Source organism: Macrotis lagotis, chromosome 1 (assembly GCF_037893015.1).
Source record: "Macrotis lagotis isolate mMagLag1 chromosome 1, bilby.v1.9.chrom.fasta, whole genome shotgun sequence".
Taxonomy (NCBI): Eukaryota; Metazoa; Chordata; class Mammalia; order Peramelemorphia; family Peramelidae; genus Macrotis; species Macrotis lagotis.
In genome coordinates, this window is record NC_133658.1 from 875,814,328 (window position 1) to 875,936,223 (window position 121,896).

General features: G+C 40.7%; 1 protein-coding gene and 1 pseudogene across 1 annotated transcript; one reads left to right on the forward strand and one right to left on the reverse strand.

Annotated features, from left to right (window-relative positions):
* Window positions 1-8,558: 8,558 nt before the first annotated feature.
* LOC141491228 (ribose-5-phosphate isomerase pseudogene) lies at window positions 8,559-9,323 on the reverse strand (annotated as a pseudogene).
* Window positions 9,324-53,510: 44,187 nt separating this feature from the next.
* Window positions 53,511-117,088, forward strand: LOC141509079 (protein-arginine deiminase type-2). Its single transcript, XM_074218294.1, has 16 exons — window positions 53,511-53,616; window positions 68,761-68,944; window positions 69,428-69,500; window positions 78,605-78,666; window positions 82,730-82,847; window positions 83,116-83,241; window positions 88,697-88,875; window positions 90,798-90,901; window positions 91,814-91,925; window positions 94,713-94,820; window positions 100,822-100,973; window positions 102,278-102,422; window positions 103,460-103,553; window positions 106,440-106,525; window positions 108,106-108,234; window positions 112,266-117,088. Exons 1-16 carry the CDS (start codon window positions 53,525-53,527, stop codon window positions 112,497-112,499), a joined length of 1,998 nt encoding a protein of 665 aa, XP_074074395.1. The 5' UTR covers window positions 53,511-53,524; the 3' UTR covers window positions 112,500-117,088.
* Window positions 117,089-121,896: the final 4,808 nt, after the last annotated feature.

The window sequence follows — 121,896 nt, forward strand, 5'->3', positions numbered from 1 at the left end:
TATTATGTAATTTTGCTATCTCTTATACTTTATTTTTCTTCCTTAAAGATATGATTTCTCTCAATCACATTCAACTTAGATCAATATATGCCATGAAAACAATGTAAAGAGTAACAGATTGCCTTCTGTAGGGGTGGGGGTAAGGAAGCAAGATTGGGGGGGAAATTGTAAAATTCAAAATAAATAAAATATTTCTTTTTAAAAAATGGCTCAGAGAGGAAATAACATACACACTTAATAGGGCATAGAAATCTATTTTACCCTAGAGAAAAATGAGAGGAAAGGAATGAGATAAGGGGGAATGGGGGGAGGGAAGGGGGGAGTAGGTGATAGAAGAGAGGGAAGATTGTAGGAGAGGGTACTCAGATACAACACACTTTTGAACAAGGACAGGATAAAAGGAGAAAGAAAACACAATAAATTAGAATGGGGAGGAATAGAATGGAGGGAAATACAGATAGTAATAGCAACTGTGGGAAAAATATTGAAGCAACTTCTCTGGTGGACTTATGATAAAGAAGGCAACTCATGCCAAAGACAGAGTCATTGGAATCTGAACACAGACTAAAGTATTCTTTTTTTCTCTTTCTCACTATTCTTGAGGTTTCTCATCTTTCTGGGGGGAGAGAGATTTATGTTTACTCTCACAAGAAGATTATTGTAAAAATATAAAATAAATAAACTAAAAAAACCCATATGACAAATTCAATGCTGGCAAGGCTAGGGTAAAACAAGCAGACTCTCATAAAATTATGAAATAGTCTAACTTTTGGAGGAAGCAATATGTATTCTTGAAAATATTATCAAAATCAAAGGGTAGAGTGGAAGGAGAAAATTAGCTCTTCATCTAGATGCACCAGAAAAAAAAAAACCCACACAGTAAGAATGATGTTTATTTATCATAAGAAACTTATCTTTTTTTCTTTATTATCAATGGGGGTAGAAAGAGAAAGGAAGAAAAAATTTATTTCTCTTCTTTTAAAAAAATTAAAAGATAGGAAGGTGAGAACAGTCTTATGAGAAAGGTTGCATGACCTTTCAGTTGAACTATGGGTAGTTTCCCTTAACGTTTGCCTCCATTATCAGAGCCTTCTCACAGAGTGGGGTCAATCCATAAATCTTTGTCTTGTAATGTAAAAACAAAACATGTCAGTAAAACAGAATGAGGAGGAGGAGGAAAGAGAGAAAGAAGGAGGTAGAGGATAATGAGGAGGAAGAAAAGGAGAAAGAAAAAGAAGGGGAAGAAGAAAAAGAAGTTTCTAAAAATGAACCCAAAATTTTAACAAAAAAATATATAGTAAGCTTCATAGGCATGATTGGCTCTTCAAAAGATAGAGTCCATAGCTAGAATATGACTCTGTGAATGGGTGGATTTATTTAAAAAGAGTAATAGAGATAAAAAGGAAGTGTGGCAACAATGTGTATTGAAAAGATATGTTCCAATTAGAATAGTGGTAAAACAAGGATGTCCATTGTCACTACTATTATTTAAAATATATAAAGGCTGATGACTTTGTGGATTTATTTTTTTATCCTGCTAATTCACTAAAGTTATTGTTTTAATTGGCTTTAGTTAAAAGGCTCTAAGGGTGTGAATTGACTTCAAACTCATCATGAGTCAACAGTGTGACCTGGCTGCCAAATGCCTAATTCAATCATAGACTGCATTAAAAAAAAAAAAGATAGAGTCAAATTGGTACTGTGCTCAGGAAAAATGTAATTGAAGGTAAGCTGGCTTCAATGGCAGAAGTATCACAGATAATCATTAATCATAGAGCTAGAATTAGAAGGGATTTTAGCCATAACTGTGTCCAAATTCCTTATTTTAAAGATGAAGAAACAGGCTCAGAGAGATTTAGTTTTCCCCGAGTCACACAGCTAATTTCTGAAGCAGGATTCAAATCCATTTCTTCTTGATACCAAATCCCATACTCTTGCCATTACACCAGCTGCCTATGTCCACTGCTCCCTCTCTCTCTCTATGACACTATGCTGCCTGTTGACCCATCTTGTCTCCCCCACTATAGAGGACCATTCTGGCATAGATACTCACACCAGAGAAATCCAAGGAGATAGTTGTACCTCCCATCTCATGCATCAAGGGTCAGAGTAATGGTCATCACAAGAAAAAAGTAGAGAAACACCAATCACAGGCAAGATGTGTGGATATAATGACATCCACACATATCACTGTCATGAGGAAGGACCCTCTATATAATATGCTAGTTACTTATGGCTACACAGCAGTGTTAGGAAACTTAGAGTCCTATTGTGCTCTGCTCTGGTCAAATCAAATCAGGAGTATTACACTCTAATCTGGGCATCACATTTTATTTTTATTTTTTTAGAATCTGATTTATGTTTAACATTGTGGACCTAGAGAATTTTACATGACTATTGGCCTTTCTGATATGCATTAATTCTGTAGCTCTTAGAGGAATAAACTAGATTCCATACAATTTATGTCAATATGCAGCCCTCACTTTATTTTTTTCTAAATTTTATTTTATTTTTAATTTCTTTGCCAAGATACATGAAAAAACAAGTTTGAACATTTACTTCCAAAACCGTGAATTCCAAATTCTTTCCCTTTCTCCCATCCCACCCACCCCATTGAGAAAGCAAGTTACTTGGTGTAGGCTAAAAATGTGTAGCCATGAAAAACATTTCTACAAAAGTCATGTCATAAAAGTAAATATTACCCTCCACATACACAAAGAAAGAGAAAACTCAAGAAAAATAAAGTGAGGGAAAAAAATATGCTTTAGGGTGGCTAGGTGGTGCAGTGGATAAAGCACCGACCTTGGAGTCAGGAGTACCTGGGTTCAAATCCGGTCTCAGACATTTAATAATTACCTAGCTGTGTGGCCTTGGGCAAGCCACTTAACCCCATTTGGCTTGCAAAAAAAAAATATGCTTTAGTTTGAATTCAGACATCATCAGTTCTGTCTTTGGGATGGATAGCATTCTTTATCATAGGTCCATAAGAGAAATTATTTCAATATTTTTTCCTACAGTTGCTACTAGTTGTATTTCCCTCCATCCTGTTCCCCCATCCCCATTTATTCAATTCTCTCTCTTCTTTCACCCTGTCCCTCCTCAAAAGTATGTTGCTTTTGACTCTCTCTCCCATGATCTTCCCTCTTTTCTATCATGCACGGCCCCCCTCCCCTGTCCCCTTTCTCCCATCCCTTTCCTCTACCCTTTTCACTCCCCCCTCACCTTCCCCCTCTTCAACTCCACTACAAAACCTTTTTCCTTGCCTCTTTTTTGTTAAATAACTTATCCTATTTTACCTCTCCTTTTCTTCGTTCCAGGATATTCCTTTCTCCCCCATTAACTCCATCTTTTTAATATATTATACTTTCACATTCAACTCTCCTGTACCTTGTCTATGTGCTTCTTCTAACTGTCCTAATAAATAAGAAGATTCATTTGAGTTATCAGTATCATCTTCCCACACAGGAATACAAACAGTTCGACATCATTAAATCCCTCATTTACCCTTCCCATCCACTCTCTGTGCTTCTTCTGAGTCCTATACTTGGAGATCAAATTTTCTGTTCAACTCCTTTCATCAGGCAAGTTTGAAAGTGCCCTATCTCACTGAATGTCCATCTTTTCTCCCAAAAGGATATGTTCAGTTTTGCTGGGTAGTTGATTCTCAGTTGTAATCCAAGCTCTTTTGCCTTCCAGAATATCATATTCCAAGTCCTACAGACCCTTAATGTAGAAGCTGCTAAATCTTGTATTATCCTGACTGTAGCTCAATGATATTTGAATTGCTTCTTTCTAGATACTTGCACTATTTTTTCCTTGACTTTACAATATTCTGGGCAGTTTTCATTTTGGGACATCTTTCAGGAAATGATTGGTGCATTCTTTGAATTTCTGTTTTACCTTCTGCTTCTAGGACATCAGGGCAGTTTTTTCTGGAGAATTTTTTTTTAGATAATATGAATTTATTTTTTCATTCTAATTTAATATTTATTTATTCTCATTTTGTACAAATAATGCTTTTTATACATTAATAATATATTATTGTTTAAGAGTAAACAAAATACCCCCTCCCCCCCAAAAAAATAGATTCGCTTGAATGATAAAGTAAAGGGGAGAGAAAAAATTAAAATTAAAATTAAAAAAATAATAGTAATAATTGTAGATATGGCCAGGTGGCTCAGTGGACAGAGCACCAGCCCTGGAGCCAGGAGCACCCGAGCCCATATCCAGCCCCAAACACCCAACAATCACCCAGCTTCATCTATAAAAGCTCCTTCTACCTGCTCTGTTAATTGAGAAGGTTAATATGAGTATTATCAGTGTCATTTTTCTATACAGGAATACATGCAGTTCATCATCATTAAGTCCCTCATATTTTCCCCTTCTCCAATCTCTATGCTTCATCTGAGTCCTGTATTTGAAGATCAAACCTTCTGTTCAGCTCTGGCCATTCCCACAGAAACATTTGAAATTCCCCTGGTTCATTGAAAGTCCATTTTTTTTCCCTGGAAGAGGACATTCAGTTTTGCTGGGTAGTTGATTCTCGGTTGCATTCTAAGCTCTTTTGCCTTCCGGTATATTATATTCCAAGCCCTACGAGCTTTTAATGTAGTTGCTGCTAAGTCCTGTGAGATCCTGATTGCAGCTCCACAGTATTTGAATTGTGTCCTTCTGGCTGCTTGTAATATTTTCTCTTTGACTTGGGAGTTCTGGAACTTGGCTATAATATTCCTGGGGGGTGGTTTTTTGAGATCTCTTTCTCAGGGAGATTGGTGGGTTCTCTCCATTTCTATTTTGCCCTCTGCTTCTAGTATATCAGGACAATTTTCCTGTAGTAATTCTTTGAAAATGATGTCAAGGCTCTTTTTCCTGATCATGAATTTCAAGTATTAAAATAATTTTTATATTATCTTTCCTAAGTCTGTTTTCCATATCAGTTGTTTTTTTCAATGAGATGTTTCACATTTTCTTCTAATTTTTCATTCTTTTGGTTTTGAAGTATTGATTCCTGATTTCTGGCAAATTCCTCAATCTCCCTGAATTCTATTCTTTGTCTGAAGGATTTGTTTTCCTCAGAGAGCTTTCTTATCTCTTTTTCCATCTGGCCAATTCTGCTTTTTAAAGCATTCTTCTCCTCAATAACTTTTTGAACTGTTTTATCCATTTGACCTAAGCTGGTGTTCTAAGCTTTTGAGGGTTTTTGCAGCTGTTTTCAGAGACATCCCCAGGGACCTGCAAGTTATCCATTTCTCCAAGGTCTTATGAGAGGTTATGCCTGCTCTTCTGATCTGTGCTCTGGTCCATTGATGATCACAAGCACTCTTTTCTGCCATGAAACTGTAAGGAGAGTCCCTGCTCTGCGGCAGACAGTGAGTTCTGTTGTGCTTCTGCTCCTTTTCCTGAGACTAGGGTCCCAGATTGGGACTTGGATCTGAATATGGGCAAAGTCACAGTGTCCTAACCCAGGAATTACAAAAAGACTTCTACAATCTCCCCTGACCCCTTTACCATCTGTGGGATGAGCACTCTGGAAGCAGCTGCCAGGTGGCTCCCCAGACCAGCTCCTGGTCCCTGTGAGACTAGGTCTGTGCACTGCACTGACTGGGCTGCTCCTCACTCTGGTGCAGCAGAGTTTTCCTACTGAGCTTCTCAATTGTCCTTGGCAATCTCTGGACTGAAAATCGGGAACCCTCCACTGTTGGCCCAGACCCAGGTGCCTCATGGTCTGTTCCTGGATGGTTGGAGTCAGTTCGCTCCAGAGCAACCTGGTTTATACTGCAAGCCTTTTCTAACACCAGTGTAACAGACACTTCCCATGGATCTTCCAAGTTGTCTTAGGCTAGAAAATTGTTTCACTCATTCTTTTTGTGGATTCTGCCACTCTAGAATTTGATTAGAGTCATTATTTAAAGAATTTTGGAGTGGTTTGGGGGAGAACTAGCAGGAGTTCTTGCCTTCTGTTCACCATCTTAGCTCTACCCTGCCCCCCCCATCCCCACTGGGCACCACATTTTAGCAAGAGCTTTGACGTGCAAATCACTGATGGGTCACCCAGATGGTCAAAATCCACTGGGTTATGAATTGATGGAACTGTGAATGTTTGACTGGAAAAGATAAGACTCAAGGGTTGGAGGGTAGAATATAAGATTTAGTTGGAGTATTTGAAAGACTGACATATAGAAGAAAATTAATCTGGTTGATTGTAGAAAGTAGAAAGGATTCTGGGCCTAAGGGGTGGTATGGGGGCTCAGGGCCTCTTGGCCCCAGGACCAGGGATCTGTCTGCTGCACCACTCAGCTACCCTACAGCAGAGTCAGAGTGAAAGGAGAGAGAAAATATAGTACACGGTAGTGGAGAAATAAGAAAGGAGGGAGTTGAGATCAGCAATGGCAACAGTGGAAAAATATGGAAGTAACTTTTGTGATGGACTTATAAAGAATGTGATCCACTCACGACAGAGTTGATGGTGTTGGAACAAAGACTGAAGCACATTTTTTGTTATTATTATTTGGGGGAGGGTGCAGGGCAAGTGGGGCTGGGTGGCCTGCCTGGGGCCACATAGCAGGGTGATCTTTGGGTGTCTGGGGCCAGATTTGGACCCAGGTGCTCCTGGCTCAAGGGCCAATGCTCTGTCTGCCACCCAGCCACCCCTACTATTATTACTATTTTATTTTATTTTGGGTCTTTTTTTTTCTTTCTTCTTTTTGGTTTTTGCAGGGCAGTGGGGTTGGGGTGGCTTGCATGTCACATGGCTGGTTGATTATTGGGTTTACGAGGCTGGATATGGACTCGGGTGCTCGTGGCTCCAGGGCTGGTGCTTCGTCCATTGCGCCACCTGGCCATACCTACAATTATTACTATAACTTTTTTATTTTAATTTTTTTCTCTCTCCTTTACTTTTTCGCCCAAGCAAGTCTATCTATATTCATGGAGGGAGGGGTATTTTGTTTACTTGTAAACAAGTATATTTTATTAATGTAAAAAAAAATTTGTACAAAATGAGAATAAAAAAACATTTAAAAAAAAGAAAGTAAAAAGGATAGATTTAGTTTGGATGTTAAGACAACCTTCCAAACAAAAGTGGAATTGGAAGGTTTACCTCAGGAGGTAGAGAGTCTCCCAAGACAAGAAGTCTTTTTTTTAAGGGTCCCAATAAAATTAAACATTTTTATATTTCTTTATGGGAAGATGATAGATATAATTCCTAAGAACTTTATTATTACTAGAGCAGTTAAAAGGAATTTACATAACTTGGGCAAGTCACTTAATTCCATTGTCCTATAAAAAAATAAAAACAAAGAAAAAAAGAGTTTACATAGATAGAAGGCTTGGGTATGAGTCAATTTCTTTGGACTGCTGGTTATCTTGAAACCTGAGCATTCACCTCAGTAGAATTCATCTATAATATGGTTGACTGATTATATGGAATGGGTTTTACATTTACATTGTATGTGCTAAGGTTAGGGTAAGAATTACCCTACCTAATGACTTGTGCTTTGGAGCTTCCAAGGATGGAGGGTTGGCAAAGACTCCCATCTAGCCAATCAAGTCATCATGACTTCAGCTCAGGAGAGCGCCAGTACAAACTAAGGATAGAATGTGATGAGGCTAATATGGAAAAATATTTAGTATAACTTCACATTATGTGACGTGTCTTCTTCATGGGTGAGAAAGGGACTGGAGGAATGAATTAGGAATTCAAAAAGTTTTTAAATGAATCTTAAGATAAAGTATAATTGTTTTTTAAAAAAAAAGAAAAAGTTTGAGCAAGGCCTAAAGCAAAATTAGAAGTCTTTTTTTTTTTGAAGTGGCACGGAGTTGTTTTATTTCAATACACACAGAATGCAAAAGGAGACATCTGATGCCCAACTGTGCAAGTAACAGACCCTAGGGGAGAAAGGCACACAAAGAATCCAAAAAAGGTCGACAACAAAAGCAAACCCTCCTGATGAGAGGTCTCTTCCAGCAGCACTAAGGATGTACTGGTAAAGTCCTCTCTGGCAGGGAGACCGAGGGTCATGGGCTTCCCCGTTTTGGTGAGTGGCCTGACCTTGGCTGAGGAGGGCTGGGGCTCATAAAGGTCATTATCAAGGGCATTGCTCAGCTTACACACACACACTCTAGGCCTAAATGTGTGACTATTGTGAGCTATGAAAATGTAAACTCAAAAATAAACCAACAAATCAAGAACAAAGGCATAAAGATCATCAATGGCTCCTGTAAGGCATCGGGGGCTGTTGGTTCAGCCCTTAACAAACTGAGCTGGCACAGTGGCTGACATTTTGGGATTCCCCAGAAAACCAAACACTCAGAATAATAATAATACGAAACCAGTAGCCTCAAGTCAAGGACTCAAAAAAAAAACTCTTTTTTTGGGGTAGTATTTCATATAAAACATGAAATCAAGTTTTTTTACTTCTTTTAAAAAAGTGAGTATTTTTAGATAGGAAAAATATATATATATATATATGCTCCTCTGTTTCTTTAAAAAAAAAAGACAGGGGCATTCAATAATATTTCAGGAGTCTCCCCCCCATGCTCTGACCTGCCGTCCTGGGGCAAGTACATTAAGGTAAAGGCTCTTGGGCTTCTCTGCCTCGGCGACCAGTGCAGCCTAGGTCAGTGACACGGCCTCTCCCTCATGATGACCGAGCCATCTTCCATGCCAAAGTAGACTCTTTCAGCCATGTTGATAAAGAGACCTGTGTCCACAACACCTGGTATCATTTTGATGGCTGTGTTCACTTCACTCCATTTGTGGACTCGGTCAAACTTCCAATCCAGCAGAACATTGCCATTGTCCGTCACCACAGGACCCGCCTTGCGCTCAGCCGTTCGTAGCTCAGCCACTCCGCCGAACCTCCCGGACAGGGCGGGACGTAGGCCATGGGGATGACTTCAATGGGAATGCCCTTCACCCAGTGGGCGCCAAGGTTTTTTGAATCCTTCCTATAATCAGCAATAAGGATGAAACATTTGGCATAGCCGCCTACAATCTTCTCCTGAGTCAGACAGCCTCCACCGCCTTTGATGAGATTGAGGTCAGCATCTACTTCATCAGCACCATCAATAGCAAGATCAAGCTCTGGGTGTCGGTCCAGGTCACTTAGGGGTAAGCCATTCTGAAGAATTAGCTGCCGGGCCTGAAAGGACGTGGGAATACAGACAATGTTCAGGTTTTCTTGTTTCACTCTTTCAGCTATCCTCTGTACGGCGTGGACAATGGTAGAGCCGCTGCCAATGCCCAGGACTTGGTTATTCTCCATGTGGTTCTCCACGGCCGTGCGGCCCGCCAGCCACTTGGCCTCCTCCGTCCTGGACATGGCGGGCGCGGGGGGCCGGGGCCGGGGCCGGGGCCGGCACTGCTCTCCCGCGCGCCAGCTGCCCCCACCCCAAAATTAGAAGTCTTTACATGAGTTATATACCTATTTCTTAGGCATTTTGGAGGGGAGTTTTTCATGAACAACAAAAATTAATAATCAAAACAAACAAACTAGATGCTGAAAAGATTTATCAATATTATTATTATTAATAATTAATAATAATAAAATGGTTAAGATATATATAGCACTTTGAGATTTGCAAGTTACTTTGCATGTTATTTTATTTGAGTTAATAGTTGTGGCATATTCAACTCCACAATCATTTTTCATGTACCTAGTATATTTAGGATATTGTACCAAGTTTTGGAGGGGGCATATTTGGGGGGGGGCATTTATTTTTGCAAGGCAATGGGGTTAAGTGGCTTGCCCAAGGCCACACAGCTAGGTAATTAAGTGTCTGAGGCTGGATTTGAACTCAGGTACTCCTGACTCCAGGGCTGGTGCTCTATCCACTGTGCCAGCTAGCCTTCTCTATTGTACCAAGTTTTGAAGATAAAGAAGGAAAATAAAATTAAACCATTCCTGTCCTCAAGCTTATATTCTATTGGGAGAAAGATGAAGGCTAACAAAAATAGGTTAAGTACAAACAGACAAGTCAATTAAAAGTATCTACAAAGTAATATAAAGTAATTTCATTAGGTAGAAAGTACTAATTACTAGAGGTAAGGGGAAGACAGAAATAACTCCTGTAGAAGCCACACTTGACCTTTGCTTCTGACCTCAGACACTTATAAGCTGTGTGACCCTGGGCAAGTCACTTAACTCTGCCTCCATTTCCTCACTTTTAAAAAGAGCTGGAGAAGGAAATGGCAAACCAGTATCCCTGTCAAGAAAATCTCAAATGGAGTCATGAAGTGTCAGACCTATTGAACAACCACAAAGATACAATGGATTTCAGGGAGTTAAAAAATAAGGAAAGATTTCTTTGAAAAGCAGAGGGAAAAAAGTCAAACCAAAAAGCATCATGCATATGCTGAGCAGCCTCATTGTTACAACCAGCTAATCTCAAAGGATTAGGAAAACAAGGTATACGTGGGTGACTGTATTTACATTAAGGTCAATATCCATATTTCTTGGGGTGGAGTTTACAAACAGCAGATTAAAACAGGTGCAATCATTTATAAGCCCTGGGATTTTAAATATTTCATCTTTTCTTTTGTTCTTGTTTGTTTTACTGAATTCCTTGGCTTCGTTTAAGTCCCAGAATTCCATCTTTTATATGAAGTCTGCCCCAACCCCTGTTAATTTTAGTGCCTTCCCTCTGTTAATTATCTCCTATTTAACCTGGATTTAGCTTGCTCCATACATATTTGTTTGCATGTCCTCTTCCCCATTCAACTGTAAAGGCTTTGAGGTCATAGACTCTCTTTTGTCTTTTTTTGTATTCCTGGAACCTTGTAAGGATTTAATAAATATTGATTGATTGCTATACCTGATCACCTGTACTTATTTCCCCTCCTCTCCCCCTCCCCAAAAAAGTTAAAAATAAAATTTACATGTAAAAAAAGTGCTCCAAAAGTCTGTGTTGCTCTTTAATCTCTGTATGACTTTACACAATTCATTTCTTCTCTCTGGGTTTCAGTTTCCCTATTTAAAAATAAGAGCATCCCTTGCTCCTTAGAGTTAGGTTATCTTTATAGTCTCTTCCTAGATCTGTGATCTTATGAAATGACAGTCATTTGGTAAGACAGAGGTAGCTTTGTCAGCACCATGGTGCCCAAATCCCAAACCTACAACCACAGCCAACTCAGACAGGAGCCCTGCCCAGTTCTTCCTCTGCCCCAGAAGAATATTGGTTAAGCCAGGCTCTGGAAGTCTTTGATGTTGGAGCCTCATTTATTCTGGACTGGTGGCAGAATTCCTGTCTGGAAACAGACTTAGAGACCAGAGTGGTGGAATTCACTATGTATAAACAACTCTATGAGGCATTCCAACTTAGATCAATGGATGAGGTCAATCCTGACTCTAAGAAGACTGTCAGTGAAATACGTTTCTTTCCTCTTGGTATAGTGATTATAGACTGCAGATATAAAATAAGGTACACCCTGTTAGACATTTATCCGTATGTCTATTTCTTTTGATTAACTTTGCTCCTTCATTATAAGACAAAAATCCATTCTTATAAAATGACAATGTTGACAATGTACTGAAGATTATAATCAAACACCTAAACACAAAATTAAAACAATTCCACTACTGTATATATATAATCCAACAACAAACATTTATTAAGGACCTACTCTTTATCAGGAACTGTGTTAAGTTCTGGAGAGACACAAAAGGCAGAAAATAGTCCCTTCTTTTAAGGAGCTCATTGTCTGATGGGAAAAGTCAAGCTGCAAATAATAACAATATACACAAACTAGATAAATTGGAGATAATCTTAGAGAAAAGGAACTAGCTTTGAGGGGATATCCGGAAAGATTTGTTATAGTGGGTGGGATTTTAACTTTAACTTGAATGAAGCCAGACAGAGATAGAGGGAGAGAATTCCAAACATGAAATATAACCAATGAAAAAAGACAAGGGGTGGCTAGGTGGCTTAGTGAATAAAGCACCTGCCCTGGAGTCAGGAGTACCTGGGTTCAAATCCGGTCTCAGACACTTAATAATTACCTAGCTGTGTGGCCTTGGGCAGGCCACTTAACCCCATTTGCCTTGCAAAAACCTAAAAAAAAAAAAAAAAAGACAGAGTTGGGAGATGGAATGTCCTGTTCAAGGAACAGCAAGGACACTATCAATGGATGGTAGCACTAACAAGGTGTAAGAAGATTGGTGGGAAAGGATCATATACCCCAAGGAAATTTAAAAAAGGGTTAAAGTTCTAGTCTATTCCAAAATATTAGGAATGATATTCTTTGTAGGAACAAAGCATCAAATGGGTTAGTAAACTGATTAGCAATGGACTATGAATATGATGGTGAGGTAAGAAAATATGAATATGAGAAATTGAGAGAAATAAGAGGAGGTTTGTATGAACTAATGCAGACTAAAATAAACAGAATCAATAGAACAACATACACAATGACTATAATACTATATATGAAAAAGATCAATTAAAAAAAAGTTGAACTCTAAGTAATGGAAATACCAGTGAAGGTCCTGGAGAACATACTTCTTTCCTCCCATTAAAGAGATGGAGGACTACTGGGGCAGAATGCAGAATGCTGTATGAGTTGTTAGATATAATCACTGTATTGAATGTTTTTGTTTAATTGGTTTTCGTTTTTATAAGGTAGGGTTCAGTATAGAGGGAGATGAGGGTTCCTCTTCCCCCAAAATCATTATGATGTAAAGACAAAAAGGCATCCAAAAAGTAGAAAAGGAAAAAAAGTACCACATTTAGAGCCAGAGGACCAGGATTTGAATCCCTTCTGCTTCTTAATCACTGTGAGACTTTATATAAGTTCTGCTAGCTCTAACGGCCTCAATCTACTTATCTGTAAAATATAGAGTTAGATTAGATGGACTCTATAATATCTCCTGGCTCTATGTTCTATGATTCTAGATTGATCTGATAGTCTTGGGAGGAGAGGAATCCACATTCTCCTGGAAAAGTCAAAGGTAAAGTTAATAGATTGTTTTTAAGGAGAAAATCAATACCATGGGCTTGGTGCCTACACCTAATTTTCAGAATCAGACATCATTAGCTTAAGACTTTGGGTAAACCACTTTAATTATCTCTTGGCCTCAATTTTTCTACCTGATTAATGGGAATTTAAAGAGCTCCCAGAAACAATCCTCCCCTTTGTCTCAACAGTGCTTCTTTCTCAAGCTCCACAGAAAATGTTAAAGGGGAAACCCATTATGATCATTGTGATCAAAACTGTTAGCCCTTTCTTCCTCTACTTCCTCTGATCCTTGAATGCAGGGAATGCTTAGTAGGAAGACCACCAGATTTGGAATAAGATCTGGGTATTAATCTTGGCTTTGTCATTTGCTATCTACATGATCTTGGGCAAGTCATTTCCTCAATCTGGGTCTCAGTTTCCTCCTCTGTAAAAATTAGGAGTTGAACTAGATGACCTCTAAAGTTCCAAACAACTCTAAGATCCTATGAACCAATAGTACTTTTCCCCGTTTTATAGATAAGAATTCTGAAGCCTAGAGCAGTCAAGGATGATGATGCAAGGGGATATAAGGAGGAAATGGACATCCCTAAGCTCTGGCTGGCAGTAAGTTATTTCTACCAGGAAGGAAAAAGAAAGAAACTGGTACTATGTCCTGAAGGGGAGTGGTGCACAGACTTACTGAGAGATGGAGTGATGTGCAGAGGGGATGAAGAAGAGACTGAGGTCTATAATAAGGAAGAAAGAAGGAAACAGATCTCGAGTGTTTAGAAATATAGAGAGGCCTGAAAAACTTGAAGAACCAAGTCTGGGTTCATATCTCCCTAAGCTTCAAAGGCGTTGGAGAAAATAAGAGACAGACATCCTGGAGTTCCTGTGAAAACTTTGTTGGGCTGAGAACCAGGGTACTTGAGTTCAAACCCCAGCTCTGACTCTTCCTAGCCATGTGACTGTGGGCACATCATTTCATCTCTCTCGGCTCCAATCAACAGGAAAATAAAAATAATAAGATTTTCCCTACCTATGTCACAAGGTTATCACGAAGAATTTTATAAATTGTAAAGTGCTATTAAAATATGAGGTGTGGTTATTATCTGCAATCTGGGGACCTTAATCTTGTCCCCATACTCTTGCCTCAACTTTTCCAAGTCTACCTCTCATAGATATTAATAGTTTTAAGGGAATGAAAGGAGGACAGAATGAAATAAACAGAATTTTTAAAAAAAATAACTAACTCTTAAGTCAAAAAGCTCATCCTACAGACTGCAGAAATTGTTATTATATCTTAAAAGACATAAAAACCAGGAGTTACAACGAAAACTGTCTTTCTATGGAGTTCTACTCCCTATGGAATCCAAGAGAATAAGCATGTTATTTTTGCTCCATGAGGATCTATGTGATTAACTTTAAAGAAGACAGAAAGAAGGTGAGGAGAAACTTTTCTAAAGGGGACTATCAGTTGATATTTTGTGTTACATTGTATTTCTTTTTATTTTCTTTTTTTAAAAATATTTATTTCAGGGGCAGCTAGGTGGCACAGTGGATAAAGCACCAGCCCTGGAGTCAAGAGTACCTGGGTTCAAATCCGGTCTCAGATGCTTAATAATTACCTAGCTGTGTGGCCTTGGGCAAGCCACTTAACCCCATTTGCCTTGCAAAAAAACCTTAAAAAAAAGATCCATTAAAAATATTTATTTCTCAGCTTTTCTTTTTAAATTTTGAGTTCCACTCTCTCCTCCTCCTCTCCCAGTCCCTGAGAAGTCAAACTAAATGATATCAATTAATTATACATGTGAAATCATTTAAACATATTTCTATATTATCCGTATCACCAAAAAAGTTAGAAAATTATATTTCAATTTTCATTCAGAGTTCATCAGCTCTCTCTCTTGATGTAGATAGTATTTTTTCATCATAAGTCCTTTGGAGATGTCATTCTATTTATTTCTTCAGAGTACCCAAGTCTTTCATAGTTGATCATGTTTATAACATTGCTGTTACTATGCACAATGATCTCCCAGTTCTTCTTACTTCACTTTGCATCAGTTAATATAGTTGCCATGATTTGTTGTTTTCTTTTCTGAAATGTGTGACACATTTTTCTAAGGAGAATTTTATGAAGAGTCTGTGAATAATTAGTGGTGTATTCTGGGAATACTGTCTCCAAAAATGGCTAAAGAAAGAACAGAGGAAAAGATTAACATGACTTATTTCCAAAAAAATTAAATTAATCCCCTGTCTTGAGTAAATATATGAAGAGGATTCTTGAGAAACTTTAATTGGTATGTGAAGTGAACTGGATGGTGAAATTTTGTCACTGGAAATGAAGTCATCTGATATTATAATGAGTGTTTAAAGTGTCTCTGGCTATTACAATTCTCATAGTCAAAATATTCTAATTACCAATGTCTCTAGGTTATTACTTGTTACATTTTTCAACAAATTATAGTTGCAGTAATTTTATTTACTTAATCATAAGGGATTTGTATAAAAAAAGATATAAGCAATTACTATTGCAAAAGGAAGCTTCTCCAGCTTATTCAATAAATAATATTTAAGTGTATATGGGGTTCAAATCAACTAATTACTTCACAAGAAAGAAGCTATAATATTACTAATAGTCAGACATACTCCAGGATTATTAATCTAGAGGTTTGGGGAATGTATCCAATAGTAAACTGAAGGCAATACTTCAAGTGAATACTGCCAACCCAGATGGTATAGATCTTGCTACAATTTTAAGAGTGTAAATGAAAAAAAGCACCAAAAGGAAATAAAACTTTGATTTTGAGGCCTTCTGTTTCCATTTGGAATAGTCTTAGAAGAACATTCGACTTCAAGTCAGAAGACCTGGGTTCAAATCTCAAGGTGGTCATCTCCTTTCTGAGTAAAACAGAGAGAAGGATATTTGTACCATCTGCTTTCCAAAAGTCAACAAATTCATAGGTGCATAGACTTAGGGCTAGAAGGTACCATAGGGCCATCTAACCCACTTCTCTCATTCTACAGACGAGGAAAGGGGAATTATTTGCCCAAAGTCACAAAAATAACAAATGGTAAAATAAGGACACAGGTTTTTTGATTCCAAATCCAAGCACTCTTTCCATTGAACAGTAATTATTTATAGAGGCATTTATTAAATGCCTAACCATCCTAGTGTCCTGAACTTAGCAATAGGAGAGACAAAGGTGAAAAAGCAATATCATAATAATAATAATAATAATAAATTCATAAAGAGCATTAAAGTTTGTTATCTTATTTGTTTCCTGACCACCCACTAACAGATGAGAAAACCAAGGTGAATCCATTTGCCTAGTTGCTTGTCAACCATCTGAGGCAGAATTCAAACTCAAGATCTTTATAAGCTTTATAAAACTATTATATTCCTTGGAATGTTATGTAAATGGGTTAAGATAATAACAATGAGGTTCTGCCCTCTCCCTACTTGGCTTATTGTTTTTATAGATACTGTCAAAGACCTTGCTGCCACTAACATAGTCCCAGATAGGTATTCCATCATCCAATAAGCCTGAGGATTTCTTTGAGGATCCATGAGAGAGAGAGCCCTACATTGGTTGTCCAAGCCCTTCCCTTTGGTACTATGTCTGCATGCAACATCATGAGCTGAAAGATTGCTGATTAGTCACATCAGGTTCTAATCTCAGGCTGCTGGCACTAATAATACCTTCAGATTTCAGCTACACCTGGGATTATTCCTGGGGCTGAAGCCTATTCTAGGGCAAGGCAAGGCTAGGCCTGGCCAGTTCTCTACCAGGAATAATATCAACAGCTCTTCCTGGAAACCTTTATTACATTGGAGAGAAGTGTAAGCAGTGTTGTCCATCAGTTAGTCAACTGGCAAGAATTTGTTAAATGCCATGTAAAGTCTAATGAGAAAGTTCATCAGTGCCCACAAGGAGTCAAGGGAAGCTTCCTACAAGAGACAACATTTCTTTTGGGCTTTAAAGGATAGGAAGGAATTCACCAGGTAAATAGTGAAATGGGAGACATTCCAGGCAAGGAGAGCAGCCTATGAGCAAAGACACATAGACTGGAAAGCCCAGAATGGTTGATTTTTGGAGGAGTACCAGGAGCAGGCAAAGTTTGGCAAGAACATACCACCAGATACATGTCAGATGCAGGAAGTTAACACAGGTCTTCCTGATTCCAAAGCCAACTCTCTACCCATTACACCAAGATACTTCTGGAGTTCGTGTTTTTTTTTATTTGTTTTTATTAAAGATATTATTTGAGTTTTACAGTTTCCCCCCCAATCTTGCTTCCCTCACCCCCCCCCCACGGAAAGCACTCTGTCAGTCTTTACTTTATTTCCATGTTGTACCTTGATCCAAATTGGGTGTGATGAGAGAGAAATCATATCCTTAAAGAAGAGAAGTCAAAGAGGTAACAACATCAGACAATAAGATATCTGTTTTTTTCTAAATTAAAAGGAATAGTCCTTGCACTTTGTTCAAACTCCACAGCTCCTTATCTGGATACAGATGGCACTCTCCTTTGCAGACAGCCCAAAATTGTTCTGGATTGTTGCAGTGATGGAATGAGCAAGTCCTTCAAGGTTGAACATCACTCCCATGTTGCTGTTAGGGTGTACAGTGTTTTTCTGGTTCTGCTCATCTCACTCAGCATCAGTTCATGCAAATCCCTCCAGGTTTCCCTGAAATCCCGTCCCTCCTGGTTTCTGACAGAATAATAGTGTTCCATGACATACATACACCACAGTTTGCTAAGCCATTCCCCAATTGAAGGACATTTACTTGATTTCCAATTCTTTGCCACCACAAACAGGGCTGCTATAAATATTTTTGTACAAGTGATGTTTTTACCCTTTTTCATCATCTCTTCAGGGTACAGACCCAGTAGTGGCATTGCTGGGTCAAAGGGTATGCACATTTTTGTTGCCCTTTGGGCATAGTTCCAAATAGCTCTCCAGAAGGTTTGGATGAATGCACAGCTCCACCAACAGTGTAATAGAGTTCCAGATTTCCCACAACCCTTCCAACAATGATCATTATCCTTCCTGGTCATATTGGCCAATCTGAGAGGTGTGAGGTGGTACCTCAGAGAAGCTTTAATTTGCATTTCTCTAATAATTAATGATTTAGAGCATTTTTTCATATGGCTATGGATTGCTTTGATCTCCTCATCTGTAAATTGCCTTTGCATATCCTTTGACCATTTGTCAATTGGGGAATAGCTTTTTGTTTTAAAAATATGACTCAGTTCTCTGTATATTTTAGAAATGAGTCTTTTGTCAGAATCATTAGTTGTAAAGATTGTTTCCCAATTTACTACATTTCTTTTGATCTTGGTTACATTGGTTTTATCTGTGCAAAAGCTTTTTAATTTAATGTAATCGAAATCATCTAATTGGTTTTTGGTGATGTTCTCCAACTCTTCCTTAGTCATAAACTGCTCCCCTTTCCATAGATCTGACAGGTAGACTAGTCCTTGATCTTCTAATTTCCTTATAGTGTTGTTTTTAATGTCTATGTCCTGTAACCATTTGGATCTTATCATGGTAAAGGGTATGAGGTGTTGGTCTAATCTAAGTTTCTTCCATACTAACTTCCAATTTTCCCAGCAGTTTTTATCAAAGAGGGAGTTTTTATCCCAATGGCCAGACTCTTTGGGTTTATCACACAGCAGATTACTATAATCATCTCCTGCTTTTACACCTAGTCTATTCCACTGGTCCACCACTCTATTTCTTAGCCAATACCAAGCAGTTTTGATGCCTGATGCTTTATAATATAATTTTAGACCAGGCAGGGCTAAGCCACCTTCTTTTGCACTTTTTTTTCATTAAGCTCCTGGCAATTCTTGACTTTTTATTTCTCCATATGAATTTACTTACAATTTTTTCTAACTCATTAAAGTAATTTTTTGGAATTTTGATTGGTAGGGCACTAAACAGCTTAGTTTTGGTAGAATTGTCATTTTTATTATATTAGCTCTACCTATCCATGAGCAGGTGATATTTGCCCAGTTATTTAAATCTGATTTAATTTATGTGAGAAGTGTTTTATAATTGTTTTCAAAAAGATTCTGAGTCTGTCTTGGCAAATATACTCCCAAATATTTTATATTGTCTGAAGTTACTTTGAATGGGATTTCTCTTTCTAGCTCTTCCTGCTGTTTCTTGCTAGACATATATAGAAAAGTTGAGGATTTATGAGGGTTTATTTTATAACCTGCAACTTTGCTAAAATTGCTAATTGTTTCCCAGTAGTTTTTTGGATGATTTCTTGGGATTCTCTAGGTAGACCATCATGTCATCTGTAAAGAGTGAGAGTTTTGTCTCTTCCTTCCCAATTCTAATTCCTTCAATTTCTTTTTCTTCTCTAATTGTTGATGCTAACATTTCTAATACAGTATTGAATAGTAGTGGTGATAATGGGCACCTTGTTTCACCCCTGATCTTATTGGGAATGCCTCTAGCCTCTCCCCATTGAATATAATGCTTGTTGATGGTTTCAAATAGATACTGCTAATTATGTTAAGGAACAGTCCATTTATTCCTACACTCTCTAGCGTTTTTAATAGGAATGGATGCTGTATTTTGTCAAAAGATTTTTCAACATCTATTGATATGATCATATGATTTCTGATAGGTTTGTTGTTGATATAATTGAGTATACTTACAGTTTTCCTAATATTGAACCATCCCTGCATTCCTAGAATAAATCCTACTTGATCATAATGTATTATCCTAGTGATGACTTGTTATAATCATTTTGCTAAGATTTTATTTAGGATTTTTGCATCTATATTCATCAGGGAAATAGGTCTATAATTTTCTTTCTCTGTTTTAACTCTTCCTGGTTTAGGTAACAGTACTATTGGTTTCATAGAAAGAGTTAGGCAGAGTTCCATCTTTCCCTATTTTTCCAAAGAGTTTATATAGGATTGGAACCAATTGTTCCTTAAATGTTTGGTAGATTTCAATTGTGAATCCATCAGGCCCTAGAGATTCTTTTTTAGGGAGTTCAATAATGGCTCATTGAATTTATTTTTCTGAGATAGGGTTGTTTAGGTATTTAATCTCTTCTTCATTTAACCTGGGCAACTTATATTTTTGTAAATATTCATCCATTTCACTTAGATTATCAAATTTATTGACATAAAGTTGGGCAAAATAATTTTGAATTATTACTTTAATTTCCTCCTCATTGGTGGTGAGTTCACCTTTTTCATCTATGATACTAGCAATTTGGTTTTCTTCTTTCTTTTTTTAAATCAAATTGACCAGAGGTTTATCAATTTTATTGGTTTTTTCATAATACCAACTTTTGGTTTTATTTATTAATTCAATAGTTTTTTTGTTTTTGATTTTATTAATTTCTCCTTTAATTTTTAGTATTTCTAATTTGGTATTTAATTGGGGATTTTTGATTTGTTCTTTCTCTAATTTTTTTAGTTGCATGTTTAGTTCATTGATTTCCTCTTTCTCTAATTTATTCATGTAAGCATTTAGAGCTATAATATATCCCCTGAGAGTAGCTTTGAATGAATCCCATAGGTTTTGGTATGTTGTTTCATTATTATCATTATCTAGGATAAAATGGTTAATTCTTTCTATAATTTGTTTTTTGGTCCACTCATTTTTTAAAATGAGGTTATTCAGTTTCCAATTTGTTCTGGGTCTATATCTCCTTGGCCCAGTATTGCATATGACTTTTATTGCATTGTGATCTGAGAAAGAATTATTCACTATTTCTGCCTTTCTGCAGCTGATTATAAGATTTTTATGTCCTAGTACATGGTCAATTTTTCTATAAGTTCCATGTACTGCAGAGGAAAAGGTATATTCCTTTCTATCCCCATTCACTTTCCTCCATAAGTCTACCATATCTAATTTTTCTAACAATCAATTTACTCCCTTAACTTCATTCTTGTTTATTCTATGATTCGATTTATCTAGATCTGATAGCGGGAGGTTGAGGTCTCCCACTAGTAGAGTTTTGCTGTCTTTGTCTTCCTGTAGTTCTTTCAGCTTGTCCTCTAAGAATTTGGGTGCTGTCCCACTAGGTGCATATATATTCAATATTGAAATGACTTTATTGTCTATGGTACCTTTTAGGAGGATAAAGTTTCCTTCCTTATCTCTTTTAACACTATCTATTTTTGCTGCTGCTTTGTCTGAGATAATGATTGCTGCTACCCCTGATTTTTTTACTTCAGCTGAAGCAAAATATATTTTGCTCCAACCTTTTACCTTTACTCTATATGTATCTCTCTGCTTCAAATGAGTTTCTTGTAAGCACCATATTGTAGGATTCTGATTTTTAATCCACTCTGCTATTTGGTTATGTTTTAAGGGAGGGTTCATCCCATTCACATTCAAGATTATGATTACTAATTCTTTATTGCCCTCCATGCTATCTTCTCTCTGTTTGTATTTTTCCCCCTTTCCCCCCACCTTTATCCATATTCCCCAGTATTTTGTTTCTGAATACCACCCCCTTCAGTGTGTTTTCCCTCCTATATCACTCCCTCCCCTTTCTTTCCCCTTTCCCTTTTTCCCTTTTCCCTTCCCTTCCTTTTGTTATTTCCCCTTTTTTCCCCCCACTCCCCTTCCCTTTCTCCATCCCCCCTCCCCTTTTCCCCTTTTAATACTTGAAAGGTTAGATGTTTTATAAGTTAACTGAGTATGTGTAGGTTGACTTTAAGCCAAGTCTGATGAGAAGAAGATTCAGGTGTTTCTCCTCTGCTCCCTTCTTCCCCTCTATTACCATAGATTTTTTTGTACCTCCTAGTGTAATGCTGCGGGAGACAAATCCTGAGGTAGATGTTCTTTCTCCTGGCTTTTCTTTCTAGGTTTTGTGGGTCAGATTTCTTTTAAGAGGTTTGTTTCATGTGATAGATAGGGAAAGATCAGGAGACTTTAGAACTGTGCCTATCTTCTCTCCGCTATCTTGGCCAGAAGTCTGGAGTTGATGTTTTTAATAAACTCCACAAACAGCCTAGATAGACAGGCCAATGACTTGGACAATGATCCCCAATTTGCAAGTGAGTCAACAGAGGCAGGAGAATTTTTCCCAAGCTGTGCTACTCACACTATAAGCAAAACCATGGAAAGGAGTCAAGATTCCACCATCTCCAACTTTCTGGTTTATATTTGTTTCCCCAGAATTTTACACTGTGATTGGTACATGATAAGCACTTCACCTATCTATCTATCGATCTATCTATCTGTCTATCTATCTATCTATCTATCTATCTATATCTCCAGCCAATGGAGAGTCTAATTACTAAAGGAAGATGAAAGACTTCAAATCATTCCCTTTGACCTATGTCCATTAGCATATTGGGTCAGTGTTTCCAACATGGTGCTCATCAAGATCTACAAGAGAATATGGTTGGGGTGGTTAGGTGGTGCAGTGGATAGAGCACCGGCCCTGGAGTCAGGAGTACCTGAGTTCAAATCTGGCCTCAGACAGTTAATAGTTACCTAGCTGTGTGGCCTCGGGCAAGCCACTTAACCCCATTGTCTTGCAAAAAAAAAAAAAGAGAATATGGTTGATGGATGGTAGTTCATTCTGCCCTGAAATTCTGTCTCAGAGCACATGCCCACTGACAGTAACAGCATCTTCTTCTATGAACAGTCGCCTATTAGTATTATTTTGCAAAAAGGAAGAGAAGGAGAAGGAAAGAAAAGGCAAGAATTTACATAGCACATTTACATACTTCACTAAAGTTTATAAAAATCTTAAGTCCAAAAAGTCCCAGATGATATTATAGAAGTTGAAAAGGAAGGGAAAAGAGGGCTAACTCAGACTTCCCCATTTACATTAGTTTCTCAGCCCACAATTGTTATATCTACAGAGTCTAACAGTGGACATTGCACATAATGGGCATTTAATAAATGTTTATGAATGAATGACAAGATCTATATAACAGACTAGAACAGAATAGATAAACTGAGTCATTGAATGTCAGAGCTGGGAAAACTGAATGGCAGAAGTGGGAGGGACCCTAGAACAGAGAATGTTGGAGCTGGGAGGAACTGAAGAATACAACACATCAATGCAAAAGGAAGCTTAGGATCATAGATTTTGAGTTAGACTTTACCTCAGAGGCCATTTAGTTTATTCGTCTCATTTTATACATTAGAAAACTGAAATGAGAAGAAGTCAGGTGATTTTCTATAGACCACCCAGCTAATAAAGGTCTGAATCAGGATCTTAACCCAGATCTTCCTATCAGTTCAGCAATCTAACCACTAGAGAAAGGCACCATTGTTTCCTCTCAAAACATAATGTATATTGGATGAAAATTAAACCCAGGGTCAATTGCTTTTTTTTTAACCACCATTTTACCACCAGTGCTTTTCTAAAAAGCTGAAGGAACCCTAGAATATAGCATGTTGAACCTTGAAGGGACATTAGAACAAAGAACATCAGAGCTAGAGTAACTTTAGAACATAGCAGGTTTGAATTGGAAAAAAACCTTAAAACAGAATGTTAGAACTAGAAAAAAATCTTAGAACACAGAATATCAAAATTATTCCCATCTCAGAATATCAAATATTAGAGCCTAGAAGAGATCTTAGGACATAGAATAGTAAAGCTGAAAAGGGCCTTAGAACATAAAACATTAAAGCTAGAAAAGGCTTTAGAACATAGAATGCTAAAACTGGAAGAAATCTTAGAGCATAGAATGTCAGAATTGTCCCTATCTTAGAATATAAAATATTAGAACTAGAAGGGGCTTCATGAAATAGAATATTATATTCTGAAGGGGCCATGGGAATATAAATTTTCAGGATTGGGGGGATACTTGAGGTATCTAGCGCAACCTCTTCCAGTTACATAAAATGTGACTGTTGCTGTTGTGTTGTTGTTTGTCCTTCGTTTTCTTTTTTTTTTTAGGTTTTTTTTTTAGGCTTTTTGCAAGGCAAATGGGGTTAAGTGGCTTGCCCAAGGCCACATAGCTAGGTAATTATTAAGTGTATGAGACCAGATTTGAACCCAGGACTCCTGACTCCAGGGCTGGTGCTTTATCCACTGTGCCACCTAGCCACCCCTGTCCTTCATTTTCAAAAGGACCCATGATATCACAAGGTGATGTCTTGATTTGTGGATAAGTTGAATTTAAGTGAGGCAGAGTTGTACAAAGTTGTTAGCCTTACTCACTTCCTGAATCATGGAAGTCCAGTGGGAGAACATAAGTCAAGACAATAGTGGTCTCTTGAATGCCTGTCCAAACTCTAAGCATTCCATAGAACCCACTTCAGCTGCTTTTGTGACTTTGGAACAAGTTGTTTTCATCTGCCCATTCTGCATGAGGAAGTCTTCACATATCTGGGGTAGACACCCCCCTAACTCACCAAAGAGTTCGTCACCTGTCAGTTACCCTCAATCTGGTTTAGCCCGTCTGCTGAGACTTAGCGAGGTGTGGCTGCTATACAGACTATAGCTTTTTGAAGCTGTAGGTGAGAATTGGGTGCCAGAGAACATTTTCAAAAGGATTTGGCAAAATGCTCATAACAGAGATGCTAGTCCTCCCTGAACCCCTCAACTTCTACATCAAAAGCGACTAGGGTCCCAAGAAAGGAATATAAGTCCTGAATATGAGATCTAACTCAGACAATGTTTCCTAGTTCAATGTTCTTTCCACCATGTCTATCTAAAACCTGATGTAATTAGGTTAATGCTTTTGGGGAATGATGTTAATTAGGGTGACCAATTATGGCAGTGATGACCATACCAGCAATGGTGTCAACAATAGCACTTTAAGGTAACCACAACCATGTAAGGTAAGAGGAGCCATCTCCATTTCACAGCCAAGGAAGTCAAGTCTTCAAGAGGTTCAATGGCTTCTCCAAGGTCTCCCAGCTAGTCAGGGTCAGATATGGGATCTAAACCCATGTATCAATGCCTCTGAGTCCAGAACTCCTTGAAATCTATTATAAAACTCATGACAGAGATGATGATCCCATATTCTCAGGTCATCCCAAAGGGAGGAGGTATCCATCAGGCAGGCAACAATCATTTATTAAGGGCTTAACTCTGTGCTAAGTACTGGAGATGAAAACAAAGACAAAAATAGCTCTTGGCCCCAGGAAGCTTACCTTCTAATGAGGAGAAAATAACTTCTTATATACAAGATACATATGGAGCATATATGTAGACTGTAGGCAGAGTATATAGTAAATATATATATATATATATATATATGTAAATGAGGCAAATACTAGAAGCTGGGGGGAAGGGGGGACTGGGAAGGACACATTGCAAAAAAGTGACATTTGAACTGAATTCTGCAGAATATCGAGGGAAACAACCAGGTGGAGGTTATGGGGTTGAGCATTCCAGGCATGGGAGACAATCATTGCAAAAGAAGAGGAAGAATGGAGGACACCTGTTTGTGCCACATTTCCTGTATGATCTTGGGCAAGTTGTTTATCCCTTCTGAGCCCCAACTGTGAAATGGAAGGAGGTGGGTTAAATGACCTCAATAGTTTCTTCAAACTCTAAATGAATGGAGATCATGGGGTTTTGAGAACTTCTCCACAGGACTCTCCATAGTCTTAGAACTTTGAACTTGGGGAATGGTGGAAGAACCCCTGGGAAAACAACCAACCCCCTGTCTCCAGAGTTCCAACAGGTAAGATGTTGTCTCCATCACTCTAGATGACTGACTATCCCCTAGTCACCCTTCATCTATCATCCACTGCCAACCAAAGGAGGTAGGATTTACAGCAGGAAAAAGGTAAACAAGTCCAGAGAACCAAAGAATTTAAGAAACTCTAGTCAGAAAGCATTTATTTATTAAGCACTTGCTGATCTGGACCAACATTAATTCTGAAAGAAAGGCAAAAATGTGGTCTATGCCCTCAAGAAGCCTACTGTCAATGGGGGAAACAACATGCAAAAAACAGAGCAAATATAAGACGTAGGTAAGATAAACTGGAGGGAACCTCAGAAAAGAAGCTGTTGTACCCCCTGGGCATATTACAGTACAAACTAATGTAATCCTGTGCCCTGGCTGAAGGTTTCTAGGGATAAATGCAGAGATTTTGAATTGTGAAAGAAGCAATTGTAAGAAGAATTGTACAAGAATAGCTTTACTGCATAGGAAGAGGTCAGTGAGACAATGGACTTGACCCAAGGAATGGACTTCCCCATGCCTTTGACTGTAGTCACTTTTTCTCCAGTAAATCATCTCCATAAAATCCGACCAGAATAGGGAAAGAAGAGTACAGGAAATCAGAAAACCTAAGTCCTAATACCAGTTCTTGCACTGAATCACTGTGTTGACTAGAATATGACCTCTTCTGAGCCTATTTCCTCAAATATGAATTGAGATGTTTTTACTTAGAACATAGAACCCAGCTCTAATATTCTGTGTTGTAAAAGTCTTCCTATTACATCCTGTTCTAAGAACACTCCCATTCTTTGGTCTAAGGTCTCTCTCAATTCTGATTTCGTGTGTTCTAAGGGCCTTCCCAGCTCTTGTTCTAAGAGACCTCCCAGCTCTGACATCCTGTGTTCTAAGATCCCTCCCAGCTCTGACATTCTGGTTCTAGGGACCCTCCTAGCTCTGACATTCTGCATTCTAAAGATCCTCCCAGCTCTGACATTCTATGTCCTAAGGTCACTCCCAGTTCTGACATCCCTTGTTCTGGAAGCCCTCCCAACTCTAGTGTCCTAAGTTCCAAGGACAATCCCAGCCCTGACATTCTCTGCTCTCAGCTTTACTATCCTCAGATCTAAAGTCCATCTCAACTCTGACATTCCATGGTTCTATGAAATGCTTATCCTAACAGAGGAAGAAAAGAATTAGTGAGTGACTTTGGCTTAAGTCCTATGTTTGGATATGGGCTTTGAAGGACACACTCTGTCTCTGCCATTTAGTCCAGGAGAGTTTCCTGGTAGGGATGAGCTAGGTTTTGTTCTTTGAGGAATTATTGGATTGACAACAATGAAAGACTGCTAGGGGAGCTTACCTTGTACAATGTGTAGTGAGTGAGGCAGTTGTCCTAAGCTAACAGAGGTCAGACCAAGCTCTAGGGCTAGGAGAAGGGAAAGGAAGCCAGGACCTTAAGAGGTTTTAACGCCAAAACTGAGGAGTCTGGATCTCATGGCACTTCCCCTAAGAGCCAGGTGAAAAGCTCCTGAACAGCAGGCCTGGAAGCCCAGGGTTCACAGGGGAAGTTTTGTAACAAGGGGAAGTTTTGTTTAAATAGACTAAGGGAAAGAGGGAGGCAGCCACACTGACTCTCAGGGAATTGGGGTTCTTGATTGTCTTCCTAATGATTCCTCCCCATCCCCAGCATACATTTGCAGTCTTCTGCAGCACCACAATTGGAAAGCGTCCATTCCATGGGACTGAACTTACCTTATCAGCTTTGGCCTCTTCGGCATCAAGGGTTGGAGCATAGATCTGTAATGTGATATTGAACAGTTTACCTTGGGTTCTAATAGCATTCAATCATTTTTGATATTATATCCCAGGTAAATCATGAAATAAATCAAACCCATGAGGGGAGGAATAAAGCATCTTTAATCAGAGTAAAAGGTAGCAAGTCTGCACCCTTGAAGATGTCTCACCAGTAGACTCACAGAAAAAGGAGGAGGGATTCACATTACGTAGTGAGACCTGCAATGTCAGCCGCCTCCAGTAATCAGTACTCTTCATTCCAGCTGTTTTATCCTTGGCACCATGGATCCCAGTGGAAGGGGGTGAAGACCAAGTTAGGTAAAAAATCTCAAGGGGGTGGGGGGAGACTTAGGGTGTGGTTCAGCTTAACCTAATCAAGAGTAAGTATTTTAAGAATAGGAATGCAAGAACATCACTGAAATTCTGACATTACAAGGATCTTTTAAAAAGAATAGTAGGTTGTGGAGAGCAATTTAGAACTATACCCAAAAGACAATAAAATGTGGCATTATTGGGGCAACTATATGGCTCAGTGGATACTGCACTGGCCCTGGAGTCAGGAGGATCTGAGTTCAAATCCAGCCTCAGACACTTACTAATTACCTAGTAGTGTGACCTTGGGCAAGTCACTTAACCCCATTCCCTTGCAAAAAAACAAAGAAAAAAAGCAATAAAACTGTGTATACCATTTGATCAGCGATACCACTACTAGATCTGTATCCCAAAAGGAACATTAAAAAAAAAACAGGAAAAGACCCACTGTACAAAAATATTTATAGCAGCTTTTTTTTTGTAGTGGCAAAGAATTGGAAATTGAGATGTCCATCAACTGGGGAGTGACTGGACAAGTTATGGTATATGAAGATGATGGAGTATCACTGTTTTGGAAGAAATCATGAGCAACCAGACTTCAGAAAAACCTAGAAAGATTTGCATGAACTGATGCTGAGTGAAGTAAGCAGAACCAGGAGAACATTGAACACATTAATAGCAACACTGAAATGATCAGCTATGATGGTCTCAGCTACTTGCAGCAGGTTTGTGATCAAGGACAATTCTAAAAGACTTGTGATGGAAAATGCCATCTACTTACAGAGGAAAAAACTAAGGAGTCTGAATGCAGAGCAAAGAATACTATGTTCATTTTTTAAAATTTCTTTTATGTTTTTTTCTTACTTTCTCATGGTCCCCCCTTTAGTTCTAATTATTCTTTCATAACACAACTAATATGAAAATACATTAAACACTATTTTACATGTACAATCTATATAAGATTAATTGCTGCTGTGGGGGAGGTTAGGGAAGGTGGTAGAAAATTGTGGAACTCAAAAGCTTGCAAGAGAATGAATGCTGAAAACTATCTTTGCACATAACTGAAAAATAAATAAATAAATGACATTAAAAAAAATTTTTAAAACAAAAAAGGAATGGTAAACAATACTACAATTGATATTAACAATTTCTTGGGGCAACTAGGTGGTGCAATGGATAGAGCACTGGCCCTGGAGTCAGGATGACCTGAGTTCAAATCCTCAGACGCTTAATAATTACCTAGCTGTGTGGCCTTGGGCAAGCCACATAACCCCATTGCCTTGCAAAAACCTAAAAACAAAAACAAATATAAGAATGATATTAACAATTTCTGTCATTATAGTGACAATTTTTCTTGCCCCCTCCAGGACTGTGTTTCTTACCCTTTTGTTGACTATGAGGGTTGCTCCATAATTCTAAGAGATTCTCTCATATAGTAGTATATGTAATGATCAGCTGAACTGAATCGTCATTCACTAAAGTCTAATTCATTTAAGTTCATTGACACCCAAGATATCAATGTTTGATCTTTCCATCTTTTGTTTGACTACATCCAGCTTGCCTGGGTTTATAAATCTTACATATTCTATGCAATATTGATCTTTATAGCATCAGACTTTCATCACCAGATGAATCCACTGCTGAGATTCCTTTTGGGTTTGGTCCAGTCACTTCAGTAGTACTGGAACTACTTGTAGCTGTCTTCTACTCTTCCCTAGCAGCATATTGGACACCTTTGTATCTATAAGGGATTCATCTTCTGGTTTTAGCACTGACCATGGGGTTTTCTGAGCACAGATACTGGAGTGGTTTGCTTCTCTAATGGATCTCCACTCTGCCCTATCTTGGGTATTCCTGCAAAGTTTAGCTCAGTTTCATTGAGCTATGCAAGCCCCTCCCCATGACTAGGCAGTGAAGGGGGATAAGGGGGTAAGGAAAGACCATGCATGAGGAACAGTAAATAGAATAGCATTGCTGAATGGTAGTAAATGTGGTAGGAAGTGATATAATCTGGAAATTTTGTTGGAGTCGGGTCAAGTAATGCTTTCAATTTATGAGATTACCATTAGAGAGGCAGTCAAATATGGCAGAATGAATGGAGATCCAAGATCAACATCAAGAGTTAAGGAGCGGGGCGGCTAGGTGGCACAGTGGATAAAGCACCAGCCCTGAAGTCAGGAGTACCTGGATTCAAATCCTACCTCAGACACTTAATTACCTAGCTGTGTGGCCTTGGGCAAGTCACTTAACCCCATTTGCCTTGCAAAAACCTAAAATAAAAAAGAGTTAAGGAGAGGGGCAGCCAGGTGGTGCAGTGGATAGAACACAAGCCCTGGATTCAGGAGGATCTGAATTCAAATCTGACCTCAGACACTTAATAATTGCCTAGCTGTGTGACCTTGGGCAAATTACTCTTAACCCCATTGCCTTAAATAAACAATTTTTTTTAAAAAAAAGAGTTAGGGAGACCTGGCTATTCAAATCCTGACTCCAGAAGGTGATGTCTGTATGACTCTGGACAAGCCGATTGACCTCTCAGTGCCCCCAACAACTCTCTGAGATTGGAAGTTGCTTGAATTGATGGACATCTATGATGGTAAAAGAGGAATTACTCAACAGAAACCCTTTACTCTTATGAAATCACAAGTCCAGTAAAAAAAAAAGTATTTATGAAATACATGTTTTTTGATGTTTATATATAAATATATACTTGTATACATTTAATATATGTGTCTATAAATTGTTGTTTAGTCATACAGTTGTGTCTGATTCTTTGTGACCCTGTGGACCATATCATACCAATACTGTCCATAGGGTTTTCTTGGCAAAGATGTTGGAGTGATTTTCCATTTCCTTCTCCACTGGACTAAAGCACAGAGAGGTTAAGTGATTTGCCCTGGGTTACACAGCTATTAAGTATCTGGGACAGATTTGAACTCAGGTATTCTGACTCCAGGGCCAAGTTCTATCCACTGAGTCACCTACTTGTCTACAAGGTCATCAGAATTTAAGTGATTTGCCCAGGATTACACAACTAGTAAATGTCTGAGACTGGATTTGAAGCCAGGTCTCCTGATTCCAGGTCCAGTGTTCTATCCACTGAGCCAACTGGCTGTCCCTGTATCTATACATTCACGTGTGTGTGTGTGTGTGTATGTGTGTGTGTTTGTGTGTGTGTGTGTACCTTCTATATATTTATGCATTATAGCTTGTGCATTTTTGGAAAAAGAGGGAGAGAGACAGAGATAGAGGAAAAAGAAGAGACATACAAGAAACAGAGAGAGATGGGGAGAGAGAAACATACACAAAGATAGGAGAGGGGAAGACAGAAAGGAATAAGGGAGAGACAAAAAGAGAGAGAAAAGGAAAAGGGGAGAGACAGAGAGAGAAAGAGAGGAGGAAAGACAGAGACAGAGAGAGATAAAAATAAGAAAAAGAGAGACAAAGAAAGAGAGAAAAGAGAAACATATAAACATTCTCATAAAGTTTTAATTTTGTTTATAACAATTAATCTGTGTGAATCCAGACTCACTCCTGCTCCCAGTGACTTTACCTTTCATGGTCTCAGTTTCCCCATCTATAAAATGATGGTGGTCTGTGGGGATCTCTTTCAAAAATTGCATTAAGAATAAAACTATTGGGCAGCTAGGTGGTGCAGTGAATAGAGGACCTGTCCTGATGTCAGGAGGACCTGAGTTCAAATTCAACCTCAGACAATAATTGCCTAGCAGTGTAATCTTGGGCAAGTCACTTAACCCTTTGCTGATTGACAAGAAAAAGAATCAGGGTCTGACCAATTAATTTGACTGTGTTCTGATAAATATCTAATGTTTTTACATTACTAAAAAATTATCCAACAAATAAACTTCCTTCATGAAAAAAATCTTAATTTATTCTATTTCTTACGTGCACAAACATGTATTTCCTTCCTTATTAAATAAAGGCAGTGGAAAGGGTTACTGAACACTAAGAGATATGGGGATGAATAAGGTTGAATCCAACCCTTTCACTTTACAGGTGAGGAAACTGAGGCCAGTGAGGTTAATGGACCTGTCCAAGGTCACACAGACAATGAGTGGTAGAGCCAGGATTTGAGCTCAAGATCTCTGATGAATGAATGTCAATGAGTTCATTGCAACTTATAGCCTTGGAGAGTTGACAGGGACACTGGGAAGATAATTTGATTTGACAGGAAAAAGGACCTATTATGTGCCAGTCAGTACTAAGTTCTTTAAAAATATTATCTCATTTGATCTTAAAGAGGGAAGTTCATTTTACAACTGAGGAAACTGAGGCAGAGGTTAAGTGACTTGCTCAGAGAAACAATCAGTAAGTTCCTAAGGCTAGATTTGAACTCAGGCCTTTCTGACTTAAGTCTAACCCTCTAAACTGAACCACCTAACTTCCTCTAATCAGAATCAGAATTTGAATTCAAGTCTCATAATACAATTCACTGCACTTCTGAGGGTCCAAGTTTCCTCACCTATTCAATGACAGGGTTAAAGTAGATCATCTCTAATGTCACTGCTAGGTCTATATCTTATAATATGACACATGGGTAGGTATATACATGTGTGTAAATGATTGTATGTAAGTTTATGAGTGTAGGAGTATGTGAATGTCTCTATGATTTGTATGGGTGGATGAGCCTGTATATGAATGGGCGTGTGTGTGTGTGTGTGTGTGTGTGTGTGTGTGTGTGTGTGTGTCTTGCTGTGTATATGCCATCTGGGCCAGTTCAGTCAGTAGTTAGACCCCGGTGTAGGTTTCAGTTCTATAGGATCAGTCACCTTTGTACTAAAAGATGCCCTGTTCCCTGGCCTCAAATAATAGTCTCATCTCCTGGCAGCTGAGTCACAAATATGAGCCACTGATCACAAGGGAGACCCATGGAGAGTGAGAAGATTTGGCACAGCCCAGCCCCAGAGGTGAGAAAACAACTCAGGGAGATAACTAGAGCTGCTAGGTCAGTAATATGCATCTCCCAGGTGGAGGAATGAAGGAGAAGCACAAAGATACCCAGTGAACACTCAGCCCTCATCTGCCAACACACCAGGTCTCAGGTGCAGAGCCAGAAGGAGCCGTGGAAGTCATAAAGTCCCATTATCATTTTATAGATGGGGAAACTGAGACCATGAAAGGTAAAGTAAACTACCTAGAATTTGAATTCAGGTCTTCTAAAGTGATTTTTCTTTCCACCACAGGAGATAATAATAATAAGTGATGATAATACAGATAATAATAATTAATAATAATAATTTCAAGTTGTGTCTGCCTCTCCAGACTGACTCAATACAACCCTACGAGATGGGGTCTATTAATATTCCAGTTTTACAATTAAGGAAAGTTTACAATTGAGGAAATTTGGGTTTCCCTTAGCAGAGATACTAGAGCGGTTTGCCGTTTCTTTCTCCAACTTATTTTACAGATGAGGAAACTGAGGCAAAGTGGGCTAAGTGACTTGTCCAGGGTCATACAGCTAGAAAGTGTCTGAGGTCAGATTTGAACACAGGACAATGAGTCTTCCTGACTCCAGGCCCTGAACTCAAGCACCGTATCACCTTGCTGTCCCTGATAATAATATTAATAGCTCTCATTTTTATAGTATTTTATGGATTACATTTTTAATGTATTACAGATTCCTCATAACAACCTTATGAAGTAGGTAGGGTGAGTATGATTTGTTCCCATTTTACAGATTAAGAAACACCCTGAGAGGTTGTGATTTGCCATGGTCTCACCAACTAGTATGCTTCTGAGGTTAGACTTGAACCCAAACCTCATGACTCCAGTACTGTCTGATATGGCACCTTACTCTCAAAGGTCATTTCAACCTGAACAATACATGTGGCCTCTCAATGGCAGTCACCCAGGTGTATGAGGTTCCATTGGCCACTAAAATAAATTTCATCTTGTAAGTAGACTCAAAACGTGTTCAAAGAATAGAATATTATAACACAGAATGTCAGAGATCAAAGAGGCCATAGAAATTTGACCTCAGAAACTTGCAAGCTATGTGACCCTGAGCAACTCAATTGCTGTATGTCTAATCTGTAAAATGGAGATCACAAAAAACACCCACCTTACAGAGTTCTTTTTTTTTTCCAGTTTTTGCAAGGCAATGGAATTAAATAATTTGCCCAAGGTCACACAGGTGTAATTATTAAGTATCTGAGGTCACATTTGAACTCAAGTCCTCCCGACTCCAGGGTCAGTGTTCTATCCACTGTGCCACCTAGCTGCCCCTGCAGAGTTCTTCTGAGGATAAAATGAGCTATTTATAATGTATTTTGCAAATCTTAAAATGCTGAGCTGGGAGTGACTTTAGAACAAGGAATGTCAGTTCTGGGAGGGACCTTAGAATATGAAACAATAGTAAAAGCATTTAGAGAGCACCTATTATGTACCTAATTGTCTTGCAGTTATTACATCATTTACTACAACCCTACAAAATGGATTCTTTTATTATTCCAGTTTTACAATTGAGAAAACTAAAGCAAGCGTGACTTACCCAGGAACATACAACTAATAAGTGAGTGAAGCAGGTTTGAACTCTAGATTCAAGACCCAATACTCTATCCACTGTCCTAGAAGGGACCTTAGAATATTGCAATCAGGGAGTAAGTACGTGGCGTAATGAATAGAGCACCAGCCCTGGAGTCAGAAAGACCCAAGTTCAAGTTTTGTCTTGGACACTTGACATTAATTAACCGGATCACCCTGCTTGCCTCACATACAAAAAAAAGGGAAGAAGAATATAGAATTCAAGCTTGGATGGGACTTTAGTACAGAGAATGTCAGACTTTGGAAGAACCTCAGGTTGGAGAATAACATATCATTTTTCAGAGAAGGAAATTGAGACCCAAAAGCTCCCATAGCCAGGAAGTGGCTGAACAGACCCTAGAATGCTGACCTCCTATATCCCATTCCTGGACTCTCTCTATTTCACCACACTTCCAAAGAGTAAGAAATGGACACACGTCACAATGTCTGTGTCCTAGGAGAATGGTGGGTGTCATTCCAGCAAATAGAGACTTAAACCCCCTGGGATTTGTGGCCCAGCCCCAATCCCAGGCTGCCATGTTGTTCCGTAGATGGCACTCCAGGGGCACAGGTCTTTGATTCCAAATCCAAGCATTGTTTCCACTGTGATCACCTGCAGGTGAAGATAAGCTGAAAGAAGTGGGATTCTTTATACAGAAGAAAAGAAAACTCAGGGGGATCCCTGAGTTACCTAAAGGGCTGCCATATGGAAGAATTCCATTTTTTTCATGGCCCTTGATGGCACAATTAGAAATAAAAGAAAGAAGGTCCTAGATGCAAATTAGACCTTTTCTAAAAACTAAAGGGATCTTTCCAATACCTATGGATTTCCTTAGAAGGGATGGACTTCCTGCTACTGAAGGTCTCAAGCAAACTTGGATCACCTTTTACAGGTACATTATATAAAGGATTCTGTGGGTTGGACCAGATGACTTCCAGTTCCAAGGGTCTGTGATAGTAAGACTGTGAATTTGGCTTCTGACTTCTTTGCTCAATGTCCCCACTTCTTCTTCCCCCTACACCTTCTATCTGACCTCTAGGGCACTTCTGGAGTCAGGATGACCTGAGTTCAAATGTTACCTCAGACAATGAACACTAACTAGCTGTATGACCCTGGTCTAGTCACTTAACCCCACTTGCCTCATCCAAAAAAGAAAAAAAAAAGAATACAGAATACAGTCAACACTAGGCCATGCCAGAGGGAGGAAGTTTTCTCTAAAGAATAATGTGGGGTCAACTAGGTGGCACAGTGGATAGAGCACCACCCTGGAGTCAGGAGTACCTGAGTTCAAATAATTGCCTCGCTGTGTGACCTTAGGCAAGTCACTTAACCCTATTGCTTCCCAAAAAAACCAAAAAAATTAAAATTAAAAAAATATTAATGTGAATACTTTCCTCCTTGAAGGTACAGGCAATAGGTGACAAAGAAGGGGATATGAACTTCAAGTTTGCTTAGCCCAAGGACCAACCTGCCTTTCTTTTGCCAAGGCTTCACTGGCAAGCTCCCTAGGTCAACAGTGCCACCTTCTGGAGACTAAGGGAGCAACATTTCCCAGCAATCACAGTAGAGATAATAAAATTCATGAGTTACACCTTATTTTCTTGCTTGGAAAGATAAGCAGTCCTGATGCTCAAGAAACTCCAAGTGTGTGAGGGGGAGCATAAGCCCTACCCTCAGGGAGTCTCCCAGTTAGAATATCTAGTCCAACTCTTATTTACAGATGGGAAACTGAGGCCCAGGTAAGTTATCTGCCCTGCCTAAGGTCACACAAGATTTAAGTGGTAATGCCAGGATTGGAACTCAGGCTCTTTGATGCCAGATCCAAGGCCCCACAGCAGTAAGACACAGTAGCAGGAGGACCAGCAGAGATGATGGAGCAGGGGAAGAAGCACAGTGCAGCTCTCTCCTACAACTTCTCTGATTCTGTTGGGGGCATCAGTCAATTTTCCTTTTCAGCATCATCAAAATGAATACTTCTTGTTTAATGAAGGTGTCCTTCAACCTGAGGTAGGAAACATAATCTTCAGAGAACCCCTGTTCTAATGACAAAAATTGGTTCCTACCAACCCTCAAGAGGCATCTAATTTGAGGGGGAGGCAAGATATACAAGCAAAAGAATTCCCAAAAAACCTTCATCTTTGGGAGCCTTGGGAAGGGTCTGTGCAATGAAATAGACTGAGACTGGAAAAATGAGACAGGAGAGCCTCACATGCTTCCCTCTAAAAACCTACTCATGATGCAGGTAGTGAGGGAGATCAAACCAGAGGCAGAGGGGGTGTTGGAGCCATGCATGAAGCAGGTGGTGATAGAGGTAGAACCGGAAGCAGAGGTAGTGATGGAAGTGAAACCAGAAGCAGAGGGATGCTGGAGACACGAATGAAGCTGGTGGTGAAAGAGGTAGAACCAGAGGCAGAGGGGATGCTGGAGTCATGCAGGAGTCTAAACAGGAAAACAAAGCCCAAGTAGAGAGAACCCAAATTCTGCTAATGAGCATGGCAGAAGTATTTGGGGGCTACTTGGAGCATCCTTTGCCTGTAATATGGGGATATGCCGCCACCTTGTGGTCACTGTGTTGAAGCAGCCTAATACTGAAGGGAGTCTGCTACTCTTAATTTTAAATGAACAGTTCAAAAATTCTCCGAATCCAAGAATCCCCGAATCTCCTTTTTGAACAGAAATTCAGTGCCCATCTGAGTTAGCTGGCGCCTCAACAACAATGGTCTCGCCAACATCCCTGACCCTGAGCCAAGGAAAGGTCACTGATTTTTAGCAGCTAAGAAATCTTGAGTAACTGTAAAAAAAAAAAAAGGGATTTGAAGCCAGATTACAGGCGGCTAAAAATCGAGTGGTAGGTGAGAAAATGGAGACAATGAGCAGATGCAGTTTTTCTCAGAGTTTCCCTGTGAGAGGAACTGGCCACATCACCCTTATTCTAGATTTTTGTAGAGAAGTTTTCTTGTTTAGGGTGGGACATTTCTAAATTAAATGTTGTATTAGAGATTGCACAATTCTAACTAACTGCTTAATGACAATTTACATTAAGGTAATTGATTCCAATATGGAAAAATAAATACTTTTTTTTCACATTTTTCCTCTGAATCCCCATCCCCATTCTCTGTTCATTCATTCTCCTTTCATTTTTTCAACATATAGGATTTTTACCTCACATGGATTCCATTCTTCTGGTTCTGTAAGGGTTTCTTTTTTTTTTTTTCATTTTTCTTTATTCTATAAAGGTCTTTCAAAATTTCTTTGCAATCAGTACTCTTGTTTATCTTAATTACTTCATAATATTCATTTTATTATGGAACTATAATTTATTTAACCATTCTTTTATTGCTGAAATTAAGTTGCTAGTGCTTTTTTTGCAAATATATATAATGCAGCTATGAAAAACTTTGGATAATCTTATTTTTTTAATTTTGTAACACTAACAGGTTATATTACTTAGAAAGCAGTGATTGGGTAAATATCTTTGTAAGCTCTACTGTGTAATGCTTGACTGCTCTTCTGAAAAATTCTTTAAATTTGCTATTCTCCTAGCAATGAATGAGTATATCTCCCTTGCCATAGCACCATCCACTCTGAATTTTGTTGCTTTTCAATTTTTCTCAGTTCTGGGAGGCAGGGTAATGCTTTAAAATGATTTCAATTTGCATATTTTTATTGTTAGTAAGGTTCAGTATTTTTTCAGGTGGTTATTAACAATGCACATTTCCTCTTTTTGAAATTGTCTATTCACACATGATAGAAAATGCTATCCACATTTAGATAAAGAACTGATGGACTCTGAATGGAGATCAAAGCATACTTTTTCACTTTTTTGTGAGATTCTTTCCTTTTGATCTGTTTCTTCTTTTCACAAATATGACTAATATGGAAATCTGTTTTACATAATTTAACAAAAATAATATATATATAACAAATAATAACAAATTTAACAAAAATTGTTTACTATTTTAGGAAGAGAGGAAGGGAAGGAGAAAAATTTGGAATGAAAATATTGTAAAAGTGAATGCTTGCTAAATACCCTTTGACCTAGTGATCAAATAAGTCTGTCCAATAGGTCAAATAGGTCTATATTCTAAATATGTATTCCAAAAGAGATGAAAAACAAAATGGAAAAGGATAGATATAGATAGATAGATAGATAGATAGATAGATAGATGATAGATAGATAGATAGATGATAGATAGATATGGTGAAGGATATATATATCCATATATGTATATATTATGTATATATATATATATATAGCAACTCTTTTCTGGTGGCAAAGAATTGGACATTGAGGGGATACCCATCAGTTGGCAAAGGCTAAACAAATTGTGTTATATGATTATGCAGAAATGATGAGCAGGATGCTCAATAAAACCTGAAAGGATTTATATGAGCAGATTCAAGGTGAAACGTACTGTTTACAAAGTAACTGTAATATCGTGGGATGCTCCACTGTGAATGATAGCTTTTCTCAGCCATGCTCTAACTCAAAACAACCCTGAAGGACCTAAGTTGTAGAACGATATCCATTCCCAAAGAAAATGTTGATGATTGGGGCAGCTAGGTGGCGCAGTGGATAAAGCACCGGCCTTGGAGTCAGGAGTACCTGGGTTCAAATCCAGTCTCAGACACTTAATAATTACCTAGCTGTGTGGCCCTGGGCAAGCCACTTAACCCCATTTGCTTTGCAAAAACCTAAAAAAAAAAAAAATGCTGATGGTTTCTGAATACAGATTGAAGCTTTTTTTAAAAAAGGTTTTTTTAAGGTTTCTTGTTGGGGGTGGGGCAGTCAGTTTTCCTTCACAACATTGACTATTATGGAAATTTTTTGCATGACTATACATTTTTAACTTATTTCAAATTGCTTGCTTTCTCAATGGGGGGGGTTGAAATTGAGTGGGAAGAAGGGAGAGAATTTGGAACTCAACATTTTTTAAAAGAAATGTGAAAACTCAAAAAAAAATGTTAAAGAGGTGGAGCCATAATGGCAGAATAAAGACAGAGTTTGATCTGAGCTCCCCCTCCCAAATATTAGAGCAACAAAACCCACAAAAAAGAGAAAAAACAAGATCTGAACCAAGGTCCTATGCATATAGCTAGGTGACCTTGGGTAAGTCACTTACCTCTATTGCCTTTTTTTAAAAAAGGACAAAGAAACTTGTCCCCTGGTATTTCCCTTGAGGTCCTTGGAAAGGGAATCCCTAGCCCCTTTTCTACATCCAAATATCATATCAAAAGAACATTGACTTCAGCCATTTAAAAACTTTCCCATCATTTTCAGAACTTGGAAGACTCTTTCACTCCATGATTAGGATCACAGGATTTAGATTTAAAAGGGTTAATCCAACATTTTAAACATAGGACAATGAAATCCAGAAAGGAAGAATGCCTGTCCAAGAGCATTCTAGTTGTAATTTTTACTATTAGAGTTATGGGAGCCAGGTCTCCTGATTTCCCCTTCCCTACAATATATTTAATTTAGCTGAGCCTCCCTTTCTTTCTCTATAAAATTTATGATTTTAAGCAAAATCAGGGGCTTGAATAGCAGAATATCTGAGTTATAGCTGTGTCATTGTTAATAAGTCATTTCCTCTTTCGTAACCTTAGATAAAAATCACACGAGTCCTGTGAGGATGAAATGAAGGAAATTAGAAATCTTAAAAAGCTTGCTACTATATTTTTTCTCTTCCCAAGAAATTTCAGCCTGGACCCTAATGAATGATAGTCACAAGCTAGAAACAGAGAATTGATTTCAAAAGCATCTTTTTCCCCTTAATCAAAGCACTCTTTTATTTCTCCCAACAACCCTGTTATGTCCTCATGTCATTGCTTTCCTTGTGTTCTGGCAAATTTTTATGCTAGAAGCATAAATCTATATGCTTGTCCACTACATTGTAAAGGGTATTCTTATAGGAGGTAGAATTTATGACTTCTAAGGGCTTCTAAGGATCCCTTCCAACTCAGAGATTCTGGGATTCTGGGAGATGGATATGAAGCCTTGGTCCCATTATTTTGTTCAATTCCTTCAATCTAGGAGGGTCACAGTTTTGGAACTCTTAACTTTCTATGGTTAATTCTATATAATTCTATAGTCAGCATTTGGGCTGACCATCTGTTAGACATCACTTTCACTAAAAAAACTAGTCTATTCTCTCTAGTCCTTTGCATCCTTAAAGAAGTTGGCACTTACAAGAGAGTATGTTATGCTGGATGACTGATACGGTCTACCTGTGCTAATTAAAAAGATTCAAGAAAGTTTCTGAGTGATTTAATCATTTTATTGATAAGTAGCAGGTTTTTAACAAAAAAAAAAAAAGATGATCATTTGACCTCTCTCTTAGATCAAAAACAATTATGGTGACGGGCTCAGAGTTTATAGAGCAGGTGTTCAATAAGATGCTGAGAATGACATCAGTCACTCTTAGACAGAGAAATTTTCATATATACTCAGCCCACTTGGAGGCTTGAGCTATCAAAACAAAAGGATCTGTCTCCACCCGATTTTGAGTAGAACACAATGTTCTTCTTCCCAGCCCAGATTAAATTCCTTATGAGGTTGGGTAGGATCTGACCAAGATGAGGAGAGTTAATGCATCTCATTATCAGTAATGACCTTCTAGAGACAACTTTTTAAAATCAGGAATTTGAAAGAAGGGGAGAAGTCTGACCCTTCCCCAAGATACTGGTTATTAATAATCATTTCTCTCACATCTTATCATTACCTTCTGGATCATCTGCAGTTGTGATTCTCCTGAGATTCTGGTATCCCATGAGTCACAGCAATTACCAGCAGAATACAGGGGTTCAGAAGATGGCTTCCATGGAAAAAGCAACCAGTCACTAAAGATATTGTGAAAGCTTCCCAAAAATGACCTAACTTTGCTCCTCCTCCTCCTATTTATTTCTGATCCAGTTTGTTGTCCAAGCATTGAAGGACCGGTTCAATGGGTCATGTCATCAATTATGACAGTCAATAAATATGTATTAAGACACTTACTAAGTGCTAAGCACTTTCCAAAGGGCTGAAAATACTAAATTTTTTTTTAAAAAGGCAAAAGTCTTTGACTCAAGGAGCTTGCAATCTAATAGAGGTGACAACTTCCAAACAATATATCAAAATAAGTTGAATATAGGATAACTAAAAATAATTAAAAGAAAGAAGGTACTAGAATTAGGAAAGGTTGGGAAAGACTTCCTGCAGACGATGAGGTTCTTGGTTTCTTTAGTTAAAGAAAACTAGGGGAGCCAGGAAGAAGAAAGGAGGAAGAGCATTCCTGGAAAGTGAGACAGACAGAAAATGCCAAGAACCTAGAAATGGAGCACAAGTTAAAAGACAAAACCAAAGGGACCAGTGTCTGTCTGGAGTGTGGGGCATCCACTTTTGAGCATCCAAAGATCTCTCTGAGTAGTAGTACTTCTAAGACTGGATAAATAAGTAAAATGTCATCTACAAACAAAAGCCTCTGGGTGACTCTTGCAGTTGGATGCTGCACAAAGCATCCTCCACAATAGTTATGAACAACTTTTGTCCAGCATATGTTTCCTATTTTTTAAATAATGTTATTGATAGCTTAATGGTTAGATTATCTTTGTGGTTCAACTGAACTCAGTTCAAAATGGTGCTTTAAGCACATGCTACATATAGATATATGTATGGCCCCACTTCCCACCTAAGCCTGGGACAGTTGTCTTTAAAGATTGCCCTGTAATGTTGTATCCATGTAAGGGGACATGACTTCCGAAGGGTTGAGAGAGAGACCTAAAAGTATGAGCAAGATGAGACTTTAAAGAGTTAGAGGCTGCCTCAGTGAAAAGAGCCCATAACTTGAAATCTTCCTTTCTTTTTTTTTAAGGTTTTTGCAAGGCAAATGGGGTTAAGTGGCTTGCCCAAGGCCACACAGCTGGGTAATTAAGTGTCTGAGGCCAGATTTGAACTCAGGTACTCTAGCCACTGGGCCACCTAGCCACCCCTCAGAACTTGAAATCTTAAGAGAATATGGTTTAAACGCATTTCTCTGACTTAACTAACTGTGTGACTTGGAGTCATTTAATATCTCTGAACATCGGTTTCTTATTCTTTCAATTTAATAGTTGCCTAGCTTTGTGACCTTGGGCTAGTCACTTAACCCCATTGCCTTAAATAAATAAAATGAAAAGGTTAGAAGAATATGGGGGGGACATAAATCAAGTGTAGACTTTGTAATAGCAGTCTGAAAATCTCCCCAAAACTGTCGACATAGAGGGAAACTGTCCTTCCTAATGGGCCTGACTTCCAAAGCTAATGATGCTAGAGGCTGCTAAGTAACTACAGACACCACCATCCCATATGCCCTGCATAATAAGATCATTCCCTCCTTGGTTGAGTTGAGTTTTTTTATCTTACTCCCAACTCAAAAAGTTCACTTGCTTTGGTATATTCTCCTGCCTACCCTAATCGGTAGACATCTCCAATTTCTTTTTACTGCTTAGTTTAATAAAGAGGCTTATTAGCTAACCATGGTGGTCTTTTGGGTAACCCAAATGTGGTGGGAGGGAGTTAAGAAAGCAATTATCTATATACTAAGTGTCATTCTGCCCTTGAGAGCAATCAAGGAAACTGCTATTTATTCTGAATTCTTATTATGCTTCTATATTTTTAAGATGCAATAAATAGATATGATTACAGCCTAATCTCCCTCCCTCTTTTAGAAATGTAGAATGGAGGAGAGGCCACCTAGCCATGAAGTACTAGATCCTGGATGTCCCTCCCTAACTACACTTATGAACCTCTTATGTCTTTTTTTTTTTTTAGGTTTTTGCAAGGCAATGAGGTTAAGTTACTCGCCCAAGGCCCCACAGCTAGGTCATTATTAAGTGTCTGAGGTTGGATTTGAACTCAGGTCCTCCTGACTCCAGGGCCAGGGCTCTATCCACTGCGCTACCTTGCCACCCCACTCCTATGTCTTTTCACAAAGGTCCTTTGATTGCCTAATCTAGACAGGTTAGGTTAGATCTAGGCTATATCTCTCCACACTACTTAGATACTGAAGCATAGTTTTCCTTCTTTCTTCCTTCCTTCCTCCCTTCCTTTCTTTTCTTTCTTTTTTTCCCAAGGCAGTTGGAGGTTAAATGACTTGCCCAGGGTCACAAAGCTAGTAAGTGTCTGGGGCCAGATTTGAACTCTGCCAGGGTTAAGCTACCTACCCACCTAACTGCCCCAAGGCATAGCTATCTAATACACAACCCAGACACATATACTCTACCTGAGAATGGGTAACACTTTGTTGGAAAAGAGACTTTAAGCTTAAGATCTGGTCTCCTGAGCATCTTGCACTCCCTCTCCTTCCTCATCTCCTACTCTTCAAATTCCTAGCTCCTTCCAGGACCTTTGCTTATTCCTCTTCCTCCACTCCCATGAGACCATTTTGTACAGATTTTATGTTCATTTCTCTTTGAAAATGTTTTCTTTCCTGCTGCTCTGCACACCCCCAGCCCTTGCCCCCACCCCCACGCCCCACACACAAGTACAAGTTGAATGCAAATTCTCTGAAGGCATTTATTCTTGTATTTCAGATTTTCTTAAAGCACTGAGAGATAAATAGCAAAGAGTAAAAGAAATCATTTTAGACAAATTAGTATCAACTCTGATTCTCTACGCAAAGAAAGAAAAACCACACTCCAGATAGAATTTTGTGTTATTTTTATTTCCTGTGATGCCTTGAATTTTTTATTTTTATTTTTTAAGCAGATTTGCCTTCCTGATTCCATTTATCTTCCTCCAAAAATGAAGTGAAATGACCATAGGTTTCAGGAACCCAAACTAGTGAGGAAGAGGTCCCTTGGGAGACAATGGAACCCAGAAAGGTCTTTAGTTAAGGCAGTGAAAAGAGCTCAGAACTTGAAATCTTAAGAGAATATGGTTTAAGCCCATTTCTCTGACTTAACTAGCTGTGTGACTTGGAGTCATTTAATGTCTCTGAACATGGGTTTCTTATTCTTTCAACTTAGGAGGCTAAATTCCATGATTTCTAAGATCTGAGAGGTCTTTAATGCCAACATGCCTTTCCTCACATCTGACATTTAACATATATTGCCTGTATTTTGTCTCTCCTTTTCCTATTAAAATGCTAACTCCGTGTGTTTTGCAGTGTTGGGGGGGGGGTTTAATCACCCACAAATTAGTAAATATTTGTCCAGTGAATGGACAAGACCATGCCTATTAGTTGGGACTAGAATAGGGTAAGAAGTCAGATTTGTTGAATCATAGGTTTAGGTTTAAATGGATCTCAGAAATCATCTCAGATCAATTCCCTCAGAGAATCACAGACTCCTGGAATGGGAGAGACCTCAGTGGTCATCTGGACCATTTTAGAGATGAGGAAACCAAGGTGACCCAGGATTCAAACCCAGGTCCTTTGATTACAAATACAGTTCTCTATCCATTACAGCACAGCACCTTCCCATGCCTCCCTCCCACAAGCACTGTCTCTGGTAGAGACAATTCTTTTTTTCCTCCCTCCTCTCAAGAGTAGAGGACCTTTCATTTGACACAGACATTAACAGGAACAACAATACTATACAACATATATAGCATTTATTATATAGATATGTTTCATATATAACATTTATAAATATAAAACATTTATATATATATGCATACAAACATACACAAACACACACATAAAGATCTGGGTTTGTATTGTCATTTGTTCTTCATTCTTAAAGAAGACAATGATATCAGGGACATGATGCCATGTTATGCACATGAATTGGAATGGGGGGGGTTGTTCTAAGTCACCACTTTCTCCTCCAGGGCCCTCTGGGTCCAGTGGTCAGATATGAATCAGGACAACTGGAGATGGCCCTGGATGAGAAGCAATCGGGGTTAAGTGATTTGCCCAAGGTCACACAAAGAGACAGAAGATAGATAGATAGATAGATAGATAGATAGATAGATAGATAGATAGATAGATAGATAGATAATAGATAGATGATAGATAGATAGAGTCATCATTTTTTCCTTATATGTTCTGATGAGAGTTTTATTTGCTTTCAATGACCTTCAAACAAAAGCTTTGAATTTTATGGACCAAATAGTTGAAAGTTAGGAGTTAGTAAAAGTTAGGAGTTAGTAAAACTACAGAGGACAGTATTCTATATTTTCTGGATAGGGGAAATAAGCTAGACAAATGGATACCCATGCTCTTTGTGGCATCTGAGAGTCTCTGAAACAAGAGTTACATATCCTTTCTTGCCCAATTGTCATTAATAACCTGTCACTTAACTAGCTAGATACCTATAGAAAGTATCTCTGTTCCCTGAGCCTCAGTTTCCTCCCTGTAAAAAATGGTAGATAAATCCATCAATGAATAAGTATTCAGGGGTGGCTAGGCAGTGCAGTGGATAGAGCACCAACCCTGGAGTCAGGAGGACCTGAGTTCAAATGTGAGCTCAGACACTTAATAATTAACTGTGTGACCTCGGGCAAGCCAGTTAACCCCATTGCCTTGCAAAAAAAAAAAAAAAACATTAAAAAAAGTATTCATTAAGCACCAAGTATATTCCAGACACTATAGTAAATGATGAATCTCTAAGGTCACTTCTGTCTGTAACATTCTGCAATTTGGGATAAGGTTCTAAGACAAGATAAGCTCCCTAGCCTCAGAGGGCTCTGTTTTCTCCTCATTGGAGAAAAGACACACCCTTAGAGCCAATCAGCAGGCAATACTCCCACTATCACTGAGTCCAGAATTCCTGCCCTTGATGATCATAAGACCAGGACTGAGTTTCTGGGATGCCTTCCTTGGCTGGGCGGCTCTGTCAGACTCATTCTTCTTCCCCCATTCCAGCCTGCCTCCCCCCACCCCAATCCCCAACAGTGTCCAGAGTCCCCACCTGTCGCACTCCTTTCCATCAACAAGTTTGCCCTCAGAATATCACAGAGCTGGCTTTAGGATGACTAATCTGGGATAATCTCTTTCTGATCTCCACCCCTGATGCTGAAGCTCTCATCCCCACCTCTGACTCTCCCCATCTCCTTTACTGAATCTTAGCATTCTCAGTGAGTTTCCATTCCTTTCCTATGTCCCTACGCCTCTGGCTGAGTATCCCCTTTCTTCATTGAATCCTTATCCCCACACTGAATCTCCTCTCTGAGCTCCCACACTCTATACTGAACTCTCTGCATCCATCCTGAGCTTCCATCCCTTCCCTGTGACCCCACATTCACGTCACTGAGCTCCCATCTTCTATCCTCTGAGTGCCCTAATTTTTTAATAAAATCTGTAGTTTAATTATGTTTTGAAATCCCACAAAACGCTTCTGATAAATGAATCTGCAGTTACTAGGGCTCATAAACACTCTTGGTTTATAAAATTATAATGAAATGTTCATGAAGAAGTCGCTGAAGGGAAAATATGCAATTAAAATGTCCTGTCCCTTAGCTTGTCTGTATACTGTTTAAGTATCTGGTCTATCAATAATCTAGAAAGGGAAAAAGTAAACCAGTTTTTTACAAATCTAACAACACCCCAATTTGCTTTTATTGTGAAAATTAAAACTGACTTATGAGATGATTAAGACACAATCATATCAATACTAAAAATAAAAAAATTTTACTTTGAGAAATCAAAAATATCAAATAGATTCTAAGTGTTCTATGTTGTCCACCCTATTTTTATAACTAAGTCCAAAACTCCATCCCTTCACTAAACCAGGTGCTCACACTGAGTCCCCTCTTTCCATCACTGAGCCCCCATCTCTCTGATTGAACTCCTGTGTTCCACAATGAGTTCCTAATCTTAGTTTATTGCCCCCCCCATTCCCCGAACAAGTGATATTTTAATCTCCTTTCAAAAGTATTCAGTACAGACCAATCAATTAAGCTACCCAGCTGTCAGAGATCCTTTAAGAAAATTCCTTGGTGATATGATTTCTCTGTCATCACATTCAACTGAGATCAGTGTATACCATGGAAACAATGTAAAGACTGGCTGCCTTGGGGGGGAAGCAGGAATGGGGGGAAAAATTGTAAAACTCAAAATAAATAAAATCTTTCTAAAAAAAAAAGAAAATTCCTCATCACTAGAGAACTTCATTAGAGGTCTTCAAATGGAGTGTGATTGAACACTTGATTACTATGTTGCAGAGCAAGTGAGTCAAACTCAAATGACTACAGACCTCTGCAAGCTGCATATTGACTTAGAAGACTTATTCAATAATGTTATCTATGTTGTATGATATGTTTATTCATTTTGTTAAACATTTCCCAATTGCATTTCAATTTTGTTCTGGTTCCGCTCAGGAGCTCTGCCAGCAATCTTTGAGCCTCTGGCAACGATATTCTTTTTTAGGTATGGGTAGATGTAGTAGATGGTTTCTGAGGTTCCTACAACTCTAGGGAGTCTGGGATGAGAGTCTGGTTTTAGACAAGCAAAGTACAGGTCTGATGCTCAGGAAAGACTTGAGAAATTCATCCCCTAAACCACTGCTCTGTGCCCTCCTAACCTAGTCATCACTTTCTACTGGCTACCAGACGTCACCCTGCCTGGGAGGCAGTGATGAAAGTTAGCTCACTTTGAGGGGCTTTGAGATTCAGTTCCTCTTTCCAGGAAGCAAGATGTGAATGATAGCAGTTTGGAAAAATATATAGTATTATATAGTATTCCAAGTGAAAATGAGCAATATTTTTCTCAGAACATAGCTGATGAAAAATTGACTACTCTGGTAGAAGCAGGGGGGGGTGTTAGCTGCAAGAAGGAAATGGTACATGATTGCCCACTGATGATGATGATGATGATGATGATGACATTTATCCTTTTGTTCTCGAAGAAAGCCACTACATCAGAAAGGTGATACCATGACAAGCAATTGGATTTGAGTAAGAGGATGCTGTGCTAAGTCACCAGCCTTTCTTTCTCCTCTGGAACCATCTGGGTCCAGTGGCCAGATATAAATCAGGATGATATCGACTGGAGATAATCCTGAATGTGAGGCAATCAGGGTGAAGTGACTTGCCCAAGGTCACACAGTTGGTAAATGTCAAGCGTCTGAGGTCAAATTCAAACTCCCGTCCACCTAACTCCAAGTTCAATGCTCTATCCACTGCATCACCTAGTTGTCCAGTGTAGACGCTGTGTAGGCTAGTCTCGTTGCTGTACCGCAAAGGGTTGTTTGGTTTTAGCTTACAAGAGAGCATTCAGGGTTGTTGTTTGTCCTTTCTCAAAGAAGACCATGACATCAGGGGAAATGATGCTACAACATGTACATGAATTGGTGCAGTATAAAGTCACCAACCTCGGTTTCCCCCCCCAGAGCCATCTGGGTCCAGCGACCACATATAAATCAGGACAACTAGAGATGATGATTCTAGGCAAATGGGTGAAGTGACTTGTCCAGGGTCACATAACTAGAAATTCAGATTTGAACTCAGGTCCTCCTGACTCCAGGGTCAGCATTCTATCCACTTTGTCACCTAGTAGTCAGGGTCGAGGAGGAGTGTTATATCATGGAAAAATAAAAATCAACAAAGGGTTTTTTTAACCTTAAGAAAAGGAGGGTGGGGGCAGCTAGGTGGCGCAGTGGATAGAACACCGACCCTGGAGTCAGGAGTACCCGAGTTCAAATCCAGCCTCAGACACTTAATTACCTAGCTGTGTGACCTTGAGCAAGTCACTTAACCCCATTGTCTTAAAATAAATAAAATTTTTTTTAAAAAGCAAAGGAGGGTGGTTGCCAATGGATGGAAGCTCACTAGATAGTTTCTGATTGAATAAATCCAGGAATCTACATATGCCTTGAAAAAGAAACAGAAATATACTAAATAAAGTCTATAAGGAGACAGACATTACTATTAGTCTATGGAATTAATTTTTAGGAAAGGTGGCCCTCAGTGGTATCTGAAGGTCTTTCTCTTGCTCAATCTGGGGTGTAAGATGTCTTCAAGAAAGATTAGTATCTCTGGTGTGAGAGCTGTTTTCCATCTTTGATGTCCACCTGAGTCACCTAACTCTCACCTGTGACTCCAAGAAACAGTAGTTCCTCCAGCTTTCACACCCCAATAAATCCTTTTGGTAGTTAGGTTATACCAGGTTGAAGTTAACTGAGGGAGTCTCAAAGCTATCAATGAGTTCATTACAGGAGTGTCTACCCCCCAAGCATGTGAAGACTTCTCCTAGTGGAATGGATAGTTGAGAACAATTTGTTCCAGTGACCTTGAAGGCAGCTAAAGTAGGTGCTGGACAGTTGGGAGCTTAGACCCTGGTCAGAATTGAAGATGTCATGATCATCCACTGTGTCTAGAGCCATCACCATTGTCTTGACTCTGTCTTGCCACTAGACTGTGATGACTTTGGAAGAGAGAATGAGGTCAATGACTTCATGTAATTCTACCTCACTTAAATCTTTCAGGCAGAAATAAAAAATATCACCCATACAATTTTACCATTACTATCACTCTGTGAGCAAAGTTGAATTGAAACTGCTCAAAGAAAACATGAGATATGTCCATTTAGAGAACCCAACTCAGATGAAGAACTGAGTTCACATGAACTATTTGTGCCCAACCTGTGGTAGAGTCTCCCAAACACATATTAGTGCAATCAGACTTGACTTGACTCTAACACAGGGATGTAGTTTTGATCTTCTTTGATAATGAAGGACAAGAACCAACCAGCTCACTCTCCAGGATTTTAAATGTTTTTTCAAAGCGATCTAAAATACTGAGGAAAGGATGCCATTAGTAAACAGATAAGACAGGAGCAAATGGGGGAGGGTGCTGAAATGAACTTAATTCAGGATAAGTTGGAGTCTGCCTATGCAAGGCTTTAAATGACCCACTGAGGCAAATCCCAATGACCTTGTCTGGTCATTGCATGTCTGAGCTTTGAGGCATTCAGCCAAAGGCTTGTTCAAAGTTCTTGCGTGGTCGGAAATGATCCCAAGTAACTGTGGTTATCAGCATCCTGTGTATCCAGGAGACTGGTAATTCTCACAAAGAGAGCCATCTCTTGTTGTCCTGATCCATATCTGGTCACAGGATGACCCAGATGCCTCTGGAGGAAAAAGTGAGGTTGGTAATTTTGCTTAGCCCTCCCTTATTTAAATACAATTTACTGTATGTCATGGCATCACTTTCCTGATGTCGTGGTTCTTTTTGAGAAGAAAGGGCAAACAATAACCACAATGAAGGCATTATAGAGGGTATGAGAGGCAGTGTGGTAGAATGGAAAGTGAGTTCAACTTGGAGTCTGTGGACCCGGGTTAGAATCCCCACCCTGAGGCTTACCACCTGTGTGACATTAGGTAAGGATTTTCACTTTTCTGGGCTCAATTTCTTCATCTATGAAATTAGGAAATTGAATTATATAATTGCCAAGGTCCCTTCCAGCTCAAAATCTATAAGCCTGAAAGGGAAAAGGGAATTGCAAAGGGAATAAGGACCCTGGGGTTCTAGATCCACTTTTAACTGGATTACTTTAAGCAATTAACTTTCTCTCCCCCCCCCACTCTTCTTAGTAGGGGTAGCTTAGATTCAAAATAGCCTGAGTTCAAGTCCTGTCTCAGACATTGACCAGTTGTGTAATTCTAAGCAAGTCAGCTAATTCTCTTTCTACCTCAATTTCCTCACCTGGAACAAAGATGATAAATAGCACCTTCCCTCCCTATTAGGATAATAAAAGGAAATACTATTGGAAAGTATTTTGCAAACCTTAAAGTGATCAACAAATGATTAAGTATAAAATGGAGCAGTTGGACTCTGACATTCTGTGTTCCAAGATTCCTTCTAGCTCTGATCTACTATGTTCTAAGACCCTCATTTTTCTAGCATTCTCTAAGTTTCCTTCCAGCTCTGACATCCTGTGTTCTAAGGTCCCTTTCAGATCTGATGTTCCATTTTCTTATATTCCAAGCTTAACATTATGAATACTAGTGTTTCCATTAACCTTTTATAGGCCAATAAATGGGAAAGCAATAAGAGTTCTTTTTTTTTAGGGTTTTTATTTTATTTTGCAAGGCAAACAGGATTAAGTGGCTTGCCCAAGGCCACACAGCTAGGTAATTATTAAATGTCTGAGACCGGATTTGAACCCAGGTACTCCTGACTCCAAGGCCAGTGCTTTATACACTACGACACCTAGCTGCCCCAAGAGTTCTTTTTTTTAAAAATTATTTATTGTGATATTTTGTAATTTGTCTCATTCTCTCCCTCCCAGTCAGCATTAGAAAATGTCTATCTTTGACACAGATATGTAGATATATATATATATATAAAACCATACAATACATACTTCTATAGATCAGTTCTTTTTCTTGGAGCATCTTCTTTCATAAGTCCACAGTTGGTATGAATGATCATAATATTCAAAATAACAGCCATTTGCCATTTTTGAACAATATTGCTGTTTCAGTTCTCTTGCTTCTGCTTATTTCATTCTGCATTATTTCATGCAAATCATTCCAGGTTTTTTCTAAAAATCAACCAGCTCATCATTGCTTACACACTGGAATATTCCATCACAATCATAAAGGACAGATTTTTTAGTCATTCCCCAACTAACGGACATTCTCTCAGTTTCCAGTTCTTTGCCCCCACAAAGAGAACTGCTATAAATATTTCAGAATATATATATAGGCTTTTTTCCTTTTTGCCTGATCTCCTTATGAAACAGAGCTAACATTGGCATTGCTGAGCCAGTAAACATTCTTTTTTTTTTAGATTTGTTATCACAAAACAATTATTGGGAAAAGGGGAGGAAATGATAATGGGGGAAGGAAAGGAGGAGTGGGTGTGTATATGAACATGGATTGGTGTTGTGTGGGTATGTATTGGTGACAGAGAATGGAGGGACAAAAGAAGGAGTGCTGGCAATAAAAATGTTTGGGTGTCATAATTTATATGGATGTATGTTCAGAATGGTTGTACATGTGTGGCCTATATTAGATTGCTTTCAGTCAGGGAAGGGGGAGGAAAGGGAGGGAGGAAGAAAAATGTAAAACTCAAAAACTAGCAAAAAATGAAAACTATTGTATGTAGTCAGGCAAATAGAAAGACAGATGATAGATAAAGAGCTAAATAAATAAGTAAAGAGAAGAACAAAAAGATAAATGGATATATAGATAGATAGGTAGATAGATAAACAAATAAATAGATGGATAAATAAATAAGCAAAGAGAAAAAATAAATAAATGAATGGATAAATACATAGATACATAGCCAGATAGATTGATAGATAAGTAAAGAGAAAGCTAGATGATAGATAAGTAAAGAGAAAAATGGATACTTAGATAAATAGGTAGATTGATAAACAGACATAAATAAGTAAAGGGAAAAATAGATATGTAAAGAGAAAGCTAGATGATAGATAAGTAAAGAGAAAAATGGATACTTAGATAAATAGGTAGATTGATAAACAGACATAAATAAGTAAAGGGAAATTAGATATGTAAAGAGAAAAATAAATGGATAGATAAATAAAGAGAAAAATGAATAGATAGAAGATAGATAAAAAGAAAAAAGAATAGCTAGAAAGATAAAGAGAAAAATAAGTGAATGGATAGATAAATATTAAGTAGAGGAAAATGATCAGCTAGGCAGACAGATAAGTAAAGAGAAAAATAAATGCATAGACAGATAATAGGTAGGTAGACAGGTAAGAAGGTACGGAGATAGATACACAGAGGGGATGAAACTGTTGGGGATTCGGGGAGAACGCATGTGAACAAACGCACGATGATGCTTGCCCTTCGTTCTCGGAGCCCATGCCAGGGAGGCGATGCCCTGACAGGCACATGAATTGGATTGGGGGGGGGGGGGGCTAGGCTAAGTCCCCAGCCTCACTTTCTCCCCCAGAGTCATCTGGGTCCAGGGGCCAGACACGGATCAGGACCGGAGCCATCGCCCCACTCCAAACTCCAAGCCAAACTCGGCCAAGAAAAGCCGGGCTCGGGCTGGTGGAAGGTGGCCAAAGCAACTGAGCTGGGGCGACCGGGGACTTTTCGGGGTTCACCCCCCGCCCAGGGGCAGGTCCAGGCCCGACGACCAATGAGGCGGCAGCTCGGCGGGGGGCCCCACCCCCGGGCTGCCGCTGGATAAGGCTGGGCGCCGTGGCCCCGGGGCCAGCCGCTGGCGCGGGTTCACCTAAGGCAGGTGGCGGCCCCGGCCCCCGGCTCCCAGCAGCCAGCACCCCGGCCCCCGACCTCCCAGCAGCCAGCACCCCGGCCCCCGACCCCCAGCAGCCAGCACCCCGGCCCCCGGCTCCCAGCAGCCAGCACCCCGGCCCCCGGCCCCCAGCAGCCAGCACCCCGGCCCCCCGGGAGCGAGAGCGAGGACGATGCCGCAGCAGCGGACCGTGCGCCTCCAGTTCGGGAACCGCATCGAGGCGGTGTGCGTGCTGGGCTCTCCGCTCTCGGTCGATGTCTACAGGTGAGCGCCTTGGGGCCCGGACGCCTGCGCCCCCACCCCCAGGGCCCCGGGCCAGGGGGCAGCCTCCCTGCCGCTGCGCCTCGCCCCCGCCTGGGCTCCTGCGGGGCCCCGCGCTCTGCCCCGGGGGCTCCCTCTTCCCCCCAGCCACGATGACCCTCCCCGGTCCCCCCTCCTCCCCTTCGGTGAGCCCCCCCATTCTTGCCCAGCCCACTGTCCCGACTCCTACTCTCTCTGGCTCGCGTCTCCGCTGCCTCCGATCGCCTAGCACCTCCTCTTGCCTCTCTCCGGTTCCCCGCACCCCCTCTTCTGCTGGTCCCACGGTGGTGGATCTGGCGCCTCTCTTTTATCCCCAGCTCGGAATAGGTGCGGGTTGTTACTGACGGGTCCCCCTTGTCACCACCATCCGAGCCCCATCCATCTTCGAGCCTCCTTCACCCCCCCATCCCATTCTCCAGTTTTCTCTGTCCTAATCTTCCCCCCCACCCCCGTGCCCAGTTCCCTGCGTTGTTCCCATGCTCCTCCTGCTCCTATTGCTGTCCTTCCCAACTCTCCTCTGCGCCTCTGCCCTGGTGCCGCTCTCTCTCTACCCCAAATAGGCTTCAGCCCGTGCCCCCAAGCCCTCTTCCTCTTTCTGGCCTGGCCCATTTCCTTTTCATCTCATTTCCCCATACCCACTGAGTTTCTTTCCCTATATATAGCCCCTTCTACTTCTCCCACTTTGCTCTGCTTTTCTCCTTATAATTCCCTAGTTTCTTCTGGGTTTCTCTCCCTTCCTTTCGTCTCCTGAGCCCACATTATTTTTTTCCTCCCCCTCTCTCCTTTCCCCACTTTCCCCATCTCTTTTCTCCATACCTTCCCTGCTAACATCTTCCCTCACCATTGCCCCAACGTCATCTTTTTCCCTTAAGCCGTTCACTCCAGTTTTCCCACTCCCCCCCCTTCTTCATCCACCTCCTCCTTGTGTCCTCCTTGGCCCCAGTTCGGCCTTCCTTGACTTCTGCTCCCTCTCCTTCCCTCCCTGTCCCCACTCTAGTTTCTCTTTCTCCCTGTATCTCAGCTGAGTTCTCTGGAAAGGGTGAACTCAGACCCAGAGCTTACCCCTTAGAGAGGACAGGAGAGATGTGATTCCAGAACTCTTGGCCCCCTGGGGCTGCCTTACAGCTAATGTTTCAAAACCCCAAAGGGATGACGTTAGTGATCTTTTCTGAACTGTGACCAAGGAGCTCCTGTCCCAGAATCCTTCCCCAGACTTCACCTCTCTGAATTCTGATAGAGTCTGTGGTACATCCAGAGGGTTGTTTTCCCCAAGTTTAAGGGTCACTCTTGTTGATGATGACAATGTTGATGTTCAATTGTGTCTGACTCTTGGTGATCCCATTAGGCATTTTCTTGGCAAAAAATATGGGAGTAATTTGCCATTTCCTTCTCCAGCTCATTTCATGGATGAAGAAACTGAGGCAGAGTTAAGGGACTTGCCAAGGATCACACAGTCACTAAGTGTAGGAGGCCAGATCTGAAAACAGGAAGATGGCTCTTCCTGACTCCAGGTCTAGAATTCTATGCATATGGTACCAACTAGTTTGGGGTTTTTTTAGATACTCCCTATTGGTCCATTTCCCCTTTTTCCTTTGGGTGTGAGGGTGCATGAAAAGTAGAAAAAGGGAACCCAACCTCCAGGGGTCAGGTTAGAGATAGCAGTAACTAGAATAGGACTCCCACAGATAGGGGGAGGTGTCCCCCTGCTCTGCCCCAACCCCTTTCTTGTCTCCTATTGAATATAAGTTGAAAGAAGCATTTTCCAGTCCCCTTGGCAATACAGCCACTCAATGGAGTGACACATCTCCCACTCCTACCTAGGCACACTCAGTAGAGAAAAAAAGGGCATACATACATAATACCAGCCAAAGAAACTCACCAAGCACCTTCTCAGAGGTAAATGAAGAAGGTCCCAGAAATATGCTTTTGAATTATATTCTCAGGGCTAGACACGGTGTCTGGCCCAAAAAGCACTTAGTAGAACTTGTTGGCTGATTAACTAGCCAGGCCAATATAGCAGAAGCCAAGATTTGAAAAGGAGCCCAGAGAATATCTAATCTGACCAGTATCTAAATAGGCATCTAGTCGAGAACAAATAGCATCCCCATGAGGCCACACCATGAAGAAGAACATTAGGCATTCCAGTTTCTATTGCTCCTTCCCCTACACAGTAGGCCAGGGAAAGATTCTTCCAAATGGAGTCCTTGGGTATTAGAAAGAGTCCCTTCACTTTCATCATTTCAGTTCAACTAATACTTATTTTTTAATGTATTTTTATTTTTGTTTATTGCAAGGCAATGGGGTTAAGTGATTTGTCCAAGGTCATATGGCTAAGTAAGTATTAAATGTCTGAGGCTGGATTTGAACTCGAGTTGTCCTGACTCCAGGGTCAGTGTTCTATCCACTATGTTACCAGCTGCCCCTTGTTTTTTTTATTTTTATTATGATTTTTTAATTTTATTTTTTTCAATTACATGTGAAAATAGTTTTCAACATTCGTTTTTTATAAGAATTTGAGTTCCACATTTTTCTGGCTCCTTCCCTTCCCTCCTCCATCCCCATGACTGCAAGTAAGGAGAGAGATCATACATGTACAGTCATTCAGCTAATACTTATAAAACACATATTAAGTGTGAAAGGCACCATACTAATCATTAGAGATACAAAGACAAAAGAAAACAATACCTGCCCTCAAGGTGCTTACGTTCTATTGGAGATCGTAACGTTGTCACAGACAAATCAATACAAAGTATATGCAAAGTCACTTTTAGGGGAAGAGAGTGCTAATTAGGACAGTTTTCTCTGTCCTAATCTCTCTTCCCCCATCCCCAGTTCCCTGCGTTGTTCCCATGCTCTTCCTGCTCCTGCTCCAGTCCTTTCCAACTCTCTCCTCTGCTCCTCTCTGCCCCAATATAGGCTTCAGTCTGTGCCCCCAAACCTTCTTCCTCTTTCTGGCCTGGCATTTTCTAAAAGTAGATGAGCAGAGCAGACTTCAGGAACCAAGGCACTGACATTATAAGAGAAAATGCTGTTGATGAGAAACACTTTTTCAGACCAGAGAATGAATGTCAGAGGAGGTGAAATGAGACTTCTGGGTGAGAGTCAAAGGGTGAAAGGCTTTAAATGCCAACATGGGTCTGAATCTTAACTTGCAAGTAACAAGGAGCTATTGAAAAGAATTGGTTTTGTTATCTGGTCAGACATATCTGAGGAATATCCATCTGTCAGGTGGGCTGGTGATGGGCTGGAGATGGACTAAGGCAGGGAGACCAATAAGGAGACCCCCTGCCATGACACAGAGAAGAGGTAATGAGTCTCTGAATAAGGTGCTTTGGTGGGAGAGGAAGAAAAGGAAACAGACGTGAGAGATTTGGGGAAGGTAGCATTGAGAAGACTTGGCACATGATCGGACATGAGTATGTCGGATCCAGCTGCTCATTGTTAAATTTTAGTGTGAGCATTTACACCTCATAAATTTCAATTGCCGCAAATTGGGGCTTGATTTATTGCTTATTGGTTGTCTGAAATTAAGAAAGTGTTATTAACACAGATTAAACTTATAAATGTATTTATACTTCCCCTCCCAGAGAGCCTGGTTGTTTAACATTTACCAGCACTCCCCTATATTGCTCTATAAATATTGTTTAAACACAGCAAGAGTTCAATAGAAGGCTCAGTGAATGAAATCATCACCAGATTGAGAGGCCTGGTGATTGTAGGCTGATAATAATCATAGTAATAATAAATGACATTTATCTGGCACTTTAATACTTGTGCTGGTGAATGGTAGCAATGGGACTAATGACAGTGCTGGGTTGATTTGCTGTGAGAGAGAGAAACAGATCAAGGATAACTCTGAGGTTACAAGCATGGATGACCGGAAGGATGGTGGTACCCTCAATAATAAAAGGGAAATTTAGAGGAAGGGTGGGTTATAAAGGATATATGATGAGTTCTGTTTTGGGGTAGGTTGAATCTGGGACATCCACGTGCAGACTGATGTTAAAGATATGGGACTGGAATATTAAAGAGACTAAATTTGGGAGTCATCAGCAGAGATAATGGTGGAAAGAGAGAGAGAGAGAGAGAGAGAGAGAGAGAGAGAGAGAGAGAGGAGAGAGTGAGATTGTGAAAGAGATACTGAGGTGGGGAGAAGGTTCAGTGAAATGGGGAAAGAGACAGTCAGAGAAAGAGTGAAACAGTGAAAAGCAAAGAAGGTAAGGACAGAGCCCTTCAACTTGGGAAGGGTATGATCATCTGTGAAAGGAGATTGAGAAGAAAAGTCAGAAAAATAGAGAAGAGCCAAGAGATAAGAGTGATTTGGAAGCCAAAGGAGCTTCTATAATCCAAGAGGAGAGAATTGTTGACAAAGTCAAGATGTGAACTAGACCAGATTAAGACTCTAGTCCAGCCCCATTATTGTACAGAGGGGTAAAGCCCTGGGAGGTAAGGCTCCTTCCCCAAAGTCATGTAACTAGCAAGTGATAGAGCTGAGATGTAGACCTGCATCCTCAGACTTCTTAGCCTGCCTATAGACTTTCCACAGAACTGCACTACCTCCTTGTCAGTAAGCTTCTCTTAATTATCAGGTTCTGTCATCCCCTAAACTAAGGTTGCATTTGAGGTGGGGTGTCTGTCACCGGGCCTCCTAATCCCCTAAGCCAGGGCTGTCACTGAGCACGCCTGTTTATTTACAGTTGGGTATGCTTGGTAATGCTATGCCAAGCTCTCAACTGGAGGCAAAGAAGGTGAAGAGGGACAAGGAAAAGGACCAGTGGAAAAGAAGAAGAAAGAAAAGTTGGAGTGGAGACTCTCAGTTCCCCTTCTCTGGTCATATGAATGAGACAAGACAGTGAAGGGAGGCAGGGAGGTCTAGAGGAATATGATAAAGTGAGAAGGAAAAAAATGTGGATGGTATTTGGGAAAACTCTGGTAATTTAAAAGTGATCAAGGGTCTAACACCGCCCCCCATCTCCCACTACCCTGCTTTTCTTTCTCCGTGTTCCCAAAAGAACCAATGAGGCAAAAATCCTCCAAGGTCATTATCCCTTCACTCCCTCAAGGGAAGAAATCCTGTTGGTCTCTAGGTGTTAGAGAAATCACAGTCATAGGACCCTACTGGAGATGGAACCGGACCTTATAATAGAAAATGTTACAACCAAGATGCTTAGAACCTAAGGACCACTTTCCTATCCATGGGCCCAAGATATAAATGAATGAGTCCTCTGCAGGGTAGAAGGGGGTGGCATCCCAGCCAGAGCCTCACAAAGAATTCTCCTGCATGGGAAAGAAGCCAGCAGCCTGGCCTGATCCTTCTCTGCAGCAGACTTTGCAGCAACTGCAAGGTGATCCTAAGCTCCAGAATCAGAATTCTCTGGTAGATCAATAAGTCCCACCCTTGATCTCAGTTACAGACTATAAAAACTGTCCAACGGAATGACTTCCTTGTTGTTGTTGGGTTTTTTTGGGGGGGTTAATGCAAGGCAAAGGGGTCCAGTGACTTGTCCAAGGTCACACATCTAGGTAATTATTAAGTGTCTGAGGTCAAATTTGAACTCAAGTCCTCTTGAGCCCAGGGCCAGTGCTCTATCCACTGTACCACCGAGCTGCCCCTTAGAATGACCTTTTAACCTTTGCCTAAACATTTTCCCAACAGTTGACCCAAAAATTTTAATCAGCTTCCCCCCCTTCCTTCTTTTAGTATCTAGAGTTTAGAGATTGTTTAGGTACAACCATTTCATTCTATAGAAGGGGAAACTGAGTCCCAAGAGGCTATAGAATTTAGAGGCAGGAGGGACCTTAGAGAACATTTAATATAATCCCAGCTCCATGCCTTTGCTCACACCATCCCTGGGCCTGGAATGCCCTCTCTCCTTCTTGGAACCCCTCAATCCCTTGAAAGCTCAACTCAAATTGGACCTCCTCCACATGTCAATCAATCATTAAGCACATTGTGTTAAGCAATGGAGGTACAAAGAAAGACAAAAGACAGTCCCTGCCCCCAAGGAGCTCTCCTTGGGGAGTGATGGAGGACCTAACATCTCCCATCTCCTACCCCCCTGCTTTTCTTTCTCCATGTTCCCAAAAGTCTCCTGGGGGGAGACAACTAAATACAGACAAGATGAATGAGAGTCAATCAACAGAAGAAAAGCAGTAGAATAGAAGAGATTGGAAAAGGTTTCTTGTAGTACAAGGGGGGATTTTAGCTTGTCCCATCTTGATTTCTCAACCCCATCCCCCCCCCTTTTGCCTGCTGTAGGACCTCCCCTTCAAAATTAACTGTGATTTCTTTTGCATACAATTTATATATATATAAATGTGTGGTTGTCAGCTTCTTGAAAGTAGGGATGATATTTTTTTCTTTGAGCCCCCAAAATCTAATACAGTGCCTTCCATATAGGAGACACTTTAAAATTTGTTGATTGATGGTGCAAAGGCAGCTAGGTAGCTCAGTACATGGAGCACTAGCCTTGGATTCAGGAGGACAGACATTCGAATTTGGCCTGAGACATTTGATACTTATTATCTGTGTGACCTTGGGCAAGTCACTTAACCCTGATTGATAGCCAGGTCTATTTCCAGTCATCTTGATTCATATCTGGTTACTGGACACAGATGATTCCGGAGGAGGAAGTGAGGCTGAGGGGCAGCTAGGTGGCACAGTGGATAGAGTACCAGCCCTAGAGTCAGGGGGACTTGAGTTCAAATCAGCCTCAGATTCTTAATACTTACTTAGCTGTGTGACCTTGAGCAAGTCATTTAACCCCATGCCTTGCCCTGCCAAAAAAAAAAAAAAAGAAAGGGAAAAAAGGCGGGGAAAGAAAGTGAGGCTAAGGAGAAAGTGAGGCTGGTGACCGAATATAGCACCCCCTCACTCAAATCCAATTTATGTGCTTGTCATAGCATCACATCTTGGTCTTCTTCAAGAATAAAGGACAAACATCATCACTACCGATGATGCACAAAATGTTTTCATGTTTGAGCCTCATAAATACCCTGTAAGGAAAGGAGTAGTAGTATTATAATCCCCATTTTACAGATGTGAAGACTGAGATATGGAGAAACTTGATTCCTTTCCCAAGATAATGCAGTTAGAATTTCTGAGCCCAGATTCAAACCCAGCTCTGCTAGTCTTCATATTCAAAGTACTATTTTAGGATTATTCACCAGTTTGGGATTATCTGTGCTGTCTTTGTCCCACAGTATGTGATGGGAGCCATGAGCTGAGAAATAGCTGTATTGGTAGTTATCCATCCTCCCCACCCCCTCCTCATAACCACCCTACCAAACAGGGCTCACATACAGGGCAGCCACTGCAGGGGCATCATGAGGATTGTTCTGAGCTGGCGTTAAGCCCAGCCACCCCCACCCTTCCTGGAACCTGTCAGAGCTCCTGGGGATCTTGCTCCCAAGGCGTGATCAGATGGCCCCCATAAATCACAGTAACACCCCTCCATATCTAGCCCTAAAAAGGCTGGCTTCTGCCAGGAGAGGCTTCAGGGACAGGTGGCCAACTGTGGTGCCAAGGCCTTAAGGGAAGCAGCTACCTTGGAGAGAAAAGAGATTAGGCTGGCCCACAGTCCCTGCTCCATGCCCACTGTGAGCCTGGTTGGTGGGGAGGGAAGGGACAAGGCAGCTGAAAAAGAGGCATTTTGGTCTTAGGACCTAGACCCAGTGATGGGAAGGCTCTTGTCCAGGTCATATAGAAAAGTAAGGGGCAACCCAAGTGTTCTCTCCCCTGGGCCAGGATTCTGGCTGTTTCCCCATGTCACTTCATACCTTTTGACTCATTTCTGGGAATGAGGGAAATGCAAAACTACAGACTCCACTTTACAGATAGGAAAACTCTAGAACTCATAGAGATAGGAGAGGGGCAGCTAGGTAGCACCAACTCTGCAGTCAAATGGATCTGAGTTCAAATTCAGCTGTGTGACCTTCGACAAGTCATTATAATCTCATTGCCTCATCAAAATAAATAAACAAAAACATAGAGATAGGGGGAGCAAGTCATATTTCCCTAAAACTTAGATGAAGGTTAACAGGAATAAAGACTTAAAGCTAAAAGGGACTATGTGATATACCAGTGATAGACCCAAGATCAAATAAATACTAAACAAAAGTCAGGATTCAAACTTAGGTCCTCTGACTCCAAACCCAATATTCTTTCTACTAAACCATGTTGTCTTCCCAATAGAAATCCTGGAAAGAGCCTTGGCTCTGGCCTGAGGGAAGGCCTGGGTTCAAATATGATCTTTGGATAAGTTGTTATGTCTCTCTTCTACCTTAGTTCTCTCACTTCTAAAATGGGTATAATAAAGCTGGAATAGTCACCTTATGTAAGTGCTATATCCCTAGACCCCAGAAGCAGCTAGATGACATAGTAGGTGGGTGCCAAGTGGGAATCTGCAAGGTGAACTTTGGAGGCAAAAGTCCCTGCCTTTGACATATATTAGTTGTGTGAAAATGGGAAAATCATTTAACCTCTCAGGAAAGGCAATGAGCTGATCAGTGGAGGAAGTTTCCATACCAGGAGTTCATATCATTGTGAAATAAATATCTTCATAGATAGTAGATAGATAGATAGATAGATAGATAGATAGATAGATAGAAAGACAAACATATATACACATATCTCTATAGGTGTATATATATATAAAACAAATGTATGTATATACACATGTATAGTTCCACTGGGCTGTGACCTTAAAGTAGAAAGAGAATTTGACAGATCATCATAGTAGAAAATCCTGGATTTGGAGTCCAATGGCCGAGTTCAAATACAGCCTCAGACACATCCTACTTATGTAAGTCATCTGACCATACGTCCCTCAATTTCTTTATCTGTAAAATGAGGCAGTTCCTATGATCTCTAAATCTCTGACCCTCTGATCCTGGTTCTTCCATTTAGTACCTTTAGCAAATAGTTTAGTAAAGATACTAACAAGTAGGAGTGGCTAGGTGGCACAATGGATAGAGCACCTGGAGTCAGGAGGATCTGAGTTCAAATCCAGCCTCAGACACTTAATAATGGCCTAGCTGTGTGGCCTTGGGCAAGCCACTTAACCCCATTTGCCTTACAAAAAAACTTTAAAAAAAAGATACTAACAAGTAGGAACAAGCTTGGTAAGTCTTAGGGCTCCTATTTGCCATCTTTGTGATCTTGGGCATAGACCTCAGCTAAAGTGCATTATCAAACAATATAGTTAATGATTACAGATCAAAATGTCTTCCAAGGAAGCAGGGTTACTGAGAGGTAATAGACATGGGAGTCAGAATAACATACTTATGTTTGTTTATGACCAGAATGAAAGGATTTATTTTACTGGACTTTTATTTTTTACATACAGTTTGTCTTTTCTTTCTCCAATGGGAGGAGTGAAAGGATGGTAGAGCACAAGATACCAGTCATGGTGGTCATGGAACCCACTGAAGGGAGGGGTGGGGAGGAATAGGGATAGGTAATTTAAAAAAATGATGGAGGAGGCATCTTTTTTTTAAACATACGGAAGAGAATACAAGGAAATTCAGAAAGTGACAGACTAACAAGATAGCTTTGAAAAGTTGCATGTAAAAAAAGAAAAAGAAAAAAGTTGCATGTTGAACGTAAGTCATATCTCATAGAGACCTGCAGTATCTTTTTTTTTCTTTTCTACTCTATATAAAGAGGTATGCGCTACTTGGTGAGTGGCACAGGGCCCTGCCAGCTGCAATTCTCTGGGGTTACTGTGACCCTGGCCAGGCTCTTGCCCACAGGGTCCAGAGACAGGCGGAAAGCAAGGGCTATCACCTTGTAAACACCATCAGCTCTTGTCCCCTCCAAGAGTAACAGTGAATCCCCTTGCCCTTGCCCCCACACTAGGCAGATGATCAGAGGGCCTTGAGTACTTTCTTTCACCCCCCCTCCCCTTCTCAAGCTGCCAGAAGAGGTTGGCATTAATGAGGCCCAAGGCAGATGGTGTGATTGAAGTGGGTTCTATGCCTACCAGGGCTGGTAACTCATCCACTACCCCCATCCTGCCCCCATACTCCACCCCCAATCCTGCCTCTTTGGAAGGGTGTTGGGAACCTCCTCAGGTGAGGAGGAACCCAAAGAGGTTAGGGAGGACTGCTAGAGGTTGTTTGGGACTTCAAGTAGCTCACTGCTATATTCCAGTACGAGCCCCAGAGGTCCTAGTCTAAAGCTTAGCAGACTGAACCAGGATAGCCTTCTCCCCTGTTGATCTTTCCCTTCTAAAATCTATTCAGAACTCTGGAAAATCTTCTTTGACCCCTCATGACTCAGGTCATCCAAGGAATTCCCTTAACACTTATCTAATGCTTTTACTGCCTAACTTAGAAACAGGCTAGGAATTCCTCGGGTTAGGAGCTGCCTAACTGTCTGGCAAGAGGTTCCCTGAGTCTCCATTGCATTGGGAGATCCTTCTCCTCTCTCTCCCCACAGTGCCTAGTATGGATGTTTTGCAACTTCAAGGCCTCATAGAGCCTATAGAACACGGAGTCTTCCTCTGTTCTCCTACACCAGGGCTCTAAGAACTTGTGAATGGGCTTTAATCTTTTAGCGACTATATTTGAATAGTATTGGATCCCTTTATAACATATATTTTATTTGATGTCTTCAAAAACATGAGAGTGCTACCATATTAGCAAAGGAGGGTGGAGGTTAAGAACTCTTGTTTTATGCTATTGTTTTTTTAACTTATGGAATAAAACAAGCATTTCTGTAGCATAGTACATTAAAAGGGATAATTGCATAGGAAACTGCAACTCTACTATGTACAACTTGCTATTCCTTTCAGATATACAACAAAATTATTATGCAAATTTCTTCTTTTTCTTCCTTCCCTCCCCCTGCTGCCCTAGAGATGGCTGCCATTAGACACAAATACATATATACACTTATATATATATGTGTAAAATTATTCATTATATACTTCTATTTATCAATTCTTCCTCTGAATGTTGAGAGTATCTTGCTTCATTTGTCCTTTATATTTCATTTGGGAATTTATAATATCAAAATGACAAAATTCTTATCCTTAAAAACAGTACTGCTATTGTGTATAGGAGGGTTCTCCTGGTTCTGCTCATTTCATTCTTCTTTGTTTCCTGCTGAATTTTTCTCAGCTGCCTTACCCCCCCCCCCAATGGCACCGTCTGGTCCTTCTATACTTGCTTTGCAAGGGGGATCTTTGCAACATGACTAGATTTTTGGTCTATGACCCCTAAAAGCAGACCCTCAGTAAGAGTAGCTGTCTTTGGCACAGCTGGCACCAACTGGGAACCCCCTAGGCTAGGGAGAATGGGCTTCTTTGTTGTTTGGATTTGGAGCCTGCTCCTAGAATAGCTGTTTGTTCAAGCCTGGTGCCTGGGGAGATGGGGGTGGAGGTGGAAGGCGGGGTGAGCCTCTGTTGTGGGGCTGAGACATTAACCCTCAAAGTCCTATTTGGGCAGAGGAACAGTGAAATTAATGATGAGGATAGTATCACTTATTAATAATAATGATAATAATTGACATTTCTATAACACTTTAAAGTTTACCAAGTCCTTGAATAGATTAACTTTATAATGATTCTATGAGGTAGGAGGGGGATTACAGACTCTATGATCCCCATTTTTCACATAGGGAAACTGAGACTCAGAAACGAAATGACTTGTCCATGGACAGAGGGAACAAATGTCATGATTAACAGACAGATCTCCCTGGTTCCAAATTCTTCATTTTATTCAGTAGACTAGGAAGGGAAAAGAGAGAAAAGAGGGAGAAAATGAAAAGGGACTTAATGGACTTCTCCCAGCGCATCTGTACTTCGGAGGTTATCTGGCGTCCAGGGGCTAGTCTTTCCATGTCCAAAAACTTGAATTTCATGTTACCCAGAGTAGATTGGCTTTGAAAAATCAGCATTATTCTAACCACACTCAAGGGAAAGAAGCTGAGTCAGCAATTGAAAAATCTGAGTTTTACTTAGAATCTGCCACTGGTTAGACCTCAGTTTCCTCATTGGCAAAAATAAGGAAACTTAGATAAATGATCTCTGAGGCCCCTTTCGTTTCTGACATTCTCAGTTCTAGGGTCTTTCCAGTCTCAGGCATTATCTGATGTAAAGTCCCTTCCAGCTCTGATAGCTAGAATTCCATTAGACTTATTCATGAGAATGATTGCCAATTTTTTAATTTGCTTTGGGAATCAAACCTTTCAGTAAAGAGGATCCTAGACTCTGTCACAGAGTCTTTCTTTGCCCTTAGAGCACCAGATAAACACTGATGCATTCTTCCCTGGATTTCCTTTCCCTAGACTTTTCCTAATCAACTCCCCTTCCCTATTAAGATTCTTAAAAAATGGGACTGACTGCCTAGACTCCCCCCCAGGCTCCACTTCCCCCTCCCTTTCCTCACACTTTGTTGGAGTCAGAATGTTAGGATACAAATTAGTAGCTTTCTTTAGAATAGATGCATTTTAAATTGACATCTTTTTAAAAGACTTTCAAGAAAAACTCGGGTCCCTAAGAGATACCCTGGCCTCTAGGAATTGAATTTCAAAGATACTTTGGTTTCCCTGGCGACTAATTCAGGAATCTCTAAGGACAATTGGGCCTACAGATGGCTGATCTTACCCAGTTTCAGAGGGGCATTCCTTTCTAAACTCCCCCCAAATTCTGGGAGTGTTGCCTATTAGTAAATATAACAAAACCCTAGAGTGTCAGAGCTGGGAAGGCCCTTAGAAGAGAGAATGGCAGAACTGGTTGGGTCCTTAGAACACAGGATGTCAGATCTGGAAGAACCCTTAGAATACAGGATGGCAGACCTGGGAGGGTCCTTAGAACATTGAATGTCAGAGCTGGGAGGGTTCATAGAACACAATGTGAGAGCTGGGAGGGCTCTTAGAACACAGAAGGTCAGAGCTGGAAGGGCTCTTAGAACACAATATCAGATTTAGGAAAGCTCTTGGAACCCAGAATATCACAGAAAATATCAGAGCTGGGAGAAGTTTCAGAGATGGCCTAGTCTAGTCCTTATATTACAAAGGAAGAAACTGAATCCCTAAGAGGGAATGTGACCCACCCAAGGTCACACAGTGAGTTAGCAATGATCCCCTTTGTTTGACACTCATCCTTACCTCCGCCTTTAAAGCCAGTGGATTGGTACCCTTTGCAGAGACCTGGCATGGTATGTTGGTGTTTTGCTAACAACCTCCAAGTGAAGCCCACATAATCCCTCTATGATCTCTTGTCCAAAATTAGCCTCACAAGAACCATCAAAAAAGCCAAGTCCCAGTCCCAGGGGTGGGCCTTCTGCAAGCTTGTAAAATCAGTAGAGTTGATCTTTGGGAGCTACTGCCCACTTTCTCTCCCTCCTCCCTCCCTCCCCTGCAGGACAAATCTCTCCAAGTGTTGGTTCTCCTGAATCCTTCAGCAAGTTGTCATTTGGGAAGGATGTGATGAACTGGTTCACACCAAGGTGTCAGTGACTAATAACGGCACAGTGGGACTCTCCATCCCTGGTGTCTATATACTCTCTAAAGCTGAGATAATCTAGAGCAGGGTGGGAAACTTCTGGCCCTCTGACCCTAAAATGCTCATGAAGCTTTCCTTCTGAGGCTGCCATGGCAACCGCAGGTGGGATTTGAAATTCAAAAAATCTGGGAGTTTTTTTAGGGGTGAATTGATTAAATATTTAATCAATATGGCAGTCTAATTTTTAAGTTAATAATTTGCTATGGCCTTGAGTGGGATATTCCCTCTTAAGAGTTCATATTCCTAGTGAAGTCCTCTCAGGGTTAAAAATCATTAAACAATGACAAACTATTGCACTTAGACTATTCTTAGAAGAAAGAGGGAGAGAGGCCTTGCATTCCCAGTCCGACACCCTCCTGATTCTGTTAGGGAGGGAAGTAGTGGAATACTTCCAGAGAAGAGACCTTGCCTCCTTAGTTAGCCACCTGTTTGATGATAGACTGAGAGAACAGCAGCCTGCCTTCTCTTGTTTGATGATAAGTACCAAGACCTAGATAGACAACAAAAGGTCATATCATTCTGATACCCTCGCCTTTTGAACAGTGAGGTAATATTTTATGAAAACATTTTATTCTTCTCTTTGTTACTGGGTAGATTTTTTGCATAAAGATTGTAATTCTGAAAACCTTAACCAATCAGGTTGGAAGAGAGGGGCTAGGGAGGGGGGTATCATGCTGGGCCATATAATCTTGCTTGACCATCACCTCAGGGAAGCTCCTTGGTCTCCACTACCTTTGTGAGACTTGGAGTGTGCCCTTTTCTGCAGAAAAGTCAATATAAACTTTCTTTTTTACTCAGAGAGATCTCTATATTTTTTTTAATGGATTTTTATCCCACACAGCCTCAAATGGTATTTTAAATATCCAAATGATCCTTGACAGAAAAAAGGTTCCCCACTCCTGATCTAAAGAAAATGCATTACAAATAGAGACAAGTCAGTGTGGAGACAATTTGATTTTGAGGTGCTTCTTGGTATTGGCACATCTTCTTTTTTTAGGTTTTTGCAAGGCAATGGGGTTAAGTAATTTGCCCAAGGCCACATAGCTAGGTGTGTCTGAGGTTGGATTTGAACTCAGGTCCTCCTGACTCCAGGGCAGGTGCTCTATCCATTGCACCCCCACATATTCTTAATGACAAGCTTAGTAGTTGTGTAAATTTGGGTAAGGTAATTCTATTCCCTAGGCTTCAGGTTTCTCATTTATAAAATGACTGGATTTGATGCAATGTCTTCTGGCTCTGATATGCTGTTCTAAGGACCCTCCCAGCTCTGACATCCTGTGTTCTGAGGACCCTCCCAGCTCTGACATCCTGTGTTCTAAGGACCCTCCCAGCTCTGACATCCTGTGTTCTGAGGACCCTCCCAGCTCTGACACCCTGTGTTCTAAGGATCCTCCCAGCTCTGATATTCTATCTTCTCTTCTAAGGACCCTATCAGTTCTGACATTCTCTGTTTTCAAGGCCTTTGCTCCTCTGACCTTACATTGAAAAAAGGCTCATTCTAGTTCTGAGATTCTAGTTTTTTAAAATAGTCTAAGATTTCATCCCCCTAGTGCCATATGGAAGCATCTCCATGACCCAACTCTTCTCCCTTTTATAGTGCAGCCCCTGCAGATGCCAAGACCTTCAGCTTGAAACACACAGATGGAGTACAGGTAGAAGCAGTGATTAACGGGCAGGCTGAGGAGACTCCAACCAATGGCAAGCAGCGATGGGCCCTCTCCCCCACCACCACCCTCCGTCTCAGCATGAGCCAACCCAGCACAGAAGTCAGCAGCGACAAGGTACAGGAACCTGGAGGGTTGGGTTTTGAGGTAGGGGGAGAGGAGAGGCCCCCACCAAGTCTGCAGAAGGAAGGGGATTCTTGAAGTTCAAAGCACTGTGTTAGCATTTTTATCTTGAGCACTGCCTTTATCAAAAGTCTAAAAATAGGGGCAGCTAGGTGGCGCAGTGGAAAAAGCACCTGCCCTGGAGTCAGGAGTACCTGGGTTCAAATCCAGTCTCAGACACTTAATAATTACCTAGCTGTGTGGCCTTGAGCAAACCACTTAACCCCATTTGCCTTGCAAAAACCTAAAAAAAAGTCTAAAAATAGGAGAAAAAATCTGTCTTCAGATTCACCCATAAAGTTTCATAGAAGAAGGAAATGCATGGTGGGAGAGAGAGCTGGTTTAGGGGGCTAGGAGGTGGAAGGTGGGAGGTTTGCATCATGTTCTGGAATGTCATAAGTCTTCTTCCTTTTTCTTTCTCCCACTGTGGATCCCCAGCTCACTGTCAACTATTATTCAGAGGAAAGCAATATGCCCATTGATCAAGCTGGCCTATTTCTCACAGCTATTGGTGAGTGATAACCAATATTGCAGAGATCCTGCCTCTTTTAAGACCTGATATTGCCCTCTTAGCGTCACATAATTCTTGTCTTTCGGTGCCTTAAAGCATGGGACATCAGATCATAGAATATCAGACATGGCAGGGGTCATAGACTATAAACCTTGGATCATAAAATGGCAGAGCTGGAAAAGATCCTTAGAACAGAGAATATCACAGCAGAAAGGATCTTAAAATACAGAATTTCAAGACATAGAATGTCAACTGGAAGAGACTCAAGAGCATAGAATGTCCACGTTAAGAAAGGGTGCTAGAGCAGAAGAGTCTGGAGGACCCTTAGAATACAAATGGCAGATCTGAAAAGGGACCTTTGGACAGAGAATATCAGAGCTGGGAGGGCCTTAAAACATAGAATTTCAAATCTGGAAGAGAACCCAGAATATCAGCTAGAAGAGACTAGAGCATAGAATGCCCTAGATAGAAAAGAGGCTAGAAAAGAGAATGTCAGAACTGGGAAGACCATTAGAACACTGGAAAGAAACCTTAGAACCCAGGATATTAGAACTAGAACAGAACCTTATAAGGAACAGAGAATGTCAGAGCTGAAAAGGGACCTTAGTATTTGAGTTGTTTGAATGTATAATATTATGGTGGATAGGACCATCTATTCCAGCCCCCTCATTTTATAGATAAGGAAACAGAGGCCTTGAGATTATTAAAGGTCCCCCATTGAGTTGATGCCAGCATATACCCATTTTCAATCACATTTGGCACAGGCAGCTTTTTCAGTTCCACAGTCTTCTCATGAATAATGCAGTTCCACCAAAGGATGCAAGGAGTGTCCAGTGCTCTTTGACTCTGGGCTCTAGTACCCAGGACATTCTGCCAGGGCTCCAGCAGTGAACTAACCACCCCAGATTTCAAATTCCTCATGCTGGTCACTGTGGGGAGACAGAAAGGAAAAAGGGACTTGGGTGAGGGGACAGGAGCAGAGGTAGCAGACCAGGGGTCTGAGAGCCTGTAACCAGAGCTCCCGGGATGGTAGCCAGCAGAGTTGCAGTGACCAACTCAATGGACATAGTGACTAAGCTGTGTCAGGTAACATCCCTAACTCACCCTTTTAGAAACATAATCTCCTGTGACCCTGTTCTGAACAGAGTTGGGAAGAACCCTGGCAGGCAACCGACTTGGGCTGTGTAGCCTGTGGAGAAAGACTACAACGGGGAAACAAAATTTCAGGAAGGAGGTATAGGGACACAAATTTCAGGGGAAATATCAGGGGAAACATACTTTTAAAGTTTAGACTTTCCTCAAATAACTCCATGTCATAAATCACTCTCTGATTTCCATGCCCACCTTACAGATGTAGAAACTGAGACTCAGAAAAGTCACTTAGGATATGGATCTGAATTTGGAAAGGACCTCAGAGGTCTTCTAGTCCATTCCTGTCATTTTACATTTAGGAAAATTGAGGCACAGGAAGACTAAATGTCTTAACCTGAATTTGTACCAAGTTCCTTTGAGACATTTAGTAGCTGAGTGACCCTGGGCAAGTTCCTTATCACTATTTGCTTCAGTTTCCTCATCTATAAAAATGAGCTAGAGAAGGAGATGGCAAACTGCTCCAGTATCTTTGCCCAGAAAACCCCAAATGGGGTCCCAAAAAATTGGGCACAAATGAAACAACTGGACAGCAATAAACCTCTGAGTCCAGAGGCCCTTCTCTTTCCTCTGGACCCTACTGAAGGGTTATCCAGGTAGCAAGAATTCAGAGGCTGAATCTGAACCCTCTGCCTCCAAACTACTACTCCTTCCTCTACTACACACTTCTTATTTGAGAGGTCCCAACAGCATAACTGATTCCTTGTGAAGGGAAACTATAGACGGGGAAATGGTCCTTGCCCTAGACAGATGGTTAGATGGTCTTCTGAGATCATCAACTTCTGCTATGAGAATCTGTGGTTTCTTAGAGAAAGGAAGTTTTGGACTCCACCCCCATCATCCAGGTGACAGTAAGAGAGCAGGAGATATTAAGCAGAATACACTAAGATGCAGGAGGAAAAAGTTGGATCTAAATCAGATGCTCTGCCTTCAAATGTTGACTTGGTACCACCCATGTGACTGGGGCAACTCCTTTGTAAAGGGATGGGGCTAGACTAGATGGTCTTGATGCTCCTTCTAAATCTCTAACTCAAGGATCCCAAATCCCATCCATGAGTCCATATTGGGGGACGGACTTGGGAAAAGGGTGAGCAGGTAAAAGAAATATAACTGTGAAAAAGTGCTGTGTGGATGTATCTTAAATCAACTTTAAAAGAGAAATAAGAATCCAATACACTGGGACCAATAAATAGTACACGCTAACCTTGCAAAAGTTTGTAGGTTCCCCAGTCACTGTCTAGAATATGGCTTGGAATCAAATGTAGTGAAAAGAACCCTGAATTTAGAGTTCAGGAAGCCAAGACTTTTCATGTCTCAATTCCTACTCTGTTCCTGACTTATTGGGAGTCTTTAAACACATTAGTTCACCTTTCTTGGCCTCGTGTGTTTCATCCACAAAATGGGTATAATATTTGTATTTCTCGTCTCAAAGGCTCTTGAGAGGATCAGCTGAGATCATGAAAGTTTCCCAAGTGTCCTTGGAGAGCAGGGAATGTTGAATTTTTTTGCGGGGGGGATTCCCCTGATACTTATCACAGTCTCCGAATATAGAGAATTTTAATGAATGCTGATTGATCGATCAGTGTTTTTTGCTTGGTTATTGTTCTGACCTGTGATTTCACAAGTCTAAAGAGTCTTCTCCCCCAATGCAAGTTGGCAATTTGGCTAAAATGTAGGAACTCTTTATACCCCGATGTTTAAAATGAAGCCTGGGCACAGGGTAAGGGCTTAATAAATACTTGCTGACTGACTAAATAACTACCTTAAAATAAATAAATGAACATTTAAAAGATGTGTAAAAAATGACTAGATAAAAAGTTAAGGTAACAAGGAAACTATCCTTTATAACAAAATGTTAGAGGAAAGAAGTTCCCCAAAAAGCAACCAATACATCCACAATGCCTCAGAGTACATATAATACTCTGAATCCCTACTGCTCCACCTCTGCAATTAAGGGACAAAGGATTTTAAATATATTCATATTATGGAGGCAGCTAGATAGCACAGTGGAAAGAGCTGGAGTCAGGAGTATCTGAGTTCAAATCCAGCTCAGACACTTATTAATTACCTAGCTGTGTGGCCTTGGGCAAGCCACTTAACCCCACTGCCTTGCAAAAAAAACCTAAAAAAATTTTTTTAAATATATATATTCATATTATGATAGCACATTTATGATTTACAAACACTTGTTTTATAATATCCCTGGAAAGGAGGGAGAACAAATATAATTATCTTTTTTTCTTTTCCTTTTTTGGATCAATCATGATTTCATAAGTAAAAGGAACTGACTCCCAATGAGGAGCTTCCTTTACCAATGTAGACCAGCAGCTCCTAGACAGTAAACATTTATTAAGAAAATACTATTTATCAAGCATTGTACTAAGGACTGGTGGTACAAAAAAGAGGCAAAAGATAGCTCCTGCCCTCAGGAAACTTACCGTCTAATGGAGGTGACAGTGAGCAAAGAAATATATCAAACAAACTATAAACAGGATCTACTCCTTTGTAACTAGTGGTCTTAGAGAATCATCTGGGCCACCTAGTTCATTGGGTTCATCATCATTATGTGTCAGTGGAGGGATTTGAAGTCCAAGGCCAGCTCTCTACATACAATCCTACCCTTTATGCCCATTTCATAGTTGAGAAAACTGAGGCTCAGAAAGGTCAATATAGGAATTTTTGCCTTGATTTCCCTACTATTTAATATGCCCCTATTAAGAGGAAGACAATAGGGTTATTTCTGCAAGGCCTCAGTCTTGGGATAAAAGCATCTTGAGTATCAATCTTCCCCCAAAGCATTTCCCCAGTTTAATTATCCCAATGAAGGCAAGGCTAGAATACACAAAGGGTCATATGTAGCCTAAGGAGGAGCACTATATGAAAATGGGGAAGGAGATCATGAAATCATAGATTTAGAGTGAGAAGGAACCCCAGGGGTCCTCTAATCCAACTACCTCATTTCACAGATAGGGAAATTGAGGCCCAGAGTGCTTGTGACTGATTGAAGATTACACAATTAATTAGCAGAAAAATGGGGTTTGAGTTTTCAACTTGCCATCTGGGAGCATTGCCTTGGTTCATGGAGAGGGATTTCTAGGCTAATATTTCCATGCCCTCTGTCCCCTAAAATCCAGAACCCAGCTCAACATGATCACCCTAATTTGCCAGCTCCAGGGTTAGCCCCCCATCCCCCAGCATAATACAGTTGCCAGGTCTGCCTTCTACTCCAGGAAGCCAAAGAGCTGGGCACCTATCCATTGTAGGGAGAAGGGGAGGGCAGGCCTGTGGAAGGGTATTAACACCTAGAGCTCTGAGGATGAGGAGGGAAGAGAGGGGACCAAGGCAAGCAGGCAGCAGCCTCTCATGCCATCCCCACCCCCTACATTACCCTGAACCCAATCCCCTTGACATTTCCCCTTAATCTGCTCCCCCGCTGGTAGATGAACCACCTGATACCTTGGAGCTATTTTGGGAAACTGACCTAGGAGCCAGAGTCTTTGGAAAATTTCTCCCTGGACTTAGAGATCCCAAAACCTTGTCCTACCACCACCTCCAACTCAGAAAGAGACAAAGACGGGGGGGGGGGGGGGGGGGGGCATAGGCAGAGACAGTGACAGAGAGACAGAGAGACAGGATAGAGAAAGAAAGGAGTCTAGAAGCAAAAAAGAGTGGAGCCTTCTGAGGAGATGGAACTAGTGTGCCTAGCCCTCTCTCCCCAGTCAAATCTCTGATGAAGGAATTTAATGGGTTTAATGATGATGGGTTTAAGTCCCAACTCAGACACTTATTAAGTGTGAGACATTGGGACTTCGTTTCTTCATCTGTACAATGAGGGTGATGAACTCAGCAGCCTTTAAGATCCCTTCCAGTTCTGAATGGAAGTCCCTTTGATTATGTACGCTGGTAAGATAGTCCACCAAGATCAGATCATAGGAAGCAGGGGGTTGTAAGTGGAAAAATTAAAGGGGGACAGGAAAGGGAGTACATAAATTGATGATGTTTATCTTTCATCCTCAAAGACAGTGACATCAGGAAGGTGAAGCCATGACATGCATGTAAATTGAATTTGAGTGAGGAGGATGCTGTGCTAAGTCACCAGCCTTCCTTTCTCTTCTAGAGCCACTGGGTCAATAATCATCATAATAACAACTCTTATAGTGTTAATATCTTATTAACATACAAAAATTTAATAATTTGTTCCCAAACAGGCCCATGGATTTAGGGAGGGTTGCAAACAATCATTTTTCCCATTTTACAGATGAAGAAACTGAGGCTGGGGAAGGGGAAATGACTTGGTCAAGGTCATACTACTAAAGCCAAAATTTCAATTCAAATCTCTTACCTTCAAATATAGTCCTTATTCCATTACTCCAGAATTCTATTTTGCTGTTTTAAGGAAGACACGGAGACTCAGATTTGGAGGAAATGGGGAAGGGGTAGGTATAGAGAAGGATGGGGGTAGGGAGTGAAGTTGCTGGCCAACCCATCCCTGAATTCAAATCTCTGTGACAACATACTATCCCAGTCAACTGTGGTCATCCAAGCTTTCCTTGAAAGTCTCCAGGAAAAAAGAGCTCCTAGTGCCTGGCCCATTCTGCTCTTGGATAGATCTCATAACAGTGAGGAAGTTTTTCCTTAAGCTGAGGCTAAATGGTCCCTTCTGCAGCTCCCTCCCCGCCCGCCCCACTATGGCTCCTAGTTCTGCTCTCTACGGCCAAGCAAAATAAGTTTAATTCCCCTTTCAAACATGCCAGCCCTGGAGAATCTTGAAAACAACCAGCCATGAGGCCCTGGAGTACTGGGCATTATGCAGTAAGAATGCAGTAAGAAGCGGGGTTGGGTTTAGAGACCAGACCAGAGGCTTGGGGATCCTTAGGCCTGGGTTTGATTCTTGCCCAACTTACATTCTAACTACTTGACCATAAATTAAGTGACATCAGTCAATCTAGCAGAAAGCATTTATTAGCACCTACAAAATATCAGACTCTAGACAAAGGTTCTAGGGAGAGAAAAGCAAAGGTAAAACAATACCCCCCCCAAAGAGCTTACAATCTAGCTGGACAGGCAATCTGAACATAGAGAGTTTGGACACAAAATTGACAGAAAATGTTTTGTGAGGAAGGCACTAGAAGCTTCCTGGAGACAGGGTGATAAAGGTCTTCTTGTTGAAGATGGTACTCAATCTAAGTTTTGAGGAAAGCCATTGTGACTAAGAGACCACAGCAGAGGAGGGATGGCATTCTAGATAATGAGGTGAGGCCAACAAGCAGACTGGGGAGCACCATATGAAGTCAAAAACCAGTCATAAAAACTCTCCCATTGGGAAAGCTAAGGTCCATCTACCTCCCAAGTGGTAAATTTGGGATTCAAAACCATGCCCTCTGAGACCTAATCCAGGGGTCTAAATATATCATAAATAAGAGAACTTCTCCTTTGTGACTGATAAGCTTGGCTCTAAAGACTATTCCCAAATATCCTAGAAGATACCACTTTGAAACATATACTGTTCAGTGGATTAGACAGAAATTCTGAACCATTTGTGGGAGAAATCTGTCTCTTTGAGAGATCCCTCTTGTGTTAGGACCCTCCTCTTCTCCCTCACCCAAGGAGATGAGAGCCCTTGCCAATAGAACTGACCTAGAAATGCTCCCATCTCCACTGGAGTCTGAAGCTTCAGGTCATGCTCAGTTGAAGGGTAAGACTCCTGGCAGGTTCCCTGGGCAGGAGCCCATGACCATGTTCTTTTCCTCCATGGTGCCTCTAAGGAATCAGAATGGAATTCTGAGGAGAGGTAGTCTATTTTGTATCTGAGCAGGAGTCTCTAGCTTAGCAAGGATTGCCATTAAATTCTCTGGCCCTCGGTTTTTCTCATCTGTTCAATAGGACTAGCTACTTCAGTGGAGTTTTTATGAGGAAAATGTTTCATAAGCCTTAAAGTATTACAGAAATGTGAGTTGTTTCTATTATTGAATTCTACATTTAGGTAGCAGACAGGGGTAGATTGGATTTTATATTATCTAAGGTACTGCTGAAATGGGCTAAGAATCTCAGAGATGGAAATTATCTCAAGAAGAATCTGGTTCAACTAACAATTGAACAGGGAACCACTTGTCAAGGATGATATAAAAGAGGTGTCCAATCTGGCTCAATCTCAAACACATACTAGGTGCTTAATAAATGGCAACTGTTTGCCAATCTCTTTGTGAAGGCTTCTGTAGATAAAGAATTCACTGTCTCCCAAGGTGGAGAAGCTAGGTGGTGAAGTAGATAGATCACTTGGAGTCAAATCTGGCCTCAAACACATTATATGATTGTCATCTAACAGGAGGAGGGATAGATGATGCAGCAGCAGCCATAAGAATAGCAGTAGAGTAGGTTAAGGGAGTAGTTTTCAGTCTGGTGGAGGGGTGGTGAGGTCTGATGAGCATTAGACTCAAAGTTCTGAGAACCCCAGTTCAAGTTGTGATTCTGAGACTAGCTAGGAGACCTTAAAGGAGTCAATAATACTAAAATCAATAATACTAATTTCTCTAGTGCCTTAAAGGGCATTCCCACTACCATGAATTCCCATCTCTGCATAGACCATTCAATTTATCAACAGGCATATTTTTAAATGTGTTTCTTTAATATATTAATTTAATCATGATTAATTTTAATTATTAAATTAGTTTATCACATAATACAATATAATTACATAAATTAATATATAACAATATATTATGATAATATGATATGTGATATATAGTTTGTGTGGTTATATAATTATATGTAGTATAATATGCAACATATAATTATATTATAAATTATACTTATAAATAATGTTTTATTATGATTTTGATACTAGGTTATTAAGTTAATTTTATTAAAATGTTATTTACACTATTAATTTATGATAACAATATTTTTACCCAAAATACATGTTAAAAATTTTTTTAACATTTTTGAAATTTTGAATTCCAAATTCCATCCTCCCTCCCTTCCCTTCCCCTTCCCTAAAATGGTAAGCAATCAGATATAGGTTTTATATATATATATATATATATATATATATATATATATATATGCAATCATGTAAAATATTTCCATACTTTTCATTTTGTACAAGAAGATAAGAAGATTCAAATAAAAGAGAAAGGAGGGAAGGAAGAGAGAGAGAGAGAGAGAGAGAGAAGGAAAGAAAGAAGGAAAGGAAGGAAGGAAGGAAGGAAGGAAGGAAGGAAGGAAGGAAGGAAGGAAGGAAGGGAGGGAGGGAGGAAGGGAGGAAGGGAGGAAGGGAGGGAGGGAGGGAAAAGCAGCATGCTCCAGTCAGCATTCAAACAATATCACCTCTCTCTAGAGACAGACAGCATACTTCACCATTAGTCATTTGGGATTGTCTTGCATCATTGTATTAAGTCATTCACAATCCATTGAATAACATTGCTTTAATAAGCATTTATTAAACATCTATTGGGCACTAAGGGATACAAAGACTTGGTTTCCTAATCTGTAAAATGGGAATAAAATGTTTGTACTCTCTGAATCCCAGGTTTTTGGATCACAATTGGTCCTCATAAGGGCAACTAGATTGTGTAGTGGATAGAGCACTGGCCTTGGAGTCAAGAGGATCTAAATTCAAATTCGGCCTCAGACACTTAATAATTGCCTAACTGTGTGACCTTGGGCAAGCCACTTAACCCCCATTGCCTTAATAAATAAAAACAATTTTTAAAAATAATTGATCCTCTGATCAGATCAAGGCTAACTTAAATGACCCCAATAAAGTCTCTCCGAGCTAGCCTGGGAAATGAAGGAGGTGAGGGAAAGAGAGAGGGTAAAGACTATTCAAGTGAGATGCAGTTCCTCCCTTCCTAGTCCCAGAGAAGAAGGGAGGTCTCCTCCCTTCTGTCTGTCAGCCCAGGAGCAGCCCCTGACAGCCCAGATCAGGAAGCCCAATGACTGTGTCTTATTCACAGAGATCTCCCTAGACGTGGATGCAGACCGAGATGGAATTGTGGAAAAGAACAATCCTAAGAAGGTAAGTCAGCATTCTAGTTGCCGCCATGCCCAGTAGGACTTAATGCCCCAGTAACTGGTGACCAGTGGGTCAGTTCACATCAAGGATTGCAATTACCTCTGCCTGCCTCAGTTTCCTCACTCACAAAATTGGGACAATAATCGCACTGCCATGCCAGGGCTGTTGAGAGGATCAACTGAGATAATAATTGTAAGTTCTTAACACAAACACTTAATAAATCTTTCTTCTCACTTCTCTCAATAAGCCCAGTGAACAGAGCCTTTTCCCAGGTATTTATAGGGAGACTGAGTTCTTGCCTTTATTGTGTTCCCAGTCTTGGGTGGAGAGGATAATTTAGTTCTTGGCCTCAGGAAATTCCCAAACTGAAGGGGGAGAAATGAATATATGCATGAATGATTGAGTGATGGTCTTTTTAAGTATGCTAACTATTCCTAGCACTGTCCTTGGTGCTAGGATGCAAATTATAAAAAGGAAAAGGAAGGAAGGAAGGAAAAAAGAAGGAAAAAAGGAAGAAAAACTATCTCTGACCTTAAGAAGTATATACTCTAAAAGAGCAAATGTGGTAGCAAGTACAACATTTTACAAACCTTAAAGTGATATATATATAAAGATGATATAAAGTGTGAAAAAGGTGATGTATAAAGGATATATTTTGTTTTTTTATTTCTAGACATCACTTCTTTTTTTTTTAGGGTTTTTTGGCAAGGCAAATGGGGTTAAGTGGCTTGCCCAAGGCCACACAGCTAGGTATATTAAGTGTCTGAGACCAGATTTGAACCCAGGTACTCCTGACTCCAGGGCCGGCACTAGCCACCTAGCCGCCCCTAGACATCACTTCTAAATAAGAAAGAAGGGCGACCCTATGCATAGGGAAGCCTCTCATGAAGAAGGCCAGGGAGCAGAATTCTGGGTCTGAGTTGGGACAGAATGTCCTCACTAATGAAGACCCTTAGGCCCCAGGTGGTAGTGAGGGATCTGAGTCAGAGACATAAGCTAGCTGGGAATCACTCTCAAATTGAAGAAGGAAAGTACAGGCCCTGTCTCCAGAGAACTCCCATTTTACAGATGTAGAAACCTGGCCCAGAGGGTGTAAGTAACAATCTCAAGGTAAAACAATAACAGTTCTAGAATTAGACACCAGAAGCTCCAAAATGCCAGATCCAGTGCTTTCCCCAGCCCTCTCTCTATCTTCTCACTCCCACTATACATCAAGGAGTGAAGAGGTCATAAGACTGTTAGGGATGAAAGAAAGCACAGCCTCCAGGGACAGTGGTGCCCTTTCAAATTTAGCACCCAATAAATCGTGCTTCCTAGAGTCAGCCAAAATAGAAACCTGCCCTGTAGAAAGCCTCATTGTCTAGGTTTCGAGCCAGAACACATTAAAAGAAAGCCTGTCTGTGTAACCCTAAATCACGGTGGATTGCTGAATGGGGAGTGGGAGGCAGGGGCCTCTGTCCAAGTCTTTGATAAATGGGCTATGTGACCTTAATTATATCACGCCCCCTCTCTTGGACTCCATTTCTCTGCATTGACAAGTGGTTGATGAACTTTGTCATCTCATGATCTCCCACTGAAAGCTTCTGTACCTTCCCTTCTCCCAATAAAACAAAGTCAGCTGACAAGTCTGCCTCCCAGAGGCAGGAGGGGACATTTGTGCTAGATCAGACAAGGTCAGTGCCCAGGGCCAAAATAAGGGACCTCAGGCCCCACTGGATTCAAAATTCCATCTACCTATACTATTTTAGACTCTCTGGGCTCCAGTTTTATCTTTTAGAAAAAGAAGTTTGGGATGCTATTGTTCTGTAAGAAATGATCAGTTTTAGAGAAGCCTAAAAAGATTTGTCTGAACTGATACAAAATGAAGAGAACAGAACCAAGAGAACAATGTATACATAACAGCAACATTGTAAAGACAAGCTTTGAAAAATATAAGAATTCTGATCAGTTCAATAAGCAGCCATGATTCCAAAAGAATCATAATAAAGCATGCTGTCTAGCTAACTTTTCACAGAAAGGTGATAGATTATAGGTATAGAAAGAGACATATTTCGGATATGACCAATATGGGAAGGTGTCTTTCAAAATTACTCATGTTTCTTAAAAGGGTTTTATTAAGGTGAATTTTTCTTCAATGAAAAACAATTTGGGGGCAGCTAGGTGGTACATGGATAGAGCACTGGCCTTGGAGTCAGAAAGATCTGAGTTCAAATGTGATCTCAGACACTTGGTCCTTACTAATTGTGTGACTTTGGGCAAGTCACTTAACCCCATTGCCTCACTAAAAAGAAAAAGAAAAAAAATAGCTTAAAAAAAAGTAACAAAATGAAGATGTTGGATAACCTCTAAAGTCCCAACCAGTTCTAAATCTATGAACCTGTGTTGCCCTGATAAGAAATGTCTGCTTTTAGTTCAGTTTAGAACCAAATCCCCTTCTCTAAGAAAAGTTCACCAAAGCCCCTTGCTCACATGAGGCAATGAGGTAGCATGGTGACATGGAGGCAAAGGCAGAAGGAATCATTGATTTTAGAGTCAGGAGATACCAGGTTTCAAATCCTTTCTCTGATACTAGTTATGTAAGCCACAAACACTAGACACTAATGACAAGTCATTGGGCCTCAGTTTCTTCCTCTGTAAAATGTCCATAATATCTATAATATCTCTACACAGGGTTGTTCAGTGAACCATTGAGCTTTCATAAAGCACCTACTATGTGTTTGGTACCCTGGGAGGTAAGGGATATCTTAAACATCCCCATCTAACAAGTGGGAAAACTAATTTGACAATGAACAATTTTTTTTCTGAGGTTATGCAATATATGGCAGAACTAGGATTTGAACCCAGATCCTTGAACTTCTGTCTCGAGGCCCTTCTCCCCCTCCTCCAAGCTTGAAGTGCACTTCCTTCTTTTAGTTGTCTTCAAAGCCCAGTTCAGATACCACTACTACTTAAAGTCTTTCCTAATCCTCCAGCTAATGCCTCTGAAAAACCCTAATTTTATTATCCTATACATACTTAAATGTGTATGTGTTATCTCTCCCAATAGGCTGTAATGTCCTTGAAGACAAAGACTTTCATTTTGTCTTGGTGTGGGAACTTTCTAAATGCTTTTGAATGGAATGATGAGTGTAGATATTATTAGTTCTGTTTTATATATGGGTAAACTGAGACCCAGAGATATGGTCATGTGACATGACTTCTGTCAGAGCCAAGATGTTGTCTCAAGTCTCCTGATTCATTGCGCTGCTCCTAGGATGCCCTTGATCTCTAGCTTAATCTATTCGGTCTCTAGGTCCCTAGGGAGGGAAGAATAGAACTGGAGTTGACCACTGACTCTATCTCTGCCCTTCTTACTTCAGTCAACTATGAGTCTCTCTCTGGACCCTGGGGCCAATGCTCAAAATGCCCACAGAGATGACCCTTCTCCAAAGCAATATACATACATGCATATATATATTATATATATAATATATATGTGTATGTATGTATATGATGGAAAGAGCATTGGATTGAAAATCAGATGCTTAGGTTCAAATCAGAGTTCCTTTCCCTGATCCATGCCTCAGTTTCCTCCATTGTAAAATTAAGGAATGGATAAAGGTCCTTCTGGCTGAAAATTCCATTGAAATGCCCCTATTCTTGAGTATCACAGTGAATAAAGCACTGGCCTTGGAGTTAGAAGGATGGAAGTTCAAATCCAGACTCAAACTCTTGCCACTTACTAGTTGTATGGCCTTGGGCAAGTTGCTTAACCCTGATTGCCTCATATCCCAGGAAATCTCCAGTCATCCTGATTCATATCTGACCATTGGACCCAGATGGCTCTGGAGGAGAAAGTGAGGCTGGTGAATTAGCACAGCCCCCCTCACTCAAATCCAATTCATGTGCTTGTCATGGCATCACCTCCCTGATGTCATGGTCTTCTTTGAGAATGAAGGACAACATCACCTCACCTCATCATAAGATGTTTTATAGGGTGGGGGGAATTAGCTTGTATTGGGCTTCTCAGGGGTAAAAGGAACAGGGTTTGATATTCACCTGATGGCCTGGCTTCCCTTGTCTACAGGCATCCTGGACCTGGGGCCCTGATGGCCATGGGGCCATCCTGCTGGTGAACTGTGACAGGGAGATCCCCTGGTTGCCAAAGGAAGATTGCAAAGATGAGAAGATCTACAGCAGAGAAGGTATTAGAAATGGGTACAAGGGATCCATTAGGTAGGGTGAGCAACATGTGAAAAAGAAGGAATGATGGTATCTTTTTTTTTCTTTTTCTTGAGAGTCAAAAGGGAAGAGAGGGGCAGTTTGGGAGAACTGTGCCTGGTTATTCTGATCTGAACAGATATGGTATCAATATCTTGTAATTACTGGGTAAATAAGAAGGGGACACAGGGACAAGGGACCCTGACAACATCCCCCTCTCACCAATCCTCTGTCTTTCCTGTTCCCCCATAGACCTGAAGGACATGTCTCGGATGATCCTGAGGACCAACGGCCCCAATCAGCTCCCAACAGGCTATGAAATGGTTCTCTACATTTCCATGGGTGACTCGGACAAAGTGGGCGTGTTCTATGTGGATAGTGAGTATGACCCCAGTTTCCCAGTCCGCAACCCTAGATCTCCCTCTGGGCAACTACACAAATCAAAAACTTAAATTTACTGAGTAGCTCCTATAAGTCAGCCCTGTGCCCTAAACCCAACCAACTCTGTTTATCACAGATAGAAAAAACTCCAACTTACTCATACAAAAGAGTTAAATAAGAAGGAAACAGCAGGATATAACCAGGTGATTATTCACTAGTGAGATTTCATATAATGTCAGATCAGGGAAGGCCCTTTAGAATACAGAATGTCAAAGCTGGGCGAGGGTGGGGCTTGGAACACAGAATGTCAGCTCTGGGGGGTCCCTTAGAACCCAGGATGTCAGAGCTGGAAGGGTCCTTAGAACACAGAATGTCAGAACTGGGAGAGTCCTTAGAACAAGGGATGTGAGAATTGGGAAGGCCTTAGAACAAAGGATGCCAGGTTAAGAGACCCCTTAGAGCATAGGATAGCAGAATCCTTAGAACAGAATAGGCCCTTAAAAATCTGCCTGTGACATTTACAAGTCCATTCATCTCCTTTGAACAAGATGAGCATTTCCAGAAACATCCATGCACTCAATCATGCTAATGAAATGAAAGGGTAAAACTTGGGGAAAAGACCATCTCTGCCACCCCTGAGACCAGACTTGACTTCTCGAAGAAGCAGCAACTGTGAGACTAAGACTCCTGAAGCTATGAGACCAAGCCATAAAGGTCTAAAGGAAGCTAGGCAGAACAATTGTTCCAGCAATAGGATAGACCTGAAGTCACAAAAACCTGAGTTCAAATACAACTCAGATGCTTACTGAGTGACCCTGAACAAATCATGTTACTTCTGTCTACCTCCGTTTCCTCGGCTTTAAAATGAGGCTCATAAGTTGTCTTGGAAAGGAATTTAGAATACTAGAAGTTTAATAAATGTTTATTTTCCTCCTTCCATTCACCAAAAACCCTATTCTCTGGAAAGTTCTACCAGTTCACTGAAGGCTAATACCAAGAATATTCTCAGAACCTTCCAAGAGCCAGAGGCACCAGCCTTGTCATCAAAGACAAGACCCTCCCCCCCTCTCTGGGTCTCAGTTTCCCCCCTCTATAAAATGAGGATTAGACTGTATGCTTTTTGAGATCATAACCAGTTCAGATATTCTATGATTCTATAATCAAAGTTAAATATCTATCTAGATACCCCAGACTTATTGGGGGCATGGGTATGTGGAAGGCAATGCCAGGCATCTGCCACTTTCCTGATCCACCTTCAACTCCAGCCAGCTCCCAGGGTAGTGACCCCAGAGGGTGCCAGGCTGACCCTACTGTCCACTCTGGGCAGAAGATGTTGATGTTTATCCTGTTCTGGGCCAGGTTGCCATGAGGATAAGGTAATTCTTGGATACAACTTGGATAGGCTCAAATGCCTCCTGCAGCAAAGATAGAAGATAGAAGGAAATCTGTTTTCCTAAGCCTTGGGGGTAAGGAAATGCTGGCCGAAGGACCTGGCCTTGCCTTCTGGAACTTCTGACAGTTCCTTATCATTTTTTTTAAGATTTTTTTTTGCAATGCAATGGGGTTAAGTGGCTTGCCCAAGACCACACAGCTAGGTAATTATTAAGTGTCTGAGGCCAGATTTGAACTCAGGTACTCCTGAATCCAGGGCTGGTGCTCTATCCACTGCGCCACCTAGCCGCCCTGGTTCCCTATCATTTCCAGCCTTGGTCTCATAAGGCAGGAAGGTTTCCATTCACCAGACTTAGAATCCAGATCTGGGTTCAGATCTTACCTTTGACCTTTCATAGCCAAGTGACCCTGGGTAAATCCTTTAACTTTTCTTCTTTGGTTTCCTCTATAAAATGAGGAGTGGGACTCCATGGCCTCCAAAATTCTTTCCTGATCTAAACCTATGACCTGAGGAGTACAACTCCAGGTTAAGCTCTCCATCATTAAAATGAAAGTTCCTTCAGGACAGGGAATGGGGTTTTTCCCTTCCTTTTATCTACCACACTTAGCACCAGTCAACCAGCATTTATTAAATTGCTTATTCAATGCCAAGGCACAGTGTGTAGAGGACCTGGCCTGGAATCAGGAAGGCCTGAATTCAAATACAGCCTCTAAGTTACTAAGTTACTTACCAATATCACAAAGTTAGGATAGGAAACCAGGTCTAATGATGCCAAATTCAACCTTCTATGTTGAAGGCACAAACTAAGGCAAACAAGGTGAAATGATTTGCCCAGGATCCCACAGTTCAAAAATGTCTGTGATGAAATTTGAACTCAGATCTTCCTGACTCCAGGACTGGCACTCTAGTCACTGTGTCACCTAGGTGCCCAATATAGCCCCAATCACTATGTTAAGTCTTTATGACTATACTCATTTGATCCTCACTACAATCCTGTAGGTTAAGTGCCAATATTATTCCCATTTTATAGGTGAAGAAACTGAGGCAAGTGACTTGCCTGGGGCCACACAGTTAGTAAGTGACTGAGGCTGGATTTGAACTCCTAACAGCAGGTACTCTATCCATAGTTGTGCCTATCGAAGACTTGGATGACTAAGGAGCTTGCTTTTAATCCTATGAAGAAGAGGGAGTCATTGTCAACATTGCATTTCAAGTATCTAGAATGTGTTTATCACTCTTGCTTAGAAAAAGTTTAGCCTGAGCTAGACCGTAAGACTATTGGTTAAACCACAAACAGATGCACAAGTTGGGATTCATCTTCATCTTCTTAGATATTTGCAGTGCTGCTTAGCATCCGCCCTAAAATGGGAGGCAGAATATCAAATAGGAAGAGCAGTGACTTTGGAAGTTGAAGGTCTGCTTGGTCCCAAATCAGGTTCTACCCCCTTGCTATCTGTGTGAACTTAGATAAGTCACTCTTAGTTGCAAAATGGGAAGGTTGACTTCAGTAATCTCCAAGATGCCTCCCAACCCTCCATACTGTGATGCTGAGTCCAGCTGATGGAGAGGAAGGCTGGCAACTCAGGTTGACCTCCAAGTCTGGCTCCAGGCCAGAGGCCCTGTGACACCGGAAAGCTCCACAGAAGGACATTGTTGATCTTTGCTGGAAGAGAGAGCCAGAGGGGGAATAAGTAGAAAGGTTCTGGTAGAGAGGCAGGGGCTGGTCTCCTTCAGACAATGCCAGGATTGTCCCCACCTTTGGATGGTGGCCAAGGGCCCTGAAAGAAAAACTAAATTAAGATTCAGAGGCTCGGATTCTGCCCACAGCCACTGAAGAAGGAAAGATGGTTTGAAACCCAATGGCTGTGGCCCTGCCTTTCCAATCCAACCCAATGCCTGGCTTTCTTCTCTGGGCATCCTTGGCCTCTCCCCGGGAAACCAGAGTCATTCAACTGAGGATCTGGTATCTATAGTGGGCATGACTCAGCTTTCCCTCCCACCTTCCCCTCCCCCAGCCCTCTGACCTTTGGAGTTGGAGGTTTACCCAGAATATCACTGGAAACATTGCTGAGAGCACAAGTAGAAAGCCTGGCAGTGCCATTGTGCTCCCGGTAGGATGGGTAATTGCCCGGATTAGCCTGGCCTTAGCACCTTCAGGTGAAATAATTTAGTCAGTAGCCAAGGTGGAAAGGATGATGGAACATAAAAAGTTGGAACCTAGATTGTCACAACCAAGAGCAGCCTTAGAGCATCAGTAGGCAGTAGAGCAGGAAGAAGCCTTAAGGAATGAAAGGTTAAACCAAATCAGCAAGTCTGGACATCCTTTCTCCCTAGTCTCCTTCTCCTGATATTCCTGACTCTTCATAACTTTCCCCTCAGGTGGCAGGCACCTCCTCCCAGAGACTTTCCTGATTCTCCCAAGCCACGGATGTGTGCGCTCTCTACGACTAGAAGGGACCCTAGAATCACTGAGTCAGGTCCTTTACTTTAGGCAGTTGAACAAGATCTCCAGCAAATCTGAGCTCAGATACTTACTAGTTGTATCATCTTGAGCAAATCACTTTAATCTCCCTCTTCCTCAGTTTCCTCAACTGTAATAATAATAATAATAGCACCTACCTCTCAGGATTGTTGTGAGACTCATATAAGCTATTTGTGAAATGCTTAGCAGAATGCCTGGTCCATTGTAGGAAACTGATAAATGTTTATTTCATTTTTTCAAATGAAGAAAATAAGGCACAGAGAGGTTAAGTGATTTGTTCAAGATCACCCAGCTCGGGTCTGAGGTCCAAGTTCACTACTAATTACTAACTGTCTTTGCTGGTAGAGCCAGGAGCCCCACTTCCAAGCACAGTATGTTTATGCCAGATAGTTCCCTATTTATGAATAGTATGTAACCCCCAGCCGAATGTAAGCTATTGTCTCACTTTGATATCTGTATCTAGGGCCCAGCACAGAACCTGCCACATTTTTTAACTGGATCAATGGATCAGTTTATATATTCATTAGGATATAAATAGACAGACAGACAGACAGATGAATGGACAGGCATGCAGGCAGATGGATAGATAGATAGATAGATAGATAGATAGATGGATAGATAGATAGATAGATGGATAGATAGATAGATGTAGGCAGATGGATAGATAGATGATAGATAGATAGATAGATAGATAGATAGATAGATAGATAGATGATAGATAGATAGATAACAATATATAGATACACATGTGTGTGGGGAGAAACAGGTAAATGGATAGGCAGGAAAACAGAAAAAGAGAAGTGAGAGAGGAAAAAAGAAGAATAAACAGAAAAACAGAGATGGGGAGAGAAAGAGAAGAAAGAGGAGGAGGAGAAGAAATAAGGAAGAGGAGAGAGAGAGAGAGAGAGAGAGAGAGAGAGAGAGAGAGAGAGATTCATTAGGGTAAATCCCAGTAAGGATATTCCCTCTATTAATGCCACTAGTACTACCTTTGCAACCAAGAAAATTATGTAGAGTCCATAGTAGAAGCTTAATAAATGCTTGCCAACTAATCGATTAAAAAGCCTTTGTAATAGGAAATGTCAGAGTTGGAAAGGATTCAAGATAGTATGATCTAGTGGAATGAACACAGGATATAGAGTCAGGGGTCCAGAGTTGAAAATATAACTCTCCTGTTTACTGACTGGATCCTCTTGGGCATAACTTCTCTGAGATTCCATTTCTTCCTCTTGTGAAATGAGAAATTGAAATAAATGATCTCTCCAGCTCCAAATCCTGTGGTCTTCTAGCCCAATCCCCTTTATTCAACAAGGAGGAAACTGAGGCTCACAAAGGTTCTGTGACTTGCACAAGGTCACATGCCTGATTAGAGACTTGAACTCAAGCCTCTGGATTATTCCAGGAGGTATTTTATAACCTAACTATAGGACAAATCCCTGTTCTTTTTTGTCTTCTCTCTCCTTCCCTTCTCAGCTAGCCCAGTTACATTTAAAAATTCTCTCCCCACCTTGGTATGAGCCCCTCCAGGGGTCCTCCCTCTGGGACTTTCTCTTCCTAACAGTTCATTTTCCTTCCAGACCCATTCTTTGGCCAGCGTTACATGCACATTCTCGGCCGGCACAAGCTCTTCCATGTGGTAAAGTACACAGGCGGCAAAGCTGAGTTGGAATTCTTTGTGGAAGGCCTCCGTTTCCCTGATGAGAGTTTCTCAGGCCTGGTCTCTATCCACCTCAGCCTGTTGGAACCTTTGATGGAGGTGAGAGGGCATAGGCTGTGGGAAAGGATGGAAGGTGGGGGGAGTAGAAGACAACTTCCCAGGAGGTAAAAGAAGAAAGAAAAAAGAAGAGAAAAGGAAGGGAAGAGGAGGCCAAGGTTAGAAAGCATTCCCAAGAGTAGCCGGAGCATTCCCCAAGATGGCAAAAGTCAAGTTTCCATCCTTCCCAGAAGGGAGCCAATAGGGTCAGGCTCTTGGACATGAACTCCTACCAAGTATACCCCAGGCTTCAAGTCTGCCATTATTTCTGCCTTCAATTTTATCCTCCAATTCAACTGGAACTGTAAAAATAATACCTAACAATTCATGTCATACCTTTAAATCCTAACGACTATCTAGTCCAATCCATTTTACAGATGAAAGTTGCTTCAGAGATTAAGTGGAGTCAGGATTTGAACCCAGGACTTCTTTTTCCTCTCTATCATTGAGGAAAATGGTTGACTAGGAAGGTTGCCACCCTGATCTTCCCATTTCCTAAGTGTTTTAAAGTTTTAAAGCTCCTAGCTTCATGTAGTTAGAGTTATTATCCCCATTTTAGAGACAAGTGGCCAGGGTCACACAGCTAAGAAATAACAGAGTCAAGTGTCCTGACTTCAAATCAGGTGTCCAGCCCACACTTGCCTACGATACTAGGAAACCTCAGGTGGGCCATGTGTCTCTGAGCTCTGTTACTGATTTCTAAGGCTCCAGTCTGATTCCTGCCCTCATGCCTCTAAGTCAGAATATGGATAGTTTTCAAACAATACATTCAGCAAACTCTAATAAAATAATGTCTAGTGTGTATTTAAATGAAAGTGCTCATTAGACTTTATAGGGTTTTTTAATTTTTTATTAATTTTTTTCAAATATCATCTTCCTTTCCCAACATGTCCCTCTCCCATCTCCAACCTAGATAGCCATTTCTCATAACAAAAAGTTAAAAAGCAAGAAGAGAGGTAAAGTAGTTTAAAACTTAGCCAATACATCAACTAATATATTCAATGTTCCACACCTATGGTCCCCCACCTCTGCCAAAAAGAGAGAACACTTTAAAGTTTACAAAGCCTTGCTGGGGGCTCTGTGCTGACCCTGGGAGGTAGGTAGTAAAGGATTGTTGCCCCCAATTTTCAGGTAAGAAAACTTCACCTCAGAGAGTTGAAATGCATTTGCTTAAGGACAGAGTAGAGCTCTGGAGTCAGTGCAGAGGCTCAAACTCAGGTTTACTCCCTTCTCTTAACCATATTAACTGTCATGCCCATGTCATTAGTTTAGTTGTCCACATGGGCTAGTTAACTCTAAACAGTTAAATGATCCCAGATTTTGCCCTTAATTGTGGACATGGACTACTAACATTGATTGTGACCTCTCACCCTAGGTCCCTTCCCCAACCTTGGCCATCTCAGTCAAGGAGAATTTGAAGGGAGGGGAGAGAGGGAGTATAAATATCTCAGAACAGTCCACCCTCACTGAGAGACAACCTGCAATTATAAATGAAGATTCTCAACATACATGGGTCTTTGGAGAGGAGCCTTAGCCAGAAGTTCTCTACCCAGGAACAATCAGCATGCCCTTGGTTGAAATGGGGAGACTGGAAACTGCCTCATAGAGAAAGAGAAAGTAGAAGGAAGGGGGAAAACTTTTTCCTTGATAGAGGACTAAGTTCTTTTCTTTTTATGCTACCAGAAGTCTATGAGAACTATCATCACCCTCTAAATTCAATACCTTAGGGCAAAACCCCAATTGCCCTACCCTAGTAATTTATATGCTCAGGAGTGTCATCCTTTAAAGAGGAAAGCACATCAGTTTCCCCATCAGAGTGCAATGATTGATTAAGAACTAATAGTTCTCCCTCAGGTCTTTGATTTTAGATGATTTAACCAGAGGTTATCCTAATTATCAATTTCTCTTACCATTCTCTCTCCTAGGGACTTCCTCACACTCCAATCTACACAGACACAGTGACTTTCCATGTGGCCCCATGGATCATGACCCCAAACACATTGCCTCCTGTATCCGTTTTAGTGTGCAGGTAAGGTACAGTCTGGTGTACCTAGCCAAGGCAAGGGTAACGATTGGAATTATAAGGATCTTCTTTGGATCATCTGAGACCCTCCAAATCTACCCTTAAATGAGACTCAAAAAGTCCTTGAGAGGTCCAGGGTTAGCTCTTAGTCCTTGGAAAATAAGGAAAGTCTTCACCTTTTTGGAACATCAAAATGCAGCCATGCTGGGGACCCAGACTAAGCTACCCCTCTTCCCCCATGATAGGAATGATGGAGACTCCGTTCTAATCAATCAAATTGTGTTCCTTGAATATGGAGAGGTCGACAGTATTACCCCATACAGCACTTTTTACCATCTCCCAAAGAATGAGCACTCAAACCAATCTTGACCAAGCCATAGAACAGAGTATAGAGGGAGATGAATGAAAAGTACTGCTTGTTCTGTCTTCAGAGAAGATAGGAACTCTCTCCCTCTATTTGTATTCTCGGTTCCTATTGCAGTACTTGACTCGTAGGAGTATCTAATGCTTGTGAACTGCTAATAGATGCCTTTAACTGAAAAAGACATCTCTAGATGTTGTTGATGCCATCATCCTCACTCTAGAATGGTTCCAGTAAACAGATCTTAATCTGCAAAATTTGACTGACCTTGGAGGTGATGAGGTCACCCCTTAGGGAGTATTTTTACCAATCTTTTATTTTGTCATTGTGTTAGCAGCAAGTGCGTGTCTGAATTTAGGAGATAACGAGTTCTATATGTAAATGTCCCTCCCCTAAATTTAATTTAAATATCCCTGCTAGAGGGAGCTATAAACATACACACACACACACACACACACACACACACACACACACACACAACATACATACAATGAGCCTTGGTCCCTCATTGCTCTACTCTCTTCACCCCTCCCTGCTCTCTCTCTGGCACCATTCAGCATGAAGGACAACTACCTGTTTCTCAAGGAGATAAAGAACCTTATAGAGAAAACCGACTGCAAGCTTAAGATCTGTTTCCAGTATATGAACCGTGGGGATCGTTGGATCCAGGTGAGAAGGCTCCAGCAGGATCAGAGTCAGAAACATGGAGGGTATTCTGAATAACTAGCTAGCATTTATATAAAGAAGAGCTCTAAGAATGGAAAAGCACTTTATTTATGTTACCTTATTTGATCCTCACAACAACCCTGATAAGGTAGATACTATACTTTTTTGGGGAGGGGGGAGTATTAGGTAGGGGTTCTTGTATTAATTTTTATTTTTAAATTCCAAATTCTATCCTTCTGGCCCTCCCCCATCCATTCAGAAGGCAAGCATGTAGGTTTATTCTTATCTTGATTTTACAAATGGATAAACTAAGGCACAGAGAAGTGAAGTGACTTGCCCAGATCACCCAGTTAGTAAGCATCAAAGGCAGGATTCAAATTCAGATTGTTCTGACTCTCTATTCACTATGTCACTTGGTTAGAAATTGGATGTCCACTAAAGTCCTTTCCAACTCTGACCTTTTTGTCATCTGTGAAATGACAACCAGAGTCTGATTGATGATAACAGACCCAGTCTCCATACCTTAAGTTAATAATTCTTCAGTACTTCCCTGGACCTGATCCAAGTCCTCCTTCCAATGGAGATAAACCACATCCTACTCAAGGATTCTCATCTCATGTCTTCTCATGTTTCTTGGCCATTTCCCTACCTACATCAGACATGATGCCATTGATAGAGGAAATCTTAGGTGAAGATCCTCCTCTCTGAATGGAGAGAGGTACTTGCTCTGGGACATTCAGTCTTTGAGAGACATCCACGTCTTGCCCAAATCTTCCCATGTATCCTTCATAGGAGATCAGGTCTGCCCAGTATCCTGAAGGTTTTCTCTAGTTATTTTCATATTACACAGGTCTCATTAAAACTTACAAGAGCAGTCCAACTGCTTTGCTGATCCTACATTTCTTAAGCAACAACTTTTACACCAGTGGGACTAAATTCAAATGGAAGGGGATCCCTACAGATCATACTGAACTAGAAAAATGACCCATTACCATTATCTATGTTGTATTATATTTTGATTTATTTTGTGAAACATTTCTCAATGATAGTTTAATCTGATTTCACTCTGCCTTGAAAGTTTTGTCCATGAGTTTTATATTTTTAACCACTCTCCTTGTTAATCAATCAGTGCATCACCAACTATCTGTTAAATACTTGTTATGTGAAAATAAATAAATAAATAAATGCTTGTTATGTGATTGATCCACACATCCTATCCCTATAGCCTTGGCAGACTCCCAGGATGCCACTGGAGGAGTGGAGGAGCTTCTTAAAGCACAGATCAACAAACAGAATGAAATGGAGATAGGGGTGGAGAGGAGGGATCCATTCTAGGCATGGGGTCTAGTATATTCCCCTATCCAGGGCTGGTCCTTGTGGGAAATAATTTTTAAAAGAAAGCAGTTCTACCAAAAAAATACCCAAAGTATCATATCAACTGAATCTGACAGTATTTGCAATGTTACTTCTCACATCCCTGCAGAGAAAGAGATCTATTTTCTTAGCCCTTCTTCTTGGTCACAATCACACAGTTGTACAAAGCTTTCTTCCACGCTTTCGATATTCAAATCCTAAGATCAGTGGATAGATGAATAGTCATGATACAGATCCTGTTCTCAAGGAGCTTACAAGCTAATAGGATTATAAGGAGGTAGGCAGCATAAATGATAAACATTAGATGGAGTAATGGATAGGGTGATTAACTTGATATTAAGAAGACCTGGGGAGTTCAAATCTTGCCTCAGATATTTGATAGTTGTATAACTTTGAGCAAGTTACATAACCTCTCTCAGTCTCTTCATCTATAAAATGGGACTAATAGCATCTACTTCCCAGGGCTGTTGTTATGTGGCTTAAATAAGATAATATATGTAAAATGCTTTCTGTAGCTATATTTGCTAATATTGTTGTTATTAAATAAATGTGATACAAGGGACAAAGAGAACGGGAGAGATTCAAGAAAAAGATGAATGAAAATTTGGTGAAAGAGAAAATCACTTCCAAAGAGTTGGGGAGTTAAGGGTGAGATCAAGGGGCTTCCTGCAGGAGATAGCTTCTTAACTGAGTCCATTCCAGGCATGGAATGGAATGGACAAGAGAGATTAAGAATTAATGAAAAGTGAATCAGCTAGATGGCACAATGGAGAGATTGTCAGTTTACTAGCTGTGTGACCTTGGGCAAGTCACTTAAACCAATTGCCTCATAAAAGGAAAAAAGGAGTGGCCAGGTGGTGCAGTAGATAGAGCACCAGCCCTGGAGGCAGGAGTACCTGGGTTCAAATCCGGTCTCAGACACTTAATAATTACCTAGCTGTGTGGCCTTGGACAAGCCACTTAACCCCATTTACCTTGCAAAAAAAAAAACCTAAAAAAAAGTGATGGGGGGTGAAGATGGGGGTGTCCTATGTATAATTTTGGATGAGGATGAGATCTGTTTCTGAACAAAGGCTGTCTGATGGATGGATGCTATCATTCAATTAGGGCCAAGGTGTTCTCAAGTGAATTAACCCAAGCTGAGGTCTGGCCGCCCCTAGTGGTAGATGCCCTCAATGGGCAAACCCAGATGGGCCAAATAAACTAGATGGACCAGCCCCTCCTCCCCAGGCTTATCTTTTTTTTTGTTTTGGTTAAGTGACTTGCCCAAAGTCACATAGCTAGTAGGCATCAAGTTTCTGAGATCAAATTTGAATTCAGGTCCTCCTGCCTCCAGGGCTGGTGCTCCATCCACTCTGACACCTAGCTACCCAATTCTAGATTCTATCTGATGACTCATTTTGGTTCCCCAAACAGGATGAAGTTGAGTTTGGCTACATTGATGCTCCTCACAAGGGCTTTCCAGTGGTCCTAGATTCCCCCCGAGATGGAAACCTGAAAGACTTCCCAGTGAAAGAACTCCTGGTAAGATTTCCTGGCACTTCTTGCCTATGTTTAAAGGCAGGAGGATCACCATTCAACCACAGAGTGGGGGGGGGCATTTATGGCAAAGAATAATAATTCTGTGAGATAGAAGATATAAGAAGCCAGGTAAAGGAGGCAGCTTGGTTGAAAAGGCCTTTGAAGACCTGAGTGTAAATTCCAACCTGCTACTTAGTTTGCCTGTTTGAACTTGGTCAAGACTGGGTCTCAGTTTCCTCATCTGTAAAATAAGGGAAGGCAACTAGATGATGTCTAAAATCCTTCCCAGTTTTAAAACCTAATGTGATCCCTCAAAAGCCTTCCCTTTATATAATCAACTTGCCAAGCAAAAAGAACACCCATTAGACTGGATTCTGGTTCCATGGCTACCACTAACTTGTATAACAAGTTATTTGACCCCCCTGGGCCTCAGCTGAGGCCTCTGTAAAATGAGAATTTGACGTTCTCTAAGATCTCTTCCAGTTCTAACATTTTATGGTCTCTTCAGACTTGAAGAGGTGTTTGGGGCCAGAAAGCTGCAACATCAAGAAAGGACCCATATGGGAGTAGTGGCACATTAGGAGTAGTTGAAACAAAGCTGACCTCCCTTCCAGCTCTAAATCTATAATCCTATGTCCAAAATCCTAAATTTGAATCTTGTCTCATATCAATTGTTCCCTGTGTGGTCTTAGGCAAAGCACTTCATTATTCTCAGTCTCAATTTACTCATCTGTAAAATGAAAGACTTTTCAAATGGATTGTAAATTTAGGACTGGAACAGCCCTGAGACCCCATAGAAACTAATTCCCTCATTTTACAATTAAAATTTAGGTTGAAGTGACTTGTTTTACCTCTACTATATGAGATGTGTGCTCTCCTGACTCTCAGTCTAACACTCTCCACTGCACCATCCTCCCTCATGTGTGAGCACCAACATCCAATTGTACCAAGAGCCCAAGGTTGATGGAGACTGGAAACTAAGACTTCACAATTCTCCTCCTCTCTCTCCATTTGTTTCTAGTGTTCTTGGCCTGGTCCAAGGCCAAGAGCTCAATGTTGTCCTTGTTCCTAGGAGCCTGGGCCAGGTTGACTTTGTCCGCTTTATGCTTCATGCCTGGTTCCCATCATTGTAAAACTCCCCAGCTGCCCCCAGACACCCAGAGCCCCTCCTCGCCCACTTGGCCAATGAGGATTTTCAAGGCGAGAATGTGCTAAGCTCTGGTTATTTGTCTGCACCCCCTGAGAATGACTATTCATGGAGAATTGCAACATGACTGGCATAGGCCAAATTCCTCCCCCTCCCCGTTCCCTGCCTTTGTCCCTGAGGCCTCACAATGGCAGAGGGAACTGGAACTTGGCTTCAGGCCCAACTATGGCATTGTTTATATGAGAGATCCCAAGTGTAGTCAACACTTAATGGCTAGAGTTACAATTGAAGCCACCTTAGAGATGATAGAATTGAAGCTTTAGAACTCTTCTAGCCTAATCCCCTTCATTTAATAGAGGAATGGACTGAGTTCCTGATAAAGCAACTTGCCCAAAGTCACATAGACAGCAAGAGGAGAGAGCTAGGATCCAAAACCATGTTCTCTGACACTCCAGGTCCAACATTCAAAACCAAGATCCAGAAAAGTTACTGGTCAGGGAACTGAGAAACCACTCCCCACTCCATAGCTGCGGCATGGTTGAAAGCTCCCCATAGGCCAACACAAAGGGGTAGTTCTTCAAACTGTGCATCCCACATATAAACAAGCTAAGAATTAAACCAACAGAAGTAAAACTCATTGTGTAGGAGTACAGAGATCATTTAGTGAAATGTATCCATTTTAACAGATAAGGAAATTAAGGCCCAGAGAGTTTAAGCAGCTTGACAAGATCACACAAGTAGTAGGTGTCAGGGGTGGCTGGGTTGGACAGTGGATAGAGCACCAGCCCTGGAGTCAGGAGTACCTGAGTTCAAATGCGGTCTCGAACACTTAATAATTACCCATCTGTGTGGTCTTGGGCAAGTCACTTAACCCCATTGCCTTGCAAAAAAAAAACTAAAAAAAAAAGTAGTAGGTGGCAGAGGTTGAAATTATGCCCTGGTCTTAATAGATTACACACTCAGATTAAGTCATCAGAATGATTTGGCAGTTGAGAGAAAAATGAAGTCTTAAAATTCATTTAACAGAAGCAAAGTGTCTAGAAGTTAGAAGTGGATGGTCCCCAAGTTCTCTACCAGGGTCAGACCATTAGTCTATGTTCAATTCAGAACTTGTTAGAAAAGATGTTCATAAACTAGGAAATATTCAGCAAAATTAAATCAGGATGGTCAAGGTCCTTAGGCTCATACCATATGAGGATCAGTTGAAGGAAATGGGAATTTTTAACCTGAGAAAAGAAGAATTGGAGTCTCTAGATATTAAACACTCTGACATTTAGGTGAGTCTTGTTCAGTGATTTTCATTCATATCTGACTCTTTGTGACCCCATTTTGGGTTTTCTTTTTTCTTTTTTTAGGTTTTTTGCAAGGCAATGGGGTTAAGTGGCTTGCCCAAGGCCACAGAGCTAGGTAATTATTAAGTGTCTGAGACCAGATTTGAACCCAGGTACTCCTGACTCCAGGACCAGTGCTTTATCTACTGCTCCACCTAACAGCCCCCATTTTGGGTTTTCTTGGCAGAGATACTGGAGTGGTTTGACATTTTCTTTTCCAGTACATTTTTCACATAAGGAAACTGAGATAAACTGGTTTAAGTGCTCAGGGTCAGAGATCTAGAAAGTGTCTGAGATCAGATTTGAACTCAGTTTTCCTGACTCCAGGTCTGGCTCTCTATGCAATATGATACCACCTAGCCACCTAGGGTGAATGCTAGCTTATGGCTATCACTATGAGAATTGGCACTCTCCTGAAAGAGATCAATCAGCAATCATATATAAAATGCATAAGACTGCTGACCAACAGCTCCTCTCCCACCCCCTTTCCATTAGATTCACTCAGAGTAATATTGGAAAGCAAAATTTAGATCTCGTGCCCACTCTTGTGGCATTAGTCCTTTGCTATTCTTAATGTTTGTCCTTCATACTCGAAGAAGACCATGACATCAGGAAAGTGATACCATGACAAGCAATTGGGCTTGAGTGAGAGGGTTCTGTGCTAAGTCTCCAGCCTCACTTTCTCTTCCAGAACCATCTGGGTCCAGTGGCCAGATAGGAATCAGGATGACTGGAAATGGCCCTGGATGCAAGGCAATCAGGGTTGAGTGACTGGCCCAAGGTCTCACAACTAGTAAGTGTCTGAGGTCAAATTTGAACTCAGGTCCTCCTGACTCCAGGGCTAGTGCTCCATCCACTGCACCACCTAGCTACCCTTGCAGCCAATCAGTGGAGAGAATACTGGGCTTGGAATCAGGTAGGGTAATATTCATGAGTTCCAGTTTGACCGCAGACACTATTATCTGTGTGAGCCTAAACAAATCATTTTACTCTGTTTGCCTCAGTTTCCTCATCTGTAAAATGAGCAGGAATAGATAATGGCAAACCATTCCAGTATCTTTGCCAAGAAAACCCTAAATGAGGTCACAAAGAGTCAGACACACGGGGTGGCTAGATTGCGCAGTGGATAGAGCACCGGCCCTGGAGTCAGGAGTACCTGGGTTCAAATCCAGTCTCAGACACTTAATAATTACCTAGCTGTGTGGCTTTGGGTGAGCCACTTAACCCCATCGCCTTGCAAAAAACAAAACAAAAAAACAAAAAAAAAGAGTCAGACACAGAAGCCACTGAACATTATCTCCCTCTATTAAAATGGAAGCTACTTGAGAGCAAGACAACTAATCTTTGTTTTTCTTACATCTTTGAAAACCACATGCATGATGCACTTCTCTCCCATATCTCCCCACTAACTCTGTCCAGACCTTGGACAGGAAAGATAGTTTAGACTTTTTTGCCTGGCCCTAAAGATCATAACTGAAAGTAATGGATAAAAGTTTCAAAAAATCTTCCTTAACATCAAAGTTATCAATTAATCCATCAAGCATCTTTTTTCTCAATTGATATTTTATTTTTTCCAATTACATGTTATGAGAGTTTTTCAACATTCATCCACATGAATATGCAATATTTTTAAGCTACATAATTTTCTTCCACCCCTCTCCCCTCAGCAGCAGTCTGTTGAATATAGTCTTTAACTTATTTACAGATTAGTCATTTTCTGTATAAGGAAGTAAGGATTAAGGGAAAAGAAAGAAAACCATGAGATAGGAAAGAAAAACATGAGAGAAATTTTTATTTTATTTCTTTTTTTTTTTAGGTTTTTTGCAAGGAAATGGGGTTAAGTGGCTCACCCAAGGCCACACAGCTAGGTAATTATTAAGTGTCTGAGGCTGGATTTGAACTCAGGTCCTCCTGACTCCAGGTGCTCTATCCACTGCGCCACCTAGCGGCCCCTAGAGAAATTTTTTAAAAAGTGAATGTAGGGCGGCTAAGTGGCGCAGTGGATAGAGCACCGGCCCTGGAGTCAGGAATACCTGAGTTCAAATCCAGCCTCAGACACTTAATAATTACCTATCCGTGTGGCCCTGGGCGAGCCACTTAACCCCATTGCCTTGCAGCAACAACAACAACAAAATGAATGTAGTGTTCATTCAGATTCTATAGGGAGTTTTGGTTTCATTTTGTCTTGGTTTTTTTCCTCTGGATGAGGATAGTATAGTCCATAGCAGGTCTCCAAGGGTTGTCCTTATTCTTTGAACTACTGAAAGCAGTTACATTCATCAAAGCTGATCATCTCACAATGTCATTGTTAATGTGTACAGTGTTCTCTTGGTTCTGCTCCCATTGCTCAGCATCAGTTCCCATAATTCATTCCATGCTTCTCTAGAGTCTGACCATTCATGGTTCCTTATAGAACAATAGTATTTCATAACATTCACATACCATTACTTGTTCAGCTATTCCCCAGTTGGTGGGCATCCCCTAAATTTCCAATTCTTTGTCACTATAAAAAGAGCTGCTATGAATACTTTGGAAAATGTGGGACCAAGCATTTCTTAAGTGCCTGCTAGGCCCTATACTAAACACTAGAGATTATGAGAACAAAAATGAAAATGTTCCCAACATTAGAAGTATCAAAAAATGGAATGGGCCATTTTGGAAGGTAATGAGTTACACACTGGAAAGAGTGATTAAAAAAAATCAATTTTAAACTAGAGGTGACTTGAGAGACCAGTTCTCTAATTTAAGAGATGATGAAACTAAGGCAGGCAGAGGTAAAATGACTTATCCAGGGTTACACAACTAGTAAGTGTCTGAGGCAGGATTCAAATTCAGATCTTCCTTTCTCCATCCACCACCTAAAGACAAAGTTGAACACTTATGAGCTGTTATGGAAAGGGGATTTAGAGTCTATTAGTCACTGACCTGGATTACTTTGGAAGGCCCTTCCATGTCCAAGATTCTACATTCGTTTTCACTTGATTCCAACTCTAGTCTTCTTTCTACCATGCCATGCTGCCTCACAACTGTGTGTTTGACTTTGAAATATAGTATGCAGTGAACATTCAAGACCAAGAGTTCTTATACTTTTTTGTGTCCTAGACAGAGCCCTTTGGCCATGTCTGGGAAAGCCCTCTCACAAGAATATCCTTAAATCCATAAAACAAACAAAAAAAACAAGATTACAAAGGAATTCAATTCTATTGAAAAAGTCCTCAATCAGGTTGTTGTTGGGTGTTTTTTTAAGATTACAGTCCCCAGGCTGGGAACTCCTGCTATGAACACACACAGCAGGTATCACACTCATCCCATCTGTGCCCAAACCCCCAAGTCCTTCCCTGCACATCCCTCCTGTTAGTGGGCTGGGATTCAACTGGTTGGTAGAAATGAACAGACCTTGGCAAACCCATCCCACACGTAACTGAAAACTGAGTGTTACACTGAATTGGGCAGATGTGGTCGGCCAAGGCAATGGTGAATGTGCTCAGTAGATTGAGGAATGCTAACAAATATGCTGTCTGTGCAGGGCCCAGATTTTGGCTATGTCACCCGAGAACCCCTCTTTGAGGAAGTCACCAGCCTGGACTCCTTTGGGAACCTGGAGGTCAGCCCCCCTGTGACAGTGAACGGGAAGGAGTACCCACTGGGAAGGATCCTCATCGGCAGCAGCTTCCCCTTGTAAGAGTCCTTCAGCCAGCAAAGGTCCCAGCAGGGCCAGCTTTACATATAGGTCAAGTAGGTTGTTGCCTACCAGGTGTGAAGGGGAGGTTCCTCTAACCAACCCCCTAAAATACCCACTGATGATACATGAAATGCCACCACTCATTCTTTTGGGGTAAGCGTTGCCTTTTCTTCAGGATATCTAAACTTTAAACCATTTAGCAAGTATTTATTAGGTGGTTAATGTGGGTCTGGCTCTGAGGATACAATGAAGAAGCAAAAACAATCCCTGTTCTCATGGATGTTATATTTAAAATACAGATTTCCTTAGGACAGGCACTCCTCAGTAGGTGTCTTTATTACCTTATATAATATATCTTATATAATATACCACATCATAATAAAGCATTATCCATATAATATATAATTATAAACTATACTATACAATGCTTACTATCTTTTATAATATATGCTTATATAATATATCATTATCACATAGTATATATTTATATACCCCATCTATACTTATATATCTTATAATATATTATTTTCCCATATGCATTTCTATGCCATGTAATAATGTATTATTAGCCCATATATGTTTATATAAATATCATTTAATAATATATTATTATCCTGACAGCCACTAAAGAGATTTGCCTGTGAGGTATTTTTCCTATTTTGCAGTTAAGAAAACTGAGGCAAATAGAGATTTCAGCTAGATTTCTGATATACTCTATCTACTGTGGCCTCTAGCTGCTTCTAACTCACTTATTAAGATAACTCTTAAATCTCTAAATATCTCATCCCTTTCTAGGCAAAGAAAGACCTTGAATCTTTGTACTGTTATCTGACAAACTTAATGAAAAAGACAATTTGATAAGCGCAAATTGTTTCTGTGAGGTGGTGAAATCAGAGCTACCCAACAAATATTCCCAATGGACAATGGAACAAGAATCAATCAATCATTCTAAAAGTATGTAGTGCCTCGGTCTGGAATCAGAAAGACCTGAGTTCAAATTTGGTCTCAGACATATACTGGTTATATAATTTTGGGCAAGTCAAAATTTCCCTATTTGCCTCAGTTTCCTCATCTGTTAAATGAGTTAGAAGTAAATGGCAAACACTCCAGTATCTCTACCTAGAAAACCCCAAATGGGTCATGAAGTGTCAGAAATGACTGAACAAGACTTTTAGGACACTGTTTATAATTCTGTGTTATTATCAGATGAGAATTTTCCAGACTCACTAAAGGGAAAGGGGAAAGGAAGGAAAACCCTCCTGAATCCTTTCTCCTCCTTTCTTGACCCTCCCATCTCCAGGTCTGGTGGGAGAAGGATGACAAAGGTTGTGAGAGATTTCCTCCAAGCTCAGGTAGTGCAGGCACCTGTGGAGCTGTATTCTGATTGGCTGGTCGTTGGCCACGTGGATGAATTTATGACCTTCGTTCCTATCCCAGGGAAAAAGGTGAGCAGGGAGGAACTGTAGGCTTAATGGAAACCCAAGATTGGCCCTTCTGGTCTTTGCCAGCCTAGGTTGATGTTCCCTAGGAAAGAAGGGGAAAGGGAAGAAAGAAGAGGTAGACTGGGAGGTCATGAGTATTTGTGGTAGAAGCTTGGCTGTCTTGTGACCAGGGTCGCATCACCCTTGGAGAAACAGAAGAGTGTGGGGCAATAGGAAGATAGAGCATTGGCCTTAATTTCACTAAATCTACCAGTTACTACCTGTGTGACCTTCAATAACTTCACTCCTCTGGATCTATTTCATCTATTAAAGAAGAAGGGGAATACCTATTCTAAGGCCCATTTCAATTCTAGACATATGATCCCAAGATTCTGAATCTGATCTGGGTTTCCATCTCACTTGCAACATGTCCCAACTCCATGACAGTGGGGTAAACTGTTTAATCCTTTTAAGCCTCAATTTCCTCACCTGCAAAATAGGAATAATGGCACACTGCCTATCTCACTAGAATCTTACAACGAAAGGGTCTTACAGCTCTCAAAGCAATATCTACTCTCACATCTTAGAGCTAAAACTGAAAGAAACTTTGGCAACCTAGATGGTCCAAAGTCTTCATATTTAGCTAAGACCTAAAATCCCCAAAATCCTACCTGACCTGGGAAGTGACACACTTGTTTGAAGGAGGGTCTTACCCTGCCCACAAATACTTTAAAGTTCAAACTCAGATCTCTTTTCCCAAAGGTGACCTATTGAAGAGTTTGATCTTCACTGGGAGGCAACAGAGATAGGTTGTATACCAACTACTTCAGAGGCTTCCCCTAGAAAGGTGAATTTTCCTCTCTCTACCTCATTTATTTTTCTCTATGAAAGGGGGAGAATCATCCCTGCGAGCTTCCTATTACCTAGAGATGTGTTGAGGAAGAGAGGGGCATCCAGAGGTGACTTCAAGACCCTTAGGAAAACATATAAAGGTGTTCTTTGTAACCCTCATCCCTTGTCTCCTCTGCCTTGCTCCATGGCATTCTTGGGGAATCTCTTAGGAATTTCGGTTGCTCATGGCCAGTACCTCTGCCTGCTACAAATTCTTCCGGGAAAAGCAAAAAGAAGGGCATGGAGAAGCTATCTTGTTCAAAGGTAAGTGATCCCAGAGCCCTGGAACCTATGCTAGGAAATGAGGAGGGAGTATTTGGGTAGGACGAAAGACTAACCATAGAATGAGATATAACTAGATGCCTACAATTCAGAGAGCTTCCTATAAGCTATCCTTCGGTGTCTCCATTCAAAAAAGGTCCTAGGTTAGATGGACCATGAAGTTGAAGAAGATGAAAGTTCCGATATTCTCATCACTATCATCTAGAGATGTGGATTGAAGGCTAGGACCACAGGGAAGGTTTCAAAACAATAGAAATAATCTTTGCTAACATTTATTATTTGATTCCCAAAGAAGTCCTGCAGGATTACCTTGTGGTTTTATCTACAAGATATTACTACCTGTCTACTACTCCTTCCCAGTATCTTTTTACTGGTCATCATCCAAATTCCTTCTCCAAACAATCTCACAAGGCTCTCTCTAGGACGCTCTTCTTTTCTCTCTCTGGACTGTCTTTCTTGGTAATATCATCAGCTCCCATGGATTCGATTATTGTCTCTATCAAGGGAACAAAATCTTACCTAACATCCATCTTGAACCCCAGTCATGCATATCAGCTGCCCACTAGCTATCTCCACCTGGAAGTCCCATAGGCATCTCCAATGCAACAGGTCCAATACTAGATGCATTGCCTTTCCCCCTAAATCTATCCCTGCTCCAACTTCACCATTTCTCTCAAGGGGCATTCTTGTCTTCCAGATTCACAACCTCAGAATCACCCTCTACTCCTAACTCTCCTCCACATAGCCATAGAATCCTAGTGGATTCTACCTATACAACATCCCTACTCCATTTACAGAATCAACACTTTGTAATAGTTTCCTAATTGGAACCTCTGTTTCTATTCTCTTCCCTCTATAATCATCCACAAAACTGCAAAAATAATCCCCCTAAAATTTCAACCTAAAAATTTCATTGACTCAGATGGCTTTAAGCATAAAATGCAACTTCCTCAATTTGGCCTTAAAGACCATCACAATCTGGCCAGATTATTTCATATTTCTCCCCTCACACACTCTCCATTTCCAGTCAAACTGACTTATTTGCTATTCCCTGAATTCAGCATTCTATTTTCCATCTTTGTCCTGGCTTTACCACATGCTTGGAATGCACTCTCTTCTCCCTAGTCACTTTTTTTTTCTTTTTTTTGCAAGGCAATGGGGTTAAGTGACTTTCCCAACTAGGTAATTATTAAGTGTATGAGTTTAGATTTGAACTCAGGTCTTCCTGTCTCCAGGGCTGGTGCTCTACCCACCAAACTGTCCCTCCCTAAGACTTTTCAGGTGTCTTCCAAGATTCAACCAAGGAGTCCCTTCTCTCATCTTTCTTCTAAATACATTGTATAGATCTGTTTAAATGTTCTGTCTTTCCTACATAATGTACATTCCTTGAGGGTGGAAACTATTTTCCTTTTGCCTTTGTGTTCCTGGCAGCTAATGGTGACTTGTACATATTAGATGAATAGTAAATATTCACTGAATTGAAAATACTGAGACACAGAAAGATCAAATTATTTGCCCCTGGTTAGGAAACAAACAAAATAGAGGAAATCAGGTTTCAAGTTCCTAAAGGTTGAGAGAAGGAAAAAAAATCTCTTAAGTCATTTCAGTTGGATCTGACCCATTTGGGGTTCTTTTGGTGAAGATACTGGAGTAGTTGGCCATTTCCTTCTCTATCTAACTCATTTTACAGATAAGGAAATTGAGGCAGAGTTAAGTGACTTACCTAGGATCATACAGCTGGTCAGTTTGAACTCAGGAGGATGAGTCTTCCTAACTCCAGACCTGATACTTTATGCACTACGGCACTCCTAGCTGCCAAGTCTCTTACCTTAAAGGTAGATGCGTATACATTTATGAGCATAGCTATGTAGCCATGTAACTTGTACTACCATGGTAAAAGCAGGGCGCGGGGGGTCAGAGGGCCTGGATCCCAAAACCATAGGTTTTTAGAAGGTCTCTCCTGTATTTTGAACATACCAGCAAGGCTACAGAAATGTGATCTAGAGAGACAGAAACATACATCCAGGGGAAGGTGACTCAGTGGATAGAGCCCTGGCCATAGAGTCAGGAGGACAGGAATTCGAATCTAGCCTCAGACACTTGACAGCTATCTCTGTGACCTTGAGCAAGTCACTTAACCCTGATTGCCTCACATCCAGGACTACCTCCAATCATCCTGATTCATATCTAGCCACTGGATCCGGATGGCTCTGGAAGAAAAAGTAAGGCTGGTGACTTAGCACAGCATCCCCCTCACTCAAATCCAGTTCACATGTTTGCTGTGCCATTACCTCCCTGATATCATGGTCCTCTTCAAGAACAAAGGACAAATATTATTATTATCCAGAAGAAAGCATGGGTGATTTGGAGAGGTCTCAAATACCATGCTGTCTGCTTTCACTGGATATCCCTGGCTAGTTCTCCTTTCATTGACTGTAATTAGTAGGTAACTTTCAAGATTATCTATCCCAACTCCCTCACCTCACAAGTGAGAAAACTGGAACTCAGGAAGGTAAAAACCACAGTTTTACACACAAGACACACAGTTGTCAATATCAAAGATGATGATGATGATGATGATGATGATCTGACATCTATCATATGCTATCTCATTTATTCCACAAAAGAACTCTGTGAGGTAGGAGCAATTATTCTTATTTTATACATCAGGGAGCTGAGGTTGGAAAGATGTTGGTAACTTGCCCAAGGTCACACAGTTTAATAAGTGCTTGAGGCAAGATTCAATCTTTCTGATTTTTAGTCTAGTACTCTATTCATTATTCTGTTCAGAAACGAGGAACAACTTAGATATTCAAGACTGTTTCAGGAACCTCAATTGTGACTATCCTGTCCTTTCCCCTTCTGTAGGTTTGGGAGGAATGAGCAACAAACGGATTACCATTAATAAGATCCTGTCCAATGAGAATCTGGTGCAGCAGAACCTGTATGCTCAGGTAAGGGTAGAGCCTGAAGTCTGGAGCCTGAATGAGTGGTTGGCTGGTGAAGGAGAATAGACCCCTGCCCTGCATCCTCTCTCAGGGTCAGCCCCATATACTATGGATTTATCATCAGGAATGGCAAGGGAAATAAGCTTGTTTCAATTATTTTTAAAAATAATTTTTAAAAGATTTGCATATATAACATCAATGAAGATGGGATAAAAAGAGACACCCAAATGGTGAGAGAGTGGGACAGGGAATATCTACATTGATAAAAGTCTGAGATTCAGTGTATGGAGGTAATGAACACAAATGTATAGCAGCAGCAGCCACTTCCCAATAAATTGGTAGAACCACTATCCAAAGTGGGGAGGGGGGATGAGGACAAAGAGGACTTTGCCCAGACCATGCCAGTTTATCAGAAATGTGAACGTGAAGAATAACACAGGCATTCCTTGGTCCATGGAGGGCTGGGAACTTATTGGAAGCAGGCAGGGGTACCATTTAAGGGGCACCCTATAACAATAGACCAAACATCACTTTGAGGACCATGCCAGGGTTGACTAACTAATGTGAGAAACAGGCAAAGGGAACCATATTTAATCAGGGTGTACCAAAAGTCTTAGTGCTGCCTCAAGCTATTAAATCTCATGCTCATTTGCATACTTTTGCATGGGAAGTACAGAGTTTTCCAAGTTAACTTTTTTATGACTACCTGAAGACTCTCTTCTTTTAATTCAATTTTATTTTAATTCTCATTTGTTTTAAGAATTTTTTGAGGGGTGGCTATGTGTTGCAGTGGATAGAGCCCCGGCCCTGGAGTCAGGAGTACCTGAGTTCATATCCAACCTCAGACACTTAATAATTACCTAGTTGTGTGGCCTTAGACAAGCCACTTGACTCCACTGCCTTGCAAAAAATTTAAAAAAAAAAAAAGAATTTATTGATTCATTTTGATATTATATGATAGATACTTCCCAATAAACACAAGCCTCCAACTCAATCACGAAATAATATATTGATTATTAGCCAAGAGAGAGAGAAATTTAAAGATGCCATTTCTTGGTCTGGCCTTCTCTCTTCCTTCTCATTCCCAGTTAAGAGTAAAGGCAAATAAGAAGAGAGTGATTAAAAACAATACTGGGGGGGCAGCTAGGTGGCGCAGTGGATAAAGCACCAGCCCTGGAGTCAGGAGTACCTGGGTTCAAATCCGGCCTCAGACACTTAATAATTACCTAGCTGTGTGGCCTTGGGCAAGCCACTTAACCCTGTTTGCCTTACAAAAAACTAAAAAAAAAAAAAAATACTGGGATCCCAGTGACCCTGACTATTATTTGGAGATCTCAGTCAGAGGTTGAATCAGGGAAAAGTTATGATCATAGGATCCTAGGATTAGAGCCAGAAGGAGTCAACTAGTCCAACCTTTTCATTTTATAGATTAGGAAACTGAGTTCCAAAGAGGGGACATGACTTATTCAAGGAGTCAACCTTGGGACTCTAGAAATACTCAGAGAATTGAGTGCTGCCAGGATCCCAACAGGGTCAAAGCATATTTCTACTCTTGCTTTCTCTTCCCTCCCCCAATTTCTCCTCAGCGCTGTCTGGACTGGAACAGAGACATCCTAAAAAAGGAGCTAGGGTTGACAGAGAAAGATATCATTGACCTCCCAGCTCTGTTCAAGTTGAATGAGGACGGGCAAGCCATGGCTTATTTCCCCAACATGGTGAGTAGTTCAATTGTCTTCCTCATCACCTATTCCAGGCCACTAGATATGGATCCGAATTGATGGATTCTTTAGTCAGACAGCACTTCTAAGGCCATCTAGCCCAAACCTCCTCATTTTGCAGATGAAGAAACTGAGGACCAGCAGAGTTACATTGTCCAATTGACTTGTCCAAGATCACACCTTCAGCAAGTGGTGGAGTTGAGATTCAAACCCAGGTTTTCTCACTCTAACCCAGACCTCTGTTCACTTCCACTCCCACCCATTTGTGAAAATGAGTCTGATATGGTGCCCAGAGGTGTGTTTTCTTCTAACCCCTACCTAGATCACAGATTTGCTGCTTGGATGATCCAAGTTTCTGGTTAGCCCAGTTTACTAATAAATCACTTACTGTGTTATAGCAACTCACTTGTGACTAACAAGTCACTATTAATAGTAACTAGTATTTACATAACATTTTAAGATTTGCAAAATACTTTGCATATCTTAACTCATTTGCTCCTCCCACCTATCCTGTTGTTATTACTATTATCATTAGTAATAATGATGTATTAAGGCCAAGAATCATTATCATTATTATCATGAGTAATAATAATACTCATTGATATAATAAGGATAAGAACATTATTATTAATGTTATTAGTAATAATATTACTAAGTGTATTATTAATATCCATTAATATGAATATTTATTTTTAAAATGAGGAAACTGAGGCAGCGAGCAGTTAAGCAACTTGCCCAAGGTCACTCAGCTAGTAAGCATCTGAGGCAAGATTGGAATTCATGTCTTCCAGATTTTTCCACTATGCCCCTTAGCTTCCTCTTAACCTCCCAGAGATAATAACAATGTCATTCCCTTCTATGAGCACCCAAGAAAACAATAATTGCTCCTTTTAGAGAATTTTAAGGTTTATAAACACTTTCCTCATAACCCTATTAAGGAAGAAGTGTCCAAATACTGTGCCCATTTTACTGATGAAGACACTGAGGCTGAAAGTCAAATGGATGTACTTTTTTTTCATTTAAAAGCAGCTTGTAAATAGGGAAATTATTAAATACCTACTGTGTTCTAAGGACTAGAGATATAAAAAAGGCACAAAAGACACTCTGAAGGAGCTCTCAGTCTAAGGAAACTTAAAATGTACAATAAATATACAGACATAGATACAGATTGATTGTGTCTATTGGGTCTATATATATATATATATATATAAAGATACTATATACAGTGACATTATATATTATCATGTATATGTATAATATTTCAAATACATATAGTGTTATGTATGTAATTGTATGTAAGATATAATTACATATGCATGTAATTGGAGATAATTAAAAGAGAGACAATAAATAATAAGGGTGTTTGAGAAAAGTTCAGTAAAAGGGGGGATTTTAACTAGGACTTGAAACCAGGAAATTTGGGAGGCAAGAAATGAGAAGGGACAGCATTCCAGGATGAGGAACAGGGAGAGAAAATGCCCAGAAGCTGGATATGGAATGTTGTGCATGAGGAACAGCCAGGTGACCAGCATCATTGGGGGTGAAGGGGGGGAGAGGAGAGTGTAAGCTGTAGCAAGATGCTTGGGTAGGTGGGGGTTGGAGGGAGAGGGCTTTAAAAGTTACAGAATTTCATGTTTAATAATGGAGGTGATTAGGAGTCACTAGAGTTTATTGAAATGGGGAATAGTAAGATAAGCTGGGCTGCCTTTGAGCTAAAATATACTCGTAACCTTGAAATGACTCTTTATTACTTTCCCTGTCCCAGAGTTCTTTTGACCCCTATAACTGCAATGGAGATTCTGATTCTTGAATTGTGGTACTTGTCTAGGAAATTCTAGCTTTGCTATGTAATCTCTCCTCTTACCTTTTAAATTGTGAATTTCTAGTCATTTTTGACCTGGGTGGCAGACATGATCAGTCCTGTACTTTAGGAAGATCGATAACAATTCACATTCCTGTGATTTTTGTAGGCTTTCCTTTCCTTACAACCACATGAGGTGGGCAGTGTATTATCCTCAGAGCCAGATGAGCTTAAATAAAAGGATATACTCTTACTAAAATGGGGAAGGAGACAGAAGGGAATTTACCCATCTCAGAGAGATTAAGTAATTTGCTCAAGGTCACAAAGATAGTTAATGGCAGGGCTCAGTACTTTACACCATTATTGAAGATCCTCATTCATGGAGGCTTTGAAATACAGGGCAAGATCTCAAGTCTGGAGACAACTGCCAAAGACATCCAGCCCTGGCTGTCCATGAATGGAAGGGAGCTCCTTCCTCAGTGTCCCTAATAGTGCCCACCTCTGAAGACCTCCCATCCTGACTGAACTTCAGAAACTCTGCCCATCCTTTCTATCCTACAGCCCTATGCTCCTAAAACAGGAAGAGGAAACCTCTGGCCCCAGGTCATAGTGGTCTGACATTGCCAAGGCAATCGCTGGCAGGGACTCAAAATTCAATAAATCTAGGGTGAATAAAATGTTTGACCAAATCTAGACCACAAATGATGTTATAAATATCTAAATGGCCCTTAGAAGGAAAAAGGTTCCCCACCCCTGTCCTAGACTCTATTCCATTTCCTATGGTCCTGTGCTCAGTTCAGCATGACACTCTAGGGTGAAGATGACCATGATAATAACTAATCTGCATGTGGTGCTTTATTCTTTGCAATGCCCTTCATAAATATCATCTCATTTTCTCCTTACAACGAACGACCCTGAGAGGCAATTATTATTATTATTATTAGCCATATTTTGCAGTTGAAGAAACTGTGGTAGACACAGGTGAAGTGACTTACTCAGGATCATACATCCAGTAAATGACTGAAACTGGATTAGAGTTCAGGTCTTCTTTAAGCAAAAGGAAGATCCTCTGATGACCAGACTCTGGCCCAGTCTATCTTAAAGCAGTTGTCTGTCCACTGTAGATAAAAGAAAGAAAGGAGAATCTGGAGAGAGTTGTTTCTGCCCTCTCCTGTTCTGAGGCACCAATTCTCACCCTAAATTTGGAGAGAGGACAAAGAGTCTGTACCCTGACCTGGGATGGAACCAATTTCATTGATCAATGAGATACCATAGCAATCAAAAAGGAACTGGTGTCAGAGGAGTAAGAAGTTAGAGACCCTTTGTAGAATGAGGGGGTTGGAATAGATGGCCTCTGAAGGGCTGTCCAGTTCTGAAGCTCAGAGGAAGATAAGGAGATAGGAAGCCAATAACCTGACACCCCTAAGAAAAAACCTCCACCTGTTGGGGGACAAACTTCCATCTTGTCACTGCCACCATTTCCTTGACTTTTCAGATTGACCCAGAAATCTGATCTATCCATTTGTCAAGTACTTTGCCCACCTTCAAATGCCTTAGAAATGCTGTCATTATCATGCCCTCTATTTTCTGGATCATCTGAGTAAAAAATAACGCACTGGCCTCACAACGACTCTTTAAGAAAGACAATGGGCACTGTCATTTTAGTCAGAAAACCTGGGTTCATCAAATGCTTCCTTTATTGCCTAGATGACCTTAGGCAAGTCAATGAACTTCAAGGAGTGGTCTGAACTAGATGAGTCCATCTTATTCTAAAATCCCATTTTTCCTGTTGCCAGCCTCATCTTCCAGATAAAAAATTGAGGCTCAGAGGAATGAAATGAGTTTCTCTTACTTCACATCTACTAAGTTTAAGAAATGGGATTACTAAAAAAAAATTAAAATTTTAAATTTTAAAAAAAAATTCAGGGGGCAGCTAGATGGCACAGTGGATAGAGCACTGGCCCTGGAGTCAGGAGGACCTGAGTTCAAATCCAACCTCAGACACTTAATAATTACCTAGCTGTGTGGCCTTGGGCAAGCCACTTAACCCCATTGCCTTGAAAAAACTAAAAAATAATTTTTTTAAAGAACTGGAACTTCTCATCAGTTCTCCAAACCCATCTCTTCTTTCACTAATATCCTCTCCTTCCCTCTCTGGTAGGGCCACACCAGTGCCCTCAGTCAAGTTCCCTTTACACACAACATGTACCTTTCTCTCCCCATACAGGTGAATATGATTGTGCTTGACAAGGTCCTGGGTATCCCCAAACCCTTTGGGCCCCTGATTGAAGACCAGTGCTGTCTGGAAGATCATGTATGCTCTCTTCTGCAGCCCCTGGGCTTCTCCTGTACCTTCATCGATGACATTTCCTCCTATCACAAATTAATGGGAGAGATCCACTGTGGTACCAACGTCTGTCGGAAGCCCTTTGCCTTCAAGTGGTGGCACGTGGTGCCTTGATCCCATGAGTGGGCTTTTCATCCCCCTTCCTCATTCCTTCCACTTTCCCCCACCTCTACCCATATTCCCAAGTCCAACCCCTTCTTGGAAATTGCTTTTCTTCATTGGGCTGGGTCCATTTTGATATCTGCATGGGATGGGGGGAGAGGGGTCTGGAAAAAAAACTATGTGAAACATGTCTTTCCCTTCACTCCTGTGGTTCTAGAGTCCACTCAAATATCACATGCAAAAGTCTCTAGGTCTCCTAACACACCTTCTCTTTTTGGACAAATAGAAAGAGAGGTGATCGATTCCTTTGTGAACAGGAAAAGATCTGATGGACACCAAACTCAATCTGACTTTGATTCACAAGCCCCATTTAGGATTTACTTATCAAGAGGATAATTCCTCTAGCTTCTCTGTGGATGTCCTCAGCCATTTCACTCCTCACTGACCCTCCTCCCACTTCTCTCCCTGGATTTCTCCTCAGATGGTCCCAATTCACCCCTTAATAGCTATCCATTCTGCCCCATATCAGACATCAGTTGCAGTGGGCTAGGGGACTGAGTAAATTGGTAGGGAGAGAGAGAGGGAGAGGATAGACCCAAGACATTTTGTGTCCTGCTTGGTAATATCAGCCCAAGAATCCACACTGTCATTTCTAATTAGGTTGATTGCCCACCTCTGTGCCTTTTTTCTGGGGTGAGGTCAAGACTGGGACCATGGATTAGCAAAGTCCTTCTCTATCCTCAGAGGTTCCATGGTCCTCACTATGTTGGGTCCAACCCTGGAGATGGGATCAAACAGCAGTATATTTTCCAGGTTCTGGTATTAGCTTTCCAAATCAAGAGGATTAGATGGCCAGTAGGATTTTTCTCCAGAGAAGGAAAACATCCAGCATTCCTTATCATTACAATTGAATAATGGGAACATCATTCAGAGTTTGTGATTGGGGCTCCAGAGTCAAAGGACATGAGTCAAACCCTGCCTTTGACACCCATCAGCTGTGGTGTGGTGTCCTTGGACATATCACTTAATGATCTCCCTAGGGGTCTGTTAAAAAATGAGGTGGTTGGACCAGATGGTCTCTTAAGGTCCTTTCTAATCAACAAATATCATTCTGTGATCTCCAACTCTATCTCAACTCCCCCAACCACCCTTCTGTGAAATTCACCCCCCAAATCCCCAACTTCATCTAATATCCTCAAGAGACATAAGATAATACTTGGGACCTTTCCTTAAAACAGTCTCTAGAGGATGGTCTGCCCAGGTGAGTTTCCTTCACCATTTTCTTACAGAAACTGTTTTACAGAGATGTATTGGCATTCTTCCCCAATTCCATGCCCTGCTCCCACCCCATCAAGAAATGCAAAATATTCAATTAAATGAGGCAATGTGACCACTCTCTATGCATCCCTGGCCTTTCCCTTCCCCCTTCTTTTTCTTTCTTATTTTCCATCAACTCCACCCAAGTATTTATTAAAGACCCACTTTGTGTAAAATACTGAAAAGCATAGAAAATACACAAAGGAAACAGTCCTGCCCTCAGAGTGTTTGCCTTCTACTAGCTGTAGGCTCTCTGGGGCCATTGCTCTGGGAGGAATAGAAACTAAAAATGACTTTACTCACTTTGGTCATCCAGAGCAGATCCTCCTATGGCATCTTGTACTGGAGGAGCTTAAGCAATTCCCTGAAGAGAAATTAATTCCTAGGACTATAGGAACCACCATAGAAAGTGTGTTGATTGGCCATTGACCCTGTGTGACTCCATAGACTAATAACTAATGGCAGTGATAGTTTACTAAATGGAATTTCTCTGCCCTTAAGACTTTAGTGTTTCTTAAGCACTGGTTGAGCAGGATTTAGTAAAGTATTCCTTCGGAAAAGTCCTTTCCCCTTTTGATTCTCTTTCCCTTTTTGATTCTCTTTCCCTTTCTGCTTAATAATGGATTGACAGCCAACTCCTTCCCCAACAGAAGTATAAAGGGAGCTCTGCTCAAGGGTGGAAAAATGTCGAGGGTCCCAACAGCTCTACCCATTCCATCCTCTTCATGGTGTCCTAAGGTGGACTTCCTCTCCCTTGAGTAGCTTAAACCACTCTCAATGGTCCAGGTCCCATTCCCAAGACCTTCCACTGACCTCCCTTCTGACTTTTATTGTCCCTTACCCCAGGGTCAACTCACAACTACTGTTCCAGGTCTAGAACAAACCAATCAACCAGTGCCTCTTTATGAACCTGCAGTAGTACCCAGTCTTGGATCAGCTATTGGTACATTGTGATACTTCATACCTAACCAAAATGACTGTTTGGAGCCAACTCTCAAGTTCCATTTTAAACAGTATTTCTATGAATACAAGTGCCTTAGGGGTATGGGGGGGGAGGGGGAGTTGCTTGGGCAGGAAGATGAACCTATCACTGTTCCACTTTGGAGATTTAAAAAACCATCAACCATATAGGAACGATTGATTATACATTTGAATTTCAAAGAAGAGAGATATTTGATGGGCTCATGTGGCCCTTATTCTCTAATTCACTGCATCTGATTCCCGAAGTATGATCATTCTGCAATGGCATCTTTGAAAATATTAATGGGCAACACTTCTATCCTTTGCCTGCGTGGTCCAGCATGAGTCAATGTGTTTAGCAATCTGCTGTGGCCTGCAGGGGAATCCCTCATAAACCACCTTCCCTTGACAACATAATGTAATAGAAGAAGAAAAAATTAAATCTGGATCCCAGGAATTCTAGGCCCCAATCCCAGCTCTGCTCCATAACTGTGCAAATGGAAGCCTCCAAAGACAGTGTAGCACAAAGAGAATCAAGGAACCTGGATTTGAATCTTATTACCCCTTGCTTCCTCTGTGATCTAGGTTGAGTCATTTTCTTTCCTTCTTCCTAAGATGAGGAAACTCATGATGTTGAACTCAATGATTTATAATTTCTTGATTCTAAACTGGTGATTCTATAATCCCATGACCTCTCTGGACTTCCTCAGATTCCTGATATGACTTCTTAAAAATTAAGAGATCAGACAACTTAAAGGGGCTCTTAACCTTTTTGCAAGTCTTGGCAGTTAGTCTGGTAGACCCCTTCTCTAAAGAATATTTAAATGCATAAATTAAAATAAAATTTTAAATGAAGTTATCAAAATAGTTTTAAAACCAGTTCATAGACCCCAGGTGAAGAACTCCCAACTGATTGATCTCTAAGATTCTTCCCAACTCCAAAAATCAATCCTGTTACATTTCATGAAGTTTTTTTGGCCTGGGTCAGCCTCACCAGGCAGACAAGACCCTGAGAGTTTTCAGAAAAGGGCAGCCAGGTGGTACAGTGGATAGAGCCCTGGTCCTGGAGTCAGGAGGACTTGAGTTCAAAGCTGAGTTCAGTCACTTAATACTTGCTTAGCTATGTGACCTTGGGCACATCACTTAATCCTATTGTCTTGCAAAAATAAAAAGAAAGAAAGGATCATCTTTGTTCTAGAGGTGTTGGGTTAAGAGTCCCTTTGGGATGCTGAGATATGAGCTCTCCCATGATGCCTCATCTATTTCTGTCCCTGCATGCCAAGTGCTTATTATAGGTTCTTTTTGGAGAGAGCTCCAGGATACCTTGCCATTTGTGTGGGTTTGTGTGTTTTTGCTTTGTGTGCTTTTGACTCCCAGCCTGATGAGACATTCACTCCTGTGCATTGGGATGGATTTTTCTAAGGCTTTTGGCAATCTGTGAAACCCTCAAGTCAGTTGCATTGCTGATCCAGCATCAGGGGGACCTCTCATCCATTTATCTGGGGGTAGTAACTCCCAGTGGATTATGAGATTACCAGGGCCAGACAGCTGAGGAAATTAGTGAGACGCCTTAGTGGCCCAAATATGAGGCTGATCAGTGTCCAAATTTTGGTTTACAAAGATGTCAGCAGTGGTGGTGGCCCTTAAAAACACCTCCTGTTGTTGTGTCACTTGAAAAGTTTTGCATTTATTTTATTGTAGTTGTGAGCAAAACAAAAAAGCAATTTAACTCTTCAAGAAGCCTCTGGATGGTGAAAAACATGTGGGAGAGGAAGCTGACTGTGGCTCATAGTGCCTCTGACTAAGTAAATAAAAACAAAGCATTGCAACACGAGAAAATATAATGAATGGAATTCATTCTTTCTTTTTTCTATCTTTACTCATACCTTTTGTTTTTAAGTCATCTTTCTGAATATAATATCCCACTTCTGCAGTCTCTACTCCACCTCAAATTGAAATCTCCCTTTTAACAAAGAAAAAGTTATGCGAAACCAATCAGAAGAGTGGCTGTGTGTGTGATTGCCGCCTCCACGTGTCTCCTAAGAAAAGAGAGGAGGACATTCTTACTTTGTATGCTTCTATGCATATAGAAATATCCCAGATCAGGGAGCCCCAGGAGCTAGGGGAATGGGGGGATAGGAGGGTTACTGGGATGATGAAAAGATCCCTCTGTGAAGTATGATTTGAGGGTCTAGAATTCAACAATCCAAGAAATTATCAAGTGTTAACTTTGTGCTGGAAGTACAAAGATATAAAATGAAAAATGGCTTCATCCCTCAAGAGATTTCTATACTAATAAGGGAAGGGGTAGTGAGAAGGGGCTGAAGAAATACATATGGAGGGGCGGCTAGGTGGCGCAGTGGATAAAGCACCAGCCCTGGAGTCAGGAGTACCTGGGTTCAAATCCGGTCTCAGACACTTAATAATGACCTAGCTATGTGGCCTTGGGCAAGCCACTTAACCCCATTGCCTTGCAAAAACCTAAAAAAAAAAAATACATATGGAAAAACATATATATGGATAAGTATATGACAGTCTAAGGGGAAAGTATTAGTAATGCATGGATTAAAGGGAAATGTCCAAATATGGCATGTCCTTAGGAGACCTCAGGCATCCTTCCTCCAAACTCATATGGATCAAATCAGGACTTGGGGGTAACTGATTCAAAATGCTCTGAGAAAATCTCTGAATACACATCTTAGTTTCCTTATAAGTAAGTTAAAAAACTACCCTTAGATCCCATACAAGCACTCAAGGTAATAGGCATTTAAAGGGTATTGGACAGTTTTTAATCTCACAATGGAAATAGCAGGGATTCCCAGCAGCCCATATACAATACAGAAACGATGTTAGAAGACTGACAGAGAGCCATATACAATCCCATTTCTCCATTAATGGTATTTATCATTTGAATACAGGGTTCTAAAATATTCTAGATTTTAGCATTCTCCTGTGGTTTGAAATTCCCTCAAAAAACAACTGAATTTGGGAGTTGCCACAAGGCAGCAAAGATATCCCTCCCCCCACCCCCACCCCCACCCCCATATGGAAAGTACTTTCCCACACTAAACAGGTAGTGCTCCCTAGAAGTTTGGCTTCTCCAGAAAAGAGAAATAAAGACACTTGTAGTTGCTAAATGGTAGGTTCCCTGATATTCCAGTGATCCCTCTTTCACCCCACAATCATCCTCTGAATATGTGACTTCCTTCAGAAGGGATCTGAATTGAGGCAATGACTTCTTTTTTGACAAATACTGCTGAGAAAACTGAAAAGCAAGTTAGATTTAGACTAATGTCTGTCTTATATCGTGTACCATAATAAATTCAGAATAGATAAGAGACTTGAAAGACCAGATCATTTAGAAATGACAGGAGAATAAATTGAGGTACTTTTCACAACTGCGGATAAAGGGGAAATTCTTAAACAAGGTATAGAGGAGATCATAAAAGATAAAATAGGCGATTTTGATTTCAAAAATTCCAAAAGTTTTTGCACAAAATATTGGTAAAGATAGAAAGAGATTCTGGGGCGGCTAGGTGGCATAGTGGATAAAGCACCAGCCTTGGAGTCAGGAGTACCTGGATTCAAATCCGGTCTCAGACACTTAATAATTACCTAGCTGTGTGGCCTTGGGCAAGCCACTTAACCCCGCTTGCCTTGCAAAAAAACCTAAAAAAAAAGATAGAAAGAGAGATGGAGATTAAAGCAGCTTTAAAGTTCCACCTCCCACCCATCGGAGAGGACACAAAAGAAAAATGGCAAATAGAGAGGCTACAGGAAAACAGACACATTAATGTTTGGTGACGTTCTAAAATGATAGAACCATTCTGTAGTTTGTATAATGCTTCTTAGAGAAGACAATGCCCATGGACAGAAGAAAGAACCAAAGCCATGCCTTGGCCTTCTGAGAGCCCTGAAACTTGAAGGAGATATTCATATCAGACCCAGCTGAAGCTAAGGTCAAGTGACTATAAAGTGTTTTATGGCCTTCTCCCAGTAGAATAAAATAGTAAGGTTTCATATTTTGTCTTTGTTGGTGTGCATTTAGATAGCCCACTAGATAGTGCAATAGATAGTATAATGGCCTGTGTTCAAATCCTGTCCAAGACATCCATTAACTGTGTGACCCTGAGCAAATCCCTTGACTTTTCTCAACCTCAATTTCCATTTCTATAAAGCGGGGCAGTTAGGTGGTATAATGGTTAGAGCCCTAGACCTGGAAACAGGAAAATTCATCTTCCTGTACTCAAATCTAGCCAAAGACAATTACTAGCTGTTTGTCTCTGAGCAAGACCCTTAGCCTGTTTACCTCAGTTTCTTCATCTATAAAGTGAGCCAGAGAAGGAAATAGCAAACACCTCAGCATCTCTGCCAGGAAAACCCCAAATGACGCAATGAAAAGTCAGAAACAACTGAATAACAACAAAAAAGGGGTGACAACAATGGTTGTGAGGGGGCAGATGAGGCTATCTATGTTAAATACATACTTTAGACTGATAAGAAAATGCTAACTATATTATTATTATCATTATTATCATCATCATCAGTGTCTTTGCTTTTAACTACTTAACACTTATTTCTCGGGACTATGGGGAGAATCAGTTTAAATAAAATAGTTTAGAGACTTGGAATTGCTAGAGAAATGCTGTCTCTTGTTATTTTATGTTACAAACATTTCTTTTGTAGAAGAGAAATCTGCAATTGTCCTATACCTCATGGAACAGAAGCCCTTCCTTTGGCATTCAAAGTCCTTCACAACCCTGTCCCCTCCTAAACTCATCTTATTCCCTTTCCACATAATCTTCACTCCAAAGACTCTGGTCTCCTTTGCTATCATTTTCCTAAGAGGCTCATCTCCCACCTCCAGGTGTTTTCACAGACTATGCCCCAAGTCTGGAGCTTCCTTGGCTCCCTTCAAATCACATCCAAAGTCCTACTTTCTGTAGAAGACTTTCCCAGTCCTTGATCTCACTCCCTCTAATAATATCTCCTATTTATCATATACAGAGAGATAGGATATAGATACAAAATCCATATGGTACTTCAATATACAAATATGTATAGATACATATGATAGATATACTATAGGAGCAGTTAGGTGGCACAGTGGGTAGAGTTCTAGGGCTGTAGTCAGGAGGATCTGAGTTCAAATCTACCTTCACACACAAGATGTGTGATCCTGAGCAAGTCACTTCACACAGTTTGCCTCTGTTTCTTCATCTGTAAAATGGGTTGGAGAAGGAATTAGCAAACCATTCCAGTATCCTTGTCAAGAAAACTCCAAATGGGATCAGGAAGAATCTGACGCAACTGAAACAACACAACAATATTTAACATATAAAATATAATATACATATAATGTATAAAGTTTCTCTAAATACATGTATATTATAATATAAATGTAATATAAAGGGTTCCCTGTATACACACATAAAATATCATACATAATACAGATATAATGTATAAAGTATCTCTATATATAAGATAGAAGATAGGCGATATCTATATATATGATATAAGATATCATATCAGTGGAATAGAGAAGGTATCTCTTTATACAATTAGGTGTCTCCATATACTTACATAAAATATAAGATGGAATATAGAGGGTGTCTTTCTCTCTATAGATATAATATATATTAATAGATAAGGTGTCTCCATATGCACACATAAAATATAAGCTATAAACAGATTAATGGGTAAAGTCTCTTTATACATATATTCATATATAAAAGAAAGTTTCTATTTGCATACATGAAATATAAAAGATGATATAGAAGTAATATGTAAAGTGTCTCTATATACATATATAAGATATAACATAGATGTAATATATAGAAGGGTATTTATAACAATAATTGTATAACATACCTGCATATCTTGTTTGTATACTGTGCCTCCTTGATCTCTCCCCTATCAGACTGTAAACTCTAGAGAATCAGGACACTTTTGTTTTTCTTTATATCCCCTATGATTAACTACAATGTCAGACATATAATGGGCACCTAATAGGCACCAAATCAGTACTATTTGACTGCCCTTATGTCTTCTTTGTTCCTTGCATACCTTTCTAGAAGGAATCCTGGTAACCCTTTTTGGGGAGATCCTCTACTCTAGCCCTACCCAAGTTTCTCCATAAAGATTTTCCCCAGAGTTCTTCTCTGGGGTAGGGGAAGCAACAAACAAATGAACAGAAATTTGCTCCTGACTAGCCCTCTTCTCAGAACTGAGCCAAGCCTTGTGAGTCCAGTCCTGGGTGGGTGGGGACCCAAGGGGGAGACAATCCCTGCTCCCAGTAGGTTTTTGTTGTTGTGCCCTCTTACCTCCTCAGGTCTTCTCTGACTCATTATGGTGAGCAGTTACCTCTTTTGATATTTCCAGTAATGAACTTGTGTACACACAAGCCACAGACTCTGGGGGGGGAGGGTAATTTATATGAGTGTGTGTGTGTGTATGTGTAAATACACATGTAGACTATGACATGATCTCACCTATCCACAAGCTCATCTAAACACACACACACATACACACACACACACACACACACACACACACACACACACATACACAAATACACACAAGACCAAATTGGCTGCTAATTCAAGAGTATGCTGATGTGGCAGATGCCTCTGCTAGTCTGGGACATTAGCCAGTTAAGGGTGGAGATGCAAGTGACAGTATTAGTGAGGGAAGGAGCTCCCAGGAGCTTTATAGTTCTGCAGAAGGGAGGAGGGAGGGTATGAGAAGTGACCTAAAGGGTCCTAAATTCCAGCAGCTGAGTTTTAGCTTGGAGAAATACTACTCATCTGGAGTGAATATGGTTAATGGCTCCAGAAGATCCATCCAGACTACTATAACTGCAGACCCTAGGATGTCAGGTCTACTCTGATCCACTCAAGGAACTACTTTAGACTCTGCATATATTTTAAGAAGTCTAATCTTATGGCAGTCAGTTTTATAGATGATAAAATTGGTATCTGATGCATGTTTCAGAACTGTGATGGGGAGATTTTTCAAGGCTATCCTGAATTTTAATGAAGTTGCCAAGTCCTTGGTTTTTTTTAGGTTTTTTTGCAAGGCAAACAGGGTTAAGTGGCTTGCCCAAGGCCACACAGCTAGGTAATTATTAAGT

Coding starts and splice junctions, on each gene's coding strand:
- LOC141509079 (XM_074218294.1), top strand. CDS start 53,525: ATGCCGCAGCAGCGGACCGTGCGCCTCCAGTTCGGGAACCGCATCGAG. Junction 53,617..68,760: donor CTCTCGGTCGATGTCTACAG/GTGAGCGCCTTG, acceptor TCCCTTTTATAG/TGCAGCCCCTGCAGATGCCA. Junction 88,876..90,797: donor TGTTGGAACCTTTGATGGAG/GTGAGAGGGCAT, acceptor TCTCTCTCCTAG/GGACTTCCTCACACTCCAAT.